Here is a 106383-nt window from a genome sequence, read left to right as displayed (position 1 = left end):
TCAACAGAGAATTTCTCCCTCTTCACAGGACATGACAGGATGAAGAAAAATACTTCTGCATTTTACATCACGAAGTAACCATAATTGTATCCATTTATGTGGAAGAAGTGATTGAGGTTGCCCTTGCTTTTGTCAGGGATGAAAAATGCCTTTTACTGCATGACTCATCCCACTATACAAGCTGCTACTTAAGCATGAGTGCGGCACAAAGACGTAAGATGGCCGCATACACACATCAGCTCAGACCTTGTCTGAAAAGACTGAGTGTTGATTGTACATACACACTGCTGACATGCCTATTACATGTTACAAACCGTACGCATGAGTAATTCATCTGTTCACATTTGACAAGTGGGAAGCTGTTGCCGATTAGTGCTGCTAGTCATCAGATGGTCCAGTAACAGCTCAACTATCACTCATTTTGAATAATAGTCATTCAGTGAAAGCATTTTTGAAAACAGCTGCTCAATATTAGTAGCTCAAGTGGCCCCTCCAACCCCAAAAGTAGCGCAATTTGAACTCCGACCATATTTTGCTGTGGGAAAGTATGTCTCAGAAGTCAAACAAGAATTTGGAGGTCTACCATCTTGTCGTCTAATGAATCAGTTCCACAAGTTTTGATTTTTCTTGAAATCATGAAGCCACCACAGAAGGGTACCAGTGATGGGTGAAGGGCGAAAGTACGATGATAACCCTAGAACCGAAAATTTAATTGTGAGGCTGCTCAGTACAAGAGCCTCACATCAACTCAATGAGTATCAATTACATATAATTTTAAAAAAAGCATTTTAACTAATGAAAAAACATTAGATGAAGATGCTAACATAAGCCAATACATATAAAACACCAATAGGTGACAGTATGACTTTGCAATCACCTCCCTGTTCCCTTTCCATTAGGTCTCTGTGAGGCTTCTTCAAAGGGTGAGTAAGTTTACTGTATTTAAGTTTATTGTGCAGTGATTTACTTTCAACTTGTGCGGCTGTTAAGATTACCTGCTCAATCAATACATATTAATGATGACTGGAAATAATTAATGTTAAAATGCAATTTTATTGTAGAAACTGGAACAGCTTGGAAGTCACCCAGCATCAGAATGGATTGTGTTCTACTTTGGAGGATGTAGAGTGTTATCCCCTTAAGAAGTGTTTTATTATAGTGCATTTTCAGTCCAATATTCAGGTCAGAATATTTACAGTAGGTGGAGCACAAACGACTGTAGGTTGTCTTAATTGAAAACAGTGGGCAAATACTCTCATGAGACACTTTATTAGGTATACCTGCATAATCACCTGTAATAAGATCCAATACAAGAGCTGCATACTAAAATGTGCCTTTACAGAGATAATAATGCTCTTATTAGACACACTGCTCTCTCAGTATGACGCAACACACTCCAAACACAATAATAAAATACTGTGAAATAAGTCTATCTACATAAAGGCATTTTGGATACAGCTCTCAAACTGACATGTTATCCACTACTAGATTGTGTAAGTGTACCTAATGTTTCAGTCAGTGATGGTAATGAAGAGATGGTTGGAGTATTTTTTCCCATGGTCCATGGCACAATGGAGAGGATTTTCTGACAAAATACATTATATGAACTTTATGAAGCCTTTCCAACCTGTCCAAACATCTGCAACAACACTGGTGATGCAACACTTTCCCTGAATTCCCTTCATTGTGCACAAAAACTCTCTACTGTATTTTCATTCCGTTCATAATAAGAGAGGAATGCAAACAATGGTGGTCGCTAAAATGGTCACCTGTTGCCTTCATGCAAATCTAAACAAGAAGGACACTTGTGGAGGATATGGTTGGTCATGACACAAATGGTTAACATGGATTTGTTTCTTCCCAACAAAGTGCTTTTTGTTTTGAGGTTTAAAACCGTACAGTCTTCACTTACACATTGTTTGGACATTACAGTAGTAGCATGCGGAAAATTCACAATTTTTAATGTTTGAAAATATTCCTAAAGATGAAGGAGCTAAGGTATCTCTGTGCAATATGAGCTAAAAAGGGGGAAGATGGCATCACAGTGGAAGTTAAGGTCTGAGAGGAAACGCTGGCGGAGGCTGGCCATCAGATTATATTTGTGATGTGTTGATGACAGGACATGAGGTTATTTGGGACTGTGGTCAGGTGAGGCTGTGTGAGAAGCGGCGACCACCACCCGCTCACTTCTTCCCTGGCTGAGCTCGACCCTTCTTAGGCCGCCGTAGAGCCTCTCCTCCACTGCTGCTGCCAGCTTATCTGTCAGGCTGCTCTCCACCTGCTGGCTGCTGTTGTTGTTCCTGTTGTCCACTTTGGGGTCCATGCAGCTTGGAGGCGGACTGCTTGTGCTTTTTGTGTTGGAAGAGGTTTGGTGACCCTCGCTGCCCTGGCTGGTGGGCTCTGTGGTGGTCATGTTTGCTCCATTGCTGGATGTTGTGCTCTCTTTGACTGCATCCTCACACGCCGCAGTCTCACTCGCTTCTTCGTCCGCTGCGCTGGCGATGCGTGACAGTGTGCTGTGATACCTGGTGTCCAGAGGGTAGCTGGCACTGTCGCCTCTGGGAAGCGGAGTGAACCTCTGCCTCTCTAAAGACGGTGAGTACCGCCCCCCTGTCCCCGAGCCAGGGTCACTGTATTGCTTGTGTCTCTGCCACTGCTTCCGGAGGTGCACTCTCGATCGATGCCTGGTCCGAAACGGAGAGTCTTGCTGATCGAACCGGGGGTCGTGTCGGAGGAACTCGTTGAAAAGAGCGTCTGTCTTCTCGTCGATGCTGTAGTCGCGACGATGGAGACGAGGTCGGTGAGGACTGGAGGGCTGAGACACTGGCTTTATCAGCTGAGATGTTACATGTGATTCTTGTTTCTGAAGTGATTTGATGAGCGGATATGGTTCTTGGAGGCTACCCTCTGCGCTTTCTGGTAAGTCTTCTTCCAACGCTTCCTGGAACAACCTGGTCTCAGTGCTCTCGCACACAGTACCTTTCCTCCCTGAGCTTGTGAAGAACAACCTCCTCTCTGACGCCGTCTTCCCACGAGAAGCTGCAGGAGTCCCAAAAATCCGCATCTCCTCAGGTGCCTTGAATGGTGTTTCAATGGAGGCGTAGCCACTATCCATCTGAAGGAGCTTGCGGTTTCCCACGTCAGCTTCTCCGTCGACCCCGCCTCCCATTTCACTGGCCCCACCTGATGCCCCTCGGACGCCTCCCTCCATCACCTCTCCATCTGGTTCAGGTTCATCATCTAAGTCTTGAGACAAGCAGCTGTCTAGATGTCCAGTGCGAGCAGCTGGACAACCCAACGATGAGACACTTTCAGCATCACTACGGATGGACTCCCGGTCAGTGCTGCTCTGGTCCGAGGAGGCGTATTGCTCCAGAGAGGCTCTCAAGCTCCAGATGTCTCTGTAGAGGGATGAATGTGCCTCCGAGCATAAAAGAGAAGAACCCAAATCCGCCCTTTGTCTGATCTCAGCTCCCAACACGCCGTCTTCTCCTTCATCTTGGTCCACCTCACAGTTTTGCCTCAGTGCACCTTCAGGAGTTTTCCTGGATGAGTCTTCCAAGTGAATGGCTTCTGATTGTGGCTCAAACAAATCATCGTCCTCTGGAGATTCAAACACAACCTCGCCAGTGTCTATCCTTCTGACGGCATCTGGTTTTAACTCCGTCTCCACTCTTGATGCATTTGATGAGATGCTGTCTTGTCTCTGGATAGAACAGTCATCTGGTTCTTCTTTCCTACTGGTGACACCCCCTATCTCTACCACCATGGCCTCCAGATTTAGCCTTTAACACAGGGAGAAAAACGTTATTTAATGATGACTTTGTGGTTTGGCAAGTTTCTGGTGACAAGATATACCTGTGGAGGAAGACCGAGGAAGGACCCGTGGAAGGTTGAGAGAGGGACTCTGCAGACAGTGACTGGAGGCCACTTGTCTGACTGGGGAAAGACCCGGTTGGATCGTCTCGGAGAGGGGAGTCATCCCCGGTGTGGTCGGTGGTTTCACTTGCAGCTCTCTGCCTCTGGAAAGGCCTTCTCTTTGGGGATCCTGGTAAAAGATGCATGACAGCTTTTTAATAAGAGTATTTCGGGGTCCAACCTTAAGGGTAAAACCCCCACACAAACCTTTGGCATCCAGACTGGCGGCCCGGTGGCTGCTGTCAAACTTCCACCGCCTGAAATATGGCCCAGCTCCCTCCAGACTGGCATGGCGCCGCAGTTTCGATAAGAACTGCAGGACTGAAGTCTGTCCCGGTGCCTGAGTGGATTCTCCCTTCATCATGTGGTCACTGCGAGCCTCTCCTCGGCCCCCAAGGGCGTCAAACTGACTCAAGAGATCAGGTGATCAACTAGTGTACAGTATCAATGAACTTTCAAACAAAGTATGACAAATATTTAAAAAATGAGAAAGCAGCTGATGCTCACAGTTAGGGAGCGTTTGCTTCGTAAAGCCGAATCCTGTCTGGGAATCTGGTCCAGAATGATGGAGTGGTGTGTGTCTCCTGGAAGACCTCCACTGAGGCTCTGACCCAACCAGTCAGGCATTCTTCTGTCAGTCGGCTGTTGAAAGAAAACAATTTGTGGTCCAATGGCTGATTGAAACAGTGACTGCAGCAACCAGTGGTCATGCTAACCTGAGATGTAAACAGGAAAAATCATTTTAATATGCTGAAATGGGTCCACTAATTTAACTGGACTAGGGGGGCACTGATGGTTATGCTCCACCGATTCTACCTAGCAACAGGTGTCCAAGCAAACCTATGACATAAACAGGAAAATGATGTATTAAAATGCCAATTTTTCCATTGGACTTGGGGACACTTATGATCGTGCCCCATGAAACATGAAAATTAGTTTCCGAAAACCCGATATTAAAATATACCAATTTTCTTCATTATTCTTTGGGGTGCTAAAAAAAGAACAAAACATTTTTTTAATTGCACTTTGGGGCACAATGATTTTGCTCCACAAATTCTGCCTAGCAACAATTGACCGCACATACGTGTGTGGTCAACAGGCAAAAAAAAAAAGATCCCAGTTTTTAGTAATATTGTGTTTTGTAATTATATGTAATTTTATTTGATATAAACAGGAAAAAATATTTAATGACAATAATATGCTGAAATGGGTCCATTAATGTCATTTATTTGGGGGCACTAATAATTGTACTCCACAAATTCTGCTTAGCAACAAGTGACCATGCAAACCTGTTTTGTAAATGAACAGAATTCCATGAAATGAATAATAATAGATTTTATGCCATAACATTCAAACCAAACTGCTAATTACTGTGCATTATTTTTGTCTTCTCTTTAGGAGAGCAGAAGAGATGGATGCCACTTACCTGGTAGATTGAGAGGGGCAGTTTGGGCGCTGGCACCTCACTGATGTTAACAGTGCTGCTCTCAGTGGAGTCACACTCCATGATGGTGAGGATCTTGAGGTCACACGGAGCCGGCGGCAAGTGGAGGTGGGTCAGTCGAGCCTTTTTCAGGTGGTGAAAATCCCCCTCGGTCAGAGTGTACCTGAAGGACAGAGGTGGGGGGATGTGTTACCATTAACACTATCGTACTTTTAAGAACTCATTTGGTGTGTACCTGCGTCCTTTTTCCTGAGCCATCTTCTCTTGTTCGTACAGAGCAGACTCGTTGAAGGAGACTCTGCGGCCGGTCAACCCGGTGGAAACAAACCTCTCTGACTCGCCGTCATGGCAACTCGTAGCCGACAGAGCGTCTGATTCATCCAGGCGAATAGTGATCTCTTAGTGACCCAATTGAGGGAGTGAGATGACGATACAGTAAGTACATTGTAAATATATGACCTGAGATTACGTAGCTCTGACCTTGGGTGGGCTGAGAGTCTTCCACGTAAGTCGTGTTGGTCTTCTCAGGGTCATCGCTCGCTCTGAAAGAAACACAATCATTACCACACAGCAGTAGTGACTGTAACAGAGGCAAGGGGAGGCAGAACACCACCAGATCCAGTAGATGGCCCTGTTTTGTATTGTGTACTTAATACAGTGTAGTGATTCACCAAATCCAGCAAACGGTGGATTTCTTTATGTGCAACATGTATTCTATATTTAATACAGTGCAGGGACTCACCAGAAACCGGTTCTCATTGGGCTTTGGGGTAGAAATAGCAAAATAATGGGGATTTTCCAAGTTGCATAATTTTTCATAGGAATAATAATTATTGTGCAAAATTACAAGAAGTTAGAAGTGTTTTTAAAAGCAGCCTGATTTTCTCTAAAAGTTATACGCAATATCAGACTTTTTAAATAAGTTGTTGCTAATGATTTACTGTATTTAGAAAACATTTGACATCACTTGCAAATTCCAAAGTGTTTACAGAAAAAAATGTGTTTAAAAAGTAAATGTAAAAGCAGAAAAGAACAAAATTTGTATTTATTGTAAATTAAAAATCAAAACATCAAATAAATATATATTTTCTTTAATTACCAGTTTTATATTTCTTAATTCTCCAAAAGAATGTTGTCATTAATTCCCATGAACAGTGATAAGCTTTGATTATTTTCAAACTTCCTGTGGTGCATTATAGGGCGACTGGATTAAAAAAAAAGAAAAGTTATTTTGATATCAAATCCTTTTCGGTGTATGAATATCCTTTTGTATCCCCACCACCTCCCTCCTGAGTACCACCAACCTGGAGTAGCGGCGCCCACCCATGCAGCAGCGGTGGCAGAAGAGCAGCAGCAGGGAGAGGAGGACCAGCGTCCCCCCTGCGAAAACACTCAGCAGCACCAGGAGCAGCACATAATTCTCCACCTGGCCCGCCGACACAGGTACATCCTGTTGGGGATAACCAGACCACTACTTTTACTCTGCTCCAGTGCATTAGAGCTTCCATTTGATGCTGCAGTGTGGGGGGAAAAAGATGAATACATTCTATTTTTGTGCTTAGCAGCTGACTGTTGAACATCTTTGCTACGTGAACGCAAACGCCCACATGCATTCATCTTAGATGGGTATAGACCTTTCTGTGTGGAGTTTGAATGCTCTCCGCATACTTGGATATGTTTCCTGACCTCCCCTTGTGTATTTTAAGTTCTTTAAATAGCCTAAATCATGACGTGTGAGTAGTTGTCTGCAAAGGAAATAGATGTTCAAATGTTGTAGAAGGACAGACAGACGGACACGTCTCAGTTATCTTGCATTATGCTTGCAACTGCATTACTCCTTCTAGAACAATAATGGATCATTCTCCTTTTAGAATAGTCTGTCAGCTAAGCGGCATATTATTTAATAAGGATTAGAATTAACAGTGAGGAAGTTGCAAGTGATTCTCATGCCCAGACTGACGTCGCCACACTTTGATTAATACTATCTGTCAGCTGAGGGAGAGCGGGGATGCTAATCGAAACGTCAGCGAGACCCTTAATTCAATTTCCAAGCTTTTCTCAATGAGATGGGGGGGCGGGCGGGCTTGGTTGGTGGGGGCTAAGGCTAAAAATGGAAATGAGAGGAGGATGCAGACGCACATGAGCAATCCCCGCAGCGAGGAGAACATCCTGCATCTGTTCTGATGTCACATTCCAAAGATGGTGACAAGTAACTGGGTTATTGAGAAAAAAAAACGCTTAACCCCTTGAAGGTACTACATTTTAATGAAAAAATACATGTTAACATCAGTGGCGTGCAGTCAGGGCCAGCAAAGCCTTCTCCGCCGGCCTACCCCTGACCTGAATCACTGGCCTACATGTCGAACTTAAACTGTGGTATTTGTTCATTAAAATACAAGAATTTATTCTCAACAGTCCATTATGTTCATTTCGTAGCGTGTTCATTTTTTTTTGTTCAATCAGATTTCAGCTTCTATGTGTTGTCATATCAATGTAATCTGCCCAGAGTGTTGGCCCCTGTCACATGCACGCTATTAGCAATGGAGGTGTTTTTTTAGCCAGTCAGACCTCTGATTCGCCGCTCAGGGTCATCTCGCAGGCCCCGAGTTGTGATTGGCTGATCAGAGCAAATAGGCAGGCCCTCAGTCCTGATTGGTTGTTTAGAGCAAAACTTTCGACAAGATAAGGTACGTCCACAATGGCTGACTGGGGAGGATGAAATTGACATTTCTGGTAAGTAGATGCATTTTACTTAAAAGGTTTTATATTTTTGCCATGCTATTAGATAAATATTGATTGTGAACTACCAAATGCACTGCCTGCCTCTGGTTAACATAATAAATAAATTAGGATTAGGATACTTCAGTACGATTATAATGATTATTATTTTTGTGGATCTGAAGCTAATAAGCCATCCATCCATCCATCAATTTTCTATGCCGCTTAGCCTCATTAGGGTCACGGGGGTATGCTGGAGCCTATCCCAGCTGACTTTGGGGGGGGGGAGGCGGGGTACACCCTGGACTGGTCGCCAGTCAATTGCAGGGCCTGAAGCTAATTATAGCAAAACAATTTATTTCATAAAATAGGTGTCTTTATTTATAAAAAATTGGACTAATGACAACATATTAGTAAATGTGAATCAGGGTATATTAGATAATAGATATTATTACACATAATTAGATACAGTAATAATGAACAATCTAATATAAATAGGTTTCTTATTTATTCAAAATGGGACTAATCAAAAAAATATGAATGAAACATTTTACTGGGTGGACTAAATTTCTATTACAATATGCTTTTAGCAGTAAGTTACCTTGCATTAATTACAAGTAATTTTAGTCCAATTATTCTTTTTAATCATTATAATTTTTGTATTAAATTATAATTAATATTTTTCACCAAAAAAAAGTGGAATCTGAATGGTAATAAAACAATTTATCGAACAATTGATTATTTACTTATTTATTCATGCCTATTTTAACCTACCGGTATGTTTTGTATTTATTTATGTATGCCTATTCTTTATTTATGTTACATCTAAGATACCAAATATGGGTTGTTTGTCTATAGGGTTAAAGTTACAGTATGCAAATGTATTACCAGTAAAAAAAAAATTATTCTATTTTTTTTAGCGTCCAGGCTCCCCCACATGTTTAAAGTGCTTTTAAGCTTCTTTTGCGAGCATGCAACGGTTACTAAACATGTCAAAGATAAAATACGTTGTGACCTATAGGTTCTAATGATACTTTGGCAGGTGTAATATTTTTTGAATGTTCTGAATGCCTGTTTCTATGCCAGTGTGCGTATACTGTGGAGTAGACTAATGCTGCCCAAAGGAGCATGCTTTTCATACTTCAACCATGCTCTCCACCCCTGTCACATGTGTATTTTTTGTATTCATTAAATGCAGTTGTGGCCAACATTGAGGCCTTTGGGGAAAATACAGTATGTAACGTTTCATCATATGTTTGCGTGCCTTGTGCGATTCGCAGTTGGAGTGACACCTTAATGCTCTTCCATCTGCACGTCCCTATGTGTGCGTTTGTGTGTGTGTGTGTGCTTCATGAAATCTGCCGTTTCCACCAGCTCAGCCAAACAGGAGGAACATTGCGATCAATCAGCTGCAGCAGCAGCGAGGCCTCTTGTCTTTCCTCTTTGGATACACATCAGGCAGTCCTAACACGCACGTACCATACATATTAAACTGTCTTAATATTACTCACAGTGGAGTTCTCCGTCAGACTTGTCAGAGCAGGCGAATCATTGCTCATGGTCCAGGTCAGCGTGGGTGAACCCTGCAGAGGACCACCAAAGTCAGAGACAGTCCAACCAACGGCGTCATCTGTCATTGTTATCTTGGTGTCATTGTGTAAAGTGAAGGTGAAGAACGTGAATGTGTGCTTCTGTGTCTCACTGGAACCCGCCTCAAAATGCTCTAGCTAGAACATGCTGTCTAGAAAAGGTGTTCCATAACTGTTCTAATACCTGCTTGATTTACTATCACATAGATCTAAAGCCACCTTTATCTTCAACCTGTTGTATCTCATCTAGCCAATTTTACTTGGCACCAGACTGAGCCTGCGGTATCTAGTACCTCCTGTATCTAGAGTCCCCTCTGCTTTGGCTAAAATGTGCTCTAGCTAGGGCCTGCTACATCTGAACCCTGCTCCGTTTAACTGAGGTGTGGACTTGAGTCGCAATTTTGATGACTTTGGACTCAAAAATATCTTCAAAGATAACTTGACTTTGATATCGATGATTCGGGACCTGACTCAGACTTTAGTCTGATGACTTGAAAGTACTTGAGATTTTCAGTGAGTGTGTTGAGTAACATTTACATTACATTTCTGTGAGCGCCAGACTGCTGGAGAGTGGTAGACTGTTATTCACATCCACACACAAAGTGAATTATAGTAGGTAAAATGAATATATCTTGAACATCTGCAGAGGTTCATTTGTTGTTGGACTGGTTTGCACTGAGGAAATCCTGAATGCTATGTCACACTGGTCTTGTTTTATTTCAAAAATAGATCAGTTCAAAATGCATTCATTTGTCAAATCTAATAGATTGTTTCATTGTTAAAATGGCATTTTATTTGGTAAACACTGAACAGTGCTTATGACTTGTAAGGACTCGAAAATTCCAAACTTATGACTTGGGACTTGACTCGACCTGTCCTGTCCTGGCTTCAGACTTATCTTGGACTTGCACGTTTTTACTTGAGGGTTGACGTGCGACCTGGGATTTAAGACTTGAGACTGACTTGAGATTTGCAAAACACTGACTTTCTTTCACCTCTGCTATTTAGTAACCGCTCAACCTAGAACAGAGTCCTTGACTTATCTAAAAATCAATTTGATCTTTTGCCTGCTATATTGAACCTGGAGACTTGTGTATCTCATCCCTGGTTTATCTGGAACATGTACCTATTGCCTGCTATACTGACTCTGGGGCCTGCTGTAGGTTTATCAGCTCAATCTTGAGCTTGTTGTATCAGTGCTTGCTGTATCTAGAAAATGTTGACTCTAGTGCCAGACGTATATAGAGCCATCTTTTTAAAAAAAAATTAAAAAAAAGCTTGTACCTAGTCCCTACCACATTATAGCTAGATACTGATCTACTGTTTAGTATGTTTTACCTAGTACCACCTGTACCAAGTACCTGACTTACCTAGAACCTATCTAGAACTTGCTACAGCCAAATACCTGTTACACCTAGAACATTTTCTATGTACATTGTATGTACATCCAGCCTGCTTTATCCTAATAATCACTTCTGTATCTCAAACCATGCTTGATGTAGTACCTCCTATATCTAGTACCAGACTTATGTATCTAGAATCTGCTATATCTAGTCACTAATATATCTGGACCCTAATATATTTTTGATCATTCCCGCTTTATCTAGAGCCTGTTGTATTTAGAACTGTATGCATCTAGAGACTGCTATATTTAGTCCCTTTAGTATCTGGAACCAGTTGTATGTGTCTCCTGTTTCAAGCACTTAACTTATGTATCTAGAACATGCAATATCTAGTCCCTGATATATCGGGAGCCTGATACCGTAATCCCTTGTTTATCACGGTTAATTGGTTCCAGACCCAGCCCAATCCTTATTTATAGATCCAATATTTTAGTAGTTGGAGCATAGAAAACCTACTTTACCACCTTCAGTTTGTAACATTATTAGAGCCTTCTAGACATGACCTAACACCCCTATAGTCTCCTTTACATTCGTATTACCCAATATAGTAGACGTAATAACAGAAAATAAGCCATTTAAGACGTAAATAAGACTTGTGCTCGTGTGTGTTGCTGTAAATGTGTTCCGGTGGTGCTGACAGGAAGTGATGTTGGAGGTTCAGAGTTCACTTTGTAAGGGATTACCGTGCCCGTTGTGAGATAATTCAAACCTGGAAGAAAAGCCTGGTGTTTGGGCGATCAAGTCTGCTGCATGTGTGCCTCACCGAACATTACAGTTACATTACCGACACCTCGTCACCAGTGTAGAATATTACATATCATTCACAGCATCTTTGAATGCATTATATTTGTATTTTAGTTAATTTAGCCATTTTTAGGCTTGAAAATGCTTAATTTAGGCAAAAATACGTAACACTTGCTTCAATATGCATATCTCTTGACTAATAATAGGCAGTATTCAACCATGAAAGAGCATGATATAATAATGAATATATTTTGGAAAAACCGTGATAGAGTTAAGCCGTGAAATTCAAAGCGCAAAGTGGCGAGGGACGACTGCATAATGAATCCCTGCTTTATCTAGAGCCTGTATTGTAGTATCTGGAGACTGCCATATCTCGTGCACGCTCGACCCGTTTCGTCTTGAGCTATCTGTATCTAGAACATACAGTTTTTGTTGAAGTTCCTATGAAAGTGTGTTGTCACGCACTAATCACTTTAACCATATCACAGTTCTCGCAGCTCATTTTGCAAGTGCATTTTTCTTTACGTTTATGGTTTATATGGTAATTGCTGTCCAGCACCTGAAAGAGTCCTCATCCAGTAGATTAGTGACTTTGTAGGCCGAGCAGATGGGCCGCTGCCAGTTAGTCCTGCATGACTGGATTACAGCCATTTTTGTTTGATTATGTTAACACTGTCTGACAACAATCCCCACAGACAGCTCCAGTATGAACTCTGAGGGCAATTACATAGACTGGTGATTTTATGTATTTTTTTTAGCGAGGCTGTTATCTGTGATTATACACTAATTCCCTGTGCAACAAATAATTAGAATAAAAGCCTTTTCCAACAATCACATCTGGACACATCCACCTGGAAGATTAAGACCTGTCTAATTCTAAAATTTGATCAATCCATACCCATAAAAGTAGTGGACACATGTTAGGAGATGGATTTGCCAATATCACTTAAATACTCCCTGAATTTGAGACAGAAAAGGAGAACCCGGTAACACACAATTATGTACACGTCAGTCCCTGATACCAGTCCTGACACACACATTGCCAACACTGCTGCACATTCTCCAGCCATGTGACTCAGATAATATTTTATGTAATATCTCATACATACCAGCCGTGCTATGGCCGCGATGTTGATACACCACTGCACACCTTATGCTCAGTCAGTGCGGATTGGTGGATAATTGTGTTGTTGTGGAGATACATAGGGTAGAAGAAAGTAGGATTTTTATGACAATGTGAATACACTAGTGCATGAAGAAGTGTCAGTGCATACATGTTGTACTTTTTAGTGTACAATAGTGATGCTCATGCTGTATGTGAGTGCGTGTTCTATACTGTACAGTATGTGCTGCATCTTACGTTCTAAATCAGAAGGCGTGGAAGCAGCTTCCCTCCGTTCCCTCCGTCCAGTGACTACAGTGAGTCCCTCAGCATCTTCCACTCTCCCGTGTCCCACATCTCTGGCTGCTCTCAGCCCGCCTGTGTGGAAGGAAGGAATCACCGTCAACTGTCTAAACCCGATGATTCTCCACATCGTCATCTTCTTACATAATCAAACACATCATCCACTCGCCTGTATGCGCTCCTTACTGAGGCTGATCCGACGGGGCTCACCGAGATGAAGGTTCCGGTCCAGGCTGCTCCCAACGTCTTCTGCATCCTTGAATTTGGGCTTCAAAACGCACTGGAGTTATGAATGAAAGCCATTGGACACACCCACCCGCCCGCCTGCTTCCGACGCACCACGTGACCAGCGCTGACGATGCTGATGGTGGTGATGATGATGCGAGACGAAAGAGAACCCCCCTCCCACGACCACCACCACCACCACCACACCCCTCCATTCACAGCTGCTCTCATTCATTGTATTGCAATCGATTACCCGACTATAGTAGAATTGATTGTGTGCTTTCTTTCTGTATCTAATTCTTTATTTTTTTTCCATTACGTCAGAGGGCAACAGCGTTTCCCTGTCGTAAACGACATTGTTGCAAGCTGGGGTTTTACCACACGATGGCAGCATTGGACCGACAGTTTCGTCTGAAAACAGCCCACACGTCGTGAGTCAATAAAAAGGCACAAACAAGACGAGGCATTGTTTCAAATGTATTAATAAACAAGTAATAAATGTTATACACAATTGCACAAAGAACAGTAGAACCTCCAGAGTGACTTATAATAACCATAGAGCCAGAAGTACAACTTACAGCGACATACGACATGTATCTGGCGGCAATTACTGTAAATGTCACTTACATAACGCCATTTAATTGGAGCAAATATGCTCACTTACTGTAAACTACACGATACTGTTACCATATTGACGCAAATAAGACGGTATTTGCTCCTTCAAAAAAGTCTGAAAAAGACTGTTTCGTAGAAGACCATCTCAAGACCTTGGCCATCTTAAAGATTTGACTCTACAAGTGTTTATTTGTCTTTGATTTTCTTGTCCTTTTGTAACGACGCCATAAAATGGTATACCAGTGTGTGTCGCTTACATAACACATACTAATTTTAGCAAACATGCCAACACTGACTGTACATTACACTACACGTATTACCATATGCGAATCAGAGCTTTTTTCTGTCACTCCCAGTGACTCAAACGTCGTTAGCAACTTAGTAAACAACATGGGAGGAGTAGTGCTGCTAATTTTCAGATCATGGTGATCCATGAAGCAGAGTCAATCAGCTAAGAAATGTGATATCCTTTTTTTATTGCAATCTACCAATATTTCTGATCATTACGAAAATGCCAGCAATACCGATTCGATACCACTAGAAGAGGGTAGCAACACCATCCTCCCCCTTCCTCCGCGCCTTCCTGTTTTTTAAACAGTGCTTAACTTCTGTATTTGCACGTCTCCGACAGTTGATGTTAAAATGTGACTTAAAACATTGCCTATACACGTCATAAAGGTTCAACTTTGTAGGTTCCACTGTAAAGTACAGAATAAGAAACAACACATCTCACACTGTGCTGAGTTTTCTCACTGATTAATAGTGTGGAGAAAAAAAGTGCAGATGTGACTAAGTGCAAACTCTGCGGAATGTCGACCTGTACAATGCTATGTCATATGACAACTGCACTTATTCTCCATTTTTATAGGACTATCTGAAGTATTAAATTGTACTCACTCATCATCCAACAATGTGTCAACTATTCACTTCTTATCTTTTATTATTATATTTTTTCATGAGTTCTATACAATTTATTTATATTGCTTTGCAAACCTCAACTTAATTGTAACATATTTGTAACCATATTTGGTTGTGTCACAGCCAGGAGGTTGTGGGTTTGAATCTGGCTTCTTGATTTCTTTGCACGGAGAGTGCGTGTTCTCCTTGTGCTAGTGTGGGTTTACGGCAGGTTCTCCGATTTCCTCCAACAACAAACATTTTCCACTGAGGGCCGCATACTAAAAAAAACATTATTGATATTTTTGTAAGCCAACCCATGTACAGTAGATATGATACAAAGTTAAAGAAAAAAGAGCCTGCACATTGCATGCGAAGTCTATTATAGTATGAACCTTTTCTTTTTGCATTACACTTTTTGATTGTTTTTCCATTTTTGTTGTCGTTTTGTTTTTTATTTTACAAATATTGAAACCATCTTCTATTTTTCTCTCTCTCTTAATATTAGGGCATTATTCCCATAATATTTTAACTTTATCATAATATGACTTTTTTGCAACCTACTTTAAAACTAACCTAATTTATTGAAATTAAAATGGCAACTTTATTATTTTAGTTTGTTTCTTATAATAAAAGAAATAATTTTTCTTTAATATTTAAACTTGCTTTCCCTCCCTCATATTATGCTGTCCTTGTTCGGTTAATTGGTGACTGTAAATTGCCCAAAGGTGTGAGTGTGAGTGTGAATAGTCAACTGGGATAGGTTCCAGCTCACCTATGCCCCTAAAGATGAACAGCAGAAAATGAATGAACAAAAGATTCTATTTGATCTTTCAAAAACATTCATGCTTTATTTCTTTCATGCAATTGTCTTGATGTGCACAAGTGCTGAGGTGTAACATAGCGGAGGATTTAACACACCTGGAAAATAATGCCAGGAGAGTCCGCGGAGAAGTGGGAGGAATGTGAAGGAGAAGAGAACAGTGTCCGTGCGTGTCTTTCTATGTGTGTGTGTGTGTCTGTGTTGCATGAGCTCTGACGTCAGAGTTGCGTTTGTGCATGCGCCAGAGAGCAGGACATCCTGTAGAACAGTTCATGGCGATACTCTGAGAATGTAAAGTAGCCAAGCCCTCCTCCCTTCTCACAAGCTACCATGGAGATGTGCATGGAAGTGTTGCTGCAGCATGTGTGACAATCCCAAGGGCACTGATGCACACACTGTGAAAGAACAATAAAAAAAAGCAAGGTAGCTATTGGACAGAAGAAGAAGTGACGCATGAGACCGGAAAAAGCGGGGGTGTTGTGGGTGTACCTATTTTTAGCCAGCGTGAGGAGACACGTATTAGCCGCATTTCTAGTCACTCTCCTGTGCATCACGTGACAGGTGCAGCCCCAAAGCCGGCCGTGCACCAGAGGTGGGACATGAATACTAAAGAGGCAGGGATGAGAGGGAAAGAAGGCTGCTGCAGAATACAAAGAGGAGACCTGTTCTCACTGTCACAATGAAGTTAAAAATAAAACAGCCATACCATACATGTGCATGTGCATGCTGGCTGCCAATGTTTATTATTGCAGCATATCGCGCAACCTAGAAAATTGTTAAAATTGTTTTTTAACCAAATCATCTTGCTATAAACACCCACCAGCCATAACATATTATGTTATTATAGATTAGGGTATAGGAATACCTTTACCCTCTGCATCATACGTTATATTAGAGGGCCTCTATAGATCCAATACAGGTCATATTTTTGTGTTCAATTTACTATGCTTATTTTTGCAGTTTTCTGCAGTGTAGGATGACACTGCATAACAGTGGGAGCTGTTTCTACTGTTTTAGTGACCCTTTTTGTTACATACTACAAGAAATGTGCACAATGCAGTATGACAAAGTGCACTACATCACTGTAAACCACAATAATGAAGATGCTGTTTATATGAATACCTTCAAATGAGCACTGGGTCTCATTAAATGAATCGTAGTCGTATAAAATTAGAGAAATTACAGTATATTAATAAGCTTTGTGTTTACACAATTCTGATTGGCTGTCCGCCCCGGTGGGTGGAGCTTACTGGAGACTAGCTTCTCTAGTAAAGCTTTTGCGGTCACATCCATGGACTTGTGCTTTTGCTAGTAACCACTTCCTCTTAAATCTACTGTTCATTAACTTGCATTTAAACGAGATTTGAGAGATAATATAACGATATAAAGTATTATGTGAGGCTGTAATAAGGAAACAAGGCGGGGCGTCGGTACCTCATTCACGCCGGGCTCCACCATGCGTCTGTTGATCACCTCCACCTCCATCGGCAGCCCTGTAGAGATTTTTGTCCCTAAAGGAGAGACCCTTGAGGGCCTTAGGACGCGTCTCTCTCGTCAACTTCATGTGCAAACTGGCAGAATCGTCCTCCTGCATAAAGACAAGTAAGCAATGCTTGCTTTGTGCTCAAGCCATGCATTCACATGATTATAATGTGAAATAAATGAAAACCTGTCCCTGCATTATGATAGGCAGCTGACTGCAGGGAAACTATTAGAGCAAGGTGTAGCAGATGGCAGTAGACTAACCCTACAGGTACCTGCAGTAGTTGAGGCTGATTTATTTGTAAGTAAAACACAGTGGAGTTATACTTTCTTTTTTTTGTTGTTTGTTTAACTGGATTTTTCCTCCACAGTGTTCAAGTGCCAGAGCTGAAAGTGTGGTGGAGGTTTTGGAGAGTTTAACAGAATGCCAGGTAGGAAGTAAACTGTAACAAGAAGGCATGAGTGATGTGAGTGTGGCTTGTGAAAAAAATATATTTCTACACGTTCCTATTAGAACTATTTAGTTATTGATAACATAATTAAATGTAAACAGATTCCCCAATCTTATCAGTTTCATTCAGACCTAGATTGTATGTTTGACAGCAATTTGACATTAAGGGTTCCTGACATGATTCATCAACTTTGCTTAAATATGTTATACAGACCTGATCAAAATCTGAAGACCAGTTGGAAATTGCTCGCGTGTGCATTTTGCACATTTGGATCTTAATGAGGTTTTAAGTGGAGCTACAATATGCAAAAACAAGAAGGGGGAGTGAGACAAAAAGCACTTTGAAAAAGTAATTTATTGAAAACAACAATTAAACTGAAATAGGTTGTTTATCAACTGATCAAAAGTTTAAGACCATCGCTCAAAAAAGAACAAAAACTCTCCAAACCAGAACAAAAAATGTTCTCAGTAGGACTCAGTAATGAGTAGCTCCACCGTTCTTGTTAATCACTTCAAAAATTGGTTTGGGCATGCTTGATGTGAGTGTTTCCAGGAGGCTAGTGGGAACATTGCTCCAAGTGGTGAAGATGGCTTCACGAAGGGCATCAACTGTCTGGAACTGATGGCCATTTTTATAAACTTCCCTTGCCATCCATCCCCAAATGTTCTCTATGGGATTTAAATGAGGGGAACATGCAGGATGGTCCAAAAGAGTGATGTTATTCTCCCTGAAGAAGTCTTTGGTCAAGCGAGCATTGTGAACTGCAGCGTTGTCCTGTTGAAAAACCCAACTGGTACCACACAGACGAGGACCCTCAGTCATGAGGGATGCCCGCTGCAACATCTGCACGTAAGCATGCGCCGTTTGACGACCCTGCACCACCTGAAGCTCCAGTGTTCCACTGAGTGACAAAGTACCCAGACCATGATGGACCCCCCTCCACTGTGCCGGGTAGAAAACATCTCAGGTGGGATCTCCTTGTCATGCCAATAACGTTGGAAGCCATCTGGACCGTCAAGGTTAAATTTTTTTGTCATCAGAGAATAAAACTTTTTTCCACCATTCAAGGTCCCATGTTTGATGCACCCTGGCAAAATCTAAACGGGCAGTTTTGTGGCGTTGAAGGAGACGAGGTCTTTGAATTTGTTTTTTAAACCCTTTTCCCACAGATGCTGTCTGATGGTTATTGCACTGCAGTTGGCACCAGTAAGGGCTTTAATTTGGGTCTAAGACCGCCCGGTGTCTTGATGGACAGCCAGTTGGATCCTCCGGCTCAGTGCAGGTGTGATTTTTTTAGGTCTACCAGTTGACTTTTTTGTTCCATAATGCTCAGGATCTTTCAAAAAATTTTGAATGACTGTCTTACTACGCCCAAACTCAGCAGCAATGGCAGGCTGCGAGAGGCCTTGCTTATGCAGCTCAACAATACAACCACGTTCAAAAAGAGAAAGCTTCTTAGCTTTAGCCATCAGGAGGCCATGACAGTGTGAATGCCTAACAGAAAATAAAAAATTTTGAGCAGCTTTTGGCTTTTATAGCCTGTGATCTTAAACTTTTGATCAGGCGATAAACAACCTTTTTTTTTTTTTTTTAATGACAAGTTGCAAATGTTTTTTTGTCTCCCCCTTCTTTCTTTTGCATATTGTAGCTCTTCTTAAAACCTCATTAAGATCCAAATGTGCAAAATGCAAATTCTAGCAATTTTTCAACTGGTCTTAAGATTTTGATCAGGTCTGTATATTGTTTGTAATTATTATTTTATATATCGTTCGATTAACGGTAAATTATCAAACATTACATTCATAGTTTATGGCGCCACCCATGACGAACTAGCTCTCGCAGTTCAGCCTCATTTCCGGAAGTGACACCATCGGAGTACTATCACTCAGCTACACGAACATGGTCTACGAGACAGATGATTTTTATAGTGATTGTAGCGAAGATTTGAGCGATGTGTCAGTAGTTTTCGAGGAGGAAGAAACATTTGGATATTAATTAGAGAACTTGCAGAACATGACTTCACTTCCGGAAATGTGGCTGAGCTATGAGCTAGTTCATCATGGGTGGTGACATCAACTATAAATGTAATTTTTGCTAATTTACTGTTCACTTTCAAAAATCAAACAATGTAGAACATAATTAAGGAAAGTTGATGAATCATGTCAGGGACCCTTTAACATCACATTTAACTTGTTCTGGGGCTTATATCTCGGTCATACTTCATCAGATCAGGTTTTAACTTGTTTGCTTACATAAGAATTTACTTTTTTAAAATGTTGTTCTCTTTGTCCCAATAATGAACCAGTGGTTAATATGTCTGACTTTCCCACAGATAAGTGACTTCTGGTCCGGCCTTTTACCTCAGACCCTTAAACTAGCAATGGGTGCCCACATGATGTATGTGCAGCTCCAGCTGTCCGTTCAGCATGTGGCTAAACTGCAGCTAGACAATGCCTTAAAAGCTTCAAACAGATCTTCAACAAGTACCACTCGTCCAGCTACATATTCCATGCAATTTGACCCCCATGTGCGCCCGACTGTCCCTGCCGTGACCTGCCATCGGCGACCATTTTCTCATCATTCTTGTCCACACGTCATTTTATCAACGCCTTCCACATGTCCACTACCAGCGAGCACACCGGTTTGTTTAACTAATGACTCCAGTGCCGCACCTCAGAGTCCTTTACCAGCCTCCACCTTCAAAGCGGTCAGCCATGTTGGATTCTTTACATTGTTTTGTCACGTGATGCAATTTTTAAAGCACTATTAATCACTTTTTATTTTTTATTTTACAGACCGCTCACTCCGCCACTGTTGGGCCCATCAAGCAAGCAGGCACAGTAATAGAAAGCTTTGTTAGTCACGCTCAAGGAGTTTTCTCCGGAACTTTCTCCGGTAGGTCTCTCCGTTTTGTGGCTCTCCGACTGTTGGCTGAAACCAACAGTCTCAGCAAGCCAACTAGTAGCATGACATCAGCTATGGAATGTTGAGCTACATCTAGCAAGACTCCTGTTTCCATGCTAGTGTTGAATATGCATAGCCATCTGTAACGTGATTGCTCCTCTACAGTTACATTTGGGATGTACACATGCACGTGTGCCGCATAGCAGACTGTATTGCAATTGCTCCTTCACAAACCTTCATAATAGAAAGACTCCAAATGAGTTCATGAAGAAGTGTCATTTAGATAATGCGTTCGCTCATCTGTATGCATGCCATGTAAATAAGATAAGTCTATTTAGATTGTATTATAAAAGAATGTATAAAACGGGTGCCGGCGCCTTCCCCGATATAATAGTAGGGGAAACACTGATTAATTCTCCTCGTAGTCGATCAAGCAAATTTGGTCAAATGTCCATCACTAACTGAATCCATACATTTTAAATTCTGTTTTCAGTTAAAAATGTGCCATCTAAACAGCCCCAAATGGTGTGTTATTGTTATGGTGTGTTATTCACTACTGTGACACGCAAATGTGCAAAAAAAAAGTTAAAAACACATTCACACCAATGAACACTTGGTGTAATCAACTCAAAATCTCTTTTCCCGTTAGGCACACTGGCACCATGCAGTCGGAGCGGCTAGAGCCATCCTCGACGAGGCATTGCCATTATTCTGCAAATTCTTGACGACCTCCTCAGAGCTGCTACACACTACCAAGTGGCCCAGGTGAATCCCTTTTGTCCTGCTTCTGACCCCCTGGTGCACGACCACAAAGAGCTGGCCGAACGCCTCTGTGAAGCTTCTGGTGAGCTCAATCACATTTTAATTAATTCTAGTGTGATAGTATACTTCAGCACTACAGTACTATTGTTATTGCTTTTTTGTACATAGATGAGGAGGCTCACAGGTTCCTAACAACTTCGGAAGAGAATCAGACAATGCACTGCAAGCTGAAGCGCTTGCAGTTTTTAATGGACCAGCGACGACATCGCAAACAAACTTTGAGGAGCTCACAGTTGTCACAAACTTCACACCCATATCAGCATCGCCATCCTCCTGAATGTTCTAAAAGGCAGCCACGTCTCACTAAAAGCTAATTGTGTGCACGAACTGTTTATTTTTAGATAAAATAACTGACCGAGTACAATTTGGGGTCATTTCATTCATTGATAACAATGTGTTTCCCTCACTTAAAAAGTGCTCACCTTGTTCAGGTAGCTCACTTTCTCTGTTAGGTACACCATCTTCCTGCAGGGGGCACTAAAGGAGCCTTCAACAAACCTAACAAAACATAAACATGTATTGTTCATCGATAGTCCAGTAGAGTGCAAAATTTAAAGTAAAATGCAAAATAATAAAACGTGCACATATTTTCCATATTTGAGTCAAACACATTCAAAGAAGGTACACCACTTTTTTAAAGTAATTACTACAACTAACGAAATTTTGTTTTCCCTCAAAGATCTCACTTGTCTTTGTTTAGATGGCCCTTTTTAACTTAAATCGCATGTGATTGTTGAATTCCAGCATTTATTCACGAGTGCAAACGGCCATTTTAAGTAGAACGTGACAAAGGCGGAGCTATATTCCAGGGACTGCCGCGGCCTGCGTGGTCACGTGAACACGATGACGCATAATACTACGCGCAGATTAATGAAAACACAATAAATGAGCAAAGTACCATGAAAATGAGGTAGTGTGTTAGAACGGCATGTCCATTTTATCACAAGTGCTACCACTGACCTGCCCCTGACGGTGTGGTGCTAGCTTAGGACTGTAAATTGGTTAATTGTCAACTCATCCGCAAATTCATGTAACTACGCAATGGAACATAAAGTCCGCCATGATGGTCAGCAAGTCCGCAAGAAAGCTGGACGGGGGCTACACAACCTTGCACAACGTATTCACTAGCCTTGAGCTGAATGTAAAATAAAGTTATGCGCTGTGTGTACACTGTGATTAAATTAATGAATGTTATTGACTGAACAGAATTAATGCAGTATATTCTGCATTTTTATATATATATATATATATATATATATTATATGCATAAAAAATCATTATACTGCAGAAATATGACTTATATGTCGATGCCAATAAAAACCTAAGCAGCAGTATGAAATAAACTTTTTCCTTCTTTATTTTACCTTTTTCTTCCTTACAGTGTTACCAACGCTTAGCAATAAACATACAAAATAATAATAGCTTTATGGATAATTAACTGGACGTATTTACACAATGCAGCATTTATTTCAGTAATGGTATTGTGAACACATTTGATAGACAATAACCTTAATCATCATCATCGCTCAATTGCCATTAATTCAACTAGTCACCCAGAAAAACAAAGTAACTTTAAGCTGTATTGTGTGGGAGTCCGACACAATTTACGTTTTGATCACACATACTTGTCTTTGGAAACCTTAAACATGACAAATTTGGCCTTTTGGGCTCTCTATTGGCGCAAGTGTGCCGAGTACATGCTCACAATGAATGCAATGTTTCTGGATTCTGCTCACCATCATGGCGGCCAAACCGGCGCAGGCCATACTGCAGGGGTGGATGCAGATTGACATAACTATCTATTTAGAGTCCTCGGTGCTTACGTTCGGGAAATCGGTGCTATGCGAATCGAAAACTGGAAGCAAATGATTAAATTTGCCTTTTTCGTTCCCTTGCGCTGCTTTGTAATACTGTGTGTATGTTTTTTTCGGTATTTTACCATGTAATCGCATGATATAAAGAAGCAGTCGTGATGGCCGTAAAGTAACTACTGTCGTAAAGCCTAGCCAGTAGCCAACCAGGACGACAGAACGAGATCATGTGATCACGCCTAGCTGCTCGCAGTGGTCTTTAAGGCCATCCCAGTAAAAGGCTTAAACCATTGCAGCTCGATCTCATTCCGTCAGTCTCTCCTCATCTGCTGGTTGATCCTCACCCTTGGAAAGGTAATCGTGGTTTTATTTGTTAAATTGTATACATTTTCTTCCTTTTGTTTATGTAACTAACACAAAATAGTATGCATGCATACGAGGGATTTTTAAAATCGTTTTTTCTGACATTACTATATAAAACACGTTTTTGCTGTGCTTTGATTTGGGGCCTGTCTCGTTGTCCAGCTAGCTTTGTTAATCGCAAATAAAATATTTCCTTAAATGCATTTTTGTGGTGGTCACTCAAATAAAATGCATGCGCATTCATATAAGAGTGGAATTAAACTGTTCTTATTTGACCGAGCTGTTGGGCTTGATGCAAATGTACTCCTGTGAAACAAAGCGCCGCACTTAAAATGGCGCTGAAAGGAAGGAAGCCATTGCAAGTTAGCATCAAGCTAACACTGTCGACCACGTTTAAGGCCTTGAGGTCTTGCGCCATGAGCATTTGAAAGCTCCTAAATAGTACGATGAAACGTTGTTTTAGTGACACCCACACCACTTAATATGACGCAAATACACGGGAATAGGTAGTTATTTTTGAGTTTTTACATCATGACCTACTTTTCCCTCGTTGGCTGCCGCAGCACACCATGACGTCGTTATTAAATACTCGTAAAGCATCGACGTGCTTGCGATTTTCACCTTTTTCTTATATTGATTTTCCCCCTTGAAGATGTCGGACGAGGGAAAGTTGTTCGTTGGAGGTCTGAACTTCACCACCAACGAGGATTCATTGGCAGGGGCCTTCGGCAAATACGGAACCATTGAGAAAGGTGCGTTAAAGTTTTTTTTTTTTTTAAACACTAACACGATTTTTGTACTGAAATGCTTAGATGCGCTCATTACTTTAATATTTTAACAGTGGATGTGATCCGAGACAAAGAGACTGGAAGGTCTCGCGGTTTTGGCTTTGTGAAATATGAGAATGTCGAGGACGCAAAGGATGCCCTGGAAGCCATGAACGGCAAGGTAAATATGTGTAAATTCGGTAGTGGAGAACATATGCTGACTGCATGTAATTACATCAGACTCTGGACGGCCGATCTATTCGTGTGGATGAAGCCGGAAAGGGCGGACGCTCCAGGGGAGGTTTCAGCTCTGGGGGCCCACGCGGAGGTGGAGGAGGACGATTCGGAGGGTCCCGGGGGAGAGGTGGGAGAGGTTACTCCAGAGGTGATCACGAGTGATCTGCCAAACACCTTGGTCCCTTGCTAATCAAGCATTCAATGACTAGACTGTAAATAAAATCAGTAATAAATTGGGTTTTTTGTAGGTGGTGGCGGCGGCTACAACGGAGACAGGGGATATGGTGACAGAAGTTATAACGATAGAGGCTTCGGGAGCGGAGACAGGAGCTTTGGTGGCGGCGGCGGTGGCGGCGGATACAGGAGCGGAGGCTACTCCAACAGCTACAGAGATAACAGGTATATTCAAATGAGGAAATGTGTCGGGTGGGTGCACAATGTGCTTACACGGCATAACTCAGTTTCTTGGTTCTCAAACCGTTGCTACCAGGGCTCCATTGTACATGTACATTTAGTAATCCAACATTAACTTGCCTCGAGCAATAACATGCAAGTACTAGTAACATCTTAAACTAAGCTGTGAAGAGATTGGTATGTGGCGGTAAAAAGTTGGGAGTGTGTACTGTGAACAGCGCCACTGCTGGTTGCTGCCAGTACTATGCTAATTTCCCAACGTTCAATTTACTTACTACTCAATTTTGTTTTCCAGGGGTCAAGGTGCCTATGATCGTCCTGGATCATACAGAGATTCCTACGACAGCTATAGTAAGCATCAATAATATGCATTCATACTGTGTAGACTTATGTTGGGGCTGTTATCAAACATCTTTAATTGAATTAGTTTTACAGCTCCAACATATCATTCCTATTGTTGCACCTCTTTGCTGCTTGAAGCCAAGTTGCCTTTTGAGTAGGTTACCAAAATTTTGAAATTCGTACCAACCCTGCATTTTGGGTGGGGGGTGGGGGACCAGACTGGCGCACAATTTGAAAGAGTTGCTCGCTCAGTGCTATTGCTCAGTCAGCTGACGGAGTCCCTTTGGTGCTGAAAGTGGGGGAGGGCTTGAGTGGGATGTTGTGAAACTCTCCAGTGTTTGGAACTTTCAGTGTCTTTACCTGTGTGCCCACTTCTTATCCTCAGCTGAAAACGAGTAAACATCTCCCTGATTCAAGATCATCACTTGGCTGGCCGTATTTCAAAGATGCGCTCCTCAAGGAAAAAACGTCCACGTGTTATTGCTGACCTTAGTTTTGTAGTTCTGGTGTTGTAGCTCAAACATCTTTAAAAGAATGTAGCCATGAGTTTTGGTCATTCCTTTTTTTTGTTTTTAAAGAAACAGGTCCATGTTTAAACAACTTAACAGTGTAGGTGCTTTCCTTGCCTGAGAGGTCCCCATGATTTTCCCTAACTCTGTAAACGAGACATTTCTATCACTAGGTCAAGCCCCGTTTTGGGGATCAAACTATGCCTCTTATGGCTTTTCTTTGCTCAGCCACAACGCGGTGAGCCTTACTTTGTCCAGAACTTTGAAGTGTTACTTTTTTCTTTTTTAGTGGAACTTGATGGGGCTCCTTCTTTGTTTTCCTAAGTTTCCCCTGTCCCTCTTGGTCACTGACTGACCTCCTCCAAACAGAGATCCATTTGCCCAAACAAATTTGACGGGATTTTATGCCAAATTCCTTCTTACAATTAAACTTAGCTGGCACCTCCTGTGTTCAATTTTCCCAAAAGCGTGAATTCCTTTCAGACTGAACTACAAATCCGAAGTGGCCGGCTGTTCATGAAGTTGCAAATTGCAGCATGCTACAGTCTGTCCAAGGTATCTTCTGTGCTCTGCTCATCTGCATTTTTTTTTAATGTGCTGTAAAATGGACTAATCTTGTCAAGTGATCGAAACAAAATGTAACTTCGTTTCCAAAAGTAAAATCTCGAACGGGAACAGATTTGTACTTTATGTTCTTTGTATGGTCTTTTTTTTTTTTTTTTTCTTTGTCAGTTCGGCTTCATGGAGCCCATTAAACAGATTGTGGAAAATTTTCTTTGGTTCTTGCCTCTCAAAAGTGTCGCATGGGGATATTTTAAATATTGTCTGCTCAGTTTAATTGCTAGGGATACATAATTGGCTGTATTTAAAGACAAATTTGAACTACAAAGGTAAAATTGGACCCTCCTTTTATAGCTGAAGTGAGTTCACCGATTTTAGTACATGGCTCCGACTACTGTAGCTAACGTACGTAACGCTACGTAGATCACTTTTGTGCAAGGTTAAACCTGTAGTGGGGTTTCAGTCCCCTGTGGGAAAGTGCTGGGAAAGTTGAGCTGGTGTTTGGTCCTGTTAATGCTTCATTACATTCAAGAGGTCAGCTACTTGCCAATCCCACAAGTCCTTGGAGAGTGAAGCGTTGCGCCTACCAACAAGTGCTCCACTGAGATGAAAGCTGCTCTCTTGCCTAGGTCATATGTGGAGAGAGTAGGCCAATCAATGCACGTGAGGTAAAAATCTCTTTTGCTTTGCTCACATCCTTCAAACTCAGTTGTCATTTGTTTCCATGAATGCCCAAATCCAAGTTCAGTCGCTCTTTCTAGTCGTTGCCTCACAAGTCGTCCACAAACATGACATGGCCGATAAGCCTTTTCCGATTTCTCTTAATACCTGGGGAAATGATTGTGAAGCTCCTGGAATGTAATGCTCCACCAGTTCACTACAACAAAAGTTCTGGCCTCTTGAGTCATGGATTGTACTGACCTGTCCACTTCAGTTCGCTGTATTAGTCCTGTATTTTGCCTCTTAATGCCCCCCTCTAAGATGTATTTTCTTTATACTTAAGTGGTGAGTTTCAGACCCAAGAATAGTGCTGCATGCTATTGGATTTTATTTTTGTCAAGCTGTTTTATTGCACAGACTAACACAATTCTTTTTCTCTAGGTTGAACGCTGATGCTTGGACCCATGGATCGCATCACATCTGAAGGGGTTTTCCACCCAGGTGGCACCAATTGGTGTTTGACGTCAACCAGCAGGTAGGTTTCCTGCAGAACAGAAATTGTCCAGATGTTCTCATAATCCTTGGTTAAATGTAGCCAAAAGTAGAAATGTGCTAAAACATGTTTCAGTATATGTACCTTTGCTGTCAAGTATTACCAGTGGATCTGATGTTGCTTGATCACAGACAACAGTAAACTTGCGAGCACGTGTCAAACTTGTGCCCTGGAGGGCCGAGACGTTGCATGTTTTCTCTCCAACCAGTTTCTTTAGCAGGTGATTTAATTGATGAGCTCCTCAAATTGGAGGTGTTCATTAAAATCACCTGCTTTAGTGACTGACTGGAAAGAAAACTTGCAATTTTTTTTTTTATACCACCATCTGATATACCAATATTGGCCAGCACGAAATTTACCAATATCAGGCGGCATCTTTTCCCTCAATCTGTCTGGTGTAATGTACACTGGTTTTACTGTGATGTCACTGGATGTATTTAAAAAATACTGCAGTATGCAATGTAAGTTACAGAAAAATACAAAGTGAAATTATAAATGGGCCTCATTGAGCACGTCACGCATGAACGTAATAAGGTTAGTATGAAAAAAGATTCCTTACACTCATAACCAGCACTTTAATTTCAGATTAGCAATCTGAAGGTGAAATTTAGAAAGTCCACACCGCGGATGTAATTGAGCTACGGAGCTTGTTGTGTGGCGCCTATCATCACTCACATGCCGATGTTATCGGCTGAAAAATACAATGTCTTATCGGACATCCCTAATGCTAACTAGATTTCCACTGCGCTGATTCTGATAGACATCCAGGTCCAAAAGTAAATTTGCCCTTCTGATTTCGGCTGTGTTGTTAAATATAACGGTACACCACAACCACGGGGGGGTATGTGGCTGTTTTTTAAGGTCACTGTTCATTTTTGGTATAATTATGGAAGAAAATACAGAACATAAAATGCTTAGTTTTCATGTTTTTAACAAACCTCCAATAAATACATTTCTCCACAATAGTCAGTTTGAAGGGTCTAAATTCTTACATACATACAAAGAGACTGAACCTAAATTGTCAAAAACGTAGTGACGCTGCTGGGGAGGTGGTGACCAGAAAGCGCTCTTTTCTCTGCATATGACTCACAACTGCCGCCAACCCCATGTTGGAAATGTCAAAAGATTGAACAAAGTCCTGCATTTTCCTTTTGTGGCCATTTGGGATCTTTAGACAACCAGTCTTTTAAATTTGGGCTTTTAAGCTAGTCAGAAAATTTTGTTTGCCTATGAGTTCTTTCCAAGATGGGGACGTGTGTGTGTGTGGGGACATCACCTGTCCATTGAAGCAACAGTAAAAGGTGGCATCTGGACAGGCCTTTTTAATAGGTTGGAGGACAAGAGCAGAGAGCTGGCCAGGTGTTTTCTGCTATGTGGTACCTACAGTGCTCTCCAGGGGCGCTGTGTGGGTGGGGGGAAAATGAGGACATTTCAAAGTCAGGGGGGCCCCCAGAATAGAAGTGGTGTGGAAAGTGTTTATTTTATTATTTTTCTTTTATTTTTCCTAAATTTATTTCATGTGCATGTTTGTCACACTTAAATGTTTCAGATCATTAAGTCTAAATGTTAGTCAATGATAACTGAACAAAAAAAGCTGGTTTTAAATGAAATCTTTTTAAGAGACAAAAGTAAACCTACATGGCCTTGTGTGGAATAAGTGATTAACTGGTTAGGCCACCCTTAGCAACGATGACTGCAATCAAGCGTGTGATAACTTGCGATGAGCCTGACAGCGCTGTGGAGGAATTTTGGCCCACTCATCTTTGCAGAATTGTTGTAATTCAGCCACATTGGAGGGTTTTCCAGCATGAACCGCCTTTTTAAGGTCATGCCACAGCATCTCAATAGGATTCAGGTCAGGACTTTGATTAGGCCACTCCAAAGTCTTTTTGTTTTTTTCAGCCATTCAGAGGTGGACCTGCTGCAGAACCCAAGCTGGTTTCAGTTTGAGGTCACAAACAAATAGCCGGACATTGTCTTTCAGGATTTTTTGGTAGACTCCAGAATTCATGGTTCCATTTCTCATAGTAAGGCATTCAGGTCCAGAAGCGGCAAAACAGCCCGACCATCACACTACCCCACCATATTTTACTGTTGGTGTGGTATGTTTCTCTGAAGTGCGGCGTTACTTTTATGCCAGATGTAATGGGACACGCACCTTCAAAAAGTTAGACTTTTGTCTTGTCAAACCACAGTATCTTCCTAAAGGTCTTGGATCATCAAGGGGTGTTCTGGCAAAATTAAGGCTAACCTTAATGTTTTTGTTCAGCAGTGGTTTTCGTCATGGAACTCTGCCATGCAGGCCATTTTTTCCCCAGCGTCTGTCTTATGGTGGAGTCACTGCCCTTAACTGAGGCAAGTGAGGCCTGCAGTTCTTTGGATGATGATGTTGTTGTTGGTGGTCTTTTGTGGCCTCATGGGTGAGTTGTCGCTGCACTCTTGGGCTAATTTTGGTTGGCCGTCCACTCCTGGGAAAGTTTGCCACTATTCCACATTTTCACCATTTGTGGTTAATGGCTCTCGCTGGGTTCGCTGGAGTCCCAAAGCTCTAGAAATGGCTTTTATAACCTTTTTTCCACCTGATCAACCTCAATTAATTTATTTGGTCCTGAATTTCTTTAGAGTTCGGCAGGATGTCTAGTTTTGGAGGATCTTTTGGTCTACTTCATTTTGTCATGCAGGTCCTATTAAGTGGTGATTGAGAACCGGTGTGGCAGTAATCAGTGGTGATAAAATAAACCAGTTATGTTTTAACAGGGGGAAAAGCACTTTTTCACGCAGGGCCATGTAGGTCTCCCCCCCCCCCCCCCACCCCACCCCCCCCCCGGAAACACTTTCTTTACACCAGTGTAGGTAATTTATTAAAAAATAAAAAGGGGGCCCTTTTGTATTTTTTCCTCTGAGGCCTAGACGCACATCTTATACAGTAAATATAGCTGCCCTTGCAAACGCCTACAAAAACTTGTTTATCTTTTTAGAAAGCAGAACACTGGTAAGTCTTGGAAATGTGACAATTTTTCCATACTTGTTTGTTTCCATACCTTTCCAGACTTATTTATAAAATCCAGTTGCATACTTGTTGTTGAATGTTTTAGCTTTACACAAACGCACTTCTGTCTCGACATTTTCACGCTTTTACAACTTCTTGCCTTCTGTCAGGTGCAGAGGAGCGATTGCTTGAATTAAATGACAACTTGATCTGTTGGGGAAATTTTTAACACAGGAACGATTGCAATACACGGGGCCCACACACGAGCCGCGCATGTGCGCTCCACAAATGTAGCTGTAGAGGAGCAATTGTATTTGTGTTTTATCGCCAAATCAAAAACTGAAACTTGTCCACCCAAGCAACGTTTTACAGCTTTTTTACAACACGATACACAATTATTTTTTATACTTTTTTTTTTTTTTATCTATTTGTACATTACTTCTCTCACATTACCAAACCTATCTCAATGGTTTTGCAGTGGCTTACCCCAAATACTTTTTCTGTTGATTCTTTACTGTAAATTACCATGTGACATTTTAAGTGGTCCTCCAAGATGGTATCTTCTTGTGTCCCAGACACTTGACTGTGATCATAGTTATGTACAGAATATTGTGAATAAATTTTGTGTGTGTGAATAAGCATCATTTTGTCTGTTAACCACATGTTCCACTCTTGTTTTCTTCAGGCCAGGCCGACTGCTACACTGAAGCTTGCCTGTCAAGTCGTGGCTCACGCTTGATGTCATGTTCAAAGACAAACGGGCAGAGTTGACTGACACCTGAGCGAAGAGCACTCTTACTTTTGCTGTACTCTAAACTTAGGTTTGTTGTACTGCAATGAAGAAATAAAGCATGATTACAGACTTGCACGTATTATTATTGGTGAAGCCTGTTACAGTATTCTCTATTTTCACATTAAGTGGTTCCACACCCCACAGCTTTAAGTGGGTTTCTGCAGACTCTGATTCCTTAGTTATACAGTCGTCCCGTCCCTCGCTTATTGTGGTTAGTTGGTTCCAGGCCCGATGACAATAACTGAATTTTTGCAAAGTAGGATTCAATATAAATTTTTTAATATTACCCAGTACAGTATGGTAGATATAATCCAAAAATCAAACAAGATGTAAGAGACTCACGCATTCCTAGTTTTACCCAATGTCATTTATTCAGGCTGGTATTTGACACGTGATTACTATAGGTGTTTTAGATTCTGTACATTTATTTTAGTTCATCTTATTCAATCTTGCCCTTTTAATATAACCTTTTTATGTTGTAAGGTGCTAATACAAGTGTGTTTTAGTTCATTTAGCTATGTTATGCTTAAAGTTTAATTTTTGACAAAAGTACAATTTGCATAAATTGTTTTTTTTGTCTTATTAATAGGCCGTATTAAAACAAAACAGCTATGAACACAACTGTCCTGTGTATAGGTATTGTTGCGTAAGCACTAAACGAATTGGTCTTGTTGATCACAAACATGAGTCAAACACAAATGCCCGTAAATGAGCTACAGAAAAAAAAAAGTCTTTAATATTGGAACATTTACAAGGCAGGCTTTCAGTGAAGGCTCTAGTTAGGGCAGGTGTTGGGGAAAGGGTGCTTTACATATGCCGCAAGAAGCCAAAGCGCTTCTGTATAAACTCCTCCTGTGGCCTGAGGTTGAAGAGCTCCTCGGACTGCGGGGTGACCCAGCGATCTGTGTGAAATACGCTCTCGCCGACCTGTTGATGGAAAGCACCGTCACGTGTGAACACGGTGATAAAATAACGTTCACACAATGCCCATTCACATGTCAATTCTGTAAAATTAAAACATGCATCAAATCGACTAATATGTCGCACTAAAAATGTAAGATTTGTCATCAGAATTATTTACCTTCCAGCCTGGAACGTCTTTCATGAGAACAGCCTCCTCTTCTAAATTTTCCCTCATCATGCGTAAGGTCCTGCCAAAGAAATAAAGCATCAAATACAAGCCATATTTCCACAAACACTAGAGATTAATTTGAGGTATGGGGTTTATTTTAGAGGAGGGCTTTGCAAAAAAATGCCTGCTTGGGTGGAGCTAGACATGCTGGGACATTTAATCAGAAATACATTATAATATTTAAGGAAATGACATCTTGTATTATCCAGTCACCTGCGGTCTTGCTCTGCCTGAAGTAGCGGCAACAGAGCTATCCTGGCTTCCAAATCCTCAATCTGCAAGCGCCTGTAAGACATAAAACTCAGCCATCATCACCTCCTATCAAGCTTAACATTCCTCAAATACAACCATCAAGGAAGTTCCTTACCTCCTCTCCCGGTTCCACTTGAACAGTCTCCAGTAACCAAATATCATAACGCCGATGCCAATGCCAAACATGCTATAACCTGTTCAACAAGGACTTTATTAGTCTGTGGATGCTTCAAAAATATTGCCATGTTGTGTTACGACAAATATCCTTAAGACATACATTTAAATATCACAGTGATACAGGTGTTACGTGTTCTGCCAGTTTGGTCGTAATAAACATACTGCAACATCAGAGCTACCTACACACGCTAGCTCGATGCTATATACGCTCAGACACTGACTTTCCAGCGTAAAGCCATTTAATTGTGTTGAGTTCTCGCAATAATCGATTAAAAGACATGATATGCCATCATTGTAAATGCAAGCCCGTAAACAGTCATTTTAACAGCATCACGTAACCGCTAACCTGTTAGCATTGCGCAGCAAGTCAAGATAGCTCGCTGTGCTATGTCTATACGAACGAATTCCGCATTTTTATCGAGGCAAAAGCATGTACCCGAGAGTCCTCTTTTTGGTAGATTTCTCTTGTAGTCAAACGCAGCATAACCTCCTGAAGGAGGCATGTCCTGCTTCACCTTGGACCCCGCCATCTTGCACCAACCTCCTCTGTCCAGTTCGCAACACACACATGACGTCAGAGAAACGGCTCTTCTTCGCTTTGTCAGAGAGGCGCGGAGTATACACTCTGGCGCCTCCGAATGCCTGCGGTAAAATGAGATATTACAAGTCGCCGTACAGCAGTGTAATTGTATTAGTCAGAAATAAAGATGATTTGATTGAGACCTTTACTAAAGTAATAAGAATATGTCTTATTTGTGTAGGCTTCAGTAGAGTACAATTTAACTTATAGCTGTGACAAGTATGTAAAGGATGTATACATAAAAGAAACTAAAGGAAAGTGCTTAAAATGTAGATTTTTTTATTATTTATTTAGGAGCTAGGAAAAAAGTAAACCAAAATAATTATTAACATTAAATTGCACAATGCAATTTAGCATGGGTAGCAGAGAAAATAAGCAATGCGGTGAGAAGTTACAAGATATAAAACAAAACGATTGAAGGAATTGGCTTGTGCTTCCTGGGTTCACAATGTGGAAATATTGTTTTTCCTCTTTTCAAGATGGAAAATGCATCTCTTTCACTATGAAGATTAAACAAATTAAAATGACAATGTTGACAGCAATAGAAAATAAGCAAATGGTAATTACAGATGACAACACCACGCTTCTTTAGCTAAGGTGCCAAACATGAACATGGGGGTTAAAAGGTAGGCATGCTGTTAAACAGAAAGAAGAAAACAAAGCTAAAATAAACCTCTTCATTTGTGGGAACAACCACAATAGAATTTCTTTAAAACATCAGTCCAAAAAGAAAAGAACAAAAAATAACTTATCGTAAATACAAAATGAATTCCACCTTTTAACTACAAGGGATGAATGTCATGGAAAATCGTACAACTTTTGTCCGGTATGATTAGCTTTGAAACAACTTTGTAATGACCAAAAAAAAAAAAAAGACCCGAAAAACATTCAACTGTCAATTTTTATGTAATTACCCAGACACAAGTACCAAGTTTTTGTTGTTTTATTTCTTTGCCCCAATCATATGAAAACTATCTGCACAAATGCTGACGGCCAGCAAACCTTAAAACTAACAGAAAATAAGAAATCATACGGAAAAAAAAAGAAAGGGAAGGTTTCTTCGCTTTCAGATTGTAATTGCCATACATTCCTCCAGGGTGCGCTGTTCACCATATTTTGAACAAAGAAGGTTCTAGATGGCATGTTTTCTGTTTTGTTATTTGTTTATTTCCATGTGTTTGCAGTCTGCGAGATGGACGAGCGTGAGGGTATCATGTCCAGCAGGTACTCCCTCTGACGTGCGTCCACGCTGGCTGAGGTCTTGTGTCCACTCAGGCTGGGGTTCACGTAGGCCATCGTCACACCTGTGGGGGGGAAAACAGAACAACAGCAAGTCAGTTTAGTGCTTTAGTGCATCAAGACACACATACTGCATATGGCTTATTTTGAGGCTAGGTCCACACGCACGGGTATTTGTCTGTACTTTCCTCACTTGTACGGCAATGCATGCCAGGGAATTGTATTTGTTTATTTAAGTCTCACATTTGCTCTCACCAAAGCACCTGCTCGCGTAGCCTAAAAGAACATACGAGTCAAATTGAAGAAGGTCATTCCCGGAAGTGATAATAAAGTGGATTCACTCATAAATGAATAAAAATGTAAATGATTTCCCTCACGGCGACACGGTGGCCTAGTGGTTAGCATGTTGGCCACACGGTCAGGAGGTCGGGAAGATCTGGGTTTGAATCTCCATTGGGCATCTCCGTGTGGAGTGTGCATGTTCTCCCCGTGCGTGCGTGGGTTTTCAGGTACTCCGGTTTCCTCCCACATTCCAAAAACATGCATGTTAGGTTAATTGGTGACTCTAAATTGTCATAGTGAATGTGAGAGCGAATGGTTGTCTATGTTGGCTGGCGACCAGTCCAGGGTGTACCCCGCCCCCCGGAGTCCGCTGGGATAGGCTCCAGCATACCTGCGACCTATAGAAGATGGATGGATTTCCCTCACAGGACCCCAAATTATTCGGAAATATATATATTACCATAACATTGACATTTACATATAAACAAGTGTGATCAAAAAGCTCTTGACCATGAAAATTAATGCCTTCCTGGTGGCCAATAAATACATTTATATACTATTTATTTATTAAAAACTAGGGAAAAAAACTATGAATAAATATAAGTGATAAAGTGATAAGCGGCAAGTGATAAAAATGTCACAGTGCACATTGTGATGTGTGGATTTTTCTGTTTTTTTTCTCGTTTGAGCTTTACAAAAAGAAAATCAAAGATGGAGTTAGTATCTGGTCAAAAGCTTAAAGTGCATAGTTTTCCATACATTCAATCATTTTCTGTACCACTTGCCGTCATTAGGGTCACAGGTGAGCTGGAGCCTATCCCAACTGACTTGAAAGGAGAGGTGAGGTACACCCTGGACTAGTCACCAGTCAATCACTGGGCATATATAGACAAGCATTCACACTCGCATTCACACTTACAGACCATTTAGAGTCTCCACTTAACATTTATTCATTCAAAATCCACATTGTAAAAAAATAGCTGCGTTCATGTGGACATAGCTTAATACCCCAAACACATACAGACAGGCACAAAGGAGACAGGAATCCAGGAGAGATACTGGACCACCAGACGTGGGGGTTGGGGCTGTGTGTGTCATCTGTAGGATTGCTTTGGGCCAGACAGGAGTTTTGAAAGAGAGCACCAGAGTCGGGCTGCTACGAGCGCGAGTCTACCTTTGTTGCTGTTGTTCTGCTTCTTCCATGCAGTGGATGAGGCACTACCTCCTCCGCTCACATTCCTGCTGCCGCCGACTCCACTGCTGCTCACCTTTGAAATCTGGACAGAGCGCTGGGTCACGTGCTTACCTGGACGGCTGACCAAAGCGGCGGCCGCCACGGCGCTCTGCAGCTGGGAGGAGGAGGAGAAGGAGTGGGGGACACCCCTCACCACGCTACTGTGGGACAGCTGGCCCTGGGAGCTCTGAAGGTGGCCACACGCGCACAAAAACACAGAGATGTGGGATGAGTTACCACGGGAACTGAAGAAACAAGGCTCTCTGTAAAACACACCTTGATGGAGTGATGGTGGATGACGTTGGACCCTCGGTGCAGGGAGGATGCTCGTGCCTGAGCCTGCTTCAGCTGCTGAGCTACCAGCTGCTCTGCCTTCAGTGACGACGAAGAGGACGAAGAGCTACCGTGGGAGATGGATGAAGACGTCTGCTGAATTATGCGTTGCTCGATTTCCTGCTCTTGCTGCAGCGCTTTGACGAAAGCGGCTTTCAGCCTGTTGGTGTGCTCGGCTTTCAGAGCCTTTTTCTGATTGGACGACATGCAGTCTTCGCAGAGGACGATGCCCCCTTTGGCCTTGTCCTGCCTCCACCTGCACGTGAAGTCGGTGTGGCACTGAGTGCACATGAAGGGATCTTTGACGACGAGCTTGGGCAGAGGTACACCTGTCCTTCCTGGATGGAGTGATAGAAACACACATTTAAAAAACAGACACCAGTGTTTCCTATACATTCATTTCTTTTCATGATATACTGTAGCTCTGGCACTACTCACTCACCCTCACTCATAAACACATTATAATGGGACTGTCTGTGAATGCAGGTTGTCGTTCCATCACCGTACAATAGTACTCTGTATTCCATACATCGTTACACTGCTTCTTAACACACCTCAAACGCACCTGTTCTGCCAGATCCCTCTAGATAGATTCTGTTTTTCAAAAAGCAACTAGCGGCAAATGTAGCAGCTTTTTTTTTGTCCTACTGGACACTTTTGGTGACTGTAACATGAAAGCACCTACCGCTCTCCTCAACTAGCAACAAAAACACAAAAAGAAGCGACAGAAGAAAGTTCATTTGTATCTCTAAATAAATTAATCCCTCATTTATCACAGTTCATGTGTTCTGGATCCGACCGTGCTAAGTGAATTTCCGCAAAGTAGAAATACTTATGTATAGGGTCGGGCATCGAGTCTCGAGCATAGATGGGACGCGGGACTAACATTCTGATTCTCCCAGGATCATTCAGATGTTTTTATTATTTCGATTCAGAGTTTCGATGCTCACTCTGCCACCTGGAAGAAATAGCCGCGAACATCAACGCGGCTAAAAAGTTTGGTTTAACTTCATAAAAAAGAGTGGTCGGCTCAGTGTACAATCAACATGATTAATGTTCACACATTCATGGTGTAGAGATAACACAGTACCTCAACTTTGTTGCTCTACGTCGGTCTTCCTCTAAGCCAGGGGTCACCAATGTGGTGCCCGCGGGCACCAGCTAGCCCCCCACAACCACATGTGGTGCCCACAAGCCTGCTTTTCATTCAGGTTTTCAGTTAATAATGAAAGAACGGTAGAAAGAAATGCATTCTGAAATACAAAATGTGAGTTGTGGACACCAGCATTTTGTTAATGTTCTGGTAAAACAAGCATATTTGCTTTGTTTGGGTTTAAAATAAGCTCTGAAAATAAATGTTACAAAAATGAGTAGCTCTTGGCCATTTTCATTTTGTAAAAGTAGCTCTCACAAGGAAAAACGTTGGTGACCCCTGATCTAAGCAATCAGAATCAAGGAAGTCAAACACGAAAAGACGTGTGTGTCATGCCAATGTAATCGAAGGTTTCAGGATGCTAGCTGATGTAAAAAAAAGACAGGCGCTACGGCTAGGCAAGTTTATTATTGACACAGTCCGTCTCACACAACACACTCCCAGCCTTAAAAAAAAGAGCACTTTCAGTTATATCCTGTTAACTTATGTTGACAAAATAAGGGTGTCATAAAATAGCTTACACCAGGGGTCACCAACCCATCGATTGCGAACCACCAGTTGATCTTTGGGACTTTACCGGTCAATCGCGAGAATACAGTATATATATATATATATATACATACATATATATATATATATATATATATATATACAGTATATAAAAAAAATAATATTACATCAGTGCCCTCCCCTTCCAGAGAGTGACCAAAAAGCACGCATTTTAACCACTGAACACATCCGAACGCCTCGCCGCCTCCCAGGCACACAAGCGGCAAGCTCCAGCCAGGAGCCCAGTCCCCACGCCCCTGCCGGAGGTACCAGCGAAGTTCAGACATTTCACCCAAAAAGAACTCTGATTAGCGCCCTCATTTCAACCGTGCAAACTTTTACGACCCTGCCTTTTAATCGGAATCGAGAATCATCAGGAACCAGAGTCGAACCAGAATCGTTCAAATTCAAACGATGCCCAACCCTACTTATTTATAAATATCATGTAGGCATGAACTAACACCCCTGTAGTCACCTTTACACTCATATTAGCCAACATAGTAGACAGAGTAAGAGTAAATAAACCAGTTAAGGCATAAATGGGAGTGATTTTTATCAGGGATTATTGTGCCTCTTGTGAAGTAATTCAAACCTGCAATAAAAGCCTGCTGTTCTGCTGATCAAGTACAAGTATGATGATTGTGTGTCTCACCATACATTACTGACACCTAGTGACCAGTGTTGAATACTACATCAACATCTTCGACTTACATTTGAGTTCATTTAGCCTTGTTTATGCTTGAAAATGCTTAATTTAGGCATAAAAATAAACAACATTAGCTTAAATATGCACATTTTGCCTAATAATAGGCAGTGTTCAGCCACAAAACAGCATGATTTATCAATTAATATATTTTTGAAAAACCGAGATAGAGTGAAGCCTCGAAATTTGAAACGGGAAGTGGCGACGGGCAACGGTATATTTGTTTTGCTTTTCATGCCTTTTGCATCCCACAGGGTCCAAAACAATTATGCAAATCAGATGACATCACCTCCCACACACAACCAACCGCCAAAAACAGATTGTTGTCTATGGAAAACACTGGACTCAGTAGTCATTATTACCGCCTTTAAAGTAGTAATACTTGATACTTGATTTATTACATTAAATATTAAAATGAAAAAATTAAGTATTTGTTTTTATATTTGTCCTATATTTTACTTATTTTTTGTGTACGGCCCTTTGTTTTTGAAGTGTGGCTGTTGTTAAAGGGCTTTATAAATAAAGTTGGTATTTTTTGGAAATTTCTGTACAGGCAATCAACATGCCAGAATTCTGTCGATATACTAGAATTAACCAAAAGGCTATTTTTCATCTAGTCCTAATCCCTCTTATTAAAGTATGCTTAATTTCATAATCTAGTATGATATGGTCTTTCATATTGAACCGTGAAGTATTTCAAAAGCTTAATTTTAATATTAAAGTTCCAGTCAAAAAGTTGGACACACTTTCCCACACCACTGAATGACTGAATGAGTGTCTCCAAACTTTTGACTGATACTGGACACTGAGTGACAGCAGAAGTTCAATACCATGTACTAATAAGGCAAACAGACCTCTGTGAATGGTATCCAGCAGGTTTTGGACCACTTCCTCGAGTCCCACCAAGTAGATGAACTCATTATTGGCCGCCGAAGGCAGGAAGCTAAACTCAGGAGCAGGGGGCTTGGGCGGCGGGATCTCCAAGAGGGTCTTCTCTAGTTGTTTCCGCAGAGCCAGTTTGGCTGCGGCTTGGCGGCTGGCTGGACTGTCGCTGGCGCCGATCAGAGTCACGCCGCCGCTCCCTGAGGAGGAAACCTTCAAAGTGGATGAGGACTGTGAACACCAGATGGAAACAGAAGTTAGTCGTGCTTTGTATTAGATGGCAAAATCATCGACTTCACTGAAAGTTATTCATCAACTGCTGTCTTATTGAACAACATGCACCTTTGTCAAACTTACATACAGTTGAACTGCTGCTTGTACAAAATCAACCTTGTATAGTTCATAAAGAAGGAGTGAGATACTGACCAGTGAGTTTGCACCAGTTCCTACTCTGATGAGGCCTGCCTGCACCATGTTTCTCTGGCCTTGGCCAGCAGTGGCCGAGGTCCTGGTCCCCAACAGTAACGGAGGCGGCCCAGAGCCTCCAGCTCCAGTGGATGTCAGCTGCTGCTGCTGTTGCTGCTGCTGGCGGAGAGCCTGGACCTGCTGTGGAGACACAGAGATGGGCTAAACAGGACAATGAGAGGTGGGGGAGCACAGAGGAGGACATCCGCAGCGCAAAGAGCACAAAACAGACATAGAGATGCAAAGAGATAATAAGACCTATGTTTAAAATGCCTCGAAGGGTGAAAGAGGTATAAGCAAGCCTGCCCTGAGAAGGATGAAGATGACCCACCTGCGCTCCTCTAACCAGAGGCGGCATGATGATCTGGGAGCCATGTTTGGATGACACCTGCTGGCCTCCACGCACCAAAGGCGGGGGGATGACCGTGCTTGAACTCCTGCCTGTCACCAGCTGTGCACAAAGAGACGACCAATGAGAAACAGCGTTGAATACAGTGTGAAATTGTGTTTGTGCGCATGTGTGTTTGTTAACCTGCTGTGAGCTTTTGCCGCTTGGGATGGTCCCACGTATTAGAGGAGGTGGAGCGGAGGAGGTGGACACCCCCGAGGACTGAGGAATGGTAAGGTTATTATGTACACAGCATCATAGCAGAGTGTATGACTCTCTGTATGTGCGTGTGTGTAAGTGAGTGCTGAAGTGGCTTCAGAGTGCCGCTCACCTTCTGAAGAGTGTCCCTCTGTAACTGGCTCTGTCGGAGCTTCTTCAGGAGCACCAGCTTGGCCTCCTCCAGCCTCAGCTCCTCTTTCAGCTGCTTAATGATTCGCTCCCGCTCGACTGGGCTGCTCTTCTGCACTCAACACATCACACTCAATTACTTTATACGAATTCACACTCTTGAGGACAAACAACCGTGTCCGATCATGCGGCCTTCACAGCGAGACTCTCAATTCAAAGCCAAATGAATTAAGGATTGAATCATCAGCTGAGTCCACACTGAATTGGCCAATTTGTTAGTGCCACAATAAGATTGGTCAGGCCTGATCCCACTTCCTGTGTCCTGTTTTAAAACTTGTGTAGTGGATAGCAGGAAAAGTACAACATCTCACCATGAGGAGGTCCGTGTCCAGCTCCTTCAAGTGGTTCAGACCATTCATAGGAGGACTCGGGGAGTCATTGTCTGACAAGATGATGACGTCATCATCATCCTCCTCCTCCTCAGGGGATGGAGGCCGCTTCTCTCTTTTTATACTGCATTAGGGACGAAGAGTCAGTATTGATCATGTGACTAGATGCCAGACAGGATCAAAATGGCAGCTGGTGCATATGGTAGCAAAATCACATGCAAATAAACATCACGTTTTTATAATAACAATCAACACAAAGGCCACAACCTGCACAAACTAAAAACTCGGGCATTACAATAATAATGCTTGAAAGTATTGTATATAAAAATGGGTAAGATAAAATTATAACCACCCTTATGAATGTTTTATAAATGGCTTTCAAATTAGTACTTAATGCTTATTATAAAGACATAAGAAATTGCTACAATCCACATAAGATTTAAGTATGGCAGTAGCTTGAAATAACTAAACACGAGCCCCAACCTAAGACAATTGCAGTTAGTAGCACATAACATCATCATTGACCTACTTGTAAACAAACAACAAACAATCCTAACTAAGGTGAGGCCAGGTGCGACATTTATCTTAAATGTTATCGTCTTGTATGCCCCAAAAAGACGGTCAGTTCAACTTTTGGCCAATCTCCAACCTATCATTCCTCCCCAAAACCTGAGAACGTGTCGTTGCTGCTCGGCTAACCCATCTCAACTCCAATAATCTATTTGAACCATTTCAATATGGATTCCGCTCACACCACAGTACAGAAACAGCCCTTCTCAAAATCGCAAACAACCTTCTTGCTTCAGACTCAGACCGCCTCACCATCCTTATCTTGGACCTCACTTGCAGCCTTTGACACCATCAGTCACTTCATCCTCCTTTCTCACCTTTCATCCACCCTCAACAGCACTAGAACTGCGCTCACCTGGATTCAATCATACCTCACTGACCGTCATCAATTCGTACTCATCAACCACTGCCCCACTGTCCCAAGGTGTCCCTCAGGGATCGGTGCACGGCCCCTTCCTCTTCATCCTGTATTTGTATTCATCCGCCGTCACCGACTTCAGTTTCATTATTATGCAGACAATACCCACCTCTACCTATCCACCAAATCCATCACTGCCTCCACACACCACTCTCACTTCCTGTCTGTCGGAAATAAAATCATGGAAGCAACTCAACTTTCTCTAACTAAACTGTGACAAATCTGATATCATCAAAATTGGTCCAAAATCGCTCACAAATACAGCCAACGATTTTTCCCTCCTCCTCGAGAGCACCTCCCTTACTCCCTCACCTCACATCGGAAATCTTGGCCTTTTCCTTGACTGCACCCTCTGCTTTGAACACCACATCCTCCAGATAACCCGAACTGCCTTTTTTCATCTAAAAAACATGGCCCATCTTGGCCCTTCCCTCTCCCTTTCTACTGCTGAAACCCTCATTCACGCTTTCATCACCACCAGACTGTAACAGCATTTTCTATGGACTTCCAAGCAAAACCCTCAATAAACTTCAGTATATTCAGAACTCTGCTGCCCGTTTACTCACTCACACTCACCCTTGTGACCACATCACCCCTGTCCTCCAAAACCTCAATTGCCTTTCTGTCCAATATCTACTCAATTTCAAAGCATTACGCAATCTGGCTCGCCCATACCTCAGAGACCTCCTTCACCTTAACTCCTCAACCCGTCCCCTTTGCTCCTCTTACACAGACTTCCTGTTCCCACTCTCAATTGCCAAGCACCATACCTGGGCCAACAGAGACTTTAGTTTCGCTGCCCCCTCCCTCTGGAACTCCCCACACCCGCCTGTAACTGCACTGACCTGTCCACCTTTAAGACTCATGTTAAAACCCATCTCTTCAAACTTGCTTATAATGTTTAATGCTTACTCAATGCATACTTATTCTCATTTTAACGGTATATGTCCTGTATTCTTTTGTTTTACTGTACACTGTATTGATTTCATTGCTTGCCTTATTGCCTAGGTTCCCAAAGTGGGGTACGCCAATTGTCATTGGGGGTACATGAATAAAAATGAAAAACAATTAGCCTCATAGCACAGACCACACTGTCTTAGCAGAAAGACGGAGACACAGCATGAAGTTCTTCATTACTCTGTGTGAGTTATATGAATAAGTAGGTAAGTTTGATGATTATGTTGTGTATTAAGAGTGTTTAATCTTGAAGGCTTAATTTATATTTATATTATATATTTAATTTATTGTGTTCCAATCCCCGCACTGTGAAAACGTGTAACTGTATGTGCGTGTCAGGATGAGAGAGTGGAGATTCCCCTGAAATTGAGGTTTACTCGCTGCTGGTATGCATTTTTGTACTTTTTATACTGCTTTATCATGTTTGTTGAACTTTCCCTTTCAATTTGGTACCAAATTAATATGCAGATTTAAATCATAGCGATTGCAAAGGGTCCCAACATCTGGCTGAAATAAAAGATATGTAGTATGAATACTTAGATACTTTATTCATCTCCAAGAGAAATTCACATCTTATCCATTTATCAGTGCTCATGTAAAACTTGTATCAAAATGTGACCATGCACAATACATATTTTTGAACCAGAATTACTTACTATAAAATGAACCAATTAATCATTTTTAATATTTCAATTTAATGAAATGTAAAAATAGTTTGTTTTTTAAGTGTGCAGCAGTAGGGGGTACACGGCTTCAAGACACGTACAGCCATCAAGGGGTACGCGACTGTAAAAAGTTTGGGAACCACTGCCTTATTAGAGTAGAGTAGAGCGCCTCTGAGTTTTTAGAAAAGCGCTTCTAAATCAAATGTATTATTATTTACGGCCTGCACATTAGCGTTTAAACACTTGACGAGTGCTTCAATTCAAATGCTCATTCAGATGTGAGATGCAAGCTTTTTTTTTTTTTTTTAAATAAGCTACACACAATGTGAAGACAATGCGTTGGATGGGCTTCTGACTACACACATACAATCACAAATGTGTTTATATAGCATAGGTCAATGCATGCCAACATGCGGCCTGTCTGCCTGAGCTGCCCTCTTTACGTGTGTCTCTTTTCTCTGGGCTTAGCGCCATCATCACTTCCTGTGGATTAATCACTACTTCCAAAGAAGTCACATGACCTCAAAGTCACCATCACGTGACTCACTTTTCCTCCAACAACAACCCACCCCACCCTCCCCGCTTCTTCCAGTGTGGAAACCATGGCAACAGCCGGCTGGAACCAGTTTGAGACACACGGCTTCATTTTGTGTGTGTGAGCGGACTTTTTAGGGTTCAGGTGGGTGAGCTGTGAGGAAAATGGTGGCGGACTAAAGGTTAAAGGTTAAAAGTCACTCTCTTCAGGACAGCTGTAGCTTCGCTGATAGAATTTCAAAATCACAGTCAGTACATAAAACTCACTCAAAGTCTCTTCAGGCTGCGGAAAATGCAATTAAACCTTTTTTGTCTGATGAAGTTTTGCTATTATTGACTATTGACTAATATTAAAGCCACTTTTCCAGTAGCATACGTACTGTTAAGTACTGCATCTTTTCCACGGATTTTGAGGATGGTCGGTTTTCCACTTGAAAATAAAACAGCAAAAACTATGCATCTGTCAGATCTGGACACGTTAACGAACCATACCAACGGGGAGAACAAGGAGAACAAGGGTCTCCTGCAGGGCTGCAACTAATTATTATTTTCGATTAATCTGAAGTTTCTTGTTTCAATTAATCGAGTAATTGGTGAGGCCCCAGATATGGGTGTTATGGATCCAATTAATATGAACCAAACATAAACAGTGGTTTGGTCCGCAACATATCAGAAAAGAGGCAAAAAAAAGCCGATCACTGTTGAACCAGTGCAGCTCTAGTCTCCTGTATTTACTTCTCGACACGTGGCAAATGGTAAGAAGAAGCATCGTCCAGAGCTTATCCACAGCACCGGTACCAAAAATATTTTTTAAGACACAAAATAGCCAAATTTTATCCTGTTTTAAAATCATGTTTTTGATACATTATAACGGAATTCAGAAATAAAAACTGGTGGATTATATTTCTAAGCTGTTCCACCGCTCATTGATCACCATTATCTTAAAATTATTATCATAAATCAGAACTCCTCTTCTGCTGTTTGCTAACTTGCCCAAACATAGAAATTCTTCTTTTTCCCACTCCAGGTCACTGGTGTGTGTAAGGGACAAAAAGACGACTTGTTGGGGACACCTGTTGGTTTGCATTTATAAATCTCTACACCCAAAATATAAGATGACATTTTCAGACTTTTTTTTAGGAGCTTATATGCGGGTCAATACGGTAATGCCCATTAAAAAATGTTCTTTCCACAAATGCCCTGTCATTGACTGGCGACCAGTCCAGGGTGTAGTCCGCCTTTTGGCCCAAGTCAGCTCAGATAGGCTCCATCCCCTGCAGACACGCAACAGGATTAGTGGCATAGAAAATGGATTAAGTAGATCTTACCCTTTGGAGGTGCTCATGTCCACAGGTTGCTCTCCAGTCTGAACTTCAACTTTGATGGTGGCCTTCACCTCGCCCGCAGCCAACATGCCACCAGAAGCCTTTGGCTCCGTCACCTGGATGTGGTTCTTGGTATCCATGTCCGACTCCGCTTTCAGAGCCCTTCTAGCTCTGTCATTACATCCAGTTCGATTGTCCGAATTCGCTTCATGGGCGGCCTCGTCTTTCACTTCTAGCGCTGGTAACTGCCCCGGCTCCTCATTTGATCCAGTCTCAGTTGGACTCTGACCATCCTGTTCTAGTCCGGGATCAGATTTAATTAGCGCTTGGGCAGTGGGTTCAGAGGGGTCCAGCTTAGGCTTTTTGCTTTCATTGTTAGCTCTGGAAGATTCTATTGTCTGGGGTACAGCATCCCTTTCCAGCGCCCTCTTCTGGCTGCGTGTCTGGCGGACCTCCTCCTCAGACATCCCCTGTGGATACATCAACAAACTATTACATACTGTGTATTAGGGCTGCACCTAACAATGCTTTTCTGAGTTGATTAACCTGAAGCTTGTTGTTTCAATGAATCGAGTAACCATGCACCAAATCAATACGAACCAAACATAAACAGTTAGTGGTTTGAGCCGCAACACATCAGAAAAGAGGCAAAATGTCAATCACTGTTCTCCAAAGTCAAAGCTGATGTGTGTGACTATTTTGCTTTGCCTAAAACACAAATATAATATGTCTGCTTTCATGGATGACTAAGGAAATGAAAAAATATTCACATTTGAGAGGCTGAAATCAGAGAAGATTAAAATTGTTTTATCAAAAAATGATTAATTGAATATTAAAATGATTGTTGATTAATTGGATAATCCATTAATAATCAATTCATCAACGACTGACCGATTAATTGTTGCAACTGTGTAAATATTGCAAACAGTATATTATGAAACACCTCTCACTCTGTATGATGCAGTGCAGTTCTGCAGACCTGCAAACTACAACTAGAAAAGTTATTTGGTTGAAAATAGTAAAGGCTTTATGTTTTGAACCGGATTTCTTCAACACATTCTCTGGATTACTGGTTTTATATAAAAGTAGCACAACTACGAGCTAAGTAACCAAGCAATCTTCAGAAATGTGTACATAATTAATGTTAGGTCGACACATTTGGCTCAAGTTCAAAATGAACTTTTTACTGCCTCCATTTAGATCTTGCTGCTCTTGCATCTTTTGATCTTACTGCACTGCTCCGATTGTCTGGCGGACCAAACTGTCCTTGACTCATCGGCAGTGGACACAGTGGTAACTAAAATGGCCTCCAGACAAAACAACGTGGCTTAGTGTGATCACATGACCAAGATGTGGAATTAATTTTTCAAACAGATTATTGACAACATTTTAGCGACGAGTGTTCTGCACATGACACTATAGGCCTCGTTGTCATCAAATATGCTGTCCAAATGAGATCCCTTACTGTCTGATCTCTCAGTACAGCAAATGTACCACATGTGGATGTGCCAAACAGTGGTGGATACAAACAGCTGCTTGTTCTGTCTCTCACACATTCACGCACACACACACGAGTGGTTCCACTGTGCACCAGCGCAAGCTCACACATTATCACTGCAACACCCGCTCTGAATCTCTCAGGGTCAAATCAGAAATGAGGCTGAAGGAGACATTAGATCCCATGCTCGTGGCTGGATAATGATAATGTGCATCTTCAATCCATATATGGATGTATGCATGGAGTTCCTCATTGAATGTGTGTATTCACAGGGGAACCTAGAAGTGTTGGAATATTATTTGGAGATTGAGTAACACCCACCATGGGACAGTTTTATTTTATGTACAGTAATAGATAATAATAATAATAATAATAATAATAATAATAATAAACAATAATATGTGATTTCAGGTAATCTTTTAATAAAGTTGTACAGCCATTTCTCCAAAGTTTTGCTTTACTGTATACTCAAGGTACCTTCCTGTCCCTAGAGTCCAAACTATCCACTCAACACATGAGCAGAACTAAAATGTGCAAAAAGTTGACCAATGCGACATGCAGCGACAGACGACCTTTGGTCAAAGTTCATAGAAAGGACTGTCAGCAGTAGTTGCCGATGCACAAACGTACTACAGTACTCTGTTGTGATTCACTGCAGTTGTGTCCTGCATCATATTTATGCGTACAGATCACAACTTAACCATGGTGATGATGCTTTTAATCTTGCCGGTGATACATGACAGCAAGGTTTTGTTTTTTGTTTTTTTAAAGGAAAGAAATTAGAATCATGGCGGTGTGCATAAAGCACAGTGAGTCGCATATATATATAAAACATCACTCTTACATCACTAAGACACACATGACGTGACCCTTATGTACAGGTATACTGTATGGTCCATAGGCCATATACAGTATATGGAATGATGAATGTTTATACTGTATATATGTTGAATGTTATATATATGTATATACAAGTATATACTCTGACACTCTTACATCACTAAGACACACATGACGTGACCCTTCCCAGAATTCAGTGGGACACACAAAGCACTTTTCCCGAGAACTGGTTTAAACCAGTTGGCTAGTGTGTGTGTGTGTGTGTGTGTGTGTGTGTGTGTGTGTGTGTGTGTGCGCGTGTGTGTGAAGCTGAAGCTAGTTTTAACCCTCCAGGTGCCGGATCAGACACACGGCTTCCACAGTGGCGGCCATTATACAGTGTCTGTGTGTGTGCGCGTGTGTGGACAGTGTGCTGTGATGGCATGGAGCACATACTGTATGCTGGGATCTGATGCTGGCGGGAACACAGCCACGCACCCTATGACCTCAGGCCAACCTGATCTCTCTAACACGGGGTCTGAATGGCTGACAGGTTTCACATTTCATCTCCGTGGCAGTTTTTACACACATTTCCGTTGAGCCCACACACACACACACACACACACACACTAACACATATGGTGGACCACACCACCACTCACCCACCCACGTACATGGCATCACAAGCAACCAAGGCAGCCTCTGAAGACAACAAAAAGGCGAGACATATTTCCACACAAACAAACATTCAACATTTCCAGTATACAGTATTTCCAAATTAAACAGCCAAATTGTGTAGGTGTCCTGGCAATGACGTTTGCACTCCTACTATTGCGCCACAGTTTTCATTCATTTTTGATAGCCTTCCCATCAGCTCTTTCCGCATGTAGTGCAAAAGTCAGTAGCAACACACACACACATGCACACACATAAAAAGTAGATTTTAGTACAAGCTGTTGGGCATTTACTCTGCAACACAAGCAACCATGATCTGATCATGATATAAAGTTTATTAGTTTAAATATTTCAATTCAACAGAAGTGAAGACAATGGAAAGAATGTGGAAAATTACCCATTGATTAATTCTTGTTGTTTTTTTTAAATACATTTTACTATATACATTTTTGATTAATTTCAATTCAAAATATTTTTTAATTCATACTGATAATTTGATAGCCTTGTATATATATATATATATATATATAAATTGAACTGAAATTAGTTTTTTAATGAATTTTTATTTGATATATTTTTTTTCAAATGCCAATTTTTTTAACAATCAAGTATTTAGCTCACATGTGTCAAACCTGTGCCACGGAGGGCCAAGACACTGCCGGTTTTCTCTCAAACCATTTTTGTACAGCAGGTGATTCAATTGATGAGGACCTTCCCTCAAACTGAAGGAGATGTTGATCATTAAAATCACCTATAGTGTCTAAAGGTGACTTAAAGTCACCTTTGGTGACCGGCTGGAAAGACAACCTGCAGTGTGTCAGCCCTCCATGGCACGAGTTCGACATCCTGATTTAGCTGATGACACGTTCTTCTTCTGCAGACAGGAGACTCGTTCAGAGACAATCAAAAGCATCTCTGCTGGTTGCAGCCAAGTAGTGCACTCCATTTCACCTCAGTGTAACCCGTCAGGCCCACCCATGCACATGTCCAAAGCTCAAAAAAGGGTCCACCAATGAGACACTAGCCGACGAGCTAAAAGTCAGACCTGTCAACTCCTTGTCCAGTGAGGCTCTTTAAGGCGTGAGGGAGTGAGGTTTACTCGTCATCCCCGCTGGCCTCCATCAACCGGTCCAGTCAAACCTGCCAACAAACCTTGGATTTTTTTCGTCCAGCAGCTACATCAAAAACACAAAATGGCTTTCACAAACACAAAATGTGAGCTATGCCACTATAAGGCCTGCGCTCATCGACACCTGTCATGATTTCGGCTCCTTCCTTAAAGAGGTTCTTCCTTTTTGTCAGTCAACCAATGTGTACACTGAATAGCTTGCAGATTTCTCTCAACTATCCTCTATTGTGGCAAACACATTTACAGTATGTGTGGAACATGGTATTTCCACCTCCTCTTTCTGAGCGCCTGTCAAAATATGGTGACATTTTTCATTATTTCAGCCACAACTAGACACACACACACACACACACCTTGAAAAGAGCTGATCTGCTTGCTGTAGAAACTGGGAGGAAGTTAAATGCCCCCAAGGTTGACTTTAACCAAAATTTTCGAGGAAACCTATAAAGTTGCACAAAGGTACAGAGTTTCAACCACAAGCATACTGCGCAACACCTCAGCTCAGCAAGCCTGAAAGGATTAATTCGGGATGCCTGCAAGAGTAGAAGAAAAATACTCACTGGATGTGAAGTATGAAGACTTGCATTCAAAATATTAAGACTGTCCTAATAATTTTGTCCACTTTTTAGTTATTTTTACATTTTATTAATGGTTAACATCTTTTTACGTTTGTGTGACAGTGGTTAAAACCTGGTCACTTAAGTTACGATTTGAAAGTTTTACTGTTTTTAACAGTGGCTCACTTATTTTTACACTTGTATGATAAAGAACCATTAATAAAGCATTTACGATGGCCACAGTTTGACCCTGGAACAGATTATTTCTGTTTCACTTATTTTCCACAGCCTACAATGGTTTCCAAATCTAAACAAAACAAACCCGTAATGTACTGAGTTCAACCTCAAATTTTCCGCTATATTTAAGTTGTCCGATAACACCAACACTCATAGTACACAACACCCCACAACAGAACAGTGGCCCAGTACACAAACAACCACAATTAGTGTTGTTTCTGATCAGTGAAGTGGCATTGTATAGAATGTGGAACACAACAAAGCTAAAAAGAGTCCATCATCACACGTAGCTCAGTGAAAACCTTCTCCACTCTTCTTTATTTATCTCAACACAAAAGGAATTACCTCCATTTTTTCCCAGACAATGCCTCTGTGATTGTTTACACTGCTGTTTGCATGAAATGTTCTTTCTAGATGGCAGTAACATCTCCTAATAGTACATCACCATATTATCCCTAAGTGGAATACAGATGTCTACTAGTTAAATTACCTTACAGTAATTACAGTAACCCATAATGACTTGCATGGTAGTCAAAATACAAACAACAATGATACACTGATGAATCAACTGACAAAAAGATATACCCTAATCATTATCATTATTAAATGCCAATTTCAATGCTTTCTTTCCTCAACCAAACAGCCGTCCAAGTCTGCTTCTGCCATGAAATTGGGAGTTCTTCCTCAGTGATGTCACCAAGTGCTTGTTTGTGGGTAATCTCTTGATCAGGAGCATGAACTGAGCCCCCTCTTTATAGAAATTGGCAATATATTGCATTTTCACTGGTAACAACATTAGGTACACCTGCACAATCTAACATGATATCAAAATTACTTTGAGCTCGTACATGAAATAACAAAATTGGGCCAAGAGCCATATTTGGTAACTTAAACTTGAGCGAATACTATTACAGTACTATATTGTATTGCCTATGAAGGCAGGTGAAATCTAATAACTAACATTATGTAATAAGACCGCAGTATTTCATCAAGTACAAACATTGCCACAGCTTAAGTTAAACAATAATATCTGCTGCCTCAACAAGAAAATGCTGCTTGAGCTTTTAGTCAACACAACATGAAAACACATCAGCTTCTGTTATATGTAACACTCTGTGTTTAAAATAGTTAATCCTTCAATCAGACAACGGCAGCATTTGTTTAAACTGGTTGGAAGAGACGTTTACATGCACACATTAATCAGATTCCTGGCATAGTTCCTTCTCTCCGTGTTTTCACACTTCTCTGTGACGTTATGCTCTTTTTAATGCATTCACAGATTACACATCAATGACTCAATTGTTGTATATGGGCATTCCATTGTTACTTCATTAAATAAAGTTTTATTAAACAGACTATAGTACCTCATCCATTTAAATATATTTATCTCTTAAATATTGTTAGCAACTTTATTTAGTGTAGTGAGGCAAACAAGACTTTTTATAGCTTATCTACCACCGTTATTGTTTACTTATTACTGACTAAGTCGTTGCAAACCTTTCAAAGTTCTGCATCGACATTGAGGTTGTGCTAGGAGCAGTGTTTTGGGGGGGTCAACACAGTGAGCAACCTTGAGACTCTATGACTATTTAGAATGTAAGAGTCCTTCGTTGCTAGTGGACAACGGTGCAGCTGGAACTAATCAATCTGTTAGGACAGTTACTTTTATTGCAAGATGCTGAGATGGCATTCACAAGGATAGGCAGTGCGGTGTACTAAACGCCGACCAATCTAGACCCAAGAACATTAAACAGCTTCCCCTCCGTTGCTGTCTTGATACTTTTACAGCCTTTTCTGCTGGTTGAGAGTGTGACATGCAATTCTCTGTCAAAACGCTAGGGGCAGAGTCTTCTGGAGAGTCAACTGAGTGAGCAACCACGACGCTCGTCATGCGTTAGCTTGTTAGCTAACTTCATCACGAGTGAACAATGTCAATTAAAGAACTGGAACAGTCACTTTTATTGCAAATGTTAAAGGGATAATGGGGATTTTTTTGACATGAAGTGGTATGACATCCCCATCAGCAGTGTACTACATCAACAGTGACTTACCAACTTGGGCCCGCAAGAGTCCAGTTCTGGTCGGATTTCCGTGACGAGGAACGTAGTCCCGCTTAGTTGCTGGGGCCATTTAAGTAAAGAGTTTGGCTTCTCAAAACAATATGCCTTCAAAAGAGTAATACATTTGCATCATAATAATGCCTACTCGGGGAAAAAAAAAAATCAGACCTCACAAATCGCTCTGCGTTATGTTTGTCTCCTGCCGTTCTTGTGGATGTGACGAAGACGCTCTTCTTCCCCAACGGAGCACCACGGCCATCTTGTTTACGTGTGTGTTCCACAACGGAGGAAGATGCGAGCCTCTTCATCACATACACAAGAATGAAGGCTGGTAGTACACTGCTGATGGATGTCATTCAGCTTCATGTAAAAAAATCCGAACTATCCCTTTAATCAAAAATCAAAGGAGAAGGCGTGAAGGGGCTGCATGCTCTCGAAACGAGTCATACACAGACACCAAATTACATACTAAAACCAAACCAATCACAGCCCTTAATGTCGTCACTGAGGTTAATGAGGTTTTTTTTTTTTAAGAGGTGTACGTCAAACTATGTGGGAGGGTTTGGAGCAGCAGGAGCTAGCCAGCATAGCATACAATGGCGCCTTAAAAGAAAACTGCACTTTTTGGGGGAATTTTGCCCATCATCCACAATCCTTATATGAGACATGAACACACATCTTCCTCTTTTCTGTGCGAGACAGCTCATTACTGCATGTGATGGGACACATCTATGCTGCCTACAAAGACTTCCAACAAGGTTTTATGTTTTATAAACATGCTGTGACCATATAGCAACAGGTACATTCATGATAACATGTAATACTTAAAGTATTTTGCCGTATTTTGGTCCTTTTAAGCATTACCGGCTCCCTTCCTGGGAGCATTGATTTCACATAGCAACACAGAAAGGAACGCCCACACCTAGCGTTAACTTTTCCAAACTCAAAAATAAAAACATGGCAGCAGTGGCGGCAGCTCCAATATGTGCCATGTTGGTCGTGGTCTGAGGTACTGTGAGCGCCGTGCTGATGCGCTGCGGGCAAGTGTGTGGTGAAGCTAGCTGGTGTGGTATGGCAAAGTGTGAATGAGCCAGTAACGTACTTCGATAGGTGTAACAATGTTAATAATAGGGGTGCAACGATTTCCTTTCCAGTAAATAGTTACAGTCTGGGATGGATAAATTTATCTACAAAAGCGCTATCATGTAGTCCATCAGACCACGTAAAATACAGTTTGGTTCTGTGCACAATGTGAATTTAAGAAATAAGACAGTTTATCTAAAAAATGAAACCAACTGGTTGTTCATTAAGGCTCCAGTATACCCCCGCGACCCTAATGAGATAAGCGGCATAGAAAATGTATGGTTGGATGGATGGTCGTTCATTATTTAGTGAAATGTTTTATTTTCTCTTGTTTACTTAAAATTGCTCTTTAACCAAGCAAAAATATGTTTTTTACAATTATTCGATTAATCAAAAACATTTTCAGTAGAATACTCGATTACTAAAATATTAGAAAGTCGGAGCCCTAGTTAATAATAAGAATAATAATAATAATAACAATGTCCCTGTAGCTTGGTTAATATGCATGTCACATTATATGTAAATGGGGCAGTTGTTGGCGCTTTTTGGAGTCTTTTTCAGAAGGTTTTATAGGCAGAATTAGTGTTTCCAATTATGTGCATTAATGAGCTGTCTCTTTTTATCTGTTTTTTATATCTTTAGAACACACAGAAAAGAGAAAGACACATGTGTTCATATCTAACATAAGGAGTGTGGATGATGGGTAGAATTTTTTTAAAAGTGCAGTTTTCCTATAATGCAGGAGCATAATCCAGGCTTAAAGGTGCTGTCTATCTTGGTTAGGTACTGCAATGGGTGCGCTAACATTTGATCACACTATATCCCACAGCCTTCCTGCTCAGAGAAACTGTGTGTATGCGTATGTGTGTGCACACTACAGGCATGTGAATGTATGTGAGCCATGGGTGAGTGACAGCCATTAAGGCCACTCCCCTTCTCGGCCGAATGACAAATCTCATTCAGTTTAATTAAGAATACAGAAGCAGTATAGAAAATGGATGGATGGATGGACATGTTTAGTACAATCTCTTCTGTGAAACCAGTATTGGTAGTACTATAGGCTAGCCAGTGGTGGTGTTCTTTTATTTTCTGGGTGAAAAAAAGGTGTAATTTGCAGCGAAGGAGGGGTAGCATCTTTAAGACCCAAGCAGTGTCCAAATACTTTTGTCTAACGTGACCATGCAAGTAGTTACTTGCCATTAAAGCTAAGTTAAATTTTACATCTTACAGTGGTTAACTTCTTTTTACACTTGTGTAACAGCTGTTAATGTTAATACTGTGTACACATGCGAGTGGACCTGGTTCCCTTTTAAAGAGTCTATTTAGGCGTTGACATGCCTTTCAATCCATCAATTACACGCAATACTTTAGATTTCTTTAGTGTATGTAAACCTACTTAGTGTGTATGTGTGCTGTGCGCGCGCGCGTGAGGGAGTATGTGTGTGTGTCGTGTCAGCGTGTGTATGTGTGTGTTCAGCTTTAAGAGGAGGAAGACTAGGGTTGTCACAGCGAGAAGTAGGAAGATTAGCCACAAGATAGCTCAACCAACGCTGACGACTGCCATGGGGCTCAAAAAGGACAACAGTCTTCCGTGGGCCGCCTCACACAGCTCGGGAGAGCACAGAAAGCCAAGTCGGCCCTTTAAAAACTAAAGCCAGCCCACAGTACATGTGCAACTAGCCGGCTTTTATTGTTGACACTGCCTGGGAGGAGGTGTTAGCTAACATTAGCTACGCCGCACAAAACAACAACAAGCAGCCACTTTAGCTTACAGGTTCAAGGCTCAAATGAAGCCACCAAAAGCCGACACACACTTCCAAGCAAGGGGATAAAACCACTCCATTTGCTTCGAAACGAGACCCATATAGCTAGAACCGCCGAGACCGAATCGCTGACCGGGCTGCTCCCCGATGCGGGACAGCCGTCAACCTCAACCGAGGGACACAAACTTTGAAAAGAACAATGTTTTGTTAAAAAAAGTCAAACTTAAGTGTGCTTAGTGTTTACCTGTCTGCCCTCCCCTCCCGAGGGGGAAATGGCTGGGTCGGAACTCGTTAATACTACCGACCGGCCCACAGCCGGAGCTTGCCGCCGACGATGAAACGTTATAATCCTCGCCTCATTTGACCACTTCTGCCGAGCAAGAGGCAGGGGGACAAGCTTTAGAACGCATAAAAAGCCATATTTTGTGCCCGAGAGGCACACTCTCCCCTTCCCAGGGCTCAACCTTTGGCTCTGCCGAGAAGTGTTACTTTTCAACAGCCCATCAGCGTCTTTATCGTCACAGATAGGTGGAGGAAGACCTGGCTCCTCTCGACGAGACCGAATAAAAGGCTCCCCTCGATTCACTCGCCCAAAACTTCAGCTTCAACCCCCCCTCCAGTCAACTTACTCGGTCGCTTTGTCGTCCGCTCGTCGCCGATGGTCGACCAAGGAATGTTTAATGTGCGGTTAACCTGGATTAATCGTTGCTTTTTTTGAAATCCAGGGGATATCCTCCTTTTTTCGGCCCTCCCCGCTGCCGCGTCTGTTGCCAAATAATGCGCCTCAACACACATGGAGCCGCTGCGTCCTCTTAGTGGGCATGCGCACCTCGGCATACCAGGGCGACCGGATCACATCATGTAAGCCGTTGACCACCAAGGGCCAAGGTAGGATGAGTAAAGAGTCAGGGGTTCCTCGGGCTCCTCTGGGGTCACCCAGAATTTGACTGCTCCCCTCCACTCTTACACACACTAACTCATCATTTGCCACACACTGTGTGTTATACACGTATTATACACTCATCTGCCATAAACAATAGAACACTGGAAACATAGACATGCAGCACAGACAACAAGGTGAAAAGTCACACTGAAATGACAAAACTGGATTTACTGCTAAAGGGAGCCAAGAAGCTGGACTGGATCATCAACCTGTCAAATATGGAAATTGTGTTAATTGCTCCAGGCTGTAAAGCAATGAATACTCCACAAGTCTAAAGTACATCCACCTAACTTGAACACACTGTATAGTTGACAAAACGAAGGAGAATGCTTTCATTCACATTATCCATTTGTATTAATTTGTATTTATTAACATAACAATACCAAGAAGGTCATCATGTCCCAAATTACCAACAAGAACTAATATGTTTATGTTAGTGTTTTCACATATAGTCCCTTTTAACCAAATTGAATTCAGTCCTTAGAGTGGAACTAAAAGTGAACCAATGGAAAAGCTCCTTTTCCTGTTCACATTCCAAGTCAGTTTGAAATAGGGTACTAATTTCTTTTCTTTTCAGGCCTGATGCCACATCAGGCACTACAATGGCAATGCAGTACAAGGTGAATCTGCACCACATTGCGTTCACATTCCACTGGTTATGGTCTCATTTTGTTTGAAATGGGTCTGAGTTAGGCTGTATTTAGAGTACATTGTAGGTCTAAGTGCCCAATTCACTCTATTTCCTGGTATTTCCAAGTGACCCGTATCTAATATCGCTGTGTTTACATCTACTGAACTGCTGAAAATGCACATAAACAACTATGTAAGTGTTATTTGAAGCGTGAAGTGTAAATCCAGCCCAAAAGTTGATCTAAAAGAGATTCAGCTCTTCTTAAGTTTACATTACTAGTCAGTTTAAAATAGGATCCACGCCAGAGCACTCTTTCAGGTTCATGTCAGTTCTAACACCACTTCAGGTAGTATACAGTAATGACAAGTGAACCTGGACCACTTTGTGTTCACATCGGACCAGTTGATGATTTTAGTTCAGCTGACTACAAATGGGTCCAAATTAGGCTGGAGTTACATTGCAGGTCTAAGTGCCCAATTCCGATTAAGTGCCTATATCTTTTTGATTGTCAATTTGCATGTATTTTCAAGTGAGCCAATATCGCTGTATATTTACTGAACTCCTGTAATTGCAGATAAACAACTACATTAGTGTCACTTCACACATGTAGAGGTGGTCCTCAGGTTCCGAACAAGTTCGGTTCCTAAACTGTGATGTACAGTAAATCGAGTTTTAGTGTAAGTCGGAACTTGTACCTAAACTACCTCCCAAGTCACTTACACTATACATAGAACACATGAAGGACATATAAAATATGAAATACAAGAATTAAATAAAACAGTGATAAAAAGAGAACAACTCCTTACTTTGCTAAAGCCTTTGGTTGTCTTGCAGGCCTTTCTACCGTCTTAAAATATTGTCCCAGGCTAGTCTGGAAGGATAACCTCCTCTTCTCTTCACAGATCTCCTTGTAACAGTGCATGGAATCCCTGACCCCTCTTGCATTCTTTAGCATTCAATAATCTTTATACCTAATTGATGGTTGGGATAGTCGGTTGTGACCAAAAAAGTGACCAATATTGGTGGCGCTGTCTCCTCGCTCAGCTTTTAATGATGTTTATTTTCACTTCCATGGTGATGGCTTTCAATGTGATTGGCGTACTGCTGCTTGGGAGACATAATGAAGTGTAAAAAGTTAGCTAATAAACAATGTTATTCTTCCTGAGTGTGGCTGAGCAGGCACACACTTTATTCATCCACCCAGCACGAGACACACTGCATTCTTGTGCCCGCGCCGAACATATTATTCCGCTAGCGCACGCTGTAACTACTTCTCAAGCGAGTCTCGTGTTTACAGGCTAAAATTAAGTTATGGGAGTGCATTCGTAAAAACGGAACGCCATAGACCAAGGAACCCCCATTGTGTAAAGCCTTAGTTTTGATCATTCACATTTTGTACTTTTTAACAAACTGGACTAAGTCTTTAAAGTGGATCTAAACATGTATCAACAGAAAAGTGACTCAGCTTCTTTTTTGCATTCACATTACTAGTCAATTTGAAATAGGATCCGCTTTTCTTTCTGGCTGACTTCAGCTCCGGTGGCACCTCAGGCAATACAAGAGGAAATAAACCTGGAGCACTTTGCATTCACACTGGACCGATTTATGGTCTCAGTTCAGTTTGCTCGTTTATGGTGGATTTACATTTTATTTTACACTATTTACTGGTGTTTTCAAGTGACCCAAATGCAATATCACTGTGTTTTCATTTACTGAACTCTGGAAAAAAATCCACAGAAACAATTGGGTGAGTGTCCCTTGAAGCATGTACTGTAAATGCAGCCTTAGTTTGGAGCATTCACATCTTATATGAATTGCATACATATGCCTGCATTTGTTTACCGGTACATTACCCAATGAAAACTCCTATATCATTATCTTGTATGTGTTAGTTGCTCATTCACATACAGTATCAGTATGGTTAACAACATATTAGTAGTCTACTCTTGACCTGGAGAGTGGGAGTTGGTTAGTTTAAGACCCAGTGAAGACCCAAAATACAAAAATATTAAAATTGGTTGCTGGAGATTTGCCTGTTAGCCTTTGGCAAGCACCTAACTGCTCGGGGCGCAACGTTATTAGTTGTGCAGCCACCTCACTCCTGTTTGTACACGTACTGTATTCCTGGTTATGTGTATGTGGAGCCAAATAAAAACAAGATAACAGTGTAAACTTGAATTTCTCCTTAAGGGATTGTTCTTTTTCTTAACCTATTTGTGTTGTAGCAGTCACAGAGCTATGTCAAACATGCTTTGCAATGTAAATGACATTACCTGAGCATTATAAGTAACATTAAGGATGAACACTATTTTCTTGTCAATTTTTTTTTTTTTTTACTTTAAGGCGCTCAACTTAAATACTTGAAAGAGCTCCTTGGGGAAACTACTTCAATTTGTTGCTGAATGGTGTTTTTTTCTGTGAGCAGTCATAAAATGGTTGTTTTATTTACTTTTTTTTTTAAATCATTTGTGTCATTTCAGTGGTGTGTAACCAGCATCAACAGTCTTGGTTGTTGTTTTAAGCATGTGAGTCAATGTGTCATTGCAAAATGCGGTCTCGAACACAACCGCTTTATTGTGAACAGCTGCGGGGCAGTTTTGGCATTTTTTTTCTCATGTTTTCCATTGAGGGCTATGCAGCAAATGATGCAAAACTAAGCAGGTGAGTAGGTGTAATCAAATTAAGGACACATTTAAAATAATGCATGCAGTTTGGAAGAAGTGACAGTACAGACTTCCACCAAGGCCAAACATTCTTAATTTGGACTAATATACAGTATTTATTTAACTGTCATCCTCTTATGAGAATTAAGTATGAATTGGCATTAAACAAAAGTCTATAGCAGTCTATAACAGTGCCACTTGTCTTATAATTCCAGGCCATGTCTGCAGAGCATCCCAGCATACTGCACAAGAAGTCACCATAAACACTGAAGTGTGAAGCGGGGGACCGCCACTCTCTAACAGGTGGGGGTTGGTGCGTTTGAGTGCTTTGTCAGCTTCATTCTGTCGTCCTAAGCTTCTCTTTAGATGATGCTGTGTCATCAGGTCTGATTGTCTCCCTCCCTCTCATCCCGCTGCTCCATCTCCAGAGGCCGTTACATTCAATTGTGTACATGCAGTGGCATCATGTCAATGTCACAGAACTGCAAATAATCATTGGATATGAGGCCGTTTTTATTACAGTATATTTTCTCAAGGGACCATACTGCAGGAATGAAACTTGGATGCTTTTTAGAGTAGTCAGTGTACAGCTTGCATAGAAGTATAGACTTACTATCCACTGAAAATGACATAGCAATTACTGTATTGTCTAGCTGGCAACGCAATTGAATACTGAAGTGAGAGTTGTGTCTTGCCTAAAGCCAAGCTTGGTGGTGGTCACATCATGGTCTGGGGCTACATGAGTGCTTCCGGCACTTGAGGCTGTGGTTCATTATGGGAAACATGAATTCTAACATGTACTGTGACATTCTCAAGCAAATCACGATGCCCTCTCTTGGGAAACATGGCAGTATTCCAACATGGTAAGGAACGCAAACACACCTCCAAGATGATCAAGCGCATTGCTGAAGTAGATGAAGGTGCAGGCCATGTAGTGGTCGAGTATGTCTCCTCCAGATTTGAACCCAATTGAACACTTGTGAAACATCCTCAAGCGGAAGGAAGATGGAGGAGCCCAAGGTGTCTAACGTCCCCCAGCACCACCAGTGATGTCATCATGGAGGAGCGAACGAGGATTTCAGTAACGTGTGCAACTCTGGTCAATTCCATGCCCAAGAGGATTAAGGTAGTGCTGGATAACTACCTAGCACTACACTATTTAGTGTGAGCGCCATCTAAATATTGACACTTTGGACATGTTGACTGTGGGGTGTACTCGCTTGCGTTGCCAGTTAATTATACGATAATGGTCGCATGGTGGCCTAGTAGTTGGCATGTTGGCCTCACAGTTATGAGATTGAGGATTTGTATCTTCTTTTGGGCACCTCTGTGTGGAATTTCCATGTTCTCCCCATGCATGCGTGGGTTTTCTCTGTGTACTCCTGCTTCCTCCCACATTCCAAAAATGATTGGAGACTCAAAAGTGCGTCAAACTCATTTTTCACACTGTAATCGTAGCCCTCAGAGGGCCGCCTGTGACTGTGAGACCATATACAGCGGTGAGGAAAAGTGTTTGCCCCCTCCTGATTTCTTTTTTTTTTTTTTTTTGCATGTTTGTCACACTTAAATGTTTCAGATAATGAAACAAATGTACATATTAGTCAATGACAACACAACTGAACACAAAATGCAGTTTTTAAATGAAACCTTTTATTATTAAGGCAGAAAAAAACCTACCAAACCTACATGGCCCTGTGTGAAAAAGTGATTGCCCCCAAACCTAATAACTAGTTGTGCCACCCTTAGCAGCAACAACTGCAATCAAGCGTTTGCAGTAACCAGCAATGAGTCTCTTACAGCACTTTTTGGCCCACTCATCTTTGCAGAATTGTTGTAATTCAACCACAGTGGAGTGTTTTCCAGCTTTTTTAATGTCATACCACAGCACCTCAATAGGATTCAGGTCAGGACTTTGACTAGGCCACTCCAAAGTCTTCATTTTTTTCTTCAGCCATTCAGAGGTGGACTTACTGGTGTGTTTTGGATCATTGTTGTACTGCATAAACCGCACACATACATAACAAAAATAATGCGTTCATTGCTTTGGTGATGAGAGCCTTGAAAAGTGCCACAACATTTAGAGAGTGAGCAATGCATGCCTATGGTGGACACAATAACAGGAAGAACTGGAAATGTAATACAATAAAATACCACTGCAGTAAACATTAAATAGTGTGAGGGGAATGGTAGATAAATGTAGTTTTGATATGATTTTTATTATTCATTATAAATTTTAACAAAGAAGCACTTCAGTATTTTTTTTATATTCCAAAGAGATGTTTATTAAAATAAAATATGGGGGACTATGAAGCTATCTGTCAAAACATGGAGAAGTTATCTAATTGGTCCTAATCAGGTTCATATCAACTCCAGAATGTTTTTTTTCTTCTTCTTCCTGTGAGGAGGCCTAATGGCGGCCAGCAGCAACTACATGACAGCGTCAACTTAATCCTCATTAAGCAGTAACAATGCAGGAAGTGGCTGCTGCAGTCACGATCAGGCCGGGCTCACTATTTGGCAGGAAACGACTCCTCTCAGCTGCGTCCAAGAAAAAACCTCCAAGCAGTCCCAGAAGTTGAAACTCACGACGAAGACGAGACTCCACCTCCTGGTGACGGCTTCTGTGCTTCTGGACCAGATAAAGGACACATAATATGATGCCGCCATGTGATACAAAATCAAATAGATGGTAGTATTTTACATTTAAATAATAATATAATGGGCTTCATGTTTCAATTGAGTTGTAAAAAAAATACATACATATATATATATATATATATATATGTAAAATATATGTATTTATTAATTTATTAATTTATAATAGTTGCATAATGCATACTAGTGCATATTAATTTTTCTGTTGTCTTTGTCCATCTCAAAAATAGCTTTTCTCACTCAACATGCATCATGTTCATACTACATTATATTTCAGAATTGAAACCATTTAGCCCAATAAAAACACAGCATGCCCAGTAGAAACACAGTTTAAGAATCAAATCAATCAGTAGGCAAGTGGGTCTGATCAGCTTGTGTTATCATCTACCCTGGAGGGTATTGTATGAATTACACAACATATTGCAATTATATTGAACTGAAATGCAGGTTTTATAATGTGAGTCATGCATCGTAGTATTCTGAAAATCCTGCATTATTTTTATTTAAATTGTTATCCTGAGTTGTCATAGCAACAGTAGACATCCGCTGAGGTAGACTACCTTAAAACAGGACATACCTGAATGTGAATGAATGAGAGTTGATTTCTTTTGTTTGTTGTAATTTATTACATTTAAAAAAAATAAAAGCTATACAATTTAGATAATTATATACAGTACATGCAACTGTTTGAACCGATCATCTGAGAATCTGGAAATGGCTCTGAAAGGCTTTTCAAAACTGTGTAAATCTCCAGTTTTCCTTAGTTCTTCATGAGTTCCTTGGACTTTCCCATTGTCTTGATCCATCCAATGAGCGTAATTTTTTCCCCCATGCTGCCAAAGATAAACTATCAGCTACAGTCAATCATGCTCACTAATGAGAAGTTAATAGGGCTTGACATTCTGGAACCTGTGTTCTTATCAAACATATTTTCACAACATTCACAGCCAAGGACCCATTTGCCTCTACTTCCATTCTTATCAGCTGTGTTTTTATCCTGTCTAGGTGAAACCTCACAACTGCCCACTGCAACTTAACACTTAAAACAAGATCTTTGGTTCAAAGGCCACGTTTCATGACTTGGTTTGACTGCGCTGTGAAAGGTTCTGGTGCATTGAAACAGCATCTGGTCTTGCACAAGCATAATTCCGTTTTCTTGAGAAATCATTGAAAACAATGATTATTATTTTTTTTAAGTACCATCATCACTAGGTGCACCGGACAACTGTAAAATTTAATTTACTGTGTTATAGAGGCACAGTAAAGATCTCACTGTGCAGCTTAGCTGTACTGTACATGTTTTACTTTTACTATTTTAGTTCACTTGTATTTATATTTTGACTTGCTTAGTTTGTGTTGTTGTCGACCACAACATGCAGCTGATGCTCACTATTAAATGATAAAAAAAAAAAAAAAAAGACAGCGGAGACAGTTGCCATTATTGAGCCTTAACATTCCCCTCAGGCACTAATGAATGTTTTGATAAGGCATGTCCATTCATCAGTTTGACAAAAACATCACTCTAGATGCTTAATGGTTTTACATGTCAGCACATACACAGCACCTTCAGTGACCTCACAGTGCCAGTTTAAAGACTGCACATTTTTAGAGAAGCGGAAACGTCATTATTGTAGTTTTGGTTTCATTTCTCCACAATAGTCCTGCATATGCAGCGTCAGAAGATGGTGCACTTTATTCAGCACTGTCATACATCTCAGTATGATTAAACGTTGCATTCACTTCAGTTAATTTGTCGATAATAGCGCCAATAAGTACAAACATTTTTTGTAAAAAGAAACAATATAATTGTTGCTCAATAGGTGTACCTTTAAAAAGTGCTCGGTGAATTTGCATGTTCCCCCCATGTGTCAAAAAGTGAGGTTTCACTTAATGAATTATATTATCCACTCGTCTTTGCTAACATATGATGAAATAATACAATATTGAGCAAATGATAATATTTTTCTTTTCGGCATAAGGAAATGAAAGGTATACGGAACTGTATACAACAACATATGTTTCTACTCAGGAGATAAATGTGCGGGACCGTTTTGCGCAGGCGGAAATTCACCAAAACGGACCGGCCGAATTTACGCAGAATTTACAAGTTTAAAGAACCCGAGCTCGAGTACGTAAATTGCGTAAATAAACAGCGGTGGTCGCTTCATTGATAACAGTGCGGGAAGACAGACATAGGGCGGTAACGAATACGTTGTTTTGTTATCAAAACCAACGTTAGCAGTGCCATTACGAGATAGCTAAATTGTTTTAATCGACAATCTGCAAGAAAGAACAAAAAGGCTTGTCACGCTTCCATTAAAAGGGTACGATAAAAGTGAAATGGCTGTACGGAGGATCACTCAGGAAACATTCGATACTGCGGTGAGGGAAAACATCGACGAGTTTGAGATGGATCCTGACGAGGCTTTGAGGGAAGCTGTAGAGCAGTTTCAGTCTCAAGGTATTGTAGAAAGGACGGAGAAGCATAAACACGGGAGGATGCCCCACCTTCAAAGCCTATCTTGATTACGAAGCTCAGTGGGAATTGATTGAATCATGCTCGTATGAGTTATTTAAACGATGTAATTGCGTAGATGCCGGTCATTTGCTTTCCTATTGTGCATATACAGTATATGTGATCATTTGTTGTGACTGAGAGTCCGATTGCTGATGTATACTGTACTTGCAGGCGTGGACCTCAGTTGTATTGTAAAAGCAGTACCTGCTGTGCCGTCTGATGACCAACAACAAGAGAAAACCCATGAGATCTTAAAGGTATGTCTTTTACGCACTACTAATGTGCTTTATGTGTTCTCTGCCATGTTTAACATCATGATTGTGCCACCTACAGGCATTGGAGTCCCTGCGTATTGCAAAAGACTCTGCTGACATTACCAAAGTGGCAGCAGATCTAAAGTGTTTCACCGAGCAATGTTTACTTGGATTTGCTCAAAGATACCTGGCGGCCCAGAAAGACGCATACCCCATCATCCTCTCCTACTGTAAAAAGAATGTTGGAGAGCAGGAAGCAGCGTTGGCTGCTCTGTGCGCCCTGGCTGCACTGACTGACGGACAACCGGACTTGTTAGACGCAGACGGACAACGCTTCCTCTTGGATGTTCTCAAGAAGTACAGCGCTGATTCAGCTGTGACGCGAGCCGCCCTCTGCGCTGTAAGACACTGCTGTTTGAAACACGAGCAGAACAGACAGGATTTAGTCAAAGCAGGCGTCCTGCCTCTGCTGACTGACGCCGTCAAACAGCATAGCGGCTGCGCTGAGGTGGTCAAGGAAGCCTCTGCAGCTCTCAGGGTCATGACCTTCGACGATGATGTCCGCGTTACATTTGGGCATGCTCACGAGCACGCCAAAAGTATTGTTCTTGAACATAATGGGCTCAAGGTGTTAATAGAGTCTGCGAAAGGTAAGACCAGTTCATCACTGTTATGGAGAACCAACACACAAACACATTTTCCCATAGGAAATAATGAAAATGATTTGTTCCAGAGTCAAACTGTGGCCAGCATAAAACCGTTATTAACTACAAGCAGTGTTTTAAGTAACATTTTAACATTCGTAACGCTCATACATGTGCAAAAAAAGTTATAATACTCCTCAACATTAAGACACCTTTAACATTGTTAATACACATCTTCTCATACAAGTGTAACCATAAATCGACTTAACGGCATAACTATATATATATATTTATATATTTGCTATACTATACTGTATATATTTGCCAGCAACACAAATACGATTAAACTTGCTGTTAGTGCGGATGTCATTAGCTGTAGACTCCACTGTCTAAACTTGTTTGGGAAGAAGTGTTGCAGAAGCCAAAGAAAAAGAAAAATGGTGTGGTCCTGCATGTTTTGTGGCATATTAAACTTGCGGGGCTTTCCAGTTTTGAGGTTCCAGTGTATGCTCCATGTCTCTTATTACATTTTTTCAGTAGATGTTTGACTTTTTAAGAATGTTAATAATTGATATCTTTCTACCCTCAGCTCATAATGACAATATCTCTGTCTTGAGTGAGCTTTGCGCCACCTTGTCCCGTTTGGCCGTCAGGAACGAGTTCTGCCAAGACATTTGTGACCTGGGAGGGCTGAAACTCATTATGACGCTGCTTGCAGACAGCTATGAGTCACCGGTATTGAAAGCTACAAAAGGGGTTTGTCCATAAATCTACGACCATTGTCACTGAGCTGTTTTTTGCCCTTGCAGGAGTTGGTTCGGCAGGTCCTGAGTGCAATACGAGCCGTCGCTGGAAATGATGATGTAAAAGATGCTGTTGTTAAAGCGGGTGGAGTCCAGCTCATTGTCATCGCCATGAACAGACACCAGTCAAACTCCACTGTAGGTTATGTGGCCTCGCTGTGAATGTCAAGTGCCACTCTGTGTAATCTTGCAGTTTTCATACTTTCCTGCAGGTGTGTGAGCAGGGCTGCGCGTGCCTTTCCGTCCTTGCTTTACGTAAACCCAACAACTGCAAGGTCATCATGGAGGAAGGAGGTGCCTTAGCTGCTGTACAGGCTATGAAGGCTCACACTGATGCTGTGAATGTGCAGGTAAGCCCCATTCACATACAGTGGAGGAAATAAGTATTTGAACCCCTGCTGATTTTGTAAGGTTACCACATTACAAAGATATGAGCAGTCCAGAATTTTTATGGTAGGTTCATTTTAACAGAGGGAAAGACAGAATGTAAAAAAATCTTCCTAAAATAAGTTAGAAATTAATTTGTATGTGATTTGACAGAAATACTGTATTAATATTATAAAATGTGGGTACCAAAATACAAGACGACCCGGCCTTTTCATACTGTTAACAAAAATACCTTCTTCCAGTACTTTCACGTCAATGAAGTATTTACTGTAAACCACACAAGCATCTTTCCATATTTTATGTCTAAATTTTTTCAAATTTATAACCAGAAACAGGCATGCATGCTGTTGAGGAACCTGGTGTCGCGTCAGCCCAGCTACAGCCAATTGATTCTGGACATGGGAGTGGAGGCCCTCATAGCGCAAGCACTACGGACCCATCAAGACTGCAGCGATGCCGCTAAAGCTGCCCTCAGGGATCTGGGCTGCCAGGTGGAGCTACGAGAGCTGTGGACTGGCAAACATGGCAGCATCACCAACTGAAAAGAGTGGAGAGAGGAGCTTACAGTGAAATGTCTTGTATTCAATCAAACAAAACCCAATCTGAGGGAATAGCTTTTAGGGGTAAGACTGTTGAGGACACTTACAGTACAATGAATGTTTATTTTAATTTTCACCTGATGTGTTCATTTTTTTTTACCGTTTCGATCCTTACAATGGTAAAAAGTCACATTACCAAAGGTCAATTCATGCCAAACTACAAATCACGATACAGTGAAAAGTGGTTGTTTAAGAATTTTTAAGGTTTTGATGTTTTAATATGATAATTATGTGACCAAGCAGTTGTAGAATCAACTCAATGAAACTCTTACGTGCACATGAGACTACAAAACAGCACCCATACAACACCACGTCTTTTTCAATGTTTTGACAAGACTAAAAAGGTCATACGTGTTTTATTTTGATATATTGTTTACAAATGTTATATGTAACACTTATTGTTGGCACATAACAAATGTGCAGCGCACATTCATTGTCCACTATACAAATTGCATTGCTCTGAAACACACCTCCAGGCTGACAGTGCCAGGTATTTTATAGTAATTTATTCACACTTTTCTCGGTTGATAAAACATTCCCGTATTAAAAAAAAATCATATTATGCGCTGTTTTCTTTATTTGTGGATGGAATTTGCTTATTTGTCTTTTACTTGGATGGGTGGATGAATGGATTGCCTTATAACGTAATTTGTTGTGCTGCTTAAAAGTTATGTGAATAAACTAAAACTGAAAACCAGTATTACACACACGCTTAATCTCTGACGTAAAACAGGTCAGAAATTCATTTTCCAGTGTGTATGTGAGACGCCCCTCGAGCTAGCCTATCCTACCGCTCCTTGTCGCGTCAAGACTGCATTTCCCGTAATGCATCTGTACTCGTCCTTGTCAAACCTCACACACAGGAGGGGGCAGTTGTGACAAGAACAGCAACAGCATGGACGTGTCAGCCAGTCATAGACACGAAATAAGCGAGTGAATGACAGAATGATTCGAAAGTTACTGTCTTCATTGCACTAATTAGCTTATTGCCACCGCGACGCATTTGTTGTGTTTAAAAAGCGAACGAAAGCAGTTGTGTAGCAGCAAGCTAACGGCTAGCGAGCGTTAACTCAGCTAATATTTGGCTAACTTTAAGCAAAGGGGCGTCAGGGAATTCCACTGGAGAAGACAGAATCATTGGAATTTGCCGTGCTGGTGTCACATCAGGTAGGCAGCGTCACATTTATGCTGAGAAGTAAGCAAATAATTGAATTAACCTGACAAAACTTCAAAGTACTTTGACATTTGTGATGAGTAAGCTAGTTTGCCTACAAATGTTATTTAATGCAACCAGAATGGTTGCTGCTTTGCTTTATTATCTGCCCTTGCATATATACATACACTGATATTCAACACTAGCACACTCGAACATTAGAACACTATAGTGCACTGATCACAACACATGCATGCATTGTCTTGTAGTTTGAATAATTGATGTTTGCGCTGCTGTGTCAGGAAGTAATATAATGATGATAATAATAATGTGGAGTGTATGGGTAACTACTTCAGATTCATTACCAGTGGAGGAAGTCAGCCGTTGGTGTGAGTGAGGACAGTTGTCGAGGTGAAAGGAGACACTTGGTGAACCAAACCGCTCATGAACGCCCTTTTGTATTCAGGCCAATAGTAGCTGCCCACTTTTTCACTGAAATGTCGTTTGCTTTCTACCTCTTATTGTGTTCATTTAACAGGGTGTAGCTTTGATGTATTAATTAAAGCAGAATTTACAACATAAAGTGTATTTGTTATAACAGAAGTCAGCTGGGATAGGCTCCAGCATGCCCCCGCGACCCTAATGAGGAGAAGCGGTATAGAAAATGGATGGATGGATGGAGAACAGACACTGAATAACTTAAAGACACTACAGAACGATGCGTGTACCTGGGAGGTCACTTAACTTTAAAGATAAAACATAGATTAGACTTTTTGGAGAATACTTCCTTCTTCATCCTTTATTATTCCTATCAATGTACTGAGCAGTCATGACAGTCTATATCCCTTTCTGGTTCAATGGTCATCATTGCATTCTTCCTTGTGTTGTGCCACTGCAAAAAAGTCAAAGAAAAAGCAATCACTTGTGGCGTTAGTCTTCCAGATGGTCACGGAGCTGAAGTCTTGCAAGATTGGCTGGAGTCCCATGAGCTATGCGACCTTTGAGGCATGTTTTGTCCCCCACAATTTTGGTTAATTTTGAAATTGTGATACCTTTTCAATGTTCCACTGCGTTCAGTATCTTAGTAACTTCATCAACTCAACCAGTATCTTGACTGGTTTTGCTGTGCTGTAAACAATTTCCAACTTATTACACATTATAATAACAGCATAACTAAACAACAGTTATAATTGACTGTGAAACTTGTTCTGACCATGACGCTGTAAGCCTGAGGGTTTGAAGGTCAAACAAATCAGTTATTGCATAGTGAAATGATTAGCTCACCACCAAAAGAAATTGCAGACCTTACTGTCTGTGGAGAAAGTTACAGGACCCCAAGCAATGTTCTTCTTGTTTTTCCCCCAAATGCCACAGAGTATTAAAAGTGTAACCTGAGCACATGAGCAAATAAGTCTTTGTTGTTGTCAACTGTGCTCCAGTAAAAACCTTTCACCTACTGTACATCAGCAGCTTTACTCTTCAGGGGATATTCTGGGATGCAACTTTTGCCAGGTGGCTTAAAGGTATCTGGGTAGTTTTTGTTTTAGCCCTGTGTTTTCAAACAATAAACAGTTGTAACGCTGAAATGCTTGCAGATGGCATAAACCCCAATATTGCAGACATCAACTGGCAATTAAGTGCACTGACTGTTTTTCAACAGTTAACTCGTATTTTATTCCTTTTGACTTGAACTCTTTTAGCACCCAGAGTAATTGCTGCCGCCCCCTGGTGGTTGGATTCATGAGTGCGCGCCGAGGCAGCAGCGCATAGTCCTTCGGTATGGGGAGTGGAGTCCAGGAGCAACGTTCGTCGCTCACCAAGGAAGATGGCCTGCCACAGGCCTCCACTCAGGCAGAAGTGAGTTATGATAAGTTTATTTTGAATTGAAACTATATGGGGATGGGGTGACCTTAGGGATGCCCTTGCAATCTGACAGATTTTGAGTACTTTTGCAAATATCCCCAAATAAAGATGCAACGCACTTATTGCAAATGTTTGAATAGTTCACCTACTAAAGGATTTCCCTGGTATAGGCCACATTACTTACTGTACATTGCTACATCTGTTTATCTTCATCACACGGATAAGTTGGTGTATCAGGTGCCATCAGTCATCCTGGCCTGCTTTTATTTAATCATCTACAGTCTAGGTTCCCAAAGTGGGGTACGCCAATTGTAATAAGGGGTACGTGAATAAATATTAAAAACAATTAGCGTCTGAGTCTCTCAATTATGAGTGAGCGTGAACACCTCACGGCGCACTCGTGAACGGAGCAGAAAGCAGGAAGGAGACAGCACACGATGTTGTTCATTGGTCTGTGTGCATCATATGAACAAATAAGTAAGTTTGATAATTATTAATAGTGTTTAATCTCAAAGATGTAATTTTATATTGGTGTTCCAATCCCCGCATCATGCAGCGGTGCAAACCTGTCACTGTGAGTGGGGCTTTATCGGTGGTTGTATGTATTTTTGTACTTCAGATACTGCTTTATCGTGATTGTTAAACTTTCCCCTTTAATTTGGTGATAAATTATGCAGATTTAAAACATAGCCATCGTCATTGGACAAAAAAAGTTCAAACCATTCAAACGGAAGAATGCCACCATCACAATGGAATAAAAGATATGTTGGATGATCACTTATTTATTTATCAGTGCTCATGTGAAACGTTATCCAAAATGTAACCATGCAAAATACACATTTTTGACCCAAATTACTTTAAAATTAATTAACCCATTAACTCATTTCAATATTTGTAAAAGATATGTTGGATGATTACTTATCAATTTATTAGTGCTAATGGCAAACGTTATCCAAAATGTGACCATGCAAAGTATACATTTTTGACCCAATATTACTATAATGAATACCAGTTAATTGTGTTCAACACTAGGAGTACACAGTCGAAAAGGCTTCTCTGTTTAACTTAAAAGTGACCCCTTTGCTGCGCAGGGCGTGAAGCAGAAGACCCCCTCTGTCATCACCACTCTCTTCTCGGGGGCTTTCGCAGGCGCTGTGGCCAAGACAGCTGTCGCTCCATTGGACAGGACTAAAATCATCTTCCAAGGCAAGCTGTATGCTGGGTTGGTCTAAATGTGGAAAGTGTTTTAAATTTAGACTATAGGGGATTGAATAGCCCACACAGATGACACTAGTTTATAGCAATGCAATCAAATGCATGGTATTAACTGTGTGTGTTTTGTTTTTCAGTGTCTTCAGCGAGATTCTCTGCCAAAGTAGGTTTCAGTTGATCACTGCATATTTACCAGCTATGTAAGACCATGGTCAAGCAGTTTTGAGTAAACTGTTTGACGTGAGTGTTGATGTATTTCCTTTGCATGGCAGGAGGCCTACAGGGTAATCTACCGCACGTACCTGAAGGATGGCTTCCTCAGTCTGTGGAGGGGCAACTCTGCCACCATGGTGCGGGTCATCCCATACGCCGCCATCCAGTTCTGTGCTCATGAGCAGTACAAAGGTCTCCTGGGGGACTACTATGGCTTCCAGGGAAAGTGAGTGTCAGACAAGACAAACACACACAGTTTATTTATTACAACTATGTAGTCATAAGTTGCCCTTTGTCTCCACCAGGGCCCTACCTCCACTCCCAAGGTTGCTGGCTGGATCCATGGCAGGCACCACTGCCACCATGTTGACATATCCTTTGGATATGGTGCGAGCTCGGATGGCTGTGACACCAAAGGAAATGTAAGCCCACTTGTAACTATGGGTGCCGTCACACTAACACCTAAAGCACGTTTGGCTAGTGTAATCGCACTGTTACGTGCCGAGGAGTGGCATACTTGCCCTCTTTTGGCACAATTAGAAGAGGTGCTCTTGGGCCCGGTACAAATCCATCCTAGTCCAAGAATGACTGTAATGCGGAATTGCAGTAATACAGCAGAATAGAATGTGTCATTTAATTACTGCAGTTACCTGTATTGCAAGTAATGCCAGTGGCAACCTTGTACAAAATAAATAATCAGAATGACTCAAAGTAAGACTGGGAATAGTCCACAAAGTCACGGTGAGTTATCAGTCTTATTATTATCATGTCTACTATATTAGGTAATACAAGTATAAATGTGACTATAGGGGTGTTACTTGATGTCTACAGGGCTGTAATAAAAAAATGTTTTTAGAAGGTCATAAACAGGTTTTTTATGCTCTAACTACGAAAATATTCAATTTATTAATATTGAATCCTACTTTGTGGAAATTCACCTATCGCAGTCGGGGCTGGAACCAGTTAACTGTGATAAAAGAGGGACGACTGTACAGTGTTTCCCATATGTCACTAAATTTTTTATTTTATTTGGTTGGTTGGATCTGTTTGCCGTTGCTCACAAACACATTATAATGGGACTCTCTCTGTGTATCTTGTCATTACAACTCCATACAATAGTAGTGGCCGCACGGTGGCCTAGTGGTTAGCATGTTGGCCACACAGGAGATCTGAAAAATCTGAGTTTGAGTCTCTGTTGGTCAGCTGTGTGTAGTTGGCAAGTTCTCTCTGTGCGTGGGTTTTCTATGGGTGCTCCATCTTCCTCCCACATTCCAAAAACATGCATGTGAATTGGCGACTCTAAATTGTCCATAGGTATGAATGTGAGATATTATATGTACAATGATATACATATACGTCCACATGCAAACACTGAGTTGGGGTTTTGGAAATCTACACTCTGACCAGAGATTTTCGTCATGGCCAGTTTTGCAAATTAGATGATGATGTCACTTAGCCCTGACATGCCCTTTGTGTGAAGGTACAGCAACATCCTGCATGTGTTCGTGAGGATATCTCGGGAGGAGGGGCTAAAGACACTGTATCGAGGTTTTGCCCCCACCATACTGGGCGTGGTCCCCTATGCGGGCCTCAGCTTCTTTACCTATGAGACGCTGAAGAAGCTTCATGCAGGTAGAGTATGAACACGTTGTTAGTGGCTTTGAATACATGTTGTAGGTCCACAAATTGCTTTTTCATTCTACCCTTTATATACACTTCTCCCATAAAGAAAACAGTGGGCGCCCAGAGCCTTATTCCTATCAACGTCTGGCCTTTGGGGCCTGTGCGGGCCTCATCGGTCAGTCTGCGTCTTACCCTTTGGATGTGGTACGGCGGCGCATGCAGACGGCGGGCGTCACGGGTCACACGTACAGCACCATCCTGGGCACCATAAAGGAAATCATGTCCGAGGAGGGGGTCATCAGAGGACTCTTTAAAGGCCTCAGTATGAACTGGGTCAAAGGGCCTATTGCGGTGGGAATCAGCTTCACAACCTTTGACCTCACTGAGATTCTCCTGAGTAAGCTGCGAGAGATGGGTTACATGTCACGGTAATGGCCTGAAGACAGGAATTGCTGATCGGACCCTGTGGTGAGAGAGTGTGAGGAGCATGTGCCAATAGACGCAAGCAAACACACACACACACACTCACACGGGGTAAGTGTGTCTTCATACATGACGTATATGTGATGTCCATGACTGTTGTCATGTGCTTCAAAGTGCAATATGATCTGTATTTTTTTTTATATCTGTACTTAATTGCAACTGACATAGGTGAGACACACACACACAAACAAACACTCATGCAACTGCCTTGGCGACATGAACTGACGCCTTCCATTGCAATGCAGGCTGCCATTTATTTACTATCCACTTAGATACTTTTTTGATCTCCAAGAGAAATTCACTTAAAGGTCTAATGTGTTGTGATATTACAACATAAATGTGTTTTATGTGAAACATATATAAGTGGATTAATGAGATATTGAATGGAGAATGTAACTCCAGTTTAGCCCCAAGTGACGTAAACATTCAACAGTATATATTGATGCTTGCTAGGACAATAGCAAGCATTTTTTAAATCCCTGCTGCAGAAATATTTCTAGAACCTTTGAAATGCATGTGGTTGCGTCACAGGAACCTGTGATTCTTGAATTGTACTTCTACTAATGCTCCCAATGGTTGAGCTATAAGTTGTATGGTATTTTGGGGTTAGTTTAATGAAGCACACAATTTCCCTTTTGGACAAGATTAATGCAGAGGAAAAGGTATTAAATGTCATCTGTTTTTGTTACTTTAATAACAGAAGTTATAACTTGTGTTGCAAGTCAACACTAACAAGTACAAAGTGTGCCCATGTTTTATCCCGAGTCTGCACTGTTCATTCATGGTGTTTTCCACCTCGTACTTCACTATTAGGATCATGTGAGCTTTTTAGAGAATTCATCAGACATTGGATACTAATTCAAATGGCCGTTCATTCATATTTGCAGACTGAGCAGCCGAGGGCAGGAAAGTGTCATAAACGATGAGGCAATCCTAACTTGGCGGCAGAATAAACACCTCCTCAGATATTTATTAACGTATGACAATATATTAATATATAAAGCTAGAGACACAAATTGTTTTATAACAATAACCACGTTTGCTCAAAGAACTGAGACGGAAGATCTCACATTCTTAATAAAGTAGTATGAAGTGGCTGCACTTGCTTGTCGGTGCCTTGCAGTGTGTAACTTCATGTCTCTTGTCCGCTATCAGCGCCGGTAAATCGCGACTCTTTTGAATTAAAAGTGCCTGACAAGGAATAGTAAGTGTTTTACTTGGACTGAGCTACTGTACTAACCTTTCTGGTTAGTATTTTCTAGGTTGTTTTTGATGATCTTGCTATTTGAGATGGCTTGTAGTTGAAGATTTATTAGGAATGTATTACTACGGGATGTTTTCCCCCCCCCCCCCATGCAGTTTCATAACCTTAAAAACTGCATTGTCGTGTGTGAGCGTATTGGGGGCGGAGACACGAACCACGGTACACGTTCAGGTACTTTTCCATATTGGGTATTAAATGATTTGTAATTATGTGGATTTTAAATTATTAACAAACCACATTTTTGTGTCAAGACTTGATGAAGTTGTTACAAAATGGAAAATCCTTATTTCAATTTGAATGAATAGTACTTTTTAATCTCAATCGACAAACCTCCAATTCACTGTTTTGCATGGTACGACAAACGAACTTGTGTTGCGTGGACATGTTTTTGTTAATGTCAAATAAAAGTGGATACTGTCTCCTGTTGTAAAATGTTCTACAATTAAGTATGTATTTTGAGTATTTTACATAAATGAATTGCATGTAGACAACTACAAAAGTTAATACAGTACTGACTTTTATTCCGTGATGGTGTAATTACATAAAATAGCCACACGACGGACCCCCAGGCTTGTAAAGCAATGTCCGAACTGTAGTTCCACAAACTGCCAATAGATGGCAGTGCAAGCCCATTACGAGGCTTTCGGGACCTCAACAGTTTGAACTTGACCGTGAACTCACCACATTGCAAACATGTCTGATTCTAAATTAATGACAAAAATGCAGAGAAGACGAATATTAAAAGAAATATAGAAATTAAATTGGGATTTTATTTTCATACAGAATATCTTTGATAGATCATTCGTTGTTTACGTTTGCCAGAGATTTTTGATTATTTGAGACATAGTATGCAAATCAGACACAAAGAGAGAAAGGGACTAATTAGGATGTGAAAGAGGGCAGGATGGAGGGAATGTGTCAGAGGGTGGTTGCCATAGATACTTGGTAAGATGCTAGAAGGAGGCAGTGTCATTTTGTTTGTATTCAGATGTGCTGCTCTCTCGTGCCTGTTTTTTACATCAAATTTTCATTCTGCGATTGGATCCTAAACACGTTTTTTCCCACCCCACCTCAAAACGAATTCAGTGGTGTTTGTTTTTAATTTGAACTAAAAAAAATCAAAATTTTGTTGTTATGACATATTTTTTGTTAATACATATGTAAATATAAAGTCAATCTAAAAAAAAAATGTTTTCGTAAAAATGCAAATGATTAAATCTGGAAATCTGACCTTTAGTGTTGGCTCGAATTTGATCCTTTAAGACATAAACAGTATAGGTACAATATAATGATGGTAAGGTAATACATATGATAAAACAAATGAAAATAAAGACAACAATTTCCAGTTGATCATATAGATATACATATATCGATTTTTTCGGATTTTGTAATATTGTGTACTAGAAATGTGTGTATACAGTATTTATATACACATATATATACAGCTACATAAAAAAATGATTTGCTCATTGGTGACTGGTAGATTATGACTGTTAATTTTTTTTTAAAGAAAAATAATACCAAACTTAAAATCAAATCTACTGACATGGATACACTAGCATGCATTTCTCACAGTAAAGTAATCGACAACTAATGTCAGTTTTTGGATTCATGCATTTTTTTGTTTTATTTGTGTATTCAAAATTCAATCATGTGAATATCTCAAAACTGTGTTAAAGGAGAAAACTGCACTTTTTTGGGGGGGAAATTTGGCCATCATCCACAATCCTAATGTGTGGCATGAACACGTCTCTCTCTTTTCTGTTCTAAAGGTTTAAAAACAGAAAAAGACGGCGCTAAGAATGCATGTAATGGGAAACATTTATTCCCCCTATAAAGCCTTCCGAAAAAAACTCCAAAAAGCGCCACCAACGCTCCATCTACATATGATGTGACGTGCATATTAACCAAGCTACAGCGACATTGTCATTATTATTATTAACATTGTTACTCCGATGGAACTACGTTACTGGCGTATTGACACCTTGCCACACCACACCAGCTAGCTACTAGCCAGTTAGCCACTAGCTTCACTCACACATACTCAACCGCAGCGTGTCACAACGCGCTCACAACAGCTCGGGCGACTACCGAAAGGTAAAGCCGCATATTGGAGCTTCTGCTGTGTTTTTATTTTTGAGTGTGGCAAAGTTAACGCTAGGTGTGGGCGTTCATTTCTACGTTGCTATGTGAAATCAATGCGCCAAGGAAGGAAGTTCCGCTAATGCTTAAAAGAACCAAAATATGACAAAATACTGTAACTATTACATGTTATCATGAATGTACCTCTTACTACATGGTTACGGCATGTATATAAAACCATAAAACCTTGTTGGAGGTGTTTCAATAGCGGCCTTTGTAGGCGGCATAGGTGTGTCCCATTACGTGCAGTAATGAGCTGTCTCTTTTTGTCTGTTTTTATATCTTTTATAACACTGAAAAGAGAAAGACGTGTGTTCACGTCCACCATAAGGCTTGTGGAGGATGGGCAAAATTCCCCAAAAAGTGCAGTTTTCCTTTAAATCCAAAATACTTTTGCTTTTAAGAACAGTGTTTTGTCATTAAATGGTGAGGAACATGCTGTAGCGTCATGTTAACGTCAGCGGTCATCTTTATTGTACATGTACATGTATTTACAGAGGCTGTAAAAACATACATCAGCACAAAATGAAGCATTACTATGTGTATTAATCAATACAAGAGAAAACCCCACAATGTTGACAATTAAAAGATTTTATGCAATCACACCACATCTCATGGTATGATTGGTGGAAAAATATTATTTCTAGTCTTCATGTGGAAATTAACGACATTGGCTATTAGTCACAAAAACTTCACATCAGTTTCTTGAAGACAATCAGTAGTGAAATGTATTAATGACGACGGGTCCATTCCAACCAGGAGTCCCCAATCTGCAAGCAGACATAAAAAGAAGATGAGTGATGAAACCCTAAATAAATTCCACTTAGCACAAATCATCACCGCCTGCAAAAGTGTCTCAGCATGAAATATCAAGTGTGTGTGTGACATCCCGGCACTGACACTGCACTTTTTGGATTATGGTGTGTGTGGAGTTACCATGAGGGACTCCCTTCTCATGACTAGCGATACACGGCTGACTTTGAGCCCACGCTACGTCACCCTTGACCCTCAAGTGTGGAGCGGCGAGAAAATTCATCCAGTCAACGGGGAGCTGTCCAATCACACCCGAGGGAAATGACACACCCACTCAACAGGGAAGACACGGTAACAGTCTGCTTTAGCCACGTCATGGAAAAGACGCTTTATTTAGTATTGTGAGAGCAGCTTGTGTGTTGGCATTTTATTTTAAAGCATGTACTGTCGTTACACAGTGGCTGTGACTTCAGTCCTAGATGCAATCCTTCAGACATGGAGCAATTATGGGAGGCCTCAGGGCTCTTCTGAGCTCCTCTATACTGCTTACCGGTGCTTAATGTATGCACTATTGTAGTCCACAGACAGCAGCATTGATAAATACACTCACTGGGTCACAACATTCAGTGCAGCTGCACAATGAGACACAATACAAGCGCTGAGGTGATCGTTTAACAATATCGTCGTGGTTTGCAGCAGTGTAGAAATGCACTGCATTATGCTGACAGCTGTTTCTAATAATCTGACCCCAAATATTAGCAGCATATTTCAGTATGATGCAGATATACAGTAAGATCGTTTTTAACTGGCTCTCAGAGTGTGCAAGCGTACCTAATAGTGTGGCTGGAACACCAAACAAATTATTAGTTAACAGTTATTAGGCTCCACACAGGGGCGTCATATAGGGGAGAAAGGTTAGGACAATTCCAAGGGCCCCTGACTGGCAGGGGTCCCAAAAAATAGATATATGGTGACAAAAGCTGTTTGGGCGCTGATTGTTTTGTGATTTTTTTTTCATGGGGTAAAATAGATTGATTATGAGGGAATACATATAAAATAAAGACACTTTGCAGTAATAGCCATATTAACATTAAAAATAATCCACCTACTTTTATTATTCTGTACAAAAAAAGGTAAAACATTTCTATACTGTATATATATATAATATAACTAACTTATAATTAACTGAACTCTCTTTTTAATATTATATATCATATAATGTACATATATTTTAATGTTTATATATTTTTAACTGTATATATATATATTTTTTGTCACAAAAAAATATTACATTTGTTGTATATTGTGAAATATTTGAGTGTTAAAAGAGTTCAAGTATAGCTACAAAATGTGTGACCATGGAGTTCTCTCTCTCTCGCTCCCTCACTACATTCACACACACACACACACACACACACACACTTCTGCTGACATTGTATCTGTGCAACAAAGACGTCCCCGGCAGCCCCCTCATTATAAATACATGTCATTGGATCACAGCTAGTCTGAATCCCTGCAAGTCTGCTGCGCTCTAAGTGGCCGTGACTGAGCCCTGAATGGGTGGCCGAGTGACAGCTACACCAATGGAGCCAACAGAGAGTGTGTGTGTGTGTGTGTGTGTGTGTGTGTAAAGGGAAGGCCATGGTCCATTCCCTCCTCCCCACCCAGCCAATGGGAATGAAATCTTCTCAGCAGGACAAGGTCAGAGGTCATGCTGTGTGTTATATACACACGCATATACACCCACCGGACACTTAATTCGGTACATTTCTGATATGATGGTGATCTGGCTCATCACTTAAAAAGGACCACAACTACGAAATAATTGTAAACGCAATGCCTTTCGTTTTATGGCACTGTTAAGAGTGTGCAGTTGTACCTAATGAAGTGTCTTGCGCTACGCGTTTGACTAAAGGGGAAATGTGGGACAATAACTTTCTTGCTGCCTAAACAACAAAGTAGCACACATATAGACAGATAGAACAAGGTGTGTGTGTGTGTGTGTGTGTGTGTGTTAAAGGAGCTCATCCTATCTCATTTTGCAGCCAAAAAAAGTGCCACCATCCCAACGGAACCACAAACCAGGCCACAGTATTTTCCTCGCTGTCACAGCCCTCCCTGCATACGCTTTCCCTTATTTCAAAGCTCTGCATCTCTCAGCGGGTACAACAAACCAAGTTCCTTCTTTTACTCCAACCTTGAACCCGCAGTAGATAGGACCTGAACGTGAAATCAGTGTATAGTGGGATAATCCCTCAGCAGAAGATATGAGGAATATGTGCATCCCACTTTTACAATGTTGTTACAGTAAGACGCGAGGCACTGGCTGCTGTTACTCAAGCTGACCCTCAACCCTCCACACCGAACATGGAGCTACATGGCACATCCTAAATGTTACATCTAGTATTGGTAATAACAATATGTTGATGTTATGTTATGTTATGTTATAGCATGTTAAGTTATAGTAAGTAATGTTACAAGACATACCCAACTCACCAGACGAGACGAGACAAGACGATATTTTTAACATAAATTTGAAGAAAAGTACAATGAAAAAAGATGACTCGACAAAAACCTTTTTATTTAACCGGGTCACAAAATAATGCAGGTGTGTTTTGAAATGTTTATTGCCCTACAAATTGACACTAAACTATCTTATAGTCAACATTTTTGGGACCAAATAATAATAGATCATAATAATGCAATATTTACTTTCATATGTCGTCTTTCACTCTGTAAAGTTGCAGAATTGGCATTTGTGACGTATTTCCTCACAGGCAATTTGCACTGTCTGTCAAACACTCTTGAAATGCTGGCTTTTCAACAAGCGTGTCGGCATTAATAGTTCCAGCTTGTAGTTGAACAATGCCAGTTCAATGTTCTTTGTCTTATTTACTCGTCTTTGTCTATTTGCGTCAAGGCTGTCCAGCTGTCCTTTGATATTGATAATAAAAAAAAACATTATACATATATTTAAAGACAAATGTTTGTGTTTTTATTAGTTATTAGTATCATAATTTTAGCTTTTTCTAGTTACATTATGCCTTTTTACTCTATTTTTCCACGTTTTGGTGGGTTTTTGTTTATTTTTGTAATGATCCAGGTTCCACAGATTGCCCCTGCGCCACTCTTTGGACATCCATGCGTGTTTCGCCAGGAAGGTGAGGTGCTGCCAGGCTATAGAGGATTGTGTCCAAGCTCTGCCCATTTGGTTCTGTCACTGGTCAGGGGTTGGGTTGCCGTGTGAAGGGGTTTATGCAGCTTTCAGACCCGCATTGCATTGCACAGCAGTACGGAGGCGGCGTTGCACTGCTGCTCATCTGCGCGGCAGATACTTCACATTTGCGGTGCGCTTGTATTTACAGTAATTACCGAATCAATGCATTACGCAAAAAACATTTCCTGTCTTTCACTTTTAATGCGCATCCCTACTCGCTGTATGGAGCGACAATGCCGCTATGTTGTCAACACGGATCTCCTCTATGTATGAGGTCTGTTATATGAAGCGCCGCTGTGGTTGCCACAGTACCATTATTAATGTCGATGGTGATTGATGGTAATGGCAATTAAGGGTGCAGACAAGTCCAAACAACTACAAAGGAAAAAACAGCGACACGTCACCCACTGATGCTGGGAACACCGAGGTTGGTTGGATTGCAAGGTTTAAATTGTGTGTAAAGCACTTAAGGTGTGGTTACAATCCTGCCTTGCGCACTGCCACTTCCATATTATACTGTATTATCATTCATACTTGCAATGCCACAGTTCACAGTCTGATTGGCTTCTGGTTGCCATGTTCTCGCAAGACAGATTTTCTCCAAACAAGACATCTCGTCACAAGATCTCGTGACACCCCTAGATGTTACATTATGTTACGGCGTACATGCAGAATACACGTGTAGGTCTAATTGTGGTGTGAGAGTGCAGTGCAGCATATAGGGAACGTCTAGCTTTTTTGTAAAAGATCTGAGCCTGAGAGGAACAATACGGCCAAAAAGCGAGAACACAATGAGCAAAAATTGTGAAATGGAGAATAATGGAAAGCCTGCGAGGGAAAACGAGAGAATGAGGGACAAAGAGAGATGTGAGCCTTAAAAAAATGTCAATGTGATGCCTCCTTTAGGCATGAGTGAGAAACAATGAGGCCCAGTGGTGTGCGAATGGTCGGGGAAATACGCTTACAAACACACACATGCACGCACACACACCCCACTGAGCCCGAGTCTGTGCCAGTGAGACAGGTCTATGGGTCTATTGAGGGAGCTGTCCCTTTCTGTAGAGCTAATGAAGCCTGCAGCCACAAGCATAAAGAGAAACAGAGGTATAGGCCTGCTTGCACTTCTTCTTGCATTCACCCACTTCCTTTCCTTCCTTCCTTGACCACTGCTCCTCTTTAGGGAATGCTGCCTTGCTCAAAGGGAGGAAGGAACCGTGCAGAAGAGCTTGATGGAGTAATTTGCCTCTGGAAATGTTGTTTATACCCTCAACGTCAACATTCTAAACATGTTAAACTAAACTCTTCTTCTCAGTTTGCACCAGTATCAATGCTATCTACATTTGTGTCGCTACCCCATCTTTCTAAACTATATACTCTTGGATAAAGATATTTAATCTTGGTGTATTATTACTGTTCCATGAGATAACAATGCAATACAATACGATCACTTGATTTTTTTTTTTTAATGATTTTTTAAATGGGTCACAAATGTGCAGCGTATCAGGCAAAAACTCCATACTATCACTCTAGAAAATATGCATCATATGGTTGAACTCCCAATTATTACAAAGATTGATCCATTCTGTGATGCTATGAAAGAAATAGAAACAAATCGTGTAACGTTCCATCATAAAACCTTTATAACTGTACAGGCAATGTTTGAAGTAACACTTCACACATTCTTAACTGTTAAATATAAAAGTAAAAAAAATCAATATGAAAAGCAACTAAAACAAAATAAAACTACTTGGGTATTGTATAATTAGTTTATGTTTTTACATTGATTTGAATGATCTTTGCCTTCTTTTCTGGAAAGCACTTTGAATGACCTTGTGCATGAATTGCGCTCTCTAAATAAATTTGCCTTGCCTTGCCTATTTATGTGAGCGTCTGATTTGTTTAATTAATTGTGGTGGTCAAATTGTGCTAAGCAACCGGTTCCACATCCTGTTCTGTGGTTGCCATTACTTTGCTTTCTACTGGCCATGACCTTTAGATGCTCACTAAGCTTTTCTGGGGTTTTCTGTCCTCTGTCACCGGGGGAAATAAAGATGGAGTATTTATTTTGCCTTTGGCATTGCTGAAAATCTTTTTTCTTTATTTTTCTCAAGCTGTTGTGCCTCCCCTGAAGTTCTCTGACGTCACAAACTTTGAAACCAGCTGCTACAAGGCTTTTTCTTTTCTACTTTTTCTCAGTCTCAGTGAGCTGAAGGTTCATGCTGAAGGCATCACAGCTATCTTCTGTAAAAAAAAAAAAAAAGCTTTTTTTTTTTACAATTTAGGTTGATTGACTTTTGGGGTCTTTGACTTTGAATAATAATTATTTAAAAAAAATTAGATTACAATTACATGATTCTATATTACAATAAATTCCAATATATTACAATCAAATATAAGAAATATTTAAAATTTCTACTAGGGCCGTCAAAAATAGCATATTAACGGTGGTAACTAATTGATTTAATTAATTACGTAAAAATGTTTACCATCATTAACGCATGGGCATCATGTCAAGCCCTATCTCTCTGTTATGACGGCAGGCGGAGCCATAATAGCATCCCTAAAGAGTCACACAGAGTCTGTTTCTCTTGAGTAACTTCATTCTGACGTGAACACATCAACAGCAGTGCAATTCCATCACCATCATGTATCTCCAACTCACAAACACGTCTCTAGTCCGACGTGTATGTGTGGTCTACATAAACAGAACGACAAAAAAAACAGTAAGTGCATATTCTTATCGCTCATTAACGCAAGTCTTAGTGCGGACGTACAATTTGCTGCATTTAATGCTTGGAAATCCCAGAAAAGACATGTACACTCAAAACATGTCAAGTTATGTAGTGTCTTTGAACGCAACCCTTCATTCAAATGTTGGCCGCTACTATTAAAGAGACTAGCAGTCGGCAAATACATTTTCAGACATGTGTGATATCTTTTAGCTTGATTTAAATTTCCAGTTCATTCGGAGCTGTTAATGCTTACAAATAAACATAATTACGTCCTGTCATTTATCTCTCTGTTCATAAAATACAGCAAGAATGGGCACATTTCAAACATAGTGGCAAATGGTGATTAATCATGATTAATTCATTTGAAAAATATGATTAATTTGATACAAATTTTGAACAGCCCCAGTTTCTACGTATTTCAGCGAGTGCTGCTGCGTGACACAAAACATTGTTTGGATGAAAATGATGTTTGCTAGTGACTGCGGCTAACTTGCACCCATAACATTTAGCTTCTGGATGTGAGTTCAACCAACACTTGCCTGCTCTTATTATGTCGGGGTCACGGGCGTGGCCGTCTGACCCCTGCATGCTGCATGTCTGATGCGACTCCCCTTAAATCCGTCCCCCCTGAGCCGCCAGACTGGACGAACAAAAGACGGCACTGCTTATCAAAACCACTTCATTAGCATGGTGCGAGGGCCCAGACAACAAGCAAAGAACCAGACAGCCCCTTCAACTGGCCGTGACCCATGAACTCTAGGGTCTTCATTCACCTGCTTACGACAGCAGCGGTCTCGCCAGCCCAGGACCGCTGTGTTCTGTTCCTCGCTGCATTCCCACGCATTGGCAGTCTACCACCGCCGTATTTATTTGAGAGACATGATGGAGATTTGCATTGTGTCTTTGTGTCTCGCTGTCTGACACATGACACGCGCACGACAATGAATATATGCTAGTGTCCTCACTCTCTGCTGTTTATCCTCCATTTACGAGCACATGAAGGGTAAACTCGTGACTTTTCCCTTCCTCTTCCTGATTGTTTGCGATTGGTCCAAAGCGGCTCCGTGTCTCCTCATTGGACGACACCAAAAGCGATGTCTGGCAGGAGTGTTATTTTTGAGACAGTGTGGATGCCGGAGGAGGAGGAAAAGAAAAAAAATGGGTTTGCGGCGCCGTGCAGCATATGGACGCCGCTTTATGCAAATGGGGCGAGATGCAGACGCATGTTCACAAATGCAGACAAACGACCCCCCCTCTTCCTCATCCTCACCCAGCCTCTCATTAATGGGCTACTAAAAACCAGACACCCCACCCTCCCCTTCTCCTCAAATAATAACCTCTCCACTAAGAGCCCCCCCACACCAGTCTCGTCTCTCTAGAACCCCCAAAATGCACCCCCCCCCACAACTATCCTCCTGCGACCAGACAGTGAATCATGTGATTTGCGTGACCGCCATTTTGCTTCGAAAGCAGCTGCCTTGATGGGCGAATGCAAAGAGGGCAGAACCCCGTTCGTGTGAATGAATGAGACAGAAATAAGAGCCAACTGGATGTCAAGATTTAATTTCATTTCCTGCAACAATTTCTCCTGAAACCTAAATCTATATCTTGCGAAATCAGCCACCTCGCCATAGTCGCCAGACAGCGTGTGCATGGAAATGAGACGATGATGGTCTGTCCTGTTGTGGAGCTCTGCTTAATTATAGTGTGTGTGCTTAATGCTGTCATCGGTGCATTATTTATGTGCGCGTGTGCGCGCGTGTGTGTAGTAGTGACAGAGCGCTATCTGATTAAAAAAAAAAAAGAGCTTAATCTTTTCTAGTGACATTTGCATGCAAACACCATATGGCACAGTGGGCAGCCTTAATCTCAACCGAAAACCGACAAAAACAACACAGCTAATACACCTAAAACGCTCACGGCTAACCACGCTTCCAAACATGGCCTGCATTTTGCCGTCAACAATTTGGAGAGGGGTATGCAAATGCAATTAGCCCCCACCGTTCGCATCCGACTATAACGGCTAAAGCACACAGATAGCGAAGCGCCGACACGCGCCCCGCCATCTTTGGCAGGGAGGAAAGTCTGGCGGCCATTTTGTCTGAAGCTGTGCCCATCTGGCTGGAAAAAAACAAACACACACTCACACAACGAAAAAAAAAAAATGCCTGCATGGAGCGATGATGAGGGTTTGTGATTGGAGCGCTGCAGTGTGGCTGCAGCTCGCTGGCAAACACTCCATAAACAGCTGCAAGGGTCGGAGTGGCAACTCCGATTTTGAGTCTGAGCTAACTTTTAAATGCTGCACAAATTTTGTCATAATGCACAAACATCAGTGCACGCCACCAGACCCCTTTAAGCCAGGTTCATATAATTTATTCTGGGTGCATGTTTTGCTTTTTGTGGCTTTTTGCAAGACTTCATCTAAGAAAGACGACGATAAGTGTTCTGTTAAGCCATGTTTTTAGGTTTCTACTTCCCGTTTGCTTTGTTCCACTTCCTGCTTTGTTAGCTTCTCGCGCTAGCTTGTCACTTGTGATCAAATGGTAGTTGTTAATTTCTTTTTATACTTGTGTTATTTAATGTAACAACGTCTATCCGCCCATTATTATTTTTGATCTGACTGAGCAGACGTGTTTGGTCTGTTAAGCCATGTTTAATGCTGGCGTGTTTGTTTTTGTTAGGTTTCTACTTCTTGTTTTTATTTTTCACTTCCCGCTACAGTGGCAACTTAAACTAGCTAGCTACCTGTAGATTGGCTAGCTTCTATTTAGAATGCTTTTACATTACATTGGTGGTTTATTTATTTAAATACTTGCAAAATGTAGCAACATTTATCGTTCTTTATTAAGTTGCTCTGATTCGTTTTTTGAATGCTGCTTTTATTTATTATTTTATTTTGGTAGGTTTCAATTTCCTGTTTTATTTTTCCACTTTCTGCTATGTTAGCGTCTACAAAAGCCAGCCAATCAACAGTTGGCTAGCTAGTGTAAGATGAATAACATTCTAAGTAAAAGCTAGCAACATGTAGCAACATGTATCACCCAGAAGTGCAGAAGTGTTAGTTTAGTTCAGCAGTGTTTAATGCTGTTGCTTGTTTTATTTTGACATGTGTCAACTTAACGTTTTTTCCTTCATTTCCTGCTAATTTAGCATCTCACACTAGATAGCTAACGGCAGATTGACCAGCTTTTTACATTTTTCTTTAAAGAATGTCTGTACATCACGTTGGTGGTTGATTTCTTTTTATACTTGGGTGAGATTAAATGTAGCAATGTTTATCGCCCACTATTAAGTTGTTCTGATTGAGCAGAAGTGTTTGTTCTGTTAAGCCATGTTTAATGATGTTCCTTGTTTTATTTTAGAAGGTTTGTACTTCCCCTTTTCCCACTTTCTGCTATGTTAGCATCTTGCACTAGCTAGCCAACTGCAGACTGACTACCTTTTATTTAGAATGTTTTTGCATTACATTGGCGGTTGATTTATTTTAATACTTGTATGACATTAAATGTAGCAACATGTATCCCCCATTACTATGTTGTTCTGACCGAGCAGAAGTGTTTGGTCTGTTAAGCCGTGCTGCTTGTTTTATTTTGGTAGGTGTCAACTTCCTGTTTTTTCCCCATTTCCTGCTAGTTTAGCCTCTTACACAAGCTAGCTAACAGTATATTGGCTAGCTTTTTTTTTTTTTTTTTAAGAGTGTTTATATTAGAGATGCGAGGTATTTTATTTTCAAGCCGATATCATTAACTCATTTTTTATGGGATTTATCGGTATGGTGTCATAATTCCCTTATATCTGTCCTATAATTATCGTTTGTACAACACATTGATGGTTGATTTCTTTCAATACTTTGGTGAGATTAAATGTAGCAACATTTATCACCTACTATGAAGTTGTTCTGACCGAGCAGAAGTGTTTGTTCTGTTAAGCCATGTTTAATGCTGTTGCTTGTTTTATTTGAGAAGGATTCTACTTAGCATTTTTTCTCACTTTATGCTACGTTAGCATCTTGCACTAGCTAGCGACCCGCTGTCTTTCATTTAGAATGTTTTTACATTACATTGGTGGTTGATTTCTTTTCATACTTGTGTGAGAGTTAATACAGCAAAGTTTATCACCCGTTATTAAGTTAAGAGAGTGTTTAAAGAGTGTATTGTTTCTATCGGATCCATACACTGCACTGCGGTACCAACCAAAAATGTGGATACACTTTCTCAGCTATTGAAAGACAAGGTTTTTTTCATACTTTGGACAAATAGCGTATTAGACACGGTTAACCGTTGCTTACACAACAGTTATGTTAATAAAGGTTCGAACAAATATAATTAACCTCAAATGGAAAATTTGTTTTGAAATCTGTACAAACGAGCCATGCAGATGAGATGCTAAAAAAAACTTACCATTAGATAGCGAAGAAGCTTGCTTTCTTCGCCGTTCTGTCCATTTCTCTGGGATGAGGGGGAACAGAAAGAGTTTCTGGTTTGCACAGACATTTGTTCAGCTCGCCTGAGCAACAGCAAAGCAAGAATGGAGGGAAAACTAAAGGTTGCACTGTCGAAACAAGTCAAAAGTCCTATTGAAAGAAGGCAGGGAATATGTCAATCTGGAAAAAAAGATGAAGAAAAAGAAGTATCCCTCTTGGCTGTGTCTCAGCTTTCAGGGTATTGAGGTGGGAGGTGATGGGGGACCCCCTTCAGCAAAACCACACAAGTGGAGAAGGGGGTCCGGTCCAGTTGAGAGGGCCCGTCCTTTAGAGGCCTGCGAGCCCCGAGGCCGCAGAGAACCAGAGGAAAGCCCCACTCCAAGGCGAGCATGCTTGGTATTGATTTCTCCTGCATGCAGAGGTGCTTCTCGCCTTCAGGGAGCTTTCCCATCCTTCCTCTGCCCACTCACTGTAGCTTCCTGCTCAGGCGTTCACGGTGCTGAGCTTGGACCCCTGGATGGAGGTGTGGGCCACAGGAGGAGGAAGACAAGAGCCCACGGCGATGATGATGATGAGCTGCACCGGGGGGGTCGTCTCTGAGTTCAGTCATCCAGCCTTGCAACCACCCACTTGTTTCCATCTGTAAAAAAAAAAACAAAACAACAACAATAGAGTGTTTTACCAAATCTCACCTTTGGCATTCAGCATCCCTCCGTTCAATGCAAATGTGAATGTAAACAGTAGAGCTTTGATTAAAAATATGTGGGAAGAAAACGCCAACTTGCTCTTTGCTAACCTGCCCCCAGGCGCTCACTGCTGCACGCTAACAAATGAAAACGTGCAGTTTGAAGCACACTGGAGACGTGGAGACGTTTAGACAGGAAAATAGATAAATCAGGTTGGAAACAATTTCAAATCTTACTGTAGAAAACAATTAAAGGTCCCCTATTAAATTGACTCTTTCATGATGTTCTAACACTAATATGTGTCCCGAGAGCCTGTTTATGAGTACCACACGTGAGAAAACGCTATCATCTGCCTCACGTGTTTGCTCCGCTTTTGAGTGAAATGGGCGCTTTTGAAGTTCTGAGTTTTCAAGACATCACGAAGTAAAAACCTCCTTCCTCATGGATGATACCGCCTCTGACCCACCCCTAACTGGATGAGCCCACAACGTCCCAGAGGACAGATTTGCATAAAAAGCAGGCTTCACTGCACATCTTAAAATAAAGCCTGGAGCTCTGTCAACTATCCGTCAGTCAGCTACAGATGTGGAAGCTGTAAGTTTGATCATCAGCAAACAGGCTAACCCAGGGGTCGGCAACCTTTAACATCAAAAGAGCCGTTTTGCCTCCTTTTCCAGTGAAGAAAAATAGTCCGGAGACACAAAACATGACACAGCTTATAAACTTTGAAAAGTTTGAAACCTTTTAAAATGTCACCTGTTGCAACAACGTAATTCAACCAACAGACGTGCAGCGTGCATGTGTAGTCCTACTTTGAAATCATTTAAAAGTTTTTAGTTTTTGTGAGTCGCTCAAGTGGTGATGTTTGTAGCCATTCTCTTGGTCCTGTCCTTGACTGTCTTCGCAGAGGCATTTCTTTCATCTTCCGAATAATTTCCTGTTTATTTTTTAATTCGGAGAATGGATGCTCTGACATTTTTATGAACGATTCTTTCACGTATTCGCCATCTGTGACCAGCTTCCCCCTCCTTACGATCTCCAGTGCGGCCGGCACAACACTAGCAACTGTGCAGTAATTGAGTATGGAGCGTTCATCCACTTCTTGGATGTACGTATGCTTGCTCTGCTCAGACTTCCGTAGTAGTTACGAAATCGCTTTCTTAAGCCCATCTGAAATTGCGTACTTTTCAGAAAAAGTGTTTGTTTTGAAAATGTCTCTCATTGTTACCTTTTCTGCCGTCTGCTAATTTCTCGCCACATATCAAGCGGGTAATCCATCCATCCATCCATTTTCTATACCGCTTCTCCTCATTAGGGTCGCGGCGGCATGCTGGAGCCTATCCCAGCTGACTTCGGGCGAGAGGTGAGGTACACCCTGGACTGGTCGCCAGCCAATCGCAGGGCACATATAGACAAACAACCATTCACACTCACATTCACACCTATGGACAATTTACAGTTACCAATTAACCTAACATGCATGTTTTTGGAATGTGGGAGGAAACCGGAGTACCCAGAGAAAACCCACGCACGCACGGGGAGAACATGCAAACTCCACACAGAAATGCCCAATGGAGATTCAAACCCACTTCTGTGGGTAAACCATCAATCAATTTTCAATCGATTTATTTATATAGCGCCAAATCACAACAGCGGTTCTCTCATGACACTTTGCACATGGAGGTCACCTTCATAAATGAAAAACAGAGAACCAACTGAAACCCCACATGAGCAAGCATGGAGGCGAGAAAAAAAATTCCTTCCGGGGAAGCCGGCGTTATTGGCAGTAAAAGCAAAGGAATATGCCCCATTCAGATTTTTGTGAACACACGGCCCCCCTCTTGCTCATCCAATGAGCAGTCAGAACGCAGTGTAGACTTGCGGCGAGTGGGATATTTCAAAATCTTTTCAAAAATGCACATTTCCCTGAGCTCGGCATGGGAGCCACAGCATGGAGGGTGAAGACCCGCGTGTAGCCAACCCCTGGCTAACCTATCATGATGCTGCTATGAAAATGCGACTGTAGCTCACATAGCTATGCTGGTGCTACTTCCTGTACTAGTGCTTGTGCTAATGTCCGTGTCTTCCTGTCCCACACATGCTCAATGCTGTATGTGATATACGGCATCTACGTATTACGTATGTAAAACATAGATTAAGTGCACAATAGCACTTATTGGAACCACACACTCTGTCGGAGACAGGCCTGGACAAGCACTCTTAGACTGTCTAGGTAAGAAAGACCCGACTTCAGAAAAATAAATAAATAAAATATTGAAAAATAAATTGGCGGTCTTTCCATTATTTTGCAGAAAATGCAAAAAATGCAGAAAATTGACAGGTATGCTTTGGATACCCTTGATATGAGGGTACATTTTGCACACCCAGTTATATTCCGTTGTCACACGACCAAAATCAACCGATCGTCAATGTTTCTATGCGCTGATCCTACTCACAGTTTATCTTGTTGTCGTGCTACTACAATGTCATCTTTTATGAGTGTTCTTTTCTAAGCACAACAAATTGCAGACACCTCCATCACATTCATTGTGGTGTAAAATGAAAAGGACAAAGCAGCCAGTGAGAAAAAGGGACGCTCTTGTGTGTTGTATCAATTGGAGTTGCCTTTCAACAAATACAAGGAGGGGAAAGAGCCAGAGTCTACCGGCCTTGGCCTGGGGACTGACGTGGGGGTGAAGATTTCGGACACAATACCCCCATTGAGCAGGGTCCACGCATGGGTGTTAACTCCCCATTCCTTCACACACAAAAGGGGCCCCCAATGTTGGTTCAGGGCAGCCCTCCTCCGCCCAGCAAGAAAGAATGGGGACGCATTATCAGGATGGGGTGAGGAGACGGGTGGGAGAATATGTTTGTGCGCTGGGAAGGAGAAAGGGGGTGCGTCACTGTGACCTATGGCTTTGGACTTGACGGACACAACAGAGATGTGTCCATGAAGACAATCACATGATAGCCTTGAATAATTACTTGCTTTAAGACCATGCAACACAATATTCACAATTCTATCACAAAGTGTTTGTCAACAGGTCTGCTGAAGGCACACACCTTCGACATGTTTTTATGTCCACTTCGACCAAATAGAAAACACACATTTCTGTACTAAAACTGGCCACTTCATTAGGTACACCTGTGGTGCATCTCAATAAATTAGAATATCGTGCAAATGTTATTTGATTTCAGGAGTTACATTGAAATAATAGACTGAGAGACCAATCGCAGATTAGAACGTTTTTCCCGTTTTATGAGATATTGAATTTGGCTGTAAGCTCTAATCATCAAAATTAGCTTTCTTACACGTATCCAATATTATCCAGCACTATACCGATATCATTCAATGGTGATACAGGCAGCAGTTCTTCCCTCAAACTAATGTCGTGTAATGAACACATTATGTTTTTTCTATTGGATGCATTTTACATCCCTTATCACAATGATTTAAAAACAATTAAGATATACATTCTTGACATTTTCACTCACTGTGTAGCGAATCTATAGAATATAAGACTTTCACTTTTTCGATTGAACTAAAATAAATGAACTTTTCATTCGTTTGTTTGTTTGTTTTAATTTACTGAGATGCACATGTATAATAAGATCCAAAACGGCTGCCTTGACAAAAACCACCTAACCCAAGGGAGAGACAAACCTGACAAACAAACCTGCTAACCTGCAAAATGGCTTGACTTTTAGTTCCTACGTTAAGAGAGTAAACAGAGTCAAGGGTGAGCAGAAAATTCCACAGAATATGTTCCAGAAAAACATTTTTTTGGGCATGTTGGGAGCATGTTTGCCAGAACTTGTTTTGTCATGTCGGACATGCCATGGCTGACTACATGCAGTGTTAAGGTAATGTAATCTAAGGTAACGTCTCTTCAGTGTAACATTACTGACACCTAGACAGAATAGTACATACGACCTGTCTTTCAATAAGATGCAGTGTAGTTTAAAATTGTTAAACAACTAATAGATGGGTGGACCTAAGGTTTTGGCCAGTGTGTATGTTTCTAATTAGCAGCTCTTGTCAATGATCTATGTTTACTTAAATGCATGTAAGAAGCACAGCAGGTGCACGCCATACTGTGTGATGTCGCTGCTTGTGATGTATTACCTCACTATATGGAATAACTATTCCGGGAAGAAAAGGCAAAGGTATATAATTGCCTGCACCTGGATTTAATGTACTAAAATACAACTTGCTTGTGCAGGCTGTCAGTTTGAGGTGCTTTAAACGACACGATTGGACTTTATCCTCATACCTTTAAAGGGCTGAGTGCAGGAATCACATCCTCCAATGACTTTTTAAAACATCTTTAGCACCCCTCCAAAGCCCATTTAACAAGCACTCGCTTCTCTGCAGTCGCTTGTTATATCTGTGCTTATAAAGGTGTTTGTGTTTGTGTGTGTGTGTGTGTGTGTGTGTGTGTGGGTGTGTGTGTGTGTGTGTGTGTGTGAGGCCGGCTGACCGCGTTAACAAGTCCACTAATGTATGCTTTTATTTCATATTCAAGACAGGTAAACTGGCGATAGTAGGTGGGAGGCATCTTTTTTTAAATGTACAAAGGAAGCTTGTGTAAAAAGCCTAATAAAATCTCGTGTGCTCATGATGTAAAAGACTAGTAAAACAGGATGAAGACCCCCAACACTCGCCACCTCCTATGGTGAGGCAACGAAGCACTGCCAAATGAGAGAAGAGACAGACTATTTCATCAAAAAGGCAGGCAGATAGAGGAAATAGATTAGGGAGTTCATAAACATGCATTGGCCGAGGAGAATCTCCAGGAAATGGAGTGAAAAGAGGAACAAGGGGATGCTATGTGTATGTGAGGAGGGGAGCAGTTTAAGGACTAACAAATGATGTCTGTCCTTGCTTGTCCGTCTGCATCCTGAGTGACACTTTACCATCTCATTGGCAGCAAGCGGGCACAGCAGGCAGCTCGGCTCTCACGCTTCCATACGATCCATCATCTTCCATCCATTTCCTTCACACACACTGTCTCAGCCGCAACCCGCGACTCTCATCTGTTCGCAGCCGCATCAAATCATCCCCCAAATCTCCTCATTCACCAGCGTCGCCTCGCCTCTCTTCTGCATTTTGTCTGAACTGTACTGCTTCTGTGGATTGATATGCCTTTGAACTTAAACCCCATGAAAAACACCACAACCACTCATTAAAAGTCCCCAAAAGCAGCAATATCCTTCTGACAGATCAACCGCATAAGTCTTGAACACACCAGAGGGACACATAGTAGAGCACAGACCTCCACCAAGGCTAAATAAACATGGATCAGGAACCAAATGATCATTACCATGCAAATTTAACACATTATTAAAACAACAATCCTGGATTGAATGCTAGGATATGCTGTTTTTACACGTATGCAGCCCTTTTCACCTCAATTTAAGTACAGTAGATCACCGCTTATTTGCAGGTTTCTTTTCTCTGATTTAAATTAGAAATATATTTTAATACAAAGTGGTTGGATGGCGTAATCTGCAGGGGAAAAAGAGGGCTGCAGCTATGAATCCGGCAGAGGGCGCTGTCTCACAAGTCAATTCACTCAACTTTTTCCAGCAGGAAGATGCTTTGACAAGACGTGATGTTTGCAAATGCAATACTGTATATTACAGTATAGCTTCTTAATGTGTAAAACTGAAATTATGTTTATTAACTGCGGGAAGCTTTTAAAAAAATCAACTTTGGGGCGGTTAAAACTGAGAAAACCGAGCCACATTGAACGCATCAGTCTAGCAAAGCAATGGAGGAGAACGAGGGTAAATACTGGTGATAGGGAGACTAATTTTATTTGCCAAGTGGAGACTGTGGAGTATAATACCGCAGCTCTGAGGCTTAGGCACAACAACAAAGTAAGCTAATGTTAGCATGTGTGTTCATTTTAGTCAATTTTCTCCTCAAATGTTGAATTTGCTTCACCAATGAACAATCCACAGTTGTTTACTTCACCCATATTGGGCGGCAGTGGCTCAGGAGGTAGAGCAGGTCACCAGAAAGTTGGCGGTTTCATTTCCTCCACCCAGTCACTGTCGTTGTGTCCGTGGGCAAGACACCCACCTTGTCTCCAGTGCTGCCCAAATTCTTTATGACCCTTAAAGGCCACCATATTTCTTGGTCAACATGTATAGCGATAAAGCTAGCTAATAATTTAGCAAACTTGCCTGTGTTTTTGACAGGCACAGTTAAAAAAGAAGCAAATCTAGTACATGTAATATGTGTTTCAAATCTACATTCCACACCATTATGTGTCACAAAACATTTCAAGTCAATTCAAACAAGATACATGAGCGTCACACCACTGAAGAAGCAGCTATAGCAATGCATTCTGGGACTTGTAGTATCAAGTGGGGCGTGCTTTACATACTAAGATTAGATATAGTGGGCCGCACGGTGGTCTAGTGGTTAGCATGTTGGCCACTCAATAGTTAAATAGTTTGGGGTCCAAATAAATTCGCATTACACTTTGACCGCTTTTGAGTGGTGAAAACAATGGCAGATACAGCAACCGCATAAATAAATATAAAAATAATTATTATGTTGCTAGTTAGTTATTTTTTTTTAATGTTTTTAAAAACTCATGTCATATACCTTCATAGACATCTAACCTCGCTCTCAGAGGTTTTTAAGAAAATATTTGAGAACAATTAAGTGAAATATGGGGGGGAAATTGAATAAAATATACACAAGCTGCAGCAAAATGCTATTTTTTTTTTGGACGATGCCCCACAAAGTTGGGCAGAGTTTCATGGAAATTAGTTGAGCCGTTTCTGTGTAATCTCACTCACTAATAAGCAAACATATTGCAGTGAAAACAGAACCGATGGACGTGATTATCTTCTTTTTCGCATGCAGGTTCACCCCCAACCCCCCCCTTCAAGATCTGAGGAGTAACATGACCCCGTGAATATATTTCCCAAAATGTGCACAAACAAGACTCATCCTCCCAATCCAACACTGTGCATAATCTGCATTCTGTCCTGCTGGAACACTTCTGGCTCTCTTCATGTGTGCTGCTTCAAAGGCGGCCCGAAACAGCAGGATACACACTCCGCTAACAAACCTCATTAAGGGCCCATACACACCTCCTCTATGCTAACACTATAGCTGTCACACAGACACTCTCAATGCACATGACGGCCACACTGTCGCCACAAAGCATCTTTACAGAGCTAATTAAGGACGGTCCCCTGCTCTATTTGAAACTCATCTGAATAGGAGGGAAAATGACAACGAGGGAGTACGCAAAGTAGACAGTGTGAGATTAAAAGCATGCATGCGGGAAGAGGGGGACTAAATGACGGAGACTCTCCTGTGTGCGGTGTTTACTATACTGTGATTGGTGTGCCAGCGTGCAGGAAGAGCCACGCAGGGCAGGAATGGGAGGAAACAGTAGCTTGGTGCACCATGCACGGAGGGGGTGAAGATGCCAAAAGAGCAGCTGCAGACATTTCTAAAAAGCTCTTGTAGAAGCTCTTAAACATGAGCGAGTGACTAATAATGGAAAGAGGAAGAAAAAGACACTTAATACATATGTGATGCTTTTGACCTTCTTTCCTTTTGTGCAGGATAATTGTTTTAGAGGAGCATGATAAGTGCCCCTGTCTATTTCAACACAAGAGCTGCTAAACAATTTGTCTTTGGTTGCCAGATCCTCAAAAAACCCCTCCTCCTGTTACTGCTGTATTTTTCTTGACTTTCTACAGAGATTTGTGGCCATTTTTTTTTACAGGTACAGCTCAGCACAGGTACATTGTGTGTTCCACCCTGAAACAGTTTAAACGAGACACAATACACGTTGTACACACATTGTATAACAGCTAACCATTCAGCTAAATTCAAGAAAAAATATCAGCATTTATTCAACAATTAAAGCGCTGATATATATTTTTTGCACACATAATATACATATAATATAAAGTACATTATCTAAAGTATATGATTAATAATAACAGTGAACTATAATAATAATAATAATAATAATAATAATAATAATAATAATGCAACAGTAATTATTTGATTTATTTATTTATTTTATTAAAAGACACTTTGGTTAACATTCACTCAACGCATGAAGGTAATGATAAAATAATTTTTTAAATTAAACTATATGGAAAGTACAAAAAGCATTATTACTGATACTAACACTGCAGCTTCATGGGATTAACACACATACAATATAATGTACAATATGTACAATATCTAATAAATAATATAATTGTAAACTGCAATAAAGGAAACAAATATATCCATATTAGGTATTATTTGTATATTTGTATTTATGTTATATACATTATATATATATATATATATATATATATATGTTTTTTTCTTCTTAAATGTCACATTGATCAACATGTTCAATGAACAATTCCCTCTATCTAGCCAGCTATCTAGCTAGTGTGAGGCTTTGTTGAGTCCACAGTTGAATTTTAAGTTCAAGTTGAAGTTATGACCTAATTGTTGTCCCGTGATGAGGGAGAGCAAAGCATTCTGGGATAATGGCAGGTGTCCCCCATGTCGCAGCAGACAGCTTGTTAATTTGCACGACTCATATACGCACACACGCACACACACGCACACACGCATGAGGGGAGTGTGTGCATGAGTGTATATATCAGTGATGGGACTTGACCCTAGCGAGTTGCGGCAGTGTTTTCGCGTCTTGCTGGGCGTGGGAAAAAGACGGGAACCCTTTTCACAGCTGCCTCGGCTGAGGCCTAGACTGCTGGGGGGCCCCTGTACCCCCACCTCCACCACCCCTTCTTACACCTCCATACCCTTGTCCGACTAGACCCCCTCTCCTTCCCCTTCAATCCTATTCAAGCTGCGGCCTAGTGGCTTTCAAAAGCAGGGCCCCCCGCCCCTCCCTCCAAGCCTTCCCAGCCCTTCATAAATACATCTTATTATTCAAGCCCTCGTTTGCATAGAGATTCCAAAGAGATCCCCACTTTGCTCGTGAGGCCTTTATGAAGCGCACAAGTGCAAATTTCACTTTGGTAATCTCCCAGTGTTAATATTGGTTTAGTGCACACTTTAAGGAGAATTTGAGAAATTCCCTTAAAAAAGTTGAGCATTAGCAAGGAAGCAAGCGAGCACTTTGTAACAGTGTGTATTCCATCTGCCAGCGGCTATTGTACAGTGTACCTCAGCCACTCATACATACACACACTGACACCTCCACCCCCACTCTCTGCAATGCATTACTGCAGAGATTTATCTGCCATCAGCCTGTATAATACTGGGGTTATAATTTACATCCACTTTAGAAAACAGCATCGCGGGCCCGCTCCTTGCATATGCTAATAGCAAGCTTGGGAAAAATCGGGCCAACTCAAAGAACTCCTTACTAAATTTGAATAACTGAGCTTTCTATTGAGCGCCAAGGTTGTGGAACCATGAAGATTTGACCTTGGTGATAATATGTACTTAGTGTTTAATTCTTAATGCTGAGAAGAGGAGGGAGGGGGTGAGAGCTAAAAAAAAATACAAGTACCATTTAGAAGAAAACAAATAATTTACCCAAATTTACGTAACATTTAAGCATCCGCTAAACGCTTCCGCCGTGGCTGAATTATGCATTGGCCGCACACCTTTGTGCACCATAATAAGGAGACAAGGGGAGGTTGTCACGTCCAGGCATTAAGGACGAAAAGGACAGAGCCACCCAAACACTCTTTCCACATGAGCAGGTCCAAAACGTGGGCTTGAGCCCCGACGCCTGCGCCTCGCCTAACGGGATAAAGAACCGCAGCAAAGATTACACGGCCACCTCCCCGGCACCTACCACACTCTCTACCTGACAAATAGGATCATCGTGTTTAAAGGGATAAAACGCTGACTGCATGAGAATGAAAGAGAGGTGTGTGTGTGTGTGTGTGTGTGTGTGTGGGGAGGATGAGTGCAGAAAATGATAAAGCAGAAACAAATGCACGGCATGTACAAAGTTTGCAACCATCACCGTTGGATTTGTTGTTTCAGCAGCGCTAGCATGACCGTACGGTAACTACAATGTGTTTGTTTGTCCTTCTATTCATTAGTGAGTAGGCTATTTCCTGGTTCACAGAAAAAATGACTAGACAGGAGGTTCTGTCCTGATTTTGTGGGATGGACGCTTCCATTGATGCCACAGTTAGAGCAGTGGTTCCCAAACTTTCCACAGTCCCGTACCCCCTTCAGACATTTGACCTGAAGCCATGTACCCCCTACACCTGCACACTTAAAAACGATACTCTAAGCACACAATGAAACACCTTGCTCTGAACTGTTTCTCACCTGTTTATATACTTATATCATAGATTTTGGGGGGAAAAGAAATCTAAAAAAACAACCTGTTGTCCTTAATTGAATATACACCAGGACATCATCCAGCTGTAGTGCGTAAAATTCACTAACTTTTTGAAAAACATCGTCCGCCATGTCATTGATGCGCCAAGAAACAGTGCTGTTTGATGACATCAAGGTCTGTATAGTTTTTCTGTCCCGAATCAGCGCTAAAAAAAAAACCTTGTCTTGACTTGTTTTTCAACTGCACATGTACTGGTCAGTGCAAACCCTCAAGAAAGAAATTACAGAAAATCACAGAAAATGCACTAACTCATCACAGCACCACATAAGGAGACCGGCTGTCATTCAGCACACAATATGAATGAAACCTTCAAGACTAAATACGCTTAATACACAACATCATCATCAGACTTACTTATTTGTTCATATAGCGCACACAGAAGACAACTCCCTGTTCACATGATGAGGCGTTCAAGCGCACTGCGTAACTCTGTGTGTTCTTTCAGACGCCAATGTAGTAACACTGATTTTCATTTTTATTCACATACCGCCATGACAATTTGCGTACCCGTGGGAGCACGTGTGCCCCACTTTGCGAACCAATGCTTTAGAGAGAACTGCATTTAATGGACTGAAATCAGACTACTATAGTGCATGTAAACACCTTAAATGCTGTGATTGTTTGGTCTGGTTTTTTGACAGGGGTAGCCAAACTTTTCCCACCAACTGCACATGGAAAAATCAAAGGATGCTGGGGTCATTTTGATATTTTTCATTTTGTAAAAAGGCTAAAGACAAATGCAGTATGCTAAGACGTTATATATATTTAAAGAAAAAAAAACAGCCGGCTTTGTGTTATCAGCATCAACATTCCAACCTTTTCTCCTTATATTATGCATTTGCGCGTGCCGTGGGCCATTAAAAAATGGGCTATTAGCCACAAATGGCCTCCGCGCCACACTTTGGACACCGCTGCTTTATTGCACGCTCTATTCTCCAACAAATGTAAGAAGGTGTGCTTTTTGGATGGACAAGGACTAGAGAAAATTCATACTACAGCAGCTGAAAAACAGAAGGAAAACCTACTTGTTTTGAGAAGTAGTCAAAAAGTATGACATGACACCTTAGCAAGTTCAAATTTGATTTAAAAAATCTATTCAAAATCTCCCAAAATCTAATGGGTGCATTTTAATCTGAATAACCATGAAGTTCAAATTACACATCCAATACGTCTTCATGGTGCAAGTGAACTACATTACAACTGCGCAATTATAATCCTGCAGTCTGTTGGTACTCCAATAAAAGTCACCCAAAAAAAGGAAATATTTTGAGTCCCGAGAAGAGCATCTTCAACAAGTAAAATATCTATTCGGCCAAAAATGTAATTAGACTCAACATGTGTTTAGTAGTGTGTACGATTAATTGAAACATGAGCGTAAAGGAGTGACTCCAACAGTAAAAAGAAGGTCCTACTGTATCTTTATCCAGAGTTTTACTAAAAATATAATACCATGCACTACACTCATCTAAGATTCATGGAAACCGATTTGGCATTTTATGCATAATTCTGCTAACTGTCTCCATCCTACTACTTATGTAGACCAGCAGTTTTCACATTGTGCAGCAGGTCTCCATGGGAGGTTCCAGATGACTTAAAGGGAAGGTGCATCAGCATGAGAAAAAAAAACAAGAAATATGTTCTTCAGCTATTTTTAAAGGCAAAATTACAAGATTTTTAGTTTCTATACAGTGAGAGGGAAACAGAGTCTGGGGTTAGCAGAAAATGCACAAAATATGCCTCGGAAAATCGCTTTTTAGTCAAGTAGGGGAGACCCCAAACTTAATATATTCTCTGTGAGAGGCTACTTGAATCACAAAACTCCTAATTTATACAATTTAGTTCATTTTACTGTATTATTCATGTACTGTAAAAGGGTAATTAAAACAACAAAGCATTCTGCACGCTACTATACAGACAGCAATATGAGTGACATAAAACTGATGTTGCGTACAAATAAAAAGGCTTAAATGCCAATCTCCGATGTGTGTGTTTGTTTGAGGCTGTTGTTGATGGAAAAGCTCGACATAAAAAAAAAATCTGCATCATTTTCACTCCTACACATTTTTACACAACCATCTCTATCCAAAAAACAAGCAGCACCGTAGCCCACATGCCTAAAAATTAATAACAACAATACATGTGATGTCCAGGCGCAGACTTAAAGTAAGGTTGCAAATGACAGGTGAAGCACGTGTGTGTGTACCTGCAGGCCGATGGACAAGCCCCTCATCCTCGCCCTTGCTGGGCTTTTGCACTCAGATGGCAACTTTTCAGTTGATGTCGACATCATTCTCCTGAAAAGGAAACACAAAGAAGACAATATAAGCACCTGAGAACAAAATGGAGATAATGCATCTTCCTAGAGCCTCATCTCCTATTGTCTTGCATGTACTGTGTGTGAAGTTTCATCCAACATGCACAATCTCTGCGTGCCGGTTGCTAAGCTACTAAAAAAAAAAGAACAGTACAGGTCACGCTGCGTGTTCCCTGTAAAACAATCACATCACCAACAGCTCTTGTCTGTAACAAATATTGTCAGTCATGGTCTAAATAGAGCATGCTGGGACTTCAGGGACGTTCCAGTCCTGTCTGAGACACTCTGAGAATAGATCAAACGCCGCTGCTTGTCCTATTTTGTTGTTTTTTGGCAAAAATAAAACATTGACAAGCTTGGGCGACAAGCGAGGACGAACAAATGACATGATATGTTAGCGTATGCCTTGCAGGAAACTACACTTGACATGCTGCAGCTTCACCTTGCATTCACTTATATACATCACACTGGTAATGGGAGGGTAATGGCGGCCAGGGGACATGGCACCCATTGAGCAAACCTACATAGAGGAGTCTGCAGGGTGAATGCAATGCCTCAATTTACCGCTTAAAAATCCACATAAAAGGCCAGTGAAGGTCAGATCAACTCAATTTTTTTAGTATACTCTTAATATTTGCCCACTATTAATGTCTACCGTTTTCCTTTCATAATTACTGCACATAGTTTTTTCAAAATGTTGATTGTTCTGTCTAATACATGCCACTGGGCGCTTGATTTTTCTTCTGAATCAATAAAGTATCGTATTTGCTGTGATAACCATATACTATATTTACATTTCACTGCATCAGTTTCACAATAATTGCATATGTGTGCTTTTGTGCATTTTCTATTCCCTACGCTCTCACATGCACTCTTATAAACAAACATCTAAGAAAAAGATGGAGGCTGCTGCCAACAACATCACGTGACCCCCGAACTATCCAATCCCATGCAGCCTTTAACTATTTCTATCTCCCACAGATATGATTACACTTTTACTCCTGTGATGACAGTCTCCCCCATGCACCTCCTTTGTGTCTTAAAAGGCAAAGCATTAAACCGACTGGTGGATTCTTAAAGGCGCCATCAGAGCACAGCACAACACATCGTCAAAATGAACAAATCGTAAGACGCAAGTGTATTTTCTGGAGCTGCGACCATATGCAAGCTTCCCCCTCATCATCATCGGCATCCATGTATACATGCAGCCTCCCTCCTCCGGATGCTGCCCGCCTCTCCACATGTGTGCTGGTTCTGAAGTGTTCGGCGTCAGTCGGTACTTTCGGTTCTCTAGCTTTATGAAATTAAAACTCATACAGCTAGATAACCAAAGATACAAACTAAGCCTTGTCGTCTCTCTTAAAGGGACCACGGCCGGATCCGGATCCAGATCACATGTCACACACGCACGCTACACATCACGTATGAGCACACGGCATCACAGGCGCGTGTGTTTGGGACATGAATGCACATCATGACAGGATGAATAATGCGGCTTAATCAGACAGAATGAGCTGTTATTCAACAACATGCACACCTTAAAGCTGCTAGCTTTCACTAATTAATAATAAAGTGTCACAACAACGAACAGCAATTCAGTCACACTTACTTGCACATCAGGCTCACTCTACTCCTCCTCTTCCTCACTAAAGCCCCCCCCCTCCAAAAAAAATGAACGAGCTCAAGTCCAACCTTCAGATTGCACAAACCTCCACAAGAAAAAAAAAACACAACCGGAGTGTAGTATTTGCAGCACAAAAAGTGTGCAGTCACTGTGATGTGCAACTCCGAGTGGTCTGCACCGTTTCTCGGAGTGCGACTGACAAGTGCAGAGTGCACATGGTGAGCGCACGCACACACACACACACGCACACGCATTAACTCCGCCTCACAAGGTGGGAGGGAGGAAGGGAGGGAGAGGAAAAGAGAGAGCGAGAGAGAGAGCGAGAGAGAGAGAGAGAGGCGGGAATCTGAAAACATTGTAACTCATATGAAAATGAATAAAGGTGTTTAGTTTAAAGATTCATTTTCTGAGGAAATGGTGTTACTGATTTATTCTTCTGAGTTTTATTTGGATAAATCCCTCTAAGAATCTATTTTAAATGACCAATTTCGTTTGTTTGCTGCTTCACGTGCAGTATTTTTAGACAGTAGTTTTATTTTAACAACTGCTTCAGTTTAATGTTTTAATCACTTCCGTATTTTCTTTCTATTCCGCTTCATTTGGAATGTTTTTGATCACTGTATTTTTTGTTTGAATCGACATGGTCTTTTTAAGCCAATGTAATATTTGTCGAAAAGAATTCCACATTTTAATTCATGATAATATTGTTTTTTTTAATTCAGACTAATATTCTGAAAAAAAAACTTAAAACCCCCCTTGATAATTGTATTTTCTCCAGAAAACAAATCCAAATAATATGGGGCCAGCATAAAATCAGACTAAAATCAAATAAAAATGTAGAATAATTAGAATAAAGGACTTCTGGCATAAAAAATAATTCTATACATTTTTGTTCTGCTCTATTGTGATGATGATTTCAAAATAAGGTCAAACAGTACATTCTCCTCACTGGTTAGTTTGAGCCATCTTAGCTGACCAGACTTCCATAATTACTCTTTATTTAATTGCATACAGTATGCACTTAAACGCACACCCTTTTAATGGGTTGGTAATTATCTCTGGAATGTTACAAATATGAAGCAAAACTGTGTTTTGTCACGATGGAACATTCTAGAATTGACTCCGAGCAGGTTGTGGTATACACATGTATTTTTTGGAACAATCCTGCAAGCTGCATGGCGCATTATCGAGTGTGATATTAAGATGTGACTGATATCTGGGCTGCATGAGGAGATGAGAGGGCGCGAAAGATAACAATCTCTCTCTCTCTCTCTCTCTCGCACACACACACACACACACACACACACACAAGCGCGCGCGACTCCAGCAGCAACTTACAATATCTTCTCAAGTTAGAATCACTGTGTGTGTCTGTGTGTGTGTGTGTGTGTATGTGCAGATAACCCAATAATAAAAGCAGCGGGAGGGTAGCTCTACCTGCACATATCCCTGCATGCTTCCCAAACGAAGCTTGCATCAGATAGCAGTTACATATCCGATTATTGTGCGTGGGCAATCTGTTATATGACGCGGGTGGGTAGGTGGTGGGTGGAGGCGGCACAGCTCCAAGTCATCCTGCATGAATCTTATTCTACTCTGCATCATTTATAAGAAGATCCAATCGTCTGGGCAGGCCTGTGCTGCAGCGTGGCATCTTTCTATAGTGTAATTGAACTTACACTTGCTTGGAGCAAGATATTATTAAAATGAGGGACGCGTATATTTGTGCACAAAATACGCATGCATGTTTCAAAATAAAAGCTCAATTTATGCCCCCAATAAAAATGTATGGCCCCGAGTAAACGTCCAACATGCGTGCGATATTGTCTAAGCCTAGCTTGAAATAAGATGAATGCATTCACACGCAAACGTGCATGTGCGTGCGTGTGTGTGTGTGTGTGTGTGTGTGTGTGTGTGTGTGTGTGTGCTCAAATGGATTTTCCCACAAACGTGTGACATTGAAAATGTACCCCCCCTTTCTTTGGTAAGGGGGTGGGTGGGGGGCAAGCAAAAAAAGAAAGAAAGAAAGAAGTCAAAATCAAGTTCAACAACGTGCTGGAGAGGCATTTACATGACAATCCGGTCTGGGTCCCCCCACCCTGCACACCAGAGTCTGGCGTCAGCCGTGCTACACTTTCCCAGGCTCACAACAATGTCCCCCCCACCCCACTCCACCCCCTGAACTCTGCACCACAGCGCTGCCTGCCTGCCTGGGTCCTCCACCGGCTCCTCCACCGGCTCCTCCTTCTCCACCAATGCTCCTCACACCAGCACACGGATGAAAAAATCTCAACATTCTATGTGCACTGCATGCTCTTATTGCGTGTCTGCGTGCATTGTTACACTATACATACAAAATACTGTAC

At 41.3% G+C, this 106383-nt stretch overlaps 7 protein-coding genes and 2 long non-coding RNA genes across 17 annotated transcripts; 5 read left to right on the top strand and 4 right to left on the bottom strand.

The window, feature by feature from the left end:
• Nucleotides 1-936: 936 nt before the first annotated feature.
• LOC129168874 (voltage-dependent calcium channel beta subunit-associated regulatory protein) lies at nucleotides 937-23365 on the bottom strand. Of its 3 annotated transcripts, XM_054754642.1 has the most exons (15): nucleotides 23178-23365; nucleotides 21864-21939; nucleotides 17216-17369; nucleotides 13432-13489; nucleotides 13177-13296; nucleotides 12926-12966; nucleotides 9592-9663; nucleotides 6667-6812; nucleotides 5843-5904; nucleotides 5598-5760; nucleotides 5345-5525; nucleotides 4426-4560; nucleotides 4126-4324; nucleotides 3859-4048; nucleotides 937-3785 (listed from the first exon to the last, which is right to left on the bottom strand). In XM_054754642.1, exons 3-15 carry the CDS (start codon nucleotides 17264-17266, stop codon nucleotides 2129-2131), a joined length of 3075 nt encoding a protein of 1024 aa, XP_054610617.1. In that variant the 5' UTR covers nucleotides 17267-17369; nucleotides 21864-21939; nucleotides 23178-23365; the 3' UTR covers nucleotides 937-2128. The 3 variants fall into 3 exon arrangements, with proteins under 3 accessions (XP_054610617.1, XP_054610627.1, XP_054610637.1); XM_054754652.1 differs by lacking the exon at nucleotides 23178-23365 and having other exon boundaries at nucleotides 21864-21944; XM_054754662.1 differs by lacking the exons at nucleotides 12926-12966; nucleotides 13432-13489; nucleotides 17216-17369; nucleotides 21864-21939; nucleotides 23178-23365 and having other exon boundaries at nucleotides 944-3785.
• LOC129168922 (midnolin-like) lies at nucleotides 17051-22757 on the top strand. The gene is given in 7 exon segments (XM_054754763.1): nucleotides 17051-17383; nucleotides 17471-17564; nucleotides 17635-17694; nucleotides 20048-20422; nucleotides 20511-20610; nucleotides 21269-21463; nucleotides 21550-22757. Coding segments are annotated over 7 exon segments (1176 nt in total). The 5' UTR covers nucleotides 17051-17237; the 3' UTR covers nucleotides 21756-22757.
• Nucleotides 23366-23439: 74 nt separating the features above from the next.
• cirbpa (cold inducible RNA binding protein a) lies at nucleotides 23440-26656 on the top strand. 2 transcript variants are annotated; one of them, XM_054754785.1, is made up of 7 exons: nucleotides 23440-23606; nucleotides 24268-24367; nucleotides 24457-24563; nucleotides 24623-24746; nucleotides 24868-25018; nucleotides 25329-25384; nucleotides 25761-26656. In XM_054754785.1, exons 2-7 carry the CDS (start codon nucleotides 24268-24270, stop codon nucleotides 25772-25774), a joined length of 552 nt encoding a protein of 183 aa, XP_054610760.1. In that variant the 5' UTR covers nucleotides 23440-23606; the 3' UTR covers nucleotides 25775-26656. The 2 variants fall into 2 exon arrangements, with proteins under 2 accessions (XP_054610760.1, XP_054610751.1); XM_054754776.1 differs by having other exon boundaries at nucleotides 24623-24767.
• A 5493-nt stretch (nucleotides 26657-32149) lies between these two features.
• On the bottom strand, nucleotides 32150-33600 carry ndufa13 (NADH:ubiquinone oxidoreductase subunit A13). Its single transcript, XM_054754800.1, has 5 exons — nucleotides 33438-33600; nucleotides 32940-33018; nucleotides 32786-32857; nucleotides 32522-32591; nucleotides 32150-32367 (listed from the first exon to the last, which is right to left on the bottom strand). Exons 1-5 carry the CDS (start codon nucleotides 33529-33531, stop codon nucleotides 32248-32250), a joined length of 435 nt encoding a protein of 144 aa, XP_054610775.1. The 5' UTR covers nucleotides 33532-33600; the 3' UTR covers nucleotides 32150-32247.
• Nucleotides 33601-33728: 128 nt separating this feature from the next.
• LOC129168883 (transcriptional repressor p66-alpha-like) lies at nucleotides 33729-56764 on the bottom strand. 5 transcript variants are annotated; one of them, XM_054754704.1, is made up of 11 exons: nucleotides 56466-56764; nucleotides 46019-46485; nucleotides 41529-41670; nucleotides 41141-41269; nucleotides 40954-41031; nucleotides 40753-40872; nucleotides 40383-40583; nucleotides 39929-40187; nucleotides 36613-37007; nucleotides 36409-36523; nucleotides 33729-34885 (listed from the first exon to the last, which is right to left on the bottom strand). In XM_054754704.1, the coding sequence occupies exons 2-11, from the start codon at nucleotides 46480-46482 to the stop codon at nucleotides 34746-34748; spliced, it is 2043 nt and encodes a 680-aa protein (XP_054610679.1). In that variant the 5' UTR covers nucleotides 46483-46485; nucleotides 56466-56764; the 3' UTR covers nucleotides 33729-34745. The 5 variants fall into 5 exon arrangements, with proteins under 5 accessions (XP_054610679.1, XP_054610649.1, XP_054610671.1 ...); XM_054754674.1 differs by having other exon boundaries at nucleotides 36277-36523; nucleotides 56466-56762; XM_054754696.1 differs by having other exon boundaries at nucleotides 36277-36523; nucleotides 40383-40559; nucleotides 56466-56761.
• Nucleotides 56387-62680, top strand: LOC129168945 (uncharacterized). Its single transcript, XR_008566361.1, has 3 exons — nucleotides 56387-56724; nucleotides 60289-60376; nucleotides 62476-62680. It is a non-coding gene; the product is annotated as an uncharacterized LOC129168945 (long non-coding RNA).
• Nucleotides 62681-64862: 2182 nt separating this feature from the next.
• Nucleotides 64863-68625, top strand: armc6 (armadillo repeat containing 6). Its single transcript, XM_054754718.1, has 7 exons — nucleotides 64863-65189; nucleotides 65418-65503; nucleotides 65580-66150; nucleotides 66734-66879; nucleotides 66954-67085; nucleotides 67160-67297; nucleotides 67664-68625. Exons 1-7 carry the CDS (start codon nucleotides 65069-65071, stop codon nucleotides 67874-67876), a joined length of 1407 nt encoding a protein of 468 aa, XP_054610693.1. The 5' UTR covers nucleotides 64863-65068; the 3' UTR covers nucleotides 67877-68625.
• A 165-nt stretch (nucleotides 68626-68790) lies between these two features.
• LOC129176693 (mitochondrial coenzyme A transporter SLC25A42-like) lies at nucleotides 68791-77297 on the top strand. 2 transcript variants are annotated; one of them, XM_054766990.1, is made up of 9 exons: nucleotides 68791-69100; nucleotides 70021-70091; nucleotides 70787-70943; nucleotides 72041-72155; nucleotides 72299-72324; nucleotides 72434-72600; nucleotides 72680-72796; nucleotides 73855-74006; nucleotides 74104-77297. In XM_054766990.1, the coding sequence occupies exons 3-9, from the start codon at nucleotides 70866-70868 to the stop codon at nucleotides 74427-74429; spliced, it is 981 nt and encodes a 326-aa protein (XP_054622965.1). In that variant the 5' UTR covers nucleotides 68791-69100; nucleotides 70021-70091; nucleotides 70787-70865; the 3' UTR covers nucleotides 74430-77297. The 2 variants fall into 2 exon arrangements, with proteins under 2 accessions (XP_054622965.1, XP_054622964.1); XM_054766989.1 differs by lacking the exon at nucleotides 70021-70091 and having other exon boundaries at nucleotides 74104-77296.
• A 1040-nt stretch (nucleotides 77298-78337) lies between these two features.
• Nucleotides 78338-104241, bottom strand: LOC129176694 (uncharacterized). The gene is made up of 4 exons (XR_008569489.1): nucleotides 104003-104241; nucleotides 102283-102373; nucleotides 88992-89654; nucleotides 78338-78656 (listed from the first exon to the last, which is right to left on the bottom strand). It is a non-coding gene; the product is annotated as an uncharacterized LOC129176694 (long non-coding RNA).
• Nucleotides 104242-106383: the final 2142 nt, after the last annotated feature.

The sequence above is a fragment of the Dunckerocampus dactyliophorus genome, chromosome 2, assembly GCF_027744805.1.
Source record: "Dunckerocampus dactyliophorus isolate RoL2022-P2 chromosome 2, RoL_Ddac_1.1, whole genome shotgun sequence".
In the NCBI taxonomy this organism is placed as follows: Eukaryota; Metazoa; Chordata; class Actinopteri; order Syngnathiformes; family Syngnathidae; genus Dunckerocampus; species Dunckerocampus dactyliophorus.
This window is presented reverse-complemented; position numbering and strand designations above follow the sequence as displayed.

Bases quoted from the DNA above. Each gene is read 5' to 3' on its own strand.
- LOC129168874 (XM_054754642.1), bottom strand. From the start codon at position 17,266: ATGGAGGTGGAGGTGATCAACAGACGCATGGTGGAGCCCGGCGTGAAT. The intron at 13,297-13,431 runs GTGAGCCCCGTC...CCTTCCACACAG, and splicing joins GGACCGGAACCTTCATCTCG to GCGGGCTGAGAGCAGCCAGA. The intron at 5,526-5,597 runs GTACACACCAAA...TCTGTCCTTCAG, and splicing joins GCTCAGGAAAAAGGACGCAG to GTACACTCTGACCGAGGGGG.
- cirbpa (XM_054754776.1), top strand. From the start codon at position 24,268: ATGTCGGACGAGGGAAAGTTGTTCGTTGGAGGTCTGAACTTCACCACC. The intron at 24,368-24,456 runs GTGCGTTAAAGT...ATATTTTAACAG, and splicing joins ATACGGAACCATTGAGAAAG to TGGATGTGATCCGAGACAAA. The intron at 24,564-24,622 runs GTAAATATGTGT...TAATTACATCAG, and splicing joins TGGAAGCCATGAACGGCAAG to ACTCTGGACGGCCGATCTAT.
- ndufa13 (XM_054754800.1), bottom strand. From the start codon at position 33,531: ATGGCGGGGTCCAAGGTGAAGCAGGACATGCCTCCTTCAGGAGGTTAT. The intron at 32,858-32,939 runs GTAAGGAACTTC...TATGTCTTACAG, and splicing joins AAGTGGAACCGGGAGAGGAG to GCGCTTGCAGATTGAGGATT. The intron at 32,592-32,785 runs GTGACTGGATAA...TTTCTTTGGCAG, and splicing joins CAGGCAGAGCAAGACCGCAG to GACCTTACGCATGATGAGGG.
- LOC129168883 (XM_054754674.1), bottom strand. From the start codon at position 46,482: ATGTCTGAGGAGGAGGTCCGCCAGACACGCAGCCAGAAGAGGGCGCTG. The intron at 41,032-41,140 runs GTGAGCGGCACT...ACCATTCCTCAG, and splicing joins AGAGGGACACTCTTCAGAAG to TCCTCGGGGGTGTCCACCTC. The intron at 34,886-36,276 runs GTAGACTCGCGC...TCCCCCCCACAG, and splicing joins GCAGAACAACAGCAACAAAG to GTGTGACGATGGCCTACGTG.
- armc6 (XM_054754718.1), top strand. From the start codon at position 65,069: ATGGCTGTACGGAGGATCACTCAGGAAACATTCGATACTGCGGTGAGG. The intron at 65,190-65,417 runs GTATTGTAGAAA...CTGTACTTGCAG, and splicing joins AGAGCAGTTTCAGTCTCAAG to GCGTGGACCTCAGTTGTATT. The intron at 65,504-65,579 runs GTATGTCTTTTA...TGCCACCTACAG, and splicing joins AAACCCATGAGATCTTAAAG to GCATTGGAGTCCCTGCGTAT.
- LOC129176693 (XM_054766990.1), top strand. From the start codon at position 70,866: ATGGGGAGTGGAGTCCAGGAGCAACGTTCGTCGCTCACCAAGGAAGAT. The intron at 70,944-72,040 runs GTGAGTTATGAT...TTTGCTGCGCAG, and splicing joins AGGCCTCCACTCAGGCAGAA to GGCGTGAAGCAGAAGACCCC. The intron at 72,601-72,679 runs GTGAGTGTCAGA...TGTCTCCACCAG, and splicing joins TACTATGGCTTCCAGGGAAA to GGCCCTACCTCCACTCCCAA.